General features: G+C 49.0%; 1 protein-coding gene across 1 annotated transcript; it reads right to left on the reverse strand.

Moving 5' to 3' along the window:
• Positions 1–27815: 27815 nt before the first annotated feature.
• Positions 27816–99604, reverse strand: FAM78B (family with sequence similarity 78 member B). Its single transcript, XM_045809717.2, has 2 exons — positions 99177–99604; positions 27816–28560 (listed from the first exon to the last, which is right to left on the reverse strand). The coding sequence occupies exons 1-2, from the start codon at positions 99437–99439 to the stop codon at positions 28038–28040; spliced, it is 786 nt and encodes a 261-aa protein (XP_045665673.1). The 5' UTR covers positions 99440–99604; the 3' UTR covers positions 27816–28037.
• Between the last annotated feature and the right edge of the window lie 44575 nt (positions 99605–144179).

The raw sequence follows: 144179 nt of genomic DNA on the forward strand, positions 1-144179 counted from the left end.
CCAGGTCCCCCTGCTGAGAAGTGACACTGCTTCTGAACCTCGAGAAGCAGAGCTGCCCCAGAACAGCAGCCTCACCCCAAAGCTTGGAGGGCCAGATTCTATTGAGAGCTCAATTTCTGTTGCTTGTTCTGCTGGATGCCAGGAAGTCAACTCTGCTGCTGATCCCATTTTCTATTTCCTAAAAATGCTTTCTCTTTTCATTTCGGTGCCCTGGGACCTCAGTCAGAGCTCTCTGGTACACCCCACCTGTCTTGCCTGCACCCTTGCACGTACCCCAGGCACAGTGCAGGCAGGGCCGGCTTGCTCCTCCTTCCTCCGTTAGAGTCCCACAAGGAGGTCCAGGGCTCCACGCCCCAATCAGGAGGCTTCTCCACGGACTCACTGATGCATTACCGATAGGAAGTCTTCGGCAGGGAAGGTGGCGATGCTTGTCAATGCGGCAGACACGGGAGTAGAATCTTGTCTGGAATCCCGACACTTATCCCTCACTATTTGAATTCTTCCCACACATCAAGGTTCACCCTCAGACCTTCCTCCTCTGTGAAATCTTCCCAAACTGCTCTAACTGATGCCAACTTCCCCTTTCTTGGGAATCTTCATCTAACAGCAGTGGCATATAGGTAGGAGCCATCCTTACCTGTGGGGAGGAATATTTTAAGACAGGGATTGCTTTGAGTTACAGCAGGGATGGTAATAAAAAGCAGATCTTCTTTTAGTCCATCTATTGTTTGTAAATCCTCTGTGCACAGTGCACCTCCTCATTGCTCGCCTGGGAACGGATGCCCCAGCGCACCCCACTTTGGTGCGCTGCCGCTTAACAGTGACTTGCAGCTTGCCGTATGGTTTCTCTGGTTGTCGCATGAGCCTTAGTTTTCTCCCCCAACCCAGGCATCAGCTGCTGATGGTCGGGATGAGTCTTACTAATCTTAGCCAGCCCTTCTGAACCCGGGCACGTTCTTGTGGCTTAAGGAGTAACTGCCTGATTTCGCGAGTGAGTAATTCGAGTGGGTCCCCATTCCCAGCATCCACAGCAGAGCATTGTGGTTCTCCTCTCCCCTGGAATCATCCCTTCTGACTGGCTCAAGGAGAAGAGAGATGGGAGTGAGTGGGCATTCGTGTGTATGTGAAGGGGGAGGGAAGCACAAGGGGAGAACCCTGCACGCCCACCACGCCGGCTGTGGGAGAAGGCAGAACTGGAATGTTTTCTGCCCCACTGGTCTGCACCTACCCAGAATCCCCCACTCTAATCAGGGGCAGGAATCCTACTTTTGCTCCTCGTCTCTCATCCTTCCCCCTCCTCACTCCCACCTTCCTTTTGTAATTACTCTGATGGGATTTCAAAGACTAGAGCATCCCTTTCCTGACCTCAGCAGTCCATATGATTTCATTTTGATTTTGCTTTGGCTGAGCCCTTGACCTATTGTAATTATTTTCCCAAAGTGCCTGCAGTCCCCGGTGCACACAGCTCATTATCTGCAGAGCCCTGTACACAGTGATCTCTCAGCCCCTGTGGATATGGGGCTCTGCAGCCCTCGCCTGTTGGTTAAGTCCTGGAAGCTCTGGCTGGACAGCTTTGAACTTCCCATTCAGGATTTTGGCATGGGGGAGGTTCAGTAGGGGCCCCGTTCCTTCCGGGGGCTGGCTGGCAATGAGTAACACCCAGTAATCAAGAGCACCCTTTTCCTGGATATTCATTCTGACCACATGGTGGCTAGCCTGCTTTCTGGGAATGAGGCCACCATGGGAAATCATTTCATTCAATTACTACTCAATTCATTCCTTCAGCTATTCAACATCTTTTGAGACCCTACTGCATGGTAGACATTATGCCAGGTGCTATGTATCTGATGAATGAATGGGACACGGCCTTTGCTTTCAAGAAGCTTGGTCTAGTCAAGGAAATGACAAGCACACAGGAGAGTCTTATATGCTCTGAGAGAGGCACAAATCAAAATGCCACAGGAGTTCACACAACAGTAGGGGAAAAGCACTTTTAAATGAGGGGACAGGGAGGTCTTCTGGGGAAAGGATGTGGTTCAGTTGGACTTAGAAGATGGGTTTAATTTGGCTATTGGGAGGCAGAAAGTAGAAGCAGCCCGTTGTGTGAGTAGGTCTTTAGGACTTTCTCCTGAAGGCCCATCAGGGGACCCCAGGTTCCTCAAGGCCAGTGACAAAGTGTCTCCAGAAACCTTGCTAGCCCCCATCCTCACTCCCTCCCATCGGAGCAGTGATCCTCTGGAGACTGGCGCTCAAGGTCACATCTGTGAAGTGTCATAGGTTTATGGCTCCACAGTCTTCTTTCTGGACCATCTCACGGAAGCTGAGGAATTTCCCCACTTCCAACTTCTGCCACCTCCTTGCTCCCCTCTGTGCCCTCTCCAGGGTCTGGATAAATCACTCTAAGTGTCAAAGATTCTGCCACCGTAGACTGAAGGCCTGAGAAGCGCACCTGCTGTGTTCCCAGGCCTGCCACTCCCCGATGCTTCCTCATCTTTGTTCCTTTGCTTAAGCTGATCTTCCCTCCTTCCCCCTCCTCCCAGGGCTGACTCCTTGCATCCTTCTAGACTCAGCTCCAGTGCTGCCTCTCCCTGGGGACCCCCCTCTCCCCAAACTGGGATGTGTTATGTGTCTCTCTTGGAGCTGCCATCAACGCCTCCGTTGCTCAGAGCTGTCTGTAGTTGAACCTATGTACTGTTGGTTCTTTGTGGTCAGGAACTCTTGTTTTTCCATCACCAGTGCATACATAGTAAGTACTTAACTGGTGTTTGTTGGATCAAGAAATGTAGGCAGGGTGCTCTATAACGCAGATGCTCTGCAGTGAATGTGGATTGAAGAAAAGGACTTTGTATATTTTTCTTAAAGCTGTCATGATATTTATTTATTTATTAAAAGATTTTATTTATTTATTTGACAGAGATAGAGACAGCCAGCGAGAGAGGGAACACAAGCAGGGGGAGTGGGAGAGGAAGAAGCAGGCTCACAGTGGAAGAGCCTGATGTGGGGCTTGATCCCAGATCGCCGGGATCACGCCCTGAGCTGAAGGCAGACGCCTAACCGCTGTGCCACCCAGGCGCCCCGCTGTCATGATATTTAAATTATGTCACTGCTGCGGCCATATTCTGGCAAGCCAGGAAGACCAGGAACTGGGCTCAGAAGTGGGAAAAGCTTATGCGGTGCGACGGGAGGTGGTAGTCTACATGGCCTATAGACCTGGCTGCTGGGAGACCTTCTGGGTGAGATACTTACCCAGACGTGTGGCCTCGATAGTCTTCAGGAGGCCAGTTGTTCTCCAAGTGGAGTCCCCGTACTCCATTAGTATCACCTGGGAACCGGTTGGAAATGTAGCTCCTCAGACCTACCCTAGAGCTACTGGATCAGAAACTCTGGGGCTGGGGCTCAGCCATCTGTGTTTTAACAAGTTGTCTAGGTGATTGAGACATGCTGAAGTCTGAAAACCTCTGGCCCAGCTCAGCACTCTTTACACTGTGCTGTGTGTAAAAATCACTTGGGGGAAATTATTTAGAGTGACGATCCCTCGGCCCCATTGTAGGAGCTGTGATTCAGAAAGTCAGAGAAGCCCAGGCGTGTGCACCCCGGGAGAGTCAGGATCCATCTCCAGATCCAATGTTCAGTTCATCCACGGGGCAAGAGATGATCGCTGAGGTCGCCGTCACAGGGGCTGTCCTCTGGTTCTGGTTGGCGAGGAGCTGTTGGTACAGTGAGTGGCAGAAGGCGGGCCTGGGGAGCAGGTGCTTTGCCGGCCTTCCGGTTGGCTGGGAGAGGCCCTCAGGGGGGAACCGTAATGACCGTCCTGTGGGACAGGACCCGGAAAGGAAAGGGGCCGGAGCCGAAGTGGGACAGTCTTTCCCCAAAATAGCCTAGAGTGGTACTAGGGGGAGGGCGTAGCACTTCTGCCCCTTTAAACACCCTTGTAATTTGCATTTAAAAATAGAAAGAAGCTCATGAATAATTTGTGAGTCATGAGCAAGCCCCTTCAAAATACAGTCATGAATAAAATATCCCGCTTTCCCGCCTCTAATGGCTCCGGCCTTTGATGTTTTATTGATGGCTTGCCTGCCCTGAGTGCTGCCAGGCTCTGGGATTAATTCGCACACTTGGGCCCTCGACCCTCCCAGGTTGGTGGGTTTGCCCTTGCTTGCTTGTTGGCTTGCTTACACATAAATATAGCACCCTGTTTTAAACGGTTGGAAAGGGCTGCCTTAGATCTCTTTGGAACAAGAAGCGTAATTACAGGACTGTGGGAACCCCTGCCCTGGCCTCGGAGAGGGTGAGACCTAAATCACCAGAAGCCGTTGTTTGTAGCAAGGTGAACACTTGGAGCAGGTGCAAGTGTGTCTCCCATGTTACTGCTTCCTAGGAAGCCATGCATAGACAGAGGACATGAAGGAGCTATAAATAATAATCCCCTATAGCTTGCATGAAGAGGTGCCCTGGAGGCATGTGCCCCATCTAAACAGAGGTTCTACATTCCCAGGGGGGATGGGGTGTGTGTGTGTGTGTGTGTGTGTGTGTGTGTGTGTGTGTGTGAGAGAGAGAGAGAGAGAGAGAGAGAGAGAGAGAGAGAGAGGAACAAAGGTGGAAGCCCCAGCAAAGGATTTGGAGGCGGGGCTTGGCTTTGCATCCTACCGAGGGAGTCTAGACACCTGCCAGGGACCCTACCTCTAAGCAAGTCCAAAGGACTGCCTTGGATATATGTTGCTATCTACACAGGCATAGGAAAAAGTGGGGTAGGTGAAGGAAGGCCATTTCATGGCCTTTTAAAGTAAAAATGAACAAACCAACCTTATAAGGAGAAAAAATTACATGGATGAAGAGGATGCTGGTAGTGAAGTTCCAGGTACTGGATATCCTGACCAAGGGGAGACCCCAGCTTCCCCGAGGATGACCTGGATGGGCTGGGAATTCACCCTGGGACAACAGGGAGCTGAGGTGCTTTGGGCCTGTCCTGGGACAGAGTGACTGTTGGAGGTTAGACAGTTTTGGGGGTGGGAATGTGGAGACCATACCAATGTCTTTGACTTAGGTCTTGGGCCATGTCCCAAGTTTGTTGAGAGAGATCACTGGAAGAGTGGAAGAGTTGTAACAGGTGGGGACAGAGCCCTTCAGAACCTCAGCCGTGTCAGAGCGGACAACTGTGGTCATCCAACTAGGGATCCAAGTCTGGTGTTGATGAGAAGAGCCAGGGGGCACTGGGAACTGAGAAGCAGTTGAAGGCATTCAGGCTGGGGAGTGGGAGTGCCTCGACAGCCGGAGACCACAGTGGTCAACACGGAGACAGCATGAGCTCCCTTGGATCTGGCTGCTCTTTCCTACCCCTTCTCCCCCATTCTGTGACTGACCATGGAGTCCTGGGATAGAGTCCCTGGGCTAGTCTCCCATGGAGAGTAGCACACTGGTTCCCATCAACATACAGAAAGAGGGGCATCTGGGTGGCTCAGTTAGTTAAGCATCTGACTCTTGATTTCAGCTTGGGTCATGATCTCAGGGTCATGGGATCAAGCCCCACATTGGGCTCCACACTGGGCATGGAGCCTGCTCAGGATTCTCTCGCTCCCTCTTCCCGCCACCCCCATGCATGCATGTGTGTGCACATACATGTTCTCTCCCTCTCTCTCTCAAAAAAGTTAAAAATGATGCAGAAAGAGGTCATGGAGTGGAGGCAGACTTAAGCAATGAGGGAGCACAATCCTTGGTGGAAAGAAGAGACCAGGGCAGACAAGGTTCATGATACCTGCACCCCCCCCACCCCCCCCCACCCCAGTGAGTCAAGGCAGCGAGGTGGTTTGGATCAAGTGAGTTCTATCCTGGGGGGAGGGGTGGACAACACTAGTACTAGACATTTGACTGCTATCTGCTAGCAGACTGTCACAAAAATATAAAAAATCCTGAGGACTAGGATGTAAATGGCACCCCTAGAGCCATGTAGTATAGAGTATACAGCAGTCCCAGGGGACGTGGGGAGGGGGCTTGTCACCACTGCCGCAGGCTGCCCTTCCAGGGGCAAGTGTATTTGAATAGGATCAAAGCCACATGCAAAAGGAAATCATGGCATTGCCCACTGGGGGTAAGGACTAGGTATTTTTAGGGGGTCTCTTAGTCTGTTTGGGTTGCTCTAACAAATTACCATAGACTGGGCGGCTTGTAAACAACAGTGTTTATTTCTCATAGGTGGCTGGAAAGTCGCAGATGAGGGTGCTGGCAGACTCGGTGTCTGATGAGGGCTGATTCCTGCTTTATAGACAGCCATCTTGCTATGTCCTCCCATCGTGGAAGGAACCAAGGAGCACTGTGGGGCCCTTTTCACAAAAGGTCCCATCCCATTCGTGAGGCTCTGTGACCTAATTACCTCCCAAAGGCCCTACTTCTTTTTCTTTTTCTTTTTTTTTTAAAGATTTATTTATTTATTTTAGAGAGGGAGCACAAGTGGGAGGGGCTGAGGGAGAGGGAGAGAGAATCTCAAGCAGACTCCGTGCTGAGCACAGAGCCCGATGCGGGGTTCAATCTCATGACCCTGAGATCATGACCTGAGCCAAAACCAAGAGTTGGATGCTTAACCAACTGTGCCACCCAGGTGCCCCAGCCCTACCTCTTAATACCATCACATTGGGAGTTAGGATTTCAACGTACGAATTTGCAGGAGAAGACAGACATTCTGTCTGTGGAGCAGGGAGTGGGGGTGGGTAGGTGTGTATGCTAACAATGGGGTTCCTTGAGGCCCCTAAAGAAGACCATGAGTGTCACTAGGTGCCACCCACACAAGAATACAGCCACGGGGATAGAGGTCTTTACTGGTGATCCAGTTCATTCATGCTGCTCATTGGACCAAGGGTCAATGCCAGTCTCTGAGTCTAGAGCCAATATTCTGGTGTGAGAGTGTTGATTTCGAAGTGGGTATAGAACTCTGTGTGTGTGTGTGTGTGTGAGAGAGAGAGAGAGAGAGGGAGAGAGAGAGGGAGAGAGAGAGATTGATTAAAGGAGAGAGAGAAAGAGAAATTGTGCTTGTAGCCTTGAATTAAGAGACACTTGAGCGCCAAGGAGTTCGCAGGAGGTGAGAATAGCTAATTGCTGTCTTGTCATCACAGTCTGGGAGATAACCCCGAGCTAGTTAAAGCTGAGACTCAGGAGAGGCAAACACCCCAGAAAAGACAAGTGGGAAAAGAGGAAATGTTTCCAGGCCAGAGGAGGGAGGAGATGGTCCAGTTCCTCCTCATGCCTCTCAGCCAGTGTTCAGCAGAGCATCCTTCCTCTGGAGCCTTCTCCGCCGGTCTTCAGGACGCGTACGGCAGGCAAGGAGGTGGCCCAGCCACCCCCGCAGTCAGGTGGCTGGGAGTCCGGGCTGCGTTACTCAGTGCCAGTGAGCCCCAGCTTCCTTGCCTATAAAGCGGTTATTCCGTTACTTGGCAGGGTTGTCGTGAAGGCGAAACGAGGGGTGTTTCAGCATTTGGCAGCTGGTGAGTCCACTAAGCGTATTTTTCAGTGCTTCTTGAAAAGGAAATACACAGCGACGAGATGAATATCAATGTAAAATGTGGGAAAGTCTCTCTATATTAAATATGAATTAAAACTTTTTGAAAAGGTATTACACATACATAGAAACAAAATATGGCAAAAGGATATGTTGCGAGAGGTAGGTTCCCCTCTTTCCCTCTTCTTAGTTCCCAGGTTCCTTCTCCCAAGAGATGATCAGGTTTTACCCTCTTGTTGTGAGGGCTGTGTTTCAGAGCCCCCTAACTTCCCCCTTGTGCTTCAATCATCTCAGCCTCCAAGATTTTCTATGCAGCTTTGCTTGCCTGGGAGCCAGTTTTGCAGAAAACAGGATTTGAAATGTCTAACACAGATAAGCATTCTCCACATTTGTTCTACAAAGGATTTGTTTCCTCACGCCCTAGTGCCCCAGACAAATGCATCTGCCTCGCTGGCACCTTGAATGGCCGCTGGCGTGTTTCTGTGTGATGGCCAAGAGGCAGGAGCCAGTGCACGCGGTGTGGACAGACGCCACATGGAAGGGGGCTGGCAGGAGGCTGTGGCTGCACCCTGGCTGCCACCCCTTCTCACTCCATTGTGACCCACACTGGCATTTGGCTCCTGAGACACAGCCTGTTGCAATGGGGGCATTTGTGAGTAAACCCTGGGCTTTTTTTTTTTTTAAGATTTTATTTATTTATTTGACAGAGAGACAGTGAGAGAGGGAACACAAGCAGGGGGAGTGGGAGACGGAGAAGCAGGCTTCCCGCTGAGCAGGAAGCCCAATGCGGAGCTCGATCCCAGGACCCTGGGATCATGACCTGAGCCGAAGGCAGATGCTTAACGACTGAGCCACCCAGGCGCCCCCAAACTCTGGGCTTTTGAAGCAGCAACTACCGCGGCTGAAGTCTCACTTTGGCAAAAGATAGGCAAGCAAAGCCAGTGAAAATGCCCTCTTTCCCTCTGGGTCCCCACAAATGGCATCGATGTAGATTCCTGCTTAGGTTTATCGGTTGGCACTTAGCATCAGTCGTGGGCCCCCCCTCTCCTCCCACCACCAGGGAAGGGCCAAGCCAAGCCCCGTGACTCCTGCTGGGTCCTCACGAAGACTGGGAGCTGGGCTGTGTTCCATTGATTCCAGTTCTGGTGAGACTCTGCTCCACCCCAGGGATCTCAAGTCCCAGGCCGATGGGGAATGGGATATGCAGGCCTGTGCCAGCTCACCCTGATGCATTGGGAGAGTTTCTCTGAAAAGGAACGGTTTTTCTCCAGTGTAGGTGCTCTGTCTGCGAGGCTGCTGCGGTTACTGCCCTCAGAGCGCTCCGTTCTAAGGAAAACAGTGATCCTAGAATCTCCTATTCATTCACCCCGTGACCCTCTATTCTGAGGTCCTGGAATTATGGTATTGCTCCTCACCTCAAGAAACTCACAATAAGCGAACCATCGAGCAGCCGATGTGAGTATGGAGGTGTGTGCCAGCAGCTGGGGCGACCGAGCCCTGCAGCGGGGAGGGCGGGGGTGTGTGTGGGGAGGATGAGCATTTGCACAGGGGCAGCTCGTGCAGAGTTGCCGAGAGACTAGCAGGACCTGTGCACTGTTCTGGCTAGACGTCCACGGTCTTTCCACAACCCCACGTGTCCCATACCTGCTTCTCCTTAGTACTTCCTTCCTTCCTTTTGCCAGCATGAACTCAGCTCCATCAAAGACCCAGGAATTACTGAAGAATTTTCATGGGGAAATTGCCTTCCCAGCCAGGACATCCTCACCTCTGATGAAGACTGGTAGGCAGGGCCAGTTTGGACACAGTAGGGCACTCAGATGAGCTCCTGGCAAGCTGGGTCTGAAAGACAAGGCTCATTCCACTCTAACCCCAGTGGGCTTCTGTAGTTCCTCAATCATGTCCACTTCTGGCTCGCTCTGGCCTCTTTGCACTGCTGGTTTCCTCTTCCTGATAAGCTCCTTCTCTAGGTATCCGCTCAACACCCACTTCTTTCAAGTCTGTGTTTAAATGCTACCTTCTCTGTGAACCTCCCTGACCATCCTATCTGAAACCCATCAGTCTGTATTTTCATTTCCTGCTACATTCTCCTCCAGAGCACTTATCACTAACGTAGCCTCTATTTTGCTTATTGATTGTCTGTATTACCTATCACTGCGGCCTCCAACTAGGTAAGCTCCTGAAGGAGCTTGTTCACCTTGTTCACCACTGGGTCTCCCACACCTGAAACAGTGCTTGGCACAAAGCAGGTGTGCCCGGCATGTTTGTTGAATAAATAATGAAGGAATGGGTATTTCTGGGGCTGAATAATTGGCTGAAGGGGGGCTCATCTTGCAGCTATGCTGGGGGTGCTGCATGGTGGTTGTGGGCCGCAGGAGAAGTCACTAGGAAACTCTTTTGCTTGGTTTCCAGCCCCTGCTCCCTTGACTCTGGGGCCCCTGTCCTCTTTCATAGAGGATTCACATCCTCCTATCAGACTCCGGTCACACACCTCCTCTCGGGCTCATCTGGGGCCTTGGTACTAAATAGGCAGTGTCGGGCTCCTCTTCCCATCCCCTACAGAGGCAGTACTGCTGGGAGGTTTGTTCAACTGAATGGGCCCCCCACTCCCTGTTCTCTGAGGGACCGCCTCATCACAGGCAGTATTTCCCTAGCGTGACTTGACAACAGAGGTGTTAAACAGGGATATAAGAATGTGCTTGTTCACAGCCTCTGGTTTCTGCCTCTGTGAGTTCACTAGCAGGGCTGTCTCTCCCTAGAGGGAAGGAGGCAATATGGACTTGGGGTCCCTAGTCAACTTTGTTGCTGTTTCTCCTCCTGCTTTGGCAGCTGCTTCCCTGCTGCTGGGATCCCAGGCTGTGTGGTTACTGAGCAACTCAGCGCCCCAGACCCACCACCCCCAAGTTCTGTTTCCTACTGAGGGGCGCTGCTCCTCCTGGGATGGGGAAGCTCTCTTAAAGCCATGGGATTTGGGGGATCCTTATAACCATCAGTTTAATACATTGGAATTCAGAAGAAATAGCCCAGGTCAACTCAGAAATGCCCAGGGACAGACTCTCCAGCCTGCTGTGTTTGCTGCCACCTTATGGACCCCTCTGTTTGGGGTGTGAGAGGCGTGTTACGAAGGGAAGAACAGCTTCCCACCAAAGACCGTTTTTCACTCTCGCAGAATCTTTTTTTTTTTTTAAAGATTTTATTTATTTATTCGACAGAGATAGAGACAGCCAGCGAGGGAGGGAACACAAGCAGGGGGAGTGGGAGAGGAAGAAGCAGGCTCATAGCGGAGGAGCCTGATGTGGGGCTGGATCCCAGAACGCTGGGATCACGCCCTGAGCCGAAGGCAGACGCCCAACCGTTATGCCACCCAGACGCCCCACTCTCTCAGAATCTTAACAAAAGATCCCTACAGCTTCGATTGGATCCCATTTCTCTCTGTCTTTCTTCAGTGATAGGAAAATGATTGGTTCCCATCATCTTCAATGTAGATAATCTCGCTGGAGTGAACAATTGCCATACTTCAGACAGCACTGCGGGGTGGAGACACAGACATGTTCCAGAACTTTGCGGATAGATTCTACTTAAACGCTTTTGTGTCTTTGTCAGGCTATGCACATGAAGTTTTAGTTTGGAAACTATGCTCATCGTGATTCTAGCATCTCCCACATGCTTCTTGCTTATTATGGGGCCTGTTGCGTCTTCCATCTTGGTTCATTCTCTATCCTTCCCCGTGAAAAGGAGACTTGCCGCTTCCCTCATGCTAACCCTGGGCTTATCAAGTATCTTTGTGTTTTTGGTGGCTTTGTTCCACTTCCCTTGGCATCTCAATGGCGAGGAACCACAGAAGCAGGGAAGGGACACTTCTGCACACCCTCCAAGCTGGGAGGATGGCTGAAGAGGCTACTTACCATCTTCCCTTGTTGTTCTAAAGTCTCTCACCCTGATCGTGGGGAGAGGAGAGCAGGCAACCTCTGGCAGCTGAACCGCTATGAGAATCCATAAATTGGATTGCTTAACCAACAAATATTTCCTTCTCATAGTTCTGGAGGCTGGAAGTCCAAGATTAGGATGGCCACATGGTGTGGTTCTAGTGAGGGAGTTCTTCCAGGTTTCCTCACATGCGGGAGAGAGAAGGAAAAAGAGCGGGAGTGAGAGCAAGAGAGCACATGCAAGTGAGTGAGCTGGGGTCTTTTCATCCCTTTATAAGGGCACCATGCCCATCATGGGGGTCCTTCCAGTGACCTCATCCAAACCTGATCACCTCTCCAAGACTAAAATACCCCCCAAGCCTATTTACCTCCCAGGCTCCAGATACCATCACTTTGGGTGATATGCATTCAACATATGCATTTTAGGGGACATGCTCAGTGCATGGCACACTCCTGCCTATAGTTTTTATCTTCTAAGCTTTCCCAGAAGCTGACCTCAGTCTTACTTACTAGCTTAGACTGATGGGCTCAGGACCAGCTGTCTTTCAGGCCAGCGTGACTCTTGCTCTCTGCTCCATCGTGGGCACTCTCCAATGGCTGAGATAACAAAGGGAAGCCAGAGGCCTGGGATGGGACAACAAACCCAACTGGTTGTTCATCGCCACACCCACACCCCTGGGATCTGTCCCACGAATGTCTTTTTCTCCACACAGAGTGCTCAGAAGCTCCTGGCAAGGACCAGGTCCCTGTGCTTCTTCACACATTTCATGTAGTTGTGCCTGCTTTCATAGAATACCTACAAGTGGGCTTGCTCTGAGTCCAACTGGAATCAGATAATTAGTTTACAGACAGAAAATATATACTGTTTTAATTTCTCCAACTTGAGTAAGGATTGCTTGGGGAGTTGTGTGCAGCATGCTGTAAAAATAACTCCTTTTAATTATATTTATTTACTTAATGAATCACACCGATAGTAGGTAAGTGGAGTGTTGAGGCAGCCTATGGAGTTGCCCAAAAGCGTCATTTGTCCCATACCTTCTGATTTATCATGTAATTTCATATCCAGTCTTATCTTCTGTTTGCAGGGAACTTCTTGAGGTTTTGAACACCTAGTAAGAGGCAATGCTGGGTCTCGGTTTTGAATCTTTGGGCATCGTTTTTCTTTGAGAACAGTGTCTTGTGCTCTTTCCACATGCATCGGGAACATCATGCAAGGGAGTCAGGAGAGTGTCCTTGGAATCTTCACCCTGGCGCTTAGTAGCCACGTGGCCCTTGGGGGCCACTTCACCTTTCTCAGCAGCAGTCAGTGAAGGCCCCATGAGTTGCCCAAGATAGGAGACAATCAACCTGAGACTGCCTTGGAACATGTGAAGTGTAGATCTCAAGCCTTCCCTGGCCCAGGACACCTCCTGACGCATAGGTTAAGTGGGAGAGGCCATACTTACTATTGTTGTTATTAGTAATGCAATTGGTGGCTGCTGCTTGGCATATGGCCCAGATAGAAAGCACCTGGAAGCTGATCTTCCTGAACTCTTGATCCCCCTTCTCTGTTCTTTTCCCCTCCCATTGAACCTCTCACCACATAACATACAGTTTCCTTATTCATTATGTCTGTTGCCTGTCTCTCCCTCCACTAGAATGGCAGTTCCAGGAGGGATGGGTTTTTGTCTGTGTGATCCCGAGGACTGCTCAGCATCTAGAATAGTATCTGGTACATGCTGGTCACTTAAGTATTTGTTGAAATAATAAGTCTCTTGCTCTGCAGATCACTTCAGTGCTCTCCTTACTTATGCAGATAGTGGCTTCAGGGAGCGGGCAAGGCAGAGGTGGGTCTGCTTGCCTGGCAAACCTGGGCCTTTCTGTAAGATAGGGAATGAGAGCCAATTCCCCTTCCCCAGGTTTGAAGTTGGGACACCGTGGGGATCTCCAAGGGATCCATACCTGGGCTTAGAGCAGGGAGAGCGCTAAGGCCACAGGGCTTTAGGCTGTTGAACTGGGTGTAACACAGAGGCTTAGAAAGTTGTGAGGAAGGTGGTTGCAGCACAACATGGGCTGGATTTTAGGAGGGCCTCCGGTCCTGGCACCCATGGCATCGTTTTTCTTTGAGAACAGTGACTGAGCAAAGTATGGCGTCCAAAGCTGTACCAGGGTGGCAACTTGTGTCCTGGGCATCCCGGCAGCCGTGGGCTGCCATCTGCCCTCAGCTAGTGGGGTGGGAAGGGAAGGCAGGAGTGGAGTAACATGATCGTGTTCTTTCGGTTTGGTGTTTCGGCTCTCTTTGGGATGGTTTCAGGACACAGGGTTCCTGAGAAATTGGGGGTGGGTGGGCTGAGGAGCCTCAAGAAGCCATTACTGAACTCTCTGGAGCAGGGGCTAAGAAAGTTCAAGTAATTAATTTGAAAAATAAAAGAAATGTGACCATATTTGTACCATAAGTTGATTAGGCAGGTTGTACCATTTCTTCACATAGGTAACAATAAATACATCATTTTTGTTTGAATATTCTGTCTTTGTTCCCCCAAATTTCTTCTTTAAGTGTGTATGTGTGTATATTTTAAATCAAATACATCGTTGTTTCCTTTTCTAAACTGTTATAGAGTTTAACATAGAATTTTATAGTTTCTTTTAGTGAGAAAAAAATACCACTAATTTTCAAGTTTGCCTCAGCTCTCACTATGTTTCCAACCCTCATTCATACATTCGAGCTTTATAAATGTATACACACGCGCACACACACACACACACGCACACACACGGTGTGTTCAGCCATTGCATTGTTTATTTCTTAAATGAATTAGGAGAAAGTGCTAATTGCCCTTTCACACAGGATGTACTTCAGATTATGCTTTTTACTGGAGAAGATGCAGGAATCCCTTTTCTAAAATGTGCCTATAAGGCTGCTTCCCATAGAATTACGCATGTCCTGCTTGGCTCACTTGGTGGGGAGGGCGTGTCCCAATTATAAATATGTATGTTTAAAAATGTACCCCCCTCATCCCGTGAGATGCATGATAGACAATTTTTTTCCCCTAGTAGTGGAAACTACTATTTACCATTCTTTGAGTATCTGGGTCTCCTTCTTGCTTTTCCTCTTTTGAATGGTGTGTGTGTGTGTGTATGTGTATGTGAGAGAGAGAGAGAGAGAACGAATATGAATTTTTGACTGCTAGCCCTCTTACAACTGCTGACCCCTCAGAAGGGACCCCTCAGAAGGGTCCCATCTCTTGTAGCAAATAGCCGTGATAGCTCTGAAGAAAAGGTCCGGTGGAAAGAACAGCTGTTAGACCGATGGCACCAAGCACTTGTCAGCCAGGTGCTGGCTTCCGGCAGAAAAGCAGGGTGAGGAGGCGGTGGGAGAAGTGGGGGTGGGGGGCCTGTGGCCGGCCAGGGCTGGAGAGCTGTGCTGCTCAGTCCCTTCCCACCCGCGGAGTGCTCAGAATCCACATGCACGTCCAGATCTCCATCCCAGCTACACTTCCCACTGTCACGGAGATAAGGTCTGACCATTAAAAAACGCAACTCAAGGGAGAGAAGGCAGCAACATCCCAGAAGCCTTAACTACCTTTGGGAGCTCACACTCTTCACGTTACCTTGTTTTAGTAGGATCCTAGGTGGCAAGGGTTGAGCTAAAGGGAAATCATTTAACAAAGGCAAAGCAGAAACTGGCCAAAGGGTGCTCTAGAGAGGAGTAGTGGTGGGGAGGGGATAAAGGGCCAGGTTTGCCCTCTGCATTTCTAGAATGTTCTCCTTTCCCCCGTTTCACAGCACTAAGTTGGCCTTAGCCCACCAGTTGTCCTGTGGGCAGGACCCTTGCATCTGCTCTCTATGCATCCCAGAGCTTCTTATTCTGAGGCCTCCCCCAGGCTTTAAAAACAAAACAAAAACACCAGCCACTGCATCTTAAAGACCAAATTAAAGAGAAAAGATACTTTGTTGTTGTTGAATACATACTGTATTTAACTTTTTTTAATCCCAGAGAAGTGAAATGCAACATCTGTTTGAGTTTATGTAACATCCAAAGACTGACGACTCAGAATTTCCTAATTAAAGTCATTTTTTAAGGCACTCTGCAGAACCAGCTTTCGTCTCTTCCTCGGGGGGCTTTTTCTCCGAACTGCAGCAGAATACCTGGTTTCTCTTTCTTCCAAGCGATACACACATGCTCATGCTTTTCACCTGCTCTTTGTCCAGACAACACCGAAAAACAGCACAATTCCAAAGGGGAAACAGTGAAGGAAGGAAATACATTTGTTGGAGGGGGCAGAGTGGGGGCACAGAGAGGACACTTTTGAGGAAATTAACTGATGGGGTGGTAGCAGAAAAGAGAAGGAGCAGAAGAGAAACGGAACAGGATGGGGTGGGCCAGGTGGCCGGCGGCCAGTAAAATATAGGCTACATTTCCCAGTGAGGTTTAAATTAATTTAGCTGTTCCTTCTTCTTCTTTTTTTCATTTGTAAAGTTCGGGCCAATATAAGGGAGGTATGTCAACATTCTGGAAAATGTACGTAGGTAAGTGTGCTTGCTTGTGCTCATGTACTTATGCAGGGTTGATCTTAGAGATAGGTATGGTTTGGGGAGGGGGGCTCTAAAAAGCTCCCCTGATAAAAAATAATCCCCCTTACTGGCCCAGTGCTGTGCCTGAGATACCCACCCTTAGAGCCACTCCTTCGGATTAAGGCATTATCTGTAGCCCCAATTAAAACATAAAGGTCACCTGGGAGGGGTAACACTCAACTCTTTAGCACCCACTGACTGAACTGTCTGTCACCTATCAGAGAGTAGGACCCTGAGAGATGGGACATAGGGCAGGGACATTCTGACTAATGGGGAAAGAAGGCTTGGTGCTATGGAGCGCAGGAGGGGACAGGCTAGGGAAGAGGGTGTGTGTGAGCTAGTAATCGCCCCAGGAGATGATTCAGATGAGGGAAATCAAGTACTAAAAAAGCCTCTTCCCACATCCCAGGTTTCCTTAGGCTGTGTGTGTGTGTGTGTGTGTGTGTGTGTGTGTGTAACAGTGTATATATTACAACATTCCTGTGTATGTATATAGCATGGGCCCATTATGAACATGGTACATTTCTGCGCATCTTGATGGTTTATATGCAGCAGACGCACATCACACACACACACATTCACACACACGTTTACTCACACTCAGCAATGGAGATCTTGTAAGTGTGAAGGGGGAGACGGCTCTTCTCAGCCATTTGGGATTTGGATGCTGCGCAGTTGTTCGGGGAACTGGCTTGGGGTAATGAGACTCCTTCCTCTGTTACCAGTTGACCCTCATTCAGTTCAGGTGGTTCTGCAGAAATAGCCAAGGCTTGGGTTATCAAGACTCAGCACGGGCCTTCCCATCAGAATTGGGATTTGGAGACATCAGTGTCACCGAAGTGCCCTTTATACCTTTGGAGTTGGGGAGTCTGGGGCAGGTGGAGAGAGAATCTGGCGGGGAGTGGGTTTCTATTCCTAGAAAAGCTGGACACCGTTTGAGAGCCCCTGGGCCGGGTGCAGGCACAGCCTCGGGGTGCAAATGGTGGGACCTGCCACATCTCCAGGGATCTACTCAGGTTGGTTGACCTGTTGGGTAAGCTTGAGTGAGGAGGAGGGACTGGAGAGATGGGAAGAGACTTCTCATTCCCTGGTGGCCGCTCCCATTCTTGGCGAGGCAGAAAGCTCCAGAAGTAGAGGATAAAGGATGTGGATGGGGGGAGGGACGAAGGGAAAAAACACTAGAAGTGCTTCTCAACCCTAGCCTCACATTTGGGTCATCTTTAAAAACACACGTGCCCAGGCTCTAGCCCCAGATTCTGCTGTAATGAGCTGGGTGGGGAGGGGGACTGGGTATGGATGGTTTTTAAGCTCTTCTGGCATCTTTAATGTGCATGTGGCCTTCGGAAGGCGGCACCAGAGCAGAAGAAGTCTAGATCCGAGGTGGCCAGGCTGCAGCTGACTGGCCATCCCCCACCTGAGCACACAGAGCAGGGGAGAGGGGACTGCTGTGAAAGGGAGGGGAGGGTGGAATGCTGGGAGCTTCTATTTGGGTAGTAGAACCTCTCTGCTGATTTGTGTGCCTTTATCGCCTCACTAGAGCTGGTGGTTTCTAACCCCACTTCTGGTTGAAAATCTGGTTGGGGTGGAAGTGTTTGGGCACAGAGAGAGAATGTCCCCCCTCTTTTCTGTGGCTTCAGAGAGGAGTAACTCACTGTGCTCTATGGGGCAAAGAAGACAGATTCTGGGGCTGGACGCCTCAAAGATGGGAGTGGGTTTTCTGCTGTATAATAAATACATATTTCATATATGAATCAACCAGTAAGCAAGCCAATCAATAAACCAATAAATAAAACAATGCACACCTCTTAGGGTGGCTCTCCCCTCACCCCATCAATCCTGCTGACATGCACTTTGCCCTTGGTCACCTGAAGACAACCAGCCTGGTCATGCTGGGGAAGCAGGACTGCTTTGGCCCTGGCTCCAAGGGTCAGAGAAATCTCGAGAGAGTATCAACACTGGCCACCCATGTGGAGAAGGGAGGAAAAGGGGAGATAGGCATTCCCGCTGTTTCCCACCCAAAAGCGTAGGGAGGGAAGGCAAGAGTTTGGGAACCAAGGCTGGGCCATGTGAGGTGTCTGAAGTCCAGGCTGACCAGCTCTTCCGTCCTGGGCAGCTTCACTTTAGAGGGTTGGGGATGGACTTGAGATCTGGATAGACCCCATCTTTCCACACAAAAAGATACAGCAGGCACAGCTCCCACTTCAACACAGCCCACCGAGGGCCAAGCAGCCTGCCCAGCCAGTCCATGGGGAGTGCTGCATGACCCGTGGTGGGGTAGGAGGGGGTACAGGTCAAGGAATGGAGAGGAGACAGGTGGAATGGCACTCGTTTTAATGGGAAATCAGCTGTCCAGGTCCTCAGCTTCTAGAGCCACCAGCCATGGCTCATTTCCTCCTCTTTAGTCTCTGCTGTGTGGTTCTGCTTGCTGGACGTGCCTTGTCCTACTAGGTGACCTGTATGTGGACATGAAAACATGTAAGTAAAATGGGCATTAAGACAGTGACCAAAGAATGTCATTCCTTAAAAGCAGATGTTTATAATCTGGGCTTTATCAATAGATTTCAAGGGGACAAGGACCCTGCAATTTTATGCAAAGTTATTGGGACTTATTTACATATGCATTTCTCTGTAAAGATGGTCTGTAGCTTTTATGTGGGTCTTAAAAAATGATTAAAAACTTAAATAATATTAAGGGAATCCAGATTGTCCATAGGTGTAACCCACCAGCAAGGCACAAAGGGATCTAAAGAAATGGGTGGGCATTCCAGAGCCCCTCATCCCCCACCCCATCCCAAGGCCTTGTTTCTCAGCATATGAAGGCACAAGGAGATTTGCAAGAACTGCTGATTCACCAGAACCCTGTGGCTTACCCCATATTCCTGTGCCTGGGCTCACACTCAAACTGCACTAAAATATCTTGAGTGTAGGTCTATGCTACTCAACTTGCAGTTGTCAGTCAGTTTGTCTCTTTAAGACAACTTGCTGCCACTCTTTTTGTGTGTGGGTGGGTATTTGTATATATCACTTTATGTAATAGTTGTGGTCCTAAAGAAGGAGGTGAACTGAATCTTTCAAATAAAAAGAGTATTTTTGAATGTGTGGAGGGAGGAGTTGCCCTGAGGTAAATCCAAACACCAGACATCTCCTCTTTCTTCCCTGATCATTTTTTCTGCTTTGTGTCTTTGGACTTTTGATATACTGGCTTTGCTTACAGGGACACACGGCTCTAATGGCAGAGCAAGTTTTTCTGAGAACAAAGGAATACGGTTGCATTTTCAGAATGTCTGCATGGTTTCAATTTCAGGAAGAAAACAAATCCCCAATTCTTATAGAGGTTGTCAGATAAACTTGTTTCAGTTGTTTGAAGTTTGCAAACAACCACATTATATGTACAAATGGGGACTTAATAGCCTAGGTTCCTCCATACACCCTGTTCTCTAGCCTGGCTGTTGTGCTCAATGCCTGGTCCCTGTCCTGCGGTGAGTGGGTGGTTAGAGGTGCTGCTGGTGCTGGGCTTTGCCAGCCCTTGATACCTTGCATGGCACAGAATGACTGATGTGGGGGATGATGGCGGAAGTTGGCACATGACCTGGGCACTTGTGTGCGGAAGCTTTAAGGCAACCTCAGAGGCTGTCTGCTGCTCATGGACCATAGTGGACAGAACCCTGTGTGCAAGAGTCACATCATTGTGACGACTGCTTTATACAACCACTATGTTCCTTATTATAACATTCATACTATGTTAACTGTATTCAACTTACTATACAGTACATGTGCCTTTGGGTTAGTGTAACTTTTGTACAGGAAATATTTTAACTGCGTGGTTGAGTTTTGTCTCTCAGTTTCCCCAAGGAAACTCTGCCAGTGTATTCCCACAAGCTTAAAAACTTTGAAGGGGTGACTGTAGCACTGAGAACAGGGCTTTCTTCCCCTTTCACAGATGAAAACGTGAAGATGCCTTGCGTGAGACCTGCAATTTAAAGTCCATTCAAAAGGGCCAGTCTCCTGGTCCCAGCCACCACCCTGAGCATTTGAAAGAGGGAGCTGACTTGGGAAGTGCCTACTTCTTTCCTGAGAAGGAAAGGACAAGATCGTTTTGAATCCAGCTGAGTTTAGAGCTGCTTATTCTCTTGCAACAAAGGCCCTATTTCCTTTCTGATGAATGTGCCCAAAGAAGGCATTTTCCTTTGTTTGATTTTGTGAGTGACTGTTGGGAGCAGGTGTTTTTCTTTTTTTTTCTGTTTTCAGAAGACCCATGAAATTCTTCAGGTGAGACAGCAGGTGAGTCTTCGTCCCTGACGCGTGTATGTGTGTGTGTGTGTGTGTGTGTGTGCACGAGTGTGTGTATGCACACGAAGAGCTAGGTGGTGCGGCGCCTCAGTCCCTGTTCATCTGATATGCATATGCAGAGCCCTTCTTTCTTTCCTAATTAATTAGAAGTAATAGCTTTCTATAGTTTCTGGTACGTGAGGGAGTGAAGTGGGAAATAATTTAATTGGCTGTCTTGCTTTCAAAGCCCAGTTTAATGAAATAGTTCTCAGCCTGAAGTGCATGTATTATCTTTCCTGTTATTTTTCCAATTAACATTTCATTGGATCATGTCTGTGTGGAATATTCTAATTGGTTTGAAGGGTGGGGGTGAGAGGACAAGAGCAGATGGAGAGATAACCAGCTGTTTCTCCTGTCACCAGAGCCCGTGCATGTAGGGATGAGGCTGTAGGCTTTCCCTAGTGCCTTTCCTTGGAAGAGATCAAACAACGCGACAGAATGCCGCTTGTCACCTCACCCGTCCTCACCAAGTCCTCGGGCCAGAAAGGCGTCTCCCCCTCACAGGCAGACTAAGGGAGCGCTTACGAAACTTCGGGGGTTACTTGTGATGTGTGGCGCCAAAGGGGAGAATGAATGGTGCCCAGAGCTTCCTGTGAGCACCGTCTCCCTCTGGGCAGAGACTCTGTTTAGTCTGGCGCATAATAGATGCTCCGTATAAATACTTGCTGGAAGAGTGAGTATCCCGAAGGATCTCACGGTAGCCACCCCCGCCCTTCCTTCCTGTGGAGAAAGCGCATAGAGGGTGGCACAGAGCAGGGCTGGGAGCAGGGTGAGGGAAGCCAGGCGTCCAGGGCAGACACCAAAGGGCGTTCACGCTCAGCAAGTGCAGAGTCGGTCTTTGCACAAACCTGCGCCAAGGGCCTTCTGAAATTTGTACACCCTGGGCGCCTTGGTTGGTTCATCCTCATCCTGAGCCTGGCCTGAGGCAGAGTATTCTGTCCTCCTTCCTGACTCCTCCCTGTTCCCAGAGACATGGGGCCTCAGCCAGCCTGAGACCAGCCCCACACGCAGCCTTCTTGCCGTTTGAATGCTTTGCATGCATCATCAGAGGCCCTCATGGTCCCCAGGGATGTGTGAGGGCAGCTGGGCCACTGCTCTGGGTCTCGGCCTTTGCCCCTCAGTGCTGTAATGCTAGTCTCTTCTCCCTTCTCTTGGCATTTCTGACCCACACTCACTGGCTTTAAGGACTGAGCCACATGTTTTGGATTAGCTAAGGACCACTGGGAGCCTGGAGGCAGGGGAGAGGCTCCTGTGTGTGGTCATGTGGCCTGCGGGTCAGAGGCCTGGCTTCATATTTATCCTGGTGAGAAGAGCGGGTGGGTTCTCTTCTGGAACACTCCCCAGCTGGGCAAGATTACCTCTCTCCTCAGAGGGCCTGAGGTGCTGGGCGCAGCTGGGGGAGAGGCGCAGCGGTATGTGGGGCCAGGGGTCTTTGGGAAGCAGGTCTGAAGCAAGCTGTGTGGCTGGTCCAGGTGGGACCATGTGGAATGGGGCCGCAGCGGGCAGCATGGGCAGAGAGAGGGGCCTTGACCAAATATGCCTGCTGTGTGGTGGGACAGCCTGGAGGGTGGAACATTTGGAGAAGTATATCCTTCCTTTGTGTGCACTCTCAGAGCCAAATCTGTAGTGTGACCTCCAAACTGTGGAGTCCTAGCCAAGATCTGGGGTGTCAGAAACTGTGTAGAAACGGGACAGTGGGAGATCCACCCCTAACACTATATATATAATTATTTCCCTCTCTGTATCAGTGGAAACCCACAAAAAGGTGTGTGTTTGTGTGTGTGTGTGTGTGTGTGTAAAATTATTATTATCATCATTTTCTGCCTCTGTATCTCTTGCCTGAGCTCAAGACAGGAAAGGTGGGAAAGGTGCCCCTGCCCCTGGCTGGCTTCTCTGGGCGGCTTAAACCAGGCAAAGTGTGCTGGAATTTCAAGTCTGGCCCAGATCTGATGTTCAGCCTCCTTTCCTGTCCAGAGTTGTAGCTGCAAGTTCTGCCCAGAGCTGCTTTCTACAGGGCTATGTAGTGGTCTCCTTTCTTTTCCTGACTGCCAGGGTCCAGGCCTCTCCAGCAAGCTGTTTGGGGGCAGGGAGAGCTCAAAGCCCACCACCCTCCACTGAAGCCAGGCTTAATTGGCGGGGAGAGTGGGTTTCCCTGAAATGATTTTGGACTGCCCAGCAGATGGAACTTGAGATTGTGCCACTAGCACTGGGCCCTGTGATTCTACTGATGTAACAATATCTTACAACAGGCAGCACGTTAGACATTTTGGGAGTGTTTCCAGACATCATCCCACTGTGTCTTCCTGACTGTGATGTTGGCTGGGTTGTATTAGTGGCTCAGTTAACAGAAGAGGAAATGGAAGACCAGGTGAATTAAATGATTTGCGCAAGGTCTCTTCACCAGCTGGATCTCAAGTCACTCTGAGGTCCTGGGCTCTGGCCTCCTACTTCAGAGCACCCAAATGGGCCTCCCTTCCGATGAGGAATAGGAGACAGATCACCTGAAGGCACAGAGCCGGGGATAGCTGAACCCAGACTCTTCTGGAGAGCTGATTCTGTCTTGTCAAACTGCATCCAGGGATCAATCAAAAGGATCAGTCTGCATTCCTGCAAAGACACCCTCTCCTAGTTAGTCAGCCCTGCCCAAGGAACAGCAGTGGCTGGACACACAGAAAAATGCTTGCATTGAATGAGGGAGAGAATGTTTTGTGAGAATGGAGTGCAGGTATGCAGCCAGAAAACTGAAGCTCAAATCCTCCATGCACCACATTAGAGTGACCTTGGACAGGTCACTTGACCTTTCTCCTCAAATCCTTCATCTGTAAAATGGGAACATAGGGCAGCTCTTATAGGATCGTTGAGAACAAAATGACAGAATCTCTGTGTCTTTGCTGTGTAAGGTGTAACATACTAATCAAAGGGGAGTTGTTGTTAATAATAAGAATAGAAAGATTAGGCCAATACTGAGATTTCCTGTCTGCAACAGAGCTCTTTTTACTCTGTGGAAAGGACAGGAAAAACCCTTTGTAAACTGTAAAGCACAGTACGTCTGGAAGGAATCCTTAGTGGGACTGAGGTTAGCTGTAGGATCCATTGTAGGAGGGAGCATGGCCACCGCCCTAACTCCCCAGATGCATTCCGGCAAAAGTGTTTGAGGATGGCCAAATAACCTTGACTGTCTCTGGCCACCGAGCTGGCAAATCTCCTGCAGGCCTTCTAAAGGCAGATGTCCTACCAGGGAAACTGGAACCAGATGTACTCAAGATCTCAAAAGAAATTAATGGCAATAAGACTCTGGGGTAAAAATATCTGTGTGCACTGAGCTTGCTCACTCAGCGCCCTTCCTATCTGAGGATCATTTAGGCTTAATTATAGAGTTCAGGCGTTCATTGGGTTTTTGATTAATTTTCTTTTCAGCTTGAGGAGTGTGTGAGTGTAGTGAGTCCCTGTGTGTGTGTGTGTGTGTGTGTGTGTGTGTGTGTTTACATCTTTCTCTGCAACTCAGTTGGGAGCTGGCTCTGGTGATGTCTAATTGTGCCCTCAGTTCTAACAAGAACGTTCGATGTGCCAACCAGAGCTCGGAAAGCCATTGTGTGCATTGCCTCCGCCCCAGGGGCCTCTCCTGCCACGGCGAGGGATGGCGGCTGGCAGGGCCTTTGCTCAGCTGGGTCCTCAGCTGTGGGGTGCACGCTCTCCTCCTCCTTTTGTGCTTATGGGGCGTTGAAGGGGCTCTGAGACCAGGGGGAGCAGACTTCCTCCTCTACTAATGACCAGGGCTGTGTTAAGAGCTGCCAAGTAACAGCAGCTCCCCAACCCTGCAGCCCCCGACAGGCATTTTTGGGGCCAATCTCCCTGGAGATTACAAGGTTCTCTGCCTAAGAAAACAGTGTTCGTCCTCTTATTTTTAATACGTCCATCCAGTAGTTGGTAGGGACTATGTGGTTGTGGAGGTGAGAGTGTTTTGCTTTCTCCCTTGCTTCCTTCTCTTTGGTGCCCTCCGGGCAGGGAACACCTGGGGAGGCCCCCACAGTACAGTGTCCTAGCATGGGATTTGGAGCCAAATGGCCCAGTTTGAATCCTAGTTCCCGACATTTCCTGGTTGTGCGCCCATGGATAAGTCACTTAACCCCTTTGGATCTCAATTTATTTTCTCTAAAATGGGGACAGTAATATCAACAACAACATTACACTCCCCGCAAGACTGTCTGGGGAAGAGGCATGCGAAGAGGCATGTAGAAGCCATTGGTAAAATACTCTATAAATCACAGTTCTCTTATTTTACTGCTCAGAATTGCTGCTTAGAATGCGATTTTGCCCTTATCATTCCTAGCACTAGGAGATGGGGGGGGGTTGTAAACAGGCCCATGGAATGGGAGGTGGAGAGAGAACTAGCCTCCAACCTTCCCATGGGCCGTGGACCAAAGCACTGACCTGGGAATAGAAAATCCATGCTGCAAAGGGCCCAGATTAAGAGTTCAATCTCAAAACAGCTGTCATGGATAAGAGGGAATCTGGAATATTCATTTTTTGACATAATGGTAATGAAGATTTCACCCTATTTTTTAAAGGAAGAACTCAATTGTCTCTAGTGCTGGGAGGGTGATTGGTTCAGGGTTGGACACAGGAGAGGACTGTGGGTCTCAGGTCAGTGCACCCATGCTGTGCTATGAGATTTGGGAGACCCAAGCTCTTCTCTTGGTTCTGGTGCTAATTAGGTCTGTGACCCTGAATAGATGGGCTGATTTAACTGGACCTCCATTTCCTTGAGACTGTGGAAGAAAAGACCTCAAAGGTGACTACATTTAAGATCTATTACCTGACAAAATGCTCTTTCCCACATGGAATTAAAAGCTTTTGTGCTACCAGAAACCATTGCATTATGTGTGTGTCCAGAATTCAAGTATAGTCTTAAGACCACCCAACTAAAACCTGATCAAGGCATGGAATGAGCCTCTCTAAACTGATGGCCTCTGGCATCAGACCCCAGGGACTCTCAGGGGAAGAAAAGCCTGGTGGGAGGATGAGGTGACCGCAATAGAGGTTTCCAGGTGAATTCTCTCTTGCTGGAGAGCCTTTCATTTGGCAATATCCTGTCTAAGCTGAAAGGTAACGATCTAAGCATCACAGAAAGAAAAGGGATTGTTTCCTTGCAAAACCACTTTAACTTTAAAATAATCGGCTGAAGGGCAGTGGAGCATTCTTCCAGGCTCATTCCAGAACGGAGAGACCCAACTTCACAGCTCGCAATAGTATCACCAACAATAATCATAATGTGTATTTGCCCAAGGGCTTTTACCTTTTATATGCACTTTCCCCTCTATTTTTCTCATTTTGTTATTACATAATTTTCCAGAAAACTGGCCAGGTCATTTCTTTTCAAACTCTGAAAAGTGCGAATTTTCAGCAGGAACAAGTCTAGCTATGTATGCTGCCCCTTGGTTTCTACAGATATGCCCTTGAGAAAGTTATGCTGTACGTAAATGTAATTGTGGGAGTCATATCTTGTTTTAATGGATGGGCAAGGGGAATTTAAAAACAGAAATCTTGTACAGGATTTTGTAATGATGTAGCGATCATTTCTCATTAATCAGTTTGTTGCAATTTTGGATTTTTAAATATCAGGTTTTCTTAAGCTAGGGCCACGTGGGTTAGATTCCAGGATTGGTGTCCTAGCATCCCATAAGGGTGGCATCTAATTCAATCAGAAGGAGAGTTTGTTGTGTCGGACGTCAGAGTGGAAAATAGGCAGCTTTATTTTAGCCATGGAGCTCTTTGGAGCCCCCATAAAAAAACAAGGAAGCATGGGAAGGACAGTGGAATCCAAATGTAACAGCTGAATTATTTTTAAATGGAATGTCTCCAGGTCTTCTGTGAGTCACTGATGTGTCATTAATGTGCTGTTATAAATAGCTCAGCTTGCCATCAATAACTAATCTATAAGAGAGTAGCTGGTGGTTGGGGTGTGAGGTTAACGCTACATGATTTCAAATGGATCTGTTAACCCTCTCTTGTAAATAAGCACCATCCCCTAGGACTAGAACCTGAAAGAAATTAGACTTAACTGCATTTTTAATAAAAGTAATAAAAAAAGTCCCCCTGGTTTTCCTTCTCCATTCTCAGACTCTGGTAGAAGACATCATTGGAGCCAACCATAGGACTGTAATTACTCTGAACTTCAGCTCTTTCACCTCTGAAATTAGGCTGCCAGTGTCCATCCATAAAATCTACAATGACATTGTGACAGTTTTATAATTATTTTGCTTGGGGGATTTTGAATGAAGAAACCGTGTGTGTGTGTGTGTGTGTGTGTGTGTGTGTGTGTGTATCACAATTCGCATGATTGAGAATAAATTAAAGACTCTTTTCTGGGTGTTGTAAGCTGGAAGACTGGGAAAAATCCTTATTGTAAAGACTGGAGACTCTTTGAAAGTTGGATGTTGGCCTGACTAAAGGAAATGTCTCTTATCCTTGATGGTTAGATCTCAGCCGTATAGTCTTGCATAATGTGAGCAGCTCAGATTTTCATTGAAGAGCTCTGAAGTTAAGCATTATGAGGCACTTCCTCACAAGTGTTCATGCAGTTAAAGTTGAGCTTCTGTGAAATTGAGCTAAAATAAACATATCTAAAGTGTATGTGCCGGGCTACAAGGACATATGTAGGGACTGCTGGCACATGTGTTGGTCATGCTATCAGCATCCTGGTGTGTATGCTTGCATGTGTGCATGTATATACATATGTGCATTCTGTATGTTCACATCATTCAGAAGCTAAAAAGACCTCAAAAGAATGAAAATAGTATTCTTATTTGTTAAAATGTTCTCAAAATCCTACATGGATTCCATGGTTTATAAATAGTTATCTTTTTCTAAATTTAGGGCTGGTAATGGGAACAGGATAAGCAGCTGTAAACAAAATCATAATTAAGGTTTCACCAAAAAACATGGTGAAGTCCCCAAATATCATAGCTTCTGCAGGATACAGGAACTGTCTATCCAAATACTGTGATAAAGGATACTCAGCACAGTCAGATTTTGGAAAGAGGTGGGTAGATGGAACCATTGAGGGCACCGTCTGTCTGTTCACATCAGAACCCTGGACAGTTCCCAGGAGACTCCCCTTCAGAATGGAGCAAATATCAATATATCTCTAGTTCTCTAAGTGTACCTTTCATTCCACTGAGTATGTTGAAGATCTGATTGTCTACTAATAAATTCATAAGTATTAATTTGTAGTAACAACTTATTCCTCCTTCTCCCCATTCTTTTCACCGCCCGACTTTCATTCCACCTCCTTCCCCGAGCACCCTCCAGTCAGACAGTGGGACTGTCTTACAAACACCTGGTGTGGATGTTTTCACTTCCACTTCTAATTGGTTGGGAAGCAGCATTTGCCACAGGCACTGTTTAATTTTGTTTCCATCCCCTGCATCTCACAGGAAAGAAATGGTCAGTAGTTCGGATAAAAGAATCATCCTGGTCAGCTCCAAAATATGGCTACTTGCATGGTAATCACAGCAAGTCTGTCAAATCAGTGATTTCTTTATTCCTAAAAGGAAGGGACTTTTCCTAAGGATTATGGTTCTACCGCCCAAGAAGCAGCCCTACTCTTCATAAGTGGCTGCAAAGGCTGGCAAACCAAGAGGTCTGCTTTGGCTCAGAAACTCAGTTTGGCTCCTGCCACCCCTGGCAACCTCACTGCGTGTCATAGCGTCATGTGCTCCACACACAGTCAGGCCAGTCTGCTTCTACTTAGGAGGGATCACAACCAGAGGTGGTCCTCGTTTGGGCCTCCACATGAGGACCTGGGCATCGTTGGCATTAGGTTTCACTAGTGCATTGGGGGGGATGGGTTCCATCCGGCTCAGGATCCGGGGCTGCTCCTGCTGAGTCCTGCCCACCAGCCGGGCCCGTTGCCCCAAGAGCTGAAGAGGGTCCACCTCAATGTCCACCCTCATCCTCCACTTGATGGTCTGTAGAATGATCTTCTCCTTCGTGGTGGTATTCATGGCCACCAGCCAGGTAGTGAAACTTTGGTCCCTCTTGATCCTTGTGAGCAGTGGCACATTGCTGTCACTCACTGGCACTGCCCACGTCACACTTGGGTAGAAGTTGTCATTCATGCTGACGGAGAACCTGGAGATCTTGTTGGTGGGACCAACCAGGGTCACAGTTTCTGTGGTGTTCCCATACCAAGGGTAGCTCACCCCATCTGAGTCACTGATGGCTTTTACTCTCCCTTCCCTCAAGTCAGGTAGTTCCCAGCTTGACCTGGCAAAGCAGAAGAGATGCACAAGAAAAGAAGAGGCTGAATGAATTTTTCAAAAGCTGGAGAGGTGCCCACCACTTACTAACACAGTCAATTTGGGCAAAATGGGAAGTTCAGAGGGGAATTCAGGTCAGAAAGTTCTATGCTGTGCTGCTTCAGGATTAAATAGGGACAAATCAAAACAACACAAAGATTTAAAAGGAATACAAAAACAAGTTAAATAAAATCTTAGCTGGTCCAGCTGGAAACAGGAAGCTCAGAGAGGCATTTGTGAACCCCACAGAGGAATCAGCTAGTTGGGATGGTGGAACTGTAATTAGCTGGTTAGAGGCATTCCATTGCAAGAACCATTTTCTTGGGAAGTATGAGTGTAAGGTTTGTTTGTTGGGAAGAGGTGGTGACAGTTTGATGTACTTGGAAGGAAGTCCCAGGAAGGTACCAGGAAGGAGGGCAAAAGGAGGCACAGTTAAGGGTTACATCAATTTCCCAGAAAAATCACAGTAGTAGAATTTCTACTCAACAAAGAAGGTTGCTTAAATTCCAGTCATTGGCCAATCTAGCACTTGGCAAACAGACATAGAAACTGATAACACAAGGAGATCGTGGTCACCTTGGAAACCACTTCAATGCAAATGTTGTGCTGTAGGCTGGCATACATAGTCTCTACTGTGCTGTTCTCCCACTGACTTCAGGTCCAGCCTGGAAGTCCAATTGCTTAGTTTAGCAAAATTGCCATTCTGGACACTTTGCTACTCCTTCTGGCTGCCCCTGACCTTAGCCCATGTCACTCTCCTCTGCTCACCACCACCACCACCACCACCACCACCACCACCATCATCATCATCATCATCATAACTGATACTTATTGAACACTTGCTCTATTCCAACCACTGTGCAAAGTACTTTAACTATGTTATCTCAGTTAACATTCAAAATGTTCCACAAGATAAATGAATTTCTATTTCTATTTTATACACGAGAGGATGGAAGTTTAAAGATGTTAAGGTCCACACCAAGGGTTCTACAGATTGTAAGAGGTGGAGTTGGGAGTTATATGCCTCTAGAGTCTGCTTTTGACCACTATACCTTACCACCTCCTGGTTCTGGAGAAAGCCAGAGTGGAGGGGACTCAGGTTGTCCAGTGTGCTTACAGCTCCCAGAGCGGCTATGGGGGAGTTGGATTGAATCCAAAGAGAAGCAGAAGTCTGGTCAGCAGAGCCCAACTATGCATTCTCCATATATCCACTGCTGGGACTGGGAATGATTCTCAGTGATATTGCAGAAGAATTTAATAATTTTAAAAAATGAGATGCTCCACTCATCAGCCAAGACGTGTAGCCTTGTTTGATATAAAGTTCTTCCTTTTATTAAGTGACGGAAGATCCTACAGGGCTTTATACGAATGGCTTAAGAGAGAGTTGCTTTGTCAACTGATGCAGAAATGTCTCAGCATCCTTTACCATCACACGGGGACATGGAGACACTAACTGCTGCCCCTGGCTGGCCCCCACAGCACCCCCTGTGAGCCCACAGCTGCAACAACCATTTCTCTTGTCTCCATGCCCCCGGTAGCTGCTGAGAGTACTTGCAGTGTATCATGATTGGCAGAAATGAAGAAGAGGAAATGACCTCAAGTAGAAAGTCAGAGACAGCCCATTTTGCTGCACATGCTTATTGTAGCTGTGCCAATGAGTAGCTCCCTGATAATGCCACAGCCATTTCTTACTGTACAAAGGGGCGTAAATGTTGTTTGAGCGGGATAGAATCATATATGCATCAGAAGTCAGATGAGACCCAGTCTGCTTGTTGGGTTTATGAAGTGGACACACTGGAGTCAGCTACTGGCCCCCAGCCAAAGTGTGGAGACAATTATTAAGTCACCAGGCATTTACTTTCTGTGTTGCCTCAACTCTGTTCTCCATTTAGGTTACAGTGACTAGGCCTGCTTTGGGTTCCTTTGGTTCCTTTGTGGGACGGGAAGACAAGCATTCTCGGCAGTATAAAATTGTACTTGTTCTCCTGTCTTAGACACAGTGCCAGCTGTGGCATATTGGTTGGCGAATTTTTTATTCTGGTTGATTCTTGGGTTTTGATTCTGTTATAACACTGTCCTTTTCAGGACTGGCTATCTTACTGGTTGATTAAGATACTTTGTCTAAAGAGTCTTCACAGTTCATATTTTTGCCCCCACCTTCCTGTCAAGAGCTATATAAGCAGACTTAAGCCCAGGGTTCTAGAACTCAGTCATGTGAGAAATTGACAAAGCTTAGTTTGGTGCCAGATTTTCTGCAGAGATAATACAATAAAGTTGGACTCTTGTGCCTGTCTTGGGAGAGAAGGAAGATACCCTTTTCTTGGAGGATTCTGTGGAATAGAGAAAACAAGCTTCTTAATCATCACATCAAAACAAAGGCACCTGGCTGAGTGTAGCCAATGGGCGTGGTGACCTTGGGAGGCTATGTACTCAGTCTATCCACATTGCTGTGACTTCTGACACTGCTCTGTTGGAAATCCTTTGGGTCCATGCTCCCATGGATATATCCAGCTCTTTACAGGTCTCAAGTTACACTATAATTATTTGTTTATGTGTCTGTTTTCCCCATTAGATTATGATTTCCTTGAGGCTTGGGATTGTGACTTATTTTCAAGTCATTAGTATCTTGCACATTGTTGGCATATAGTAGATCTTAATACATTTTTGTCGAAGGAATAAATATTTTATTTGAATCACTTTCATGCCTCTCTACCTGGAGCTTGGTAGAGCTTGTATACAACAAAGTGCTTTATCACAGTTTTACCCTTTATATATTCCCTCACCTTTAAAAAAAAGACTAACATCTACTACCTATGTATTCTATTATTAGAATAGCACCATGCTTAACACTGAAAGTTATTTATCCTTGAGGGGGAGGCAGACAAGCCACACACAAATAAAAATGAATGAACTGGTGGATATAAATGTATTTAGTGACTGTTCATGTCATTATATACCTACATACAAAAGTGAATGACACAGACTTGGAGTGATACAGGATGTTGGAGACACGGACGTCCATGTAGGCTATAGAGGGAGAGCTTTGCAGAGGAAATGGGATGTGACCTGTGGGAACAGAGAAAGGCACACCCTGGTAGGAGGTTCTACCATGGGCAAACATGTGGCCTTAAGCATGAACATGGAGTGTCCAGGAAACAGAGAGACCACCTGGGAAGAGTAGAGACAAGCCTGGGTGGGCAGGGCAGAGTCAGTCTGTGAAGTAGCCTTTAATAATAGGCTTAGGCACTGGGGCTTCATTCCAGGGCTGGTGGGACTTTTGAGCAGGAGATGATGTGCCAGGAAGAAGGGTGATGTAAGAAGGAGAATTAGAGGGCCAATGGGAGGGAACCTGGATGTTCAGGAGCTTTTGCCACATTGTAGGTGATCTTTAATGAGGCTCCCATCTAGGCTGGAAGGAACAGAGGGGAGGGGCTACATGTGAGAGATACTACAAAAGTAGATAATTTTATGGCTTGGTAACTGATTGCCTATTAGAGACAAAAAGAAGGGATAAGGTAAAACACTCAGAAGAGCCACGCACAGTTGACTGGTATGTGTAAAAAATCATTCTCAGAAGTATCAAGGTGTGGTCTCACAGCCTCTGACATTCCACACCCATCCCTGGACCCACCTGGAGTGGTATTTCCAGGTGCAAAGCCCTGACTCTTCCATGGAGGAGTGAAGATGGAGTCATGTTTGTCTTTGCATCTTTGCCCAGAACACAGTGGCTGGCACATGAAGCACACGCCTGATCTCTTCCTCACCATCCTTTGCTGATTCTGCTTCATCTAGCACCTTTTACATTTGGAAGGTGCCAGGTCTCAGTCTTTGGTCCTCTTCTCCTTTCTATCTACTCACATTCCCTTGGCGGATCCAGTCTCATGGCTGTTAAATACCATCTATATCCTGATAACTTCCAAATTTCTATCTCCAATCTGGATTGTTCCCCTGAGCTCCAGATCCACATATTCTACTGCCCACTTGCCAACAACTTTGGAGTCACTCTTGACCATGCTCTCACATTCTACGTACTATTGGCAAATCCTGTTGATGCCATCAAAATCTATCTAGAATTGAACTCCTGCCCAACCATCGCCTCCATTGCCACTACCCTAAGCCACTCAAGAAAAGCTCAAGTTCTTAAAAGGACCTGTGTGGCCCTACATGATCTGGCTCTCCATTTCTTCTTCTTCTCCTTTTTTTTTTTTTTAAGATTTTATTTATTTATTTGATGGAGAGAGACAGCCAGTGAGAGAGGGAATACAAGCAGGGGGAGTGGGAGAGGAAGAAACAGGCTCCCAGCAGAGCAGGGAGCCTAATGCGGGGCTTGATCCCAGGACCCTGGGATCACACCCTGAGCTGAAGGCAGACGCTTAATGACTGAGCTACCCAGGCGCCCCTCTCCATTTCTTCTTGACCGTCCTCAACTTTTCTTTTCTTCTTGCCCATTCTACCTCTGTGCTGCTCACTGAGCACGCCCAGCAAACTCCCACCTCATGGCCTTTGCACATACTCTTCTTCATTTTATCTGCAGCATTCTTCCCTCAGGATCTTCAAGGCTTGCTCCCTTGACTCCATTATTCCTGGCTCAAGTATCATGGTCTCAGTGCAACCTTTCCTGTCAACCATATTTAAAATTGCAACTTCCTGCCCTGGCACTTCCCATCCCCTGATTCTGCTTTATTTTTTTCCACTGTCTAATATGCTATATTACTTATTTTGCTTATAGTCTCTCTCCCCTCACCCCACTCCTTAGAGGTAACCCTAATAAGGCAGGGATTTCCTGTCTTATTCACTGCTGTATCTCCAGTACCTAGAACAGCGCCTGGCACATAGAAGGAGTTCAGAATTATTTGTTGAATAGGTAAGAATTGAAATGATCTTAAGTGAAAGATAGGAAGAGACTGAGTTTCAACTGGGAGGTGCTGCTTTTGTGGAATTGCATCATCGGGTCGAGAGCTTAGGAGAAAGTCAGGGCTAGAGATGTAAATTTGACAGCTGTCTGCATGGAGAGGATCTGCTGCTGGTGATGGTGAGATCACTGAGGATGAAAGAGACACCTTTCCGAGACAAGATGGCCAGGAGACAAAGAGGAACATAAGAAGCAGAAGAGCCAGCAAACAGGGACAACTCACTTCCAAAGTCAAGAGAATTTCAGGAGGCCATCGTTGCCAAAAGCCACATGAACTGAAGAGAGTGGGATTAAGAAAAAGCCCATGAGATTTATTAATGATCAAGACAGCAGTGAAGATATGCTGGTGGAGGCCATCCTGCAAGGGGTTATGGAGGGAATGAGCAAACACAAGAAAAAACTGGGAGTTCAGATAATTCCTTCAGGAAGTTGGGCAACAAAGAGGAGGAGCGAGTGAGGCGGGGAGTTGGCTGGGCAGAGCGGGCTGAGAACAGGATTTCTGGAGCCAGGCTGCCTTGGCATATAAACCGAGTGCTACCCCCTACTGGCTGTGTCAGTTAGGCAAGTCACTTGCCCTTGCTGTACCAGTTCCCCACCTACAAAATAGGACTCAGTAATAGGATTTACTTGATGTACTTGGTGTGAGCATTAAAGGAGGTAATGAATGCAAAGTATGTAGCCCTGTGTGTGGTACAAGTAAGTGAGATCTGACTTTAGGTATTAGTAAGGAAGAGCAATGGGGGCAGGATTGGGAAAGAAGGAAACTAACAGCTACTGATCCTCCCGTGGGCAAGCACCTGACCATGACCATAGGAGGCAGGGATGCTGATATGCTGGTCACACACAAGGAAAAGCAGCTCAGAACGAACTGTGCAAAGTCCTATGGATGGAAGGGCAGCACCAGGATCTGAAGTCAGGTCTCTCTGACCCCAAACCCTGCTTTCTCTCCTTCACCACACTTATGGGAAAGCTCCTTAATCTTCACCTTAACCTTAAATGAGTTCTTCACCTCATTTTTTCTCTACGAAGTCTTTGCCGTGGGGAGTGACAAGAGCACTGACACTGTGCTCAGGGGTTTGGGTGTCAGCCCCAAGGTGACAGCTGGCTGGCCCCAGACAAGCTGCTCTGGTCAGCCTCAGTCTCCTCGTGTGTAAGATGGGAAGGAAAATAACTCCAGCCTCCTGACATTTCAGAGCTGTTACAAGGATCATCTGGAGTGATGGTTTATGTGAGCAGATACTTTGTAAACTATAACACGCTAGTATCTCTTTCCCCTCCTTCTCCTACAACCCTCTCCTGCTGGTGATAAACACAGTGTTTTCATTTTAGACCGTCAGTCATTGACCCAAAGCTTACAGCTAATGGACTCACCAATGGAACTAATAATGAAAACATTGATTATTACAACCTTTATGCTTTCTGCATCCCATTTTAGGAGAAAAAGGCACATCTCATTTAAACAAGCTCATGTGAAGCATTTCATTCAAATAAGTGGTCCCTGGATTGAGGTCCAGGTTCCACCCAGGCCCAGCCAGTTCTCCCAGTGCCCACAAGAGCAGAGCAACCTCTCTGAAGGAGCCCTGCTTTGCTCCCCCTGAAGCCTTGTGGCCACCAAGGGAATGGGGGGCCAGCAGCAGCATTCTTGAGGGAAGGAAGAGGCCAGGTGTTTAGGGCCATTGCTGACACTGATGTCCCCTGATGGATGGGTGGTTTCAAATCTCTTTCAAGCTCCCAAGGAGGCTTTGGGATCCAAGATGACACTGCCCCTCAGCCTGGGTGAGAGGAGCCCCTGTTTGACCCTATGCTTTAAGGGACCCACTCTGGTATCTTCTGGCTGTGGCATTTGACATTGAGCAAGGAGCCTGTGGGGCTAAGAGGACATGCCCACCTGAAGCCTGTGCCCCTCCTTCTAGACCACAGTCTGGGTATCTGGGATCTCAGTATCCCCAGCCCATACGGTCCCCAGAGTGCCTCCAGGGTCGATGCAGATGTTTTCCTTGGTCTGTCTTCCTAAGGGCAGTCTGCTCCACCTGTGTCACTTGGCTGTTTGTTGAGGGTGCACATGGAGTTTGGACATGTTTGTTAAGTATCCTCACGCATATGCGTCATGGTCCATATCTCTCAGTATGGTAACAAGCCAGGGTGGGAAGAGGAGTGGGGCCAGCTGGGGGTCAGCTGTTCCTGCGCGGCTACACTCTAGCACAGAATTTTGAGGAGTCCAAGAATTCTAAATCTAAACCTTGCTTTCTAGGTTGTTACAAAGATGTATCTGTCAGGGTAGGAGGATAGAACTGATGTGATTTAGCACTTAGTCTGACTTACACCCTTAGCTTTCCATTAGTTGACTTAGAATTAAAATTAATATTTAGAAATATTTAGAAATTAATGAAAATTAATGTGTAGGCCTTCATCTCTCCTTGGACACTACAAATGTTGGGGACAGGTGGAAATCTGGAGCCCTGTAGCTTTGGAACCCTGGACAGCTCCAAATCACAATTTTCTTTTGGTTTGTGTGCTTTTATTCACATCTGTTCAGTCTTAACATTTACAAAGTACTCTCAGAAATAGCTTTTCACCCACTTCTTACATCAATCTCATGAAGTGGATATCATTCTACTTTCCATTACACAATAGGGAACTTGATCAAGGTCATACAGCTAGCGATGGGCAGAACTGAGTTGCAAATCCAGGATCTGATTCAATATTACATTCTTTCCTCATAATGACTCCCTGGTACCAAACTAGTGGTCCAAAGGCTCTGAAAAAATAATGATAGTAGTCATGGGTGATATTAGCTGATAGACACTTGCTTTCACATACCAGTTGTTAAAATATTGAAACATTTTTTTAAACTGCTAAACAGACACCCTCTACCCTCCCCAAGTGTCTCCTCCCTAGCTACCCAGGTTCCTGCCCAGGGCCCTGGATGTCTCTGAAACCCACCAACCAAAGGGTTAATGCAGGCTCAGAGACCCAGCTCCAGCTCCAAGGCTGGATATCAGCCCTGATCATATCACAGGCACTGCTCTGAGAGTCTGTGGTCTGCCCGTAGCTGAGCCTGCTCTTACAGGAAATTGGCTGCTGTGTTAACTTTACTGCACTCTGATGGTGGGAAGGGGCTCCTGCCTTCTCTCTTCATCTCATGGCTCAAACCTATGGCATTACCGCTCAGAAGTGTGGAAAATTAAAGAGAACGTCATGTTTTTCTGAGGATTCGGGCTTTTCTCCATCTAGCGCTGGGAAGAGCAATTGGTGCCACATCCCAGAGAGTCTGCGGCTCAGGGTCACTTCTGACTTGGCAAAGGCAGTGCCCAGCACCTTCGCGTCCCTGAAGGCCCTCCACATGAGGAGCTGGAAGTAACAGCCCATGGCTGGTGGGCGTAGGGAGAGGAGAGGAGGAAGAGAAGCCCCTTTCAAGGAGCAGGTGGGGGCAGGGCTCAGGGCTGGGGAGAGGGCTGTGGTGGGAGGTGGGGGAAGCAGGAGTGCAAAGCCACTGCCCTGTGTCACCTGGTGAGTCCAGATGCCCACGGCCTCTAGGCAGCCTCTCAGCCTGTTCAGACACCAGTCCCAGCCCTGGCCCTGGCATGGCTCCCGATTCTCAGATGGTTTGCACCATGATTACAGAGTAAGTTTTAAAATTAGGTTTTTCCTCATGCTGCACTGTTTATGTCAGACTCCAAGAAGCCTCCCACCTCCTCCTCCGCCCCTTCCTTTCTGACCACATCCTTTTTTCTTGGCACACAGGGAGGTATTTTTTTTCCCACAGCAGAAAAGACAATTTCCAGTGTTTTTAAAGAGCCCTCCGTGTTGGGAGAGGCTCCCTGTTTAAGTGACATGCTTCCCTTGCAGCCACACTCATGTTCTGTTTAGACTGGGTTTCACTAGCATTAGAGACACCTTCATATTACACATTTATCCTTCTCTACTGGGAGGTCAGTTTCTCTGGCAGACCCCCTAGCGCAGAAGGGTTCTCAGAGGCCTCTGCTGGCTTGTTTATATTCGACAAGCCTGAGGTCTTGGGTCGGTGGCCAGTTTTCTGGGTCACGTCTGAGGATGGTTCACCTCTGACTCCAGTTCTGAGCTTCTTGGAGCAAAGCGCCCTTCCCCACAGACAGCTGCAGGCCAGGGTAGCTGAAACAGCGAGTGTCCTCGCTCACAGGTGTGGGGCAGGCGTTCAGGCTCAGGCTGTGTCCTGAGGGAGTATGGTGTCTGCTGTCTGGGCACAGGCCCTGTGCTAGGCAGTGTGGGGGTCTGTGCCCAGCCTACCTGCACTCAGAGGCTCCTCACCTCCTCCTGTCCTTGGAATGCGGGTTCCACCTTCCCCTCCCAAGGGCTGCTCCAAGGACACAGCGTGGAGTTGTGCTGTGGCACTAAGACCATCTGGCTGGTTCACAAGTGCCAATGTCCAGAGTTGCACAAAGGTTAGCGTGAGCTTCCCCCCCCCAACCCCGGTCCCGCATACTGCCTCCCCAGGTCAATGGCAGCCACCCCTCAGCCTGCTCAGTTCTGATCCAAAATGCTTCACACTCATGATTTGCAATCCTGTTAACTAATTCATCACTTCCTGTTACGGAATAAATACAAAAAAAATTTTTTTAAGTAGTTTCTACACCCAATGTGGGGTTTGAACTCATGCCCCAAGGTCAAGAATGGCATGCTTTTCCAACAGAGCCAGCCAGGTGCCCCAAATTAATTATTTTTTAAAATGAGAATAAAATAAAAATAAAGGGAAAGACCCATAATCTTGTGATCATAGGTAACTACTTTTAACATTTTGGCATATCCATCCAATAATGTCTTTCTCAATTTTAACAAGGAATCTGTCTGTAGTAGCAAAATCCCAAAATGAGAGGAAGAAAATACCTGTCCACCTTCCCTCTCCTCTTGTCCATCATTTGTCTGGCTTCTAGGAATGAAAGCAGACGATTCAGTTGACTGCCATGGCTGTAGTGTGCAGCGCCCCCCCCCCCCCCCGCCTCTTCCAGCACCTTGGGGCAGAGCTCATAGACAGTGCTGTCACATGGAGGCACTTGTGCTGATGGTTGGTGGGATTTTTAGGGCCTCAAGGGGAAGAAATCTGATTTCAGAAGAAAGAAATGCAGTGGATATGCCCTAGGGATGAGCTGCTTCGCCCAGAACATAGGACCCCACCCAGTTGGTTTTCCTGGGGCTCCAAAGACACTGGGGACACAGGCTGGCTGCCCTGAATCCAAGCTGGGCCTGGGGCCCCACTCACTCTCCCCTCTGGGGTTCTGTTGTCATCCTGATTAAGTCTCTGGTACCACCTGCAGCTGGGGAGCCACTGTCGCTTCTGACAAGTGGATCTTATCTGGTTGTCATGCTTCCAGCCTATGCATTTGGGGCATAAGGAGACATGGCTCCTGCTGTCACTCTGCCTGGTGCCAGCCCCAAGCCTGCCTTTCCGGGAGCTCCTATGATCTAGAATCTAGCTCCCGTGATGATAACAGGCCTCCGACCCTGTGAGCACCCAGACCTTTCTTTGCGTTTGTTCGTTCTGTCCCATCACCGACTGGGAGGAGGTGTGGCTGGCCTATTTCTTTCTGTGTTATTCAATGAGATCCCTAGTTTGGAATCTTCTGGTGCATCCTAGAGGAGGACACCTTGGGGTCCTCCCATTTCCCCAGTCTCGGGGAACTGACAGCGTGACACGGCATGCTCTGCAGTCTCTTTGACTTTTAGCAGAGAACATCTGCAGCTTTTACTATTGTTTATAAAGACACAACTGGTTTTCTGGGGGCTGAATCTCATGATGGCACATGCATCTGATGGAGATGGGGAATCCTGAGGATGGTTGGCAGGGGGCCCCGGGCAGCCCCAAGGAGGAGACAGTCTCTCTGCCATCCCACCCTGACATCTGGACCTAATGCCGTTGGAGACTGGGGCCAGAACTCCGAATTCTTCATATTTGTTGGCCTAGATAGCGGTTGTGATTTCTTCCCAGCTGGTTTGGGAATCATTATGGGGGACAGTTCCTCAAGGTCAAGGAGATACTGGTAATGACATGATGGCTAAATCTTCCCCAAGATGAACAGGAAGTCACTAGATATTTACGAATGAATGAATGAATGAATGAACGAATGAATGAACCAGAGCAGAAGTTAAGGGGCACCACCAACTCCAGAGTTGCCTGAGCTTCTCTGATCCCAGCCTGGGGAGGAGAGATTGCCACTTCCCACTCCTGCCCACCCATCAGCTAGCCCGACAGAACAGCCCACAGGGCTCAGGCCGCTTTGGGGGACCAGAACTGGGGAAGTAAGTAGAAAGGCCAACAGACCAGGGGAGAGGCTGAAAAACCCTGGTCTGGGCCACCAAGCCAAGGGTGGGACTCAGGAATGACCTGAGGGTCTGGGTACCAGGGGTGGAGGTGTCAATGCAGGGTCTGGGGTACAGGCTCCTTGGCCTCAGTGGTCTAGTGGGGCTTACAGGCTAGAAACTAGAAAATGAAGTCAAAATCTCGTTATTGGAGCAAGAACAAGACCAGAGGAGCCAGACTGAACACAACAGCTATGGAGACAAGGTAGAAATCAAAGCAGACAGAGGGGATGCTCAAAAGTCAAGTATTAATACTGCTATTACCTGTAAGGGTGGCTGATATTTACTGGGAGCTTCCTGTTTGCCAGGCATTCCTGATACTTGATACAGCAACCTCAAAGTAGGCATATGTTATTCCCCTCCACTGTTTTTTTTTTTCCAAATAGGGCGGTGAGGCTTAGGTTAAATCATTTGGTAAAGTCACAAAGCAAGCAGGCAGCCGACCTGGTATGAGCCCGACTCCAGCACCTGTGCCCACCTGTGGCTCAGAACCAAAGGCTGTTGGCTGTCAATACTGACCTGAGTGCCCTGACCCGCTTCCCTCTCCCCCACCCTCCCAAAGCACCGGTTCTCTACAGCTGAGGCATGTCCCTGGGGGAGGCCTCGTGGCAGAGGGACAGGGCTCTGCCGGGTGCTGCTGGCCAGCTGCTGGGAGCACGCGTCTCTCCCCAGCACTGGGCAGGGTGTGGGAGGGAAGGCGGAGAATGGGGATGTGCCCATGCCCTTTCTCCCAGCTGCCAAGCACTTCCACTTCTGCTTCAAGGAAATCCCCGTTCCCAGCGGGTCATACCCAAGCGGGGAGCGGGAAAGGGTGGGGAAGGGTCAGGTTCCTGAAGCAAAGCGGGGGGGGGTGGTGCAGACACAGGGACACAGAAGGGACGAGGCTGAGGATGGAAGTGGTGTGGGCTAGCGGCACCGGCGCTTAAAATCAGAGTTTACTGTTTTCATTAACTTTCCACTGTGTTCTTCACATGCCACATTTCATAGCACGCTGAGCCGGGCGGCAGGTGTGGTGAGTTACCAGCACCAGCTACGCTGGGGGCAGACTGTGTGCGGCTGCTGACGGCTCAGCGTGTGTCCTGGCGACAGGACCGTGAAAATGGTTTATTAGACAGGTCCCTGCTTAGCACACAGAAGGGGTGCCTGTCTGCCGGGAAGTGGAGGTGGACACATCGGTGAGCACAGAGGAATTCACATAGGTATTACCAACCTAGAGGGGCAGAGAGATTCCAGAACATGTTCCCCCAGTGCTTGGTCCAGGTGGGATGCCCCTCAGCTCTCATGGAGGTACGTGCTTCACACACCTGCTCTCACGTAACCTGTAACGACGCTACCAGATGGCTTCTATTATCACCACCCCATTTTGCAAAGGGGGAAACTGAGCCACAGAGAGATGAAGTCACACTGGGATCAGGCAGCTCATAAACCATGGAGTCAGGATTCACACCTCGGTCGCCTCTATGGCCTAAGCACTAGGCTCTCCAGAGATGGGAGGAAACTACCATTTCTCAAGCTCCTACTATGCTTACCATGCCCGGTACTTTCTACAAGTCAACTCCTTTGGTCTTCATCACCTCCTTGTGAAGGAGGCGCGAGTAGCCCTGACTTACCAAGGCAGCAACCCACACTGAGAAGTCAAGTAGCTTGTCTGTATTCTCCTAGTTGGGAAGTGGCAGAGCTGGGATTTAAACCCAGGAGAGACCCCACACTCTTTCCCCTGCACTGGGGGCCTTCCACTTGACCATGCTGTGTTTTCGATTATAAAAAGTTACATTATTTATCTACCCCGCCCCCCCATCTGCTTTCCTTCTTAATCGATTAACTCCTTTAACACATAATTTTTGCAGTTCTTCTGCGTCCCAGGCCATGGGCGGGGGAGGGGACACACCGCTGGCTGTGGCCTGGCTCCTAGCGGGTGTCAGCTCTATACAAACGACCTGGATGCGAGGAGGAAAGTGAGTAGTGCGCTCAGGCCAGAGAACGTTCCGGGGTGCTGGGGATGCCGGAGGGCACCTGTTCCGCAGTATTTTAGTCTTACTGATGCTCTTGTAAGATGGGCTGTTTTCCTAATTTCCTTTCGAGAGTGTTTAATACTCATGTGTACTTAGAAACACAGCTGATTTAGGGAGCATGTGTCAGCTGTTGTGTCCTGCGCTCTGGGGAAGGTGGCTCTGCAGTCAGCCTCCCCCCATCGTGGGGTCCAGGCTGCAGGCGCTTTGAGCCAATGCTGTTCAAGCTGTTGGTCACCTCATCAAACCCCCAGGGGACTGGCTTTTGCCCCTGGATGGATCATCTCTGCTCTGAAGATTCTGGCCTCAGTCCGAGGGCCAACAGGGAAGCTGACTCACAACAGAAACCGCTGGCACCTCACTCTCTTTAGATGTTAACTTGAAATCTGGAGCTTCATGACTCTTCCTGCCTTTGGGAGCCCGTCAGAGCTGTGTGAACGAGAAGGAGCAGAGGGTCAGCCCTGCACACCGTGCTCCCCTCGGGCATCACTCTCTTCCCAGGGAAATTTCCCTCTGCTCTGCAGACCCTGCCTGCAAGGCGCAAAAAGCACTGGACTTGACGTCAGAAGATCCGGGCCTGCATCCCAGTCTGTCCCTCGGCTACACAAACCACCTGAGCTGCACCTGGTTCCCCTCGGCCTGGGCTGCCTGAGCGGTAAGATGCAGACAGTAACGCCCCCACAGAGCAGGAGCCACGGTGTGGGTTACACGGGCAGTATGCCGAGGGCTAGGTTTTATGCCGGCTTCTTCCAGTGACATCCAGCTGTGGCCAAGCCATTTCTACCCCACAGCCCTCTGCGAAGTGCTTCTTGACCATCCCGGCTCACCTGACTTCTGGAGAGCTCTGTCACCTTTTCCCATGGCACCCAGCCACCCGGATCGGAGGGGGGAGCAGAGGAGGCAGATGCTGGCTCGGCAGCCTCCCTAGCTCATGACTCTTCCCATTATAGGTAGAATAAATTCCAGGCCCCCACTTTCTCCACTCACCTTGCCTAATCTGGCCTCTGGCTCTCCCCGCAGCTCCCCTGTACTCTCAGTGCTCCGTCCCACCCGCTTCCCCTGTAGTCCTGAAACATGCCAGACTCTGCACTGCCCAGAACCTAGGCACATGTCATCCAGAAAGCACTTTCCTCTGCTGTTTACGTGGGTAACTCAGAATAACCCTTGGCTCTAAGTGCCAGTGGTACTTCCTCTGGGACCTTCCCTGATCTGCATACACCCTTCCTCCCCCAACGCTGAACTAAACTAGGTTTCTCTTACAGAACTCCATGCTTTTCCTGATTCACAGAATGTATCACCATTTGCAATTACATATGCATGAATGTGTTTGTGGTTTAACGTCCGTGTCTTCATGCGGGCTAGAACACACAGACTCAGGCTACCAGCCCAGACGGAGTACCTGCCACACTGGGGCACATGGGGGGATTTCATAAGCATGTGGGGTGGGGGGAGTGAACGTCTGCAGGAGGTGAAAGGATGGAGAGTATTGGAGAAGGAGTGGTAGGACTGATTGCCTGAGAGGGGAGAAGGATGAACATGGTGGGGCGGGCAGGGAGAAGGCAGAGGGCTCAAGAGATGAAGGAAGCCCGGTGGGAACCCCTGGTAGTGACTGATTGAATTTAAGATTTTGGAAGAGCAGTGTGAAGGATGGTCTGTTTTAGGGCTCCCAAAAGGGGTAGGTGCTCCCTTCTGATGGGGTGCAGCTGGGGCATCCAGAGTGCTCAGGGACCTAGAAGGACAGAGCTCCGTGGAGGGGCCCGTGTTGCCCACGCCTGCCCTCCAGGTGTCCGAGGGATACTGTGGGAGGCACAGGGCTCTTTGAACATAACTTCAATGGGGATTGAACAGCAGCTTTTCCTCATGGGCTGGAGCCCTGTGGTCAGCAGTGCTGCGTGGACTCCAAGACTCGGCTCCCACCGTTCCTGAGCTGCACTGGGGCTCTTGGTCCTCCTGGCAGCAAGTATAAAGCCAAACAGCAGAGACAGGGATGGAAAGCCAAACAGGAAACTGCTAATAGCCACTTGCAGAAGTAGCTCTTTTTAAATACAAAGGTTCGTACCAAGGTCAGTTATACAAGGCTCCTCCTGTCCCTCCCAAACCCTCCCATTCCTAGAGCCTACTTTCTAACCCCGTGCACTCCTGTGCGTTGAAAGATGTTAATGTGAAAACCGAGGGACCGAAAATCCTATTCCGCATGCGCCACAGTTCAGCCCTGGAGATAATGCTCCCTTTTCCAAGCCAGGACCCCGCAACCATCTGCCCATTCACCGATGCAGGAACGAGCCCAGCCCTTGGACAGGCACAGCAGTGCCCGGCCACTGAGGAAGACTGGGCTGAAAAGTGAGTCACAGGGGAAGTCGGTGTCATGAGCTAAACGTGGAGGCCATGGTGATGATGACAACAGGACAAGAGCCTCCCAGCCATCCTTCTATGCCTATACCTGGTCCCACCAAAGGGATGTCACCCCGATCAAAATCAATAAAGAAAAACTGCCTCAAAGATACGGCTTCTTTTAAATTTAGTTCCATGATGTCTCGAGCACTTGCCACGTGCCTGGCGCTGTCCTCGGTACAGGGGACACTGAGACTGAAGACAGGGCTGTTGACATCCCAGGCAATGTTGACGTTATTTGGGGGAGGACAGGCCTAGTGGCAGATCACTTCAATGCAGCGTGGGATATCTGGGGACAAAGACATGTCATCCTAGGGGAGGTAGGAGAAGCATGAAGGCCAGCTGGGGAGAGGAGCAGGTGGTGGCGGTGATGACAGCCAGCGCTGATTGAGGGCCTGCTCTGTGCGGGCATCCTTCCCGGCGTTTCGCATGCATTCACTTATTAATCCTCACAACCACCCAGTGCGGTTGGAAGTAGCACTGTCTCGTTTTAAATGGGACCGAGGTTTGGGAGGTGAATGAACTAGCCTGGAGTAATGTGGGAATTGAACACGCCCCGTGTGGAATCCCGGATGACGAATGAGTGGCAGAGGAGGGAGCAGCGTGCCTGGGCAGAGAGGGCACGGGAGGGAGCTTCTGAATGACTTGAACATAAAGTTTGGCCAAGAGTGAGGGAAGACCGCGGCTCCTGGGTGGCTCAGTGGGTTAAGCGTCGGACTCTTGGTTTCGGCTCAGGTCATGATCTCAGGGTCTTGGGATCAAGCCCCGAGTTGGGCTGTGCCCTCAGAGGGGAGTCTGCTTGAGATTCTCTCTCTCCCTCTTCCTCTGCCCCTCCACTAGCTTGCGCTCTCACTCTAAAATAAAATAAATAAATCTTAAAAAAAAAAAAAAAACCGAGGGAAAACAAGGTGGGAGGGGAGGGGTGGCCTTGTGGGGCCACGGCGGTGTGGTCGGGTTGATGCAAGGAGGTGGGCTCTCAAACATAGCTCTTTGTGGATCCCCCACTTCCCGCTGCCCTGGAGATGCTCTGCAGATGTTCGGTGACTGACCCGGTGGGAAAATCACCATAGCCAAATACCAGCACTTTACACTTCACGAAATGCTCCTCAATGACCCCTTTAATCCTCACAATAATCCAGTGAAGCTGATGGTACGTCCTCCATTTTAGAGCAAGGAAACCAAAGCTCAGAAAGGTTAAGTGATTTTTCTTAAGGTCCAATAGTGAGTAAATGTCGGAGACTGGTCTCGAACCTCCATCTGCATTCTGTATGTTGTCTACCACATTCGCCCTGCTCTCGTGGAGGCAGGATAGCCGGAGAACCCAGAAACTGGGGTGCACGTGGTTGAGCTACCATTTTTTCTGAAACACAAAGAGGATGGGAGACTTAGGAACCAAGATTCTATTTTTCTGATGACTTTTCTAGATCCTGGCTCTCAGGAAGAGTCTCTGTCCAAACTGCCTGTAATACACTTAGTAAACATGAGCCAGAAATAATTAGGTAATAAGCTGCCATCAGTGCTAATTAGCTATGCCAATGGAGGCGAGCACTGGTGTGTGGGGAATAAAGAGCATTGGGAAAATGTCCCTCTGATGGTGGGCCCCACTCCTCCTCCCAGAAGGGGATCCCAGGCTGGCTGCCCTAGATGCAGCCTGCACTCCCAAACCTGCCTGGTTCTCTCAACCCTTTCCAGCAGGGTCCCCTGTAAAGGGACCCCTCGGAGTTGCCAGTCCACTCCACCGCCCGTCTACCTTCTGCGCCCAGGTAGTACTGCTCTGCCCCTCCCGTAGACGGTCTGTCATGGATTCAGGTCTGGTTCTCTGCCTATTCACTACCTGTTGGTCTTTGAGCTTCGAGCTTCCTTGAGCCTGTCATCTAGGACACAGACCTCAGTTGTTCTTTACTCCATGCTCCTCAGGTGCAAGCCAGCCTTGCCCCCTAGAAACCAGTCCTGGCCCTTGGAGCCCCTGGGAAACAGGCTCTCCGAAGGGAGTTTTGTGTATGCAGCATAGCTTTGATTATAGGCCCAACTGTCCCAAACGTCCTCCCTTAAATTTGGCGCCATCTGTCTGATTATTTTTACATGTTAAGGGGAGAGTGAAGAGGCCCTACAAAGTGTCATTCTAATCCACATTTTTGATGAATGAAGGAATGGTGGCGGTGATGACAGCCAGCGCTGATTGAGGGCCTGCTCTGTGCAGGCATCCTTCCCGGCGTTTCGCACGCATTCACTTATCAATCCTCACAACCACCCAGTGCGGTTGGAAGTAGCACTGTCCCATTTTATAAGTAACTTTAATCCTGCAACGATGCCCATTTTACAGAAAAGCACCTGGATCTCAGAGACCTTCTGACTTGTCACTAAGCAGCCATGTTAGGAGCAAAGCCGGGCCTCTACGAGCCCCAGACCTACGCTCCTTCAAGTCCAGCTTCAGCTGGAGTTAAGGATCTGCCGAGGAACAAATATACTGGGGCAGCAACTCATTAAAGGAGCCTTGCAAAGAAGCATTTCGGAACCAAAAACTCTTGATGTAACATACAAATGAGCGCCTGTTCATTTTTCCTATTTTACAAGTTTCTTTAAAAATAGATACTCGTTTTTTAAAGCGGGGCACGTCAGTTTGTAAGGAAAGACCCAGAAGAGGTACTGGGTGGGAAGGGGTGGTAGGAACGCACAGCCAGGTGGCGCCTCAAGTCTGGTTGTAAATGGCGGTTGAACGGCAGCGCAAACATGCAGATGGTCATAAATTCTCATTTTTATGCAGCTATTCCAAGTACCTGCCCTTCCCATTACTTTTACCAAGAAAAAAGGGGTCCGATCGTTCCCTTTTTTGCCGGACCAAAAGCAGAAGGAGAAAGAACCAGACAAGCATGGCATGCCAGGCCCTATAGGACCCCCACGTTAAAGCCAAGGGCTTGCTTCCTTTTACATAACATGTCTTTCTGTCCCTTCTCACATGCAAAGGCTCTAAGACATCAGGCCTGTGCTGAATTCACGGAGGATAGACATGGGAGGAAAGTGTGTCAGAGCAATTCTTTGCAAAATAAGGCGATCCTGTTCTGCAGATACTTCGCAGGGGCTAGGAGTTGGCAGGCAAGAGGGTCACAAGGAAAGTGTTCTTTATTATTTTGTTAAAGAAAGCAACAAAATTAGCAGACAAGATGAGGCTCTGGAGGTGAGGCAGGCATTGATTTTTAGGGAAGAATTGATGCATCCTGATTGGCTGGGATGATACAAGGTCGGGGGGGGGGGTGCGGGGGGGGGCTGGGAAGGGAAACTGCCTAGTCCTGGGAACAATGGCAACTCCCTGGGGAGAGAAGGGAGCACAGGGACCAGGTGAGGGGGCACAGGAAACAGAGGAAGAGGGTCCAGGGGACCAGGGGAGAGGGGTTCTCGGGGAGTGTGAACAAGTTGTGTGTGTGTGTGTGTGTGTGTGTGTGTGTGTGACTTGAGGCCACACTGAGCCAGAGTTTGGGGAGGAAACAGGAGGTTGGGATCAGGGCTGCCCTCACACAGGAAGCTCTGAATGCAGCCCCAGAGAAGAAGCTTTCTAGGCGGGAGACGGTGAGGAGCAAAGTGCCTGTGGTCACAGCCAAGAGAAAAATGGTGGCCGCTAAAGAGCGGGAACAGGAGTGCTGGGAATCTAAGTCACATGGGCCCTGATGGAGCCCGAAGCTGCAGCCAGGAGCTGGGGGACAGAATCGGAAGGCCCCCACCCTGCTGTGGAGGGCAGATGTGTCCCGTGCTCCCTGTAGGGACCCACCTCCATGCCGTGGCGGGACCTCTCCACCTGGAGGAGCGTGTGCTACGTGGGCATCTGCTCTCTGACAGAGTGTGGCCGTGGGCATCTTCCAATCAAGGTGGGCCCAGCAGAGCCCTTGGCCATGCTGCACTGGGGCTGACAGTCTGGCCCCATGATGCCCCGTTCGGTCAGGGCAGATTTCCCTCTGCTCCAGTCTATACCTTCCTTAGAAAACAGTGCAGGTGTGTCCTGTAGACGTGGGGACAGAATGTGCCTTAATTCTTCTGCTGTGAGCATGCTGGCCCTGTATGGACACTGCTGTGAATTAAAATGGCTACGTATTCTGGAGGGAACCCTGAGAGTCGCAGAGGATGGTCGGGGACGGCAGAGGCTGACAGGTGCAGGAGAGGGACAGGACCTCTGTTGCAGGGACAGCAATAGCCACAGCAGTACTCGTTGCTGGGCTTATGCACTATGACATGCCAGAGGGTATAGGGCATTCGATACACTTATCCCCATAGCCACCCTTCTGCACAGTGGATGGTATTAGATCCATTTAATATATATGAACATGAGAGCTAAAACCACCTGTCCAAGGTGATGAGTCAGAGGTGGCCAAACTGGCAGGCCACTCTGACCCCCCAGACGCTCCTGCCCAACCTCATGAGGCACGGCGAACTCCGTCCACCTGCACCCGGCCTCGCGGCGCCTGCAGGAGCAGCCAGCTGGATCGCACTGCCACAGGCAGCCATGTTTCCCCCTTCCCGAAGGGCTTGCCCAGGCCCTGTGGGCAGGGCGGCTTCCTTTCCTTTGAGCACCGACAACGCAATGACAGGCCCTCCGACTGTCCCAGTCCCACAAGAGGTGGTAGGCCAGCACAGCTGGGGTGACCAGGCCAGAAGCACGGGGCTAGAGGCACGCCCAGGCATCACAAGTGCTGGTGCTGGCCCACGGTGTGGGTGCATCTGGTGGTGTGGACCCTCTTCCTAGCTTCCCAGTGCTGTGGCATGGGCTGTCAGAGCCACCGGGAGGGGGGTGCGGAGGGGCTGAAGCCTGGACCTCCATGCACGATGTCAGGGATGCCCTACCCCTGGCCCAGGGCTCCTGAACCCCCAGGGACCCCCCAGACCCCCTCAGTCAGGCATTTCCTCACCCCTGCTGAGAAGGGGGCAGGGGGAAATGAGCAGGGAACTGCCCAAGTGATAGATACAGTCAGTAATGCACAGACCCTCCCAGGAGACAGTCTCTGGGGCTGGAGCAGAGGAGCAAATTACTAACTGTTTTGGGGGGTGACACTCCCCCAGCAGACAGGAGTAAGATGCGAACTCCTGAGGACCAGTGACAGAATTAACACAGAGACGATCAGACCCTAAACGCAGCAAGCTGCAGACGGAAATGAAATTCCCCATCTGGGACTGGCAACACCTAAAAATACGGAGCTGTGGTTCTCGCAGGAATGCTCAACGGCCCACGTTCATTCGAGGATGGCTTCTGGATTATGGGTTAGAGTAAATAAAGAAGATCATCTAAGTAACATAACCATAGGTTTTTAGCTTAAAATGACATCTGGTACCGACATACTGTCTGTTTCTAAGAAACTCAAATTGCCAGTCGTCCTGGGAGCCTCTGCTGCTCTCAGCAAGTTTTCATCCGGAGTTCTTCTGCCTGGTGGGAAAGAGCTCAAGTGTGGACTTCCAGCCCCCCTTTGGGCCTCCGAGTCTCTGTGGTGACCCAGGAGCCACTGCTGGGGACAGGTGGCCGTCGCCGGCACATGGGCTGGCGGCTCTGGCAGTGGCCACGAGCTCACCTGCTCCCACCTGTGGACTGGAAGCCCAAACAGCCCCCAGCACATCACCTGTCCCCTCCCCAAGTGGAACGGCTTTAAGCGCGCCACTTCCCCGTGGCTGATCAGTGGCAGCATTTTCTCTGGAAGGAAGGAAAACCCGCCCCGCAATCAGTCTAATTCCTGGTTCTCCCGTGTCTGCGCCACAGGACCCAGGGCAAGTTCCTTCCCCGCTTTATGCCTGTTTCCTCATCTCAGATGGGGACGCAGGAGAAGAATACTTCGGACCAGCCCGAGAGGCCTGCTTTTACGTTCTGCTCCTGTCCTCACCCCGGCGGCCTTCCCCAACCCCCCCAATACCACTGTGGCGGGTCAGCCTGCACCCCACTGCACGCTGACCTTTGCCCCAAGAAGGCAGCCCAGTTGCCAGGGAAACCAGGCTGGAGGCCAGAGAAGATGAAGAGCTGTCTTCAAAAGGAAACGAGCAGGGCTTTATCACTCGCCCTGGGCCTGGGGGTCATGAAATCTCGACTTCACATCCTCCTTCGGCACAGCTGGGCATCTTTGAAGAGTCGGGCGGTAAGAGACTGTACGTGCTCTCTTGCTTCTGCTGTTCTGGACACTGGTCATTATCTTTCCTTCCTGTGGCCGAGGCCAGGGCACGTGGTGAGCAATCACAGGCGCCTTCCCTCCCCTGTGCCGCTGCCTGAAGCTGAGCTACTCATTACCGCCCCCACTCCTTTCTTGCTCGGCCAGTCACTGACGCCGTGAGCAAATGTCACAAGCACATTGGCTGCTGGCTAGGCCGGCATCGGTCACTTCAGACTCCGTGACGCTTGGAACCAAGTCCCACAGAAAACCCAAGCAGGGAGTTCCCAGTTTGGAAGAGTAGAACTACAGCCCCCAACTATGAGAGACATGGCTTCTGACACCTCATGTAGCAGGGCTCAAGGATACTGTGAGGAGGGAGCCCGAAGATCCACTGGGATGACACGGTCCTAGGACAGGTGCAATGTCCGAGGACCTCTGCACAAAATACTGGGCATTCGTTGTAAGGTGAGCGCGTACTAACACCATAGAGTCATGCTTTGGAAGGTCCTGTGCGCCCTCACTGTGAGGAATAACAGAGAAACCCGCAAGGCTCCTGCTGAGCAATGGAGAAAAACAAAGCGACCGGTATGAACTCTTTGACAACCAAACCTGGAGGGTAGAGAGTTAAAGGCCTCTGTGGGAAGACCAATGACAGGCCATTGTTGACAGGGATGTCTTGACCATTCCAGAAACGCTGGCCTTCTCCTTTCATATGTCCCCTAGATTAAGCAACTGCAAGGTCCAGGTGGCTGGGATCTGTCCAAGGAGGGCCCGGCTCAGTGCACCTGCTGTCCTCTGCATTAAGAAGATCCTGCACTTATGAAGTTTGTTAGAAGTAGGACTCTCTCCAAGACTGATGGGCAGGGAAAGGAAGGATAGGGTTATAATGGGTTCACATTTGCTCTCTGCACCCCAATAAATGGGCCTCTGCTTTCAGAGGTTGGCTGTCACTTGATATGAATGATCTCACCCGTGCAGAGAGAAAGCCAGAAATCTCAGACATGTCCAGGCCTACTGTGACAGAGGCCCAAACAGCTGGCAGCCAGCGAGGACACCCTGACTGTGAGGCTCATGTACAGTGTCCCTGTTGTACCTGTGGTCTGTTCTGGAAATGTAATAAGTCTCTTGCTTTCATTAGAGGTAAGTGGGACTATCACTTCTTTTTGGCCACCTGCAGTGGTGGAAAATTCATACTCACAAGATCCAAGAAAATGTCTTTACACGTCAGGCGACTATCAAGTGCTTACTGGTCTGGGAAACCTCTTGCACAGAGCTTTTGAGGGGACCCAGTGAACGCAGGTCATTAAAGTTTGCAGCCCAGCTCCTGGTACCTACTGGGGACTCGGTGAATGTGCAATATTATCTAATTTCCTGTAATATTTGAAATATAACCAGCCAGAGAGCTGGGCTCCTGGCTTCCCAGAGGCTAGTTCATTACCTGTGGCTTACCATTCTTTATTGCTCTCTGGCTAAATTTCCATCCAGGTTGTAGAGATTTTGCCTAGGAGAATATAAATTGAGTTCAGGAAGTTGTATGATCCAGGTTCTCATGGACTGGATTAACGTCGGGAGACAAGGCTCAGCGGCCTGGCCTTCCCTGGCTGTAACTCTGCCGTTCCGGGCCCCCCTGGCACGGTTCCTTCTGTCTCACTTCTTGGGGTGACTCTCTCCACTGCCTCTGCAAGTCCCTCTCAGCTGAGTCATTCCCATGTTCAGAATGTATTTACGAGGGATTAGTTTTCGTAGTCACTGATGAGTTTCGTAGTCATTTCTGTTATAATGGATCCACAACCCTGGTCCCCAGACAGGCACAAAACAGAGGCAGGTAGAGGGAAAATACAGGTGGGAGCCTGAAGCAGGGTTCCATGGAGCCCAGCCTGGTGCTTTGCTCCTCCTCACCTCGTGCCACCCAATTTCTATAAAAGCACGGATCTGGTTTTTTGGGTCCAGAGTCTGAATTAGCTGAGGAGAGGAACTGTGGAGCCGGAAAGGGCCCTTTTCCCTGAGAACCCTCCAGCTGCTGCAAGACCCGGCTCTGGGCCCCCATGGCATCGCCTCCGCTGAGGGAGCTGAGGAAAGACTGTGAGGGCAACCCAACGTCCTGGAGCTCGCTGATGAAGAGCAGAGCGCCTACTAACCCCCCAGTCTGCACTGCCCACTGCAGACGTCCCCCTCTTCAAGGGGTGGCTGGAATACGCTGGCTTCCCTGTCCCCCAAGAGGCCGGCATTGCCCAGCTCCTGCCCTCAAACCAACCAGGGAGGGGATGCGGCACCAAGGCCCTGGCCCACCCGCAGTTCCACGAGTGCGTCCACATGCCAGGCCCCACGCTCGGCACGCTGGACGGGCACCTCATTTCTCTTTGTAACGATCCTATGAAGTACATACTAGGGTTACTCCCACTTCACAGATGTGGAAGCTGAGGCCCAGAGAGGCTATGTCCTTTACCCACAGTCATAGCACTAACAGGTGCAGAGCTGGGATATGAATCCAAGTCACTAGACTCCAAGTCCGTATTCTTGGGAAATCCATTTATTTATTTACTTACTTATGTATTTTAAGATTGATTTATTTATTTTAGAGAGAAAGAGAGAGGCGCGCACGCACGCACACAAGCATGGGGAGGGGCAGGAGAGGGAGAGAGAAAATCCCAAGCAGACTGCCCGCTGAGCATGGAGCCTGATGCAGGACTTGATCCCAGGACCCAGAGATCATGACCTGAGCTGAAATCAAGAGTTGGATGCCCAACTGACCGAGCCACCCAGGCGTCCCTAGGAAATCCACTTAAAATGCATTGTTAAACTAAGTTACAGAGATGAGAGATTTTTAAAAAATGTTTTCTAGTCAAACTGAGGGCTTCAGAAGGGAGGGGGGTGGGGGAATGGGATAGGCTGGTGATGGGTATTAAGGAGGGCACGTATTGCATGGTGCACTGGGTGTTATATGCCAGTAATGAATCATGGAACTTTGCATCAAAAACTAGGGATGTACTGTATGGTGACTAACATGATATAATAAAAATAAATAAATAGCAGAAAACAAACATCAAAAAAAAAAATAACACTACAGAAACTAACGTAGTGAATGAGGCTCAGCTATGCCCCATCCGAAGGCCTTCCAGGCCTCGATGGTCAGCGGCCCCAGACCTGCCTGCCTTGTCCTGGCCGCGGTTGGGAGGAAGGGGCGGGCATGGGGGCCATGGTGAGCAGGCTGGCTTCACCCTGGCCCTCCGCCTGTTTTGCTCTCAGCAGTGGGATGCATGTGCAGTGGGTCCTGAGTTCATGGCCCTCCCCCAGCAGGGTCCTGCCCCCACAGCCGCCCCGGGAGACCATGTGAGGCAGCCAAGGGAGACCCGCTCTGCAGGGTGAGCAGACCTCCCTTACTTGTCGCTGTTATGTCCAAATGATGTCACTGCTCCAGCCTCAGTCTCCTGAAACAGGGCTAGAAGCTACATTGGACAGTTATGAAGATGAAATTAAATGTGTGATGATAAAAGCTATGCCAAAGCTTTATACACACTGGCAATTAAGTATGTAACTAAATTTATTTTCATCAGGGTGTGAAGGACCATTAGGATTTACCTTCCTGCATTTTTTTTAAAAAAAGATTTATTTGAGAGAGAGATAGAGAGAGAGGGTGAATGGGGGCAGGGCTAGAGGGAGAGGGAATCTCAAGCAGAAACCCCAGTGAGCGTGGAGCTAGATTCTGGGCTCAGTCCCACAACCCTGAGATCATGACCTGAGCAGAAGTCAAGAGCCAGACGCTCACCCGACTGAGCCACCCAGGCGCCCCTGCCCTCCTGCATTTTAAAGAGGGATTTGATCAAAACAAATGACTCTCAAATGAGTGGACTGTTGATGTGGCCTCAGAAAATCCTTCTAGCAGGTGGGAGGGCTGGACTCACCCCCCACACTCCCACCCCCCAGAGGCTCTGGCCCTGTCGTGCCATTCTGGCTGGCCTCCCCTTCATGCTCATTCAGGTGCGCTCCCCTCCAAAGCCCTGCACAGGAAGGAGCTGGTGTTTCCCTGCACAGAAGGCTCCTGGACGGGGGATACGGAGATGGCCTGTTTGCAGGTGGGCACAGCTCCGAAACCATATGCCAAACCACAGTCAGCTCTGCCGTGTGAGCTGGGGAAGCCAGAGGAACACACCACCTCCAGCAGGAGCAGTGTCGGGATCCAAACCGGGGTGAAACCATGAAGCCAAATAGTGGCCAGAAGGAGGCAGCCCAGCAGAGTTGGTGACATGGTGCCCACGATGGCATCCACCAGCCTGCGGGTACCTGCTGGTGTGCGAGTTCTTTATAGAGCAAGATATGGGACAGTAACTAAATCAAACAGACTCCGTTTATTCTTTCCACAGTAACCACAGGCCTCCATGCACACTCTGTGCTGGGCGCCTTCGAGGGTACCATGTATGCTGATAAAAGGGCATTTCTCTTGTACATCAGAATTTGGGAGGTGCTCCCATCGGCATGATCGAACTGGATTCTTGAAGCAGACCCGTACCAAACGTAGTCTAATGCCCATCTAGTGGTCGGGAAAGTAAAGTCCAGGGAGGAAAGGTGTCCGGGGTCGTCGTCAATGGCACAGTGAGGGTGAAGAGCCACTGGTCCTTTTGGTCAGTCAGTCACAGAGTGGTTGGAATTTTTCAGAATTGATTTTGCTATAGATCTGCCACGTTTTAGAAAAGTCTGGCCATGGAGGCAGAGGGTCCAGGGCCCTGAGAGAAGTGCAGCCTCCCCGGGAAAGTGGCTCCTCTGACAGGAGGAGAGGCAGAAGGTAGAAAAGGGAACTTGTACCTCCTCAGACTGTTCCCCTCCCTTCTGCTCAGCAGTGAATAGCCTGGGGCCTGCTCACACTGGGCACTGGGGAAACTGAGGCAGCCTAGCGGCCGTCAGTCACCCCGGCAGTGAGCTGCTACTTTATGCTCTCATTTCGTCTCTGCGATACCCCTGTGAGGAGTCGACACCACCCATTTCACAAAAGGCAAAAAGCAGGTGAGGAGCCGGAGGCTGAGTCCTGCTCCTTCACTGCCCGGTAGGTCGCCAGGAGCACAGCCGGCTCCGGGGTCTGCCCACCACCCAGCCTCTCCCTCCCGTTCGTTCTCGCTGGCAGCGCTCTGGCTCACCGAGACCCCGGTTTTCTCTCTCGTGCAATACTGCAGTCGTTCGTTTAACCTTTGTTACAAATACATACGTCTGTGTGTATATTTCGTGAGCACCAGCAGTGGCCTGGGCTCTGCGCTGGACCCGGGGGAAGAAGGACGAGCATGGCACAGGGCCTGGTAGGCTGGTGAGGAACAGGACAGGAGGACAGGCTTCCCTACCTCGTGGGGTGAGCGCTTTACGCCGGGAGCGATCCAGCTGCCGCGTGAGCGTGTGGGAGAGGCGCCGGGCCCAGCTGGGGGAGGTGGGGGCCGTGGTGTTCAGGGGTCAAGCGAGGCTCGGGACCTCTGTGGCAAGTTCAAGCCAACCAACGTCCTAATGACCCCCTTTTGAAAATGGAAATCTAACCAAACAACTCCTCTTCTCAAAACCTTTCTGTGGTTCCCTATCACTGACAGAAGGAAGCACGGGCTCCTTAGCAGGCCTACAAAGTTCTCCCACACTGCCTATACATATACCTGTCTCCTCCATAATGGCAGCACCCAGAAGGCAGGGCCTGGGTCCAGTTTAGTTCTTCAAATCCAGGGCCCAGAACAGGGCTGCTAGATACGAGGCCCCCAAGGAATTTATTATAAAAGAAAGAATACATTCCTGAGGTCTGAGTCATTGTCCCCAGAGAGAAGGTCAAGTCTGCTTTCCCTTGGGTCTCATGGTAGGAAAGGCCCAAGCCCCCCGTAGTGTTGGTCAGAAGAGGAGGATAACAAGGAATGAGATGCAGCTCTGGCCCCTCTATTTCCTGCGGAGAACCCTGTGAGGCCTGTGGACAAGAGTAGTTCTTCCTACCCCTTAACACAGAGGAGTCAGTTTATATGTCCTCTGAGTGCAGGGTCCATGGAAACTTCTCTGTATGAACTGCCCCTCCCCCCAGTCCTTCACATTCCATGCCTAGGAGCCCCCAGCCCCGCACAGTGCTCTGCACACACCAAGCATTTAGCAAGTTTCTGTGTGAAGGGTGAGCCCTCTGCACTTCCAACCAGGATGGGGTTTCTAACAGAGACAAATTCTCCTGTACTAATTTTCAAGGAGAAAAGAAATGCACTTCAAGCAAGAAAATTGGGTATCTGGGAAGGTTTCCAGCCAGGAGATTTCCAGCAGGACTTGAAAAAACCTAGTCCATCCTGCATTATAACAGAGAGGGGTGAGGAGGTGACCTTTACTCATCCTTTCCCCAGCTCTGTGCTCGTCACCACAGAAGAGGTGACACGCAGCCTGCCCAGGAGAACAGAACAATGTGGATTCCTTCCTTCCTAAGTGTAACGTAGCTTCTTTGCTGTTTCCTCCCCAAACTCTGTGTCAGCCAGCATCTTAACAGTTAAGACTGTGTGTCTGACCCATGTCTATACCGGGGGCTCCCGACTCCCAGGGAGATAGTCCGGGTTTATACCAGGGGTTCCCCTCAGCCTTCATTTGCTAGCATAGAGATGGTAGTTTTTAAATTTTGGGAGGAAGGATGAGGAGTGAGAGATCTAGGAGGAGCACGCAGTACTAGCCTCCTCTCAAGATATAGCCACAAGCCGCCTTTGGTGCCTTAACATGACACACGTGGTTTGTTCATTCATTCCACAATGTGTCCCGAGTGGCAGAGACTGTTCGAAGCTCTGGGGTCACACCAGGGGACAAAACAAAGTTCTGCCCTCAGGCCCCTGAACAGTTCGAGAAAGAGCCAACAAACAAACAGGATACAGGTAATGAGGGGTGGGGGCTGCTTTGTAAGACAGGTGTGGGGAAGGCCTCTTTGAGAATGTTGTCACACTGTCATCTTAAGCAAATACCTGAATGAAATGAGACAAAGAACCACATGGCTATGTGGAAGCAGAGGGGCCAGCAAGGGCAAAGGCCCTGGGGTAGGAAAGCACTTCATGCATTTCGGATCGGCTTGGGGAAGGTGGGTGAAGTGAGGCCAAAGAGGTTGTGGACACCGCGCCGGGACGGATCCGTTGGGCCCTGGAAGCCACGCCGAGTGAACTCTGGGTATTTATTATGAATCTTCTGTTCGCCAGGCGTGTCCTGGAACCTGGGGATACTAAGATGAACAGGTCGTGGCCCGCGGTTTCACACAGTTTAGGATCTAGAGAGTGATGACAAACAGAGAGGAGTCCAGAACCCCGCAGTCAGTGCTGGGGGGGAAGAGGGTGGGGACACGGAAGGCCTTCGAGAGGAGAGGAGGCCAGAGCTTGCAGGAGCAGCTGTGAAGCAGGCTGGACGTCAGCTGTGTCCCAGCCCCACCTCAGTCAGGTCCCTTGAGCTCTCTGAGCCTCCACTGCCTTGTGCAGAAAATGAGAATAACAATACCCCTTCTCTAAAGAGAAAACGAGGCCCCAGGTATGAAAGTGCTTGGAAAACTGTAAAGCCCTAGACAGATGGAGAACCCGGCTCCTCTCCCGCCCTGCTGTTCTCTCTTCCTCTGCACTCTGTGATGCCGTGTTAGGGCACAGGTGCCTCTCTCCGTCCTCCTGGAGCCCACCGGGGCTGGTGGCTCAGTGCGTGGGGGTCCAGAGCTGGGCTTCTCGGCTGCAGGCTTGCCATTGTCCGCATCCACGAGGGGGACGCTGTGCCCACAGAAGCCTGGTGTGGCTCTGACCAGAGCTGCGTTTGTCTGTAGCAAGAGGCACTCAGCCAGGAAAAGAGAAGAGCCTGCACTCTCGGTAAAGAAGGTCCATTTGGGAGTAAACTGCCATCAGCAGACGGGCACGGTCATAACTGAACACCAAACGATCTCCCATGAAGTTAGACTGAAGTGCGTGCCACGCGCCCTGTTCCCGAGTTAAAGAGCGCCTCATCTCCGGGTCCCTTTAGGAAGAGGACTGGCCTTTCGCTAAGCCCACAGCCTGACGCGTTTCATCAGTTGTGTGTTTTCTGCACAGTTGGCCTCCAGTAAGCTCCCCTCCTCAGCGGAACGTCCACACCTGACTCATGGGTCACATATTGCTTTTGTTCCATCACTCTGAGCACCCCTTGGGCCTTAAGACTATCTGGAGAAAGGGGGGATGAGAACAGTGGACCCCAAGGTCCCATGACTCTTCATTTCTAATGGTCGCACCCTGCCATCTCTCCTGGCCAAGCATCTGCCATGTCCCTTGGATTGTATCTTGACCTCTGCCTTTTCGTGCTCTCCTTCGGCTTCCCTCCCCAGTTTAGGGAAAGTATCTTTGTCCCCGGGTAGGATTCTTGCCTAAGTTTGCATTTTGTGAAGCCTGCAGATTGCTCCCGGGGGGCCATAATACAACAGCAGAATAACAGACCCCCAAATCGCAAGTTTGCCTTTGTTCCTTCAGATAATCAGCCCTTGCAGTCGAGGCAGCGCCGACACCACATTTCCTGGTCAGCGCAAGCGGCTCTTTTCCCGTGTGCTAATAACATAAGCATCCATTTACTCCCACCTGAGAAGTGCGGTTCTGAGGGCCTGTTTCATCCCAGTCTTAATGGCACTGATTTTTCTACAGATATATGCTTTCATGAGCATAGATTCTGTCGAGAAGGCAGTTAGCAGTTTTATTCATGGCAGGAATGGCTGAACTGCAGGTAAATAGGTAGGTTGAAGGCACTGGGGGTCTGATTGGTCTGGAAAAGAGATTTAAAATACTCCAAGGGTTCTCATATATTCTAAACCTTCTTCTTAGATGAATGGGGGCCCAGGGGCTAGAGGGGGTTGAGCCAAGTAGGGTCTGAGAGAGCTGGGAGTGCAGCTGGGATGGAAAGCTAGGCAGTCAGCACCATGGGAGCACTCACTCCCAAAGGCTGGGGAGCACTCACTCCCAAAGCTGGGCGGGCTGAGCAGACCGGACCGAGGCAGGTGGGGAGGGGTGTGGGGCCCAGGGATGCTAGGCCAAGCATGTACTGGAGGGAAGGAGGCAGAGCTGAACAGGTTCTCTGAGGCAAGTGTGCTGGGCTCTGCCGCTCATCTGTGGGGATGAGGAGAGGAAGAGAAGGCAGAAGGAAGGAGCTCACCCTTGTAGCGGGTGAAGCTACAAGGACGTGGAGTCTGCCTTCACCGCTGGAGGGGCTTGGGCAGAGGGGGCCGCCGTCTGAGATGATGGGCCCTTCGCAGGCTGTGGACTACCAGGGCTCAGGAAGGGGGAGAGGGACTTCCAGCACGTGGGGCTGGGGCACTCTGCGATCCCGAAGACCCCTTGGAATACTAAGAGTCTGACATTCCATGAAATTTTTATCAAGTATATCCCAAGACAGTCATTTAATGTATAATTTCAGTTAATCACACAGCAAATAAAAGAACCAACAATTTCATATTCTAATGGGTTTTATGCCTTCATTAGATAAAACATATAACTTAATTAAGTTAGAAAAAAGCTTATTGGATATGTTTACTACCTTGACCGTGGTGACGGTTTGTTTTCATGAGTGCATGCAGATGCCCAAACTCATCAAATGAAATATTAAATAGGTGCAGTTTTTAATATATCAATTATATCTCAATAAAGCTGTTAATTTAAGAAAAAAATGTTGTGAATTAAAAAAAAAAAAAGAACCTTATTGGTTCTCTAATCCCGGACCTAGGGCCTGCGGCCTCTTTTTACAAATAAAGTTTTATTGGAACAGCCACACCCACTCATTTACATATCGTCTTTGGCTGTTCTCATGCCACAACTGCAGAGTTGAGTAGTCATGGCGGTAACCATATGTCCCATGAAGCCCAATATATTTATGATCTGGCTGTTTAGAAAAAAAGCTGGCCACCCTTCTACGTAATCCAATCCCCCAATTTATAGGTAAGAAAACTGAGGCTGACAGAGTTCGGTGACTTCCTTTAGGTTGAGCAAATTGGTGGCTGAGAAGGGACAAGAGCCACGACATCATGCCACTTGCTCATTTTACAGACACAAGGCCCGAGGACGGAGGTGAATTGATGGGCCCAGGGTCACTCACGTGACCCCAGGACGGGGCTCACTCTCTGAGTTCTGATCCCACAGGGCTGGCTCCCAACTGCTGTTCCAAGAAGGCTGAGGCCTTGGAGGGCAGCAAGAGCTTCTAAGACAAGAACTCATCTGGCTCCCCAATTCCCTCTCAGCATTAGCATTCACCTTCTGTTAGCCAACAAAAGGACACATTTACAACTGTCTCGAGTTCAACTTGAAAACCCTTTTCACAGGTTTCCAGGGAAATTACTCCAAGCGGCCCTGATGGGTTAAAATGATTTTAACACACCCAGTTGCCTTCAGTTCCTTCCGTGGCATCTGCTACAAACAGCAAAACACATGAGTGCCTGATATTTATCTTCTTTTGAGAGAAGAGATTCCAAACGAGAGAATGCAAGGGGGAAAACCACCCTATCTGCCCACAATCATGTTTAAAAGAACAAACAACCAATCAGAGGTCCAGGTTGGGCCTCTGTGTTCTGTGTGGGAGATTTCTCAGAGCTACGAGATCAGTCGACCGCTCGAATGATCTACGTTTGTCCAGGAGAGTATCAATTGGAAGCTGACCTTCCCTATCTCCCTTCTCCCCGCTGCATCCCCTCAGAGGGCAGTTCTCCTCCTTACCATTTACAAGCCTTTACGTTTTCTGCATTTCCACTCCTATCACACATCTCTCCTGGACAGAGAGCGATGAATATTCATGGGAGAGATTAAAGAACCTGAGCATTCCCCACATAAGTGGTCAAGAGAATACAGTGTGTGCTCTCAACAGCCCCAAGAGACCCCCCCAAGCCTTGCCAAGGCCATACATTCCACCCATGCATGGTTCCCTGAGCCCACAGAGCTCCTGACCAGCTCAGACACAAGCTTGAATTTCAAGGGTGACATTTCCCAGCCAAGGGAGGAAAGCCAAGGACCAGAGGGAAGCCACTCACCAGAGGCAGCTTTGCATGGGGCTCAGCCAGTGCACCCCCTGTTACTTATGGCTCTGCACTCAGCCCGCCCTTCTCAGTGGAGTCAGCAACTCATGGCTTACCGAAGATGACAACGGACGTGTATCACATGCACTGGGGCGGTGCTGGCAGTCAGAGAGGGAGAAGGTCCTTGTCTTTACATTTTTTGAGAACCGTGCTGAGGCTTTACCTGGGCCGCCTGTTTAAATCCTCACACAACCAAAAAAGTCAGCGTTATTATCTGTATTTTATACACGCAGCAACCCCAGCTCTGAGAAGTTAAGCGCCTGGTCCGAAGACGAAGACGCACAGGAGGGAAGTGAGGGAGCTGGGCTTTGAACTCACGTGTGTCTGTGTGCCTTCCCTCATAGCATGCCACCCCCAAAGTCTGGGGACGGTCTTTCCCTGAGACTGCTGGCCAAGGTGCTGCACCCATTCAGCGGGGTGCCGGGCGGCCGCAGGAACAAGGCTGGACACACAGGTGCATTGAAGTGCTGCATGTCGTGTTGAAATGAGAGCACGTTGGAATGGCGAAGGTCATTGGGAGAGGGGAGGCAGAGGAGGGAAACAAGCAAAGAACAAACCGGCTTTATGTGGAAATACAATTGTGTATGTTAGTGTGAATTATTGGGATTGATCTTGGCTGGTAAAAGTGCACTCTGTCCAGACAAGTGTGCTCACTCAGGCCTCAGGGGCTCCTGACGAGGGGGGGGGCATCCCTGAGGGCCACGGCAAGGGCTGCCCAAGACAGCAAAAATGCAGGCTTCCAGCAGCCCCGGAGTGAGGCGGGCAGGTGAAAGCTGTTTCCTAGAGGAGGGGTGGGCGGTGAGTGGGGGACCTCTGCCGGGAGCTCGCAGGGAACCCAGCCTGGCTCCGGAACCCCCGGCCGCATCTGTAAACATCACTTATCTTGTTCTCTACAGCTAAGTCTCCAATACCTCTGCCTTCCATCTATTTGGCCCCAGTTAGCGGAGGGAAGAAGCGAGGATGGAAATCAATACAGCAAGGCAGACACATCCCAGAGCTTCAGCTCCGACGAACCGCTCTTGATCTCACGCCTCACCGCGATTATCACCACCAGGCCCACCTCGAAAATGGGTCAGGTCTGGAGCAAGAATAAACAAAGCCCACATGCCATATGAGTAAATATTTAAGAGTTATAAATCAAGCCTACAAACTGCTAGGTAAAAGAGATGCTGTTCTCCTACCTTGGCTACTATACGTCATCCTATCTGGAAGATCAGATTCCAACTCGGAATTTTCAGGCAACACAGAGTTCTGTGTTGGACCTTGGTGGCAAGGGATGACACACCCGTGGACATGGACGTGGACCTCATGGTCGGGGAGGGGCCAGACCCACATGGTGGGACAGCGAAGTCCCCGGTCCAGGCTCCACCCACACCCTCGCCTTCACGCACTGGGGGCCTCTGAGGATTCCCAAGGCAGTGAACGCCACCCCCAGGAGGCTGACCTGGGGCGAAAAGCTCCCCATGGGTCCTGGAAGCAGGTCTGAGGCTGTTTCAACAGGGAAATCTGGGGTCCTGGGTCCCTGAAGCATGGCCTAGAGACACGTATGTCTCCTTGGCCATCCAGAACTCCATGCCCTGTGGAGCACAGGGCCCTATAAAGCTACGTGCCACGTATTAACAGGTGTCCCAAGCATTTTACATGGGCTAATTTATTTAATTCTCATAACTCCAGGAAGTAGGTACTATTCTTGTCACCATCCCACAGCTGCGGAACCTACGACACACAGCGGGAAGCCACGTGCCCCAAGGTGACAAGTGATGGATGGAGCCAGGCTGTCTGGCTGCTCCATCGACTACCCCGCGTCCCCTCGTCACGTGGCCAAGTTCACGTGTGGCGCATGTAAGGCTCACGCGGTAGCACCCTAGAGAGTCACAGAGCCCTCAAGGCAACTCCCAGTCAGGCACAATAGAGCACCTGCTGTATGCTCGTGGCCGGAATGTCTGTGACGGCTCTCTGCCGCGTCCCCATCTCTCTGACTGCTGGGCTGAACCACAGGTCAATTCCCAGACCTGGAGGCAGATTTGCTGAGGCATCATCGTGAAGAACGGGAAGTGAGTTAGGGGATGGGTTTGTGTGTGTCCTGCAGCCAGGAATAAGGGATGGAATCATCCCTCAGGGAGGGAATAAGCCTGGTCCGAGGGCATCTGTGGGTTGATGCCATAGCTGATAACCGGGAGAAGGTCGCTCTGCCAGGGCACAGATCCGCCTGAAGCATGAGAGACCGAAGAAGGCACGTGGATGAGTGAGGTTTCCAGCAGCGGGTGATGGTAGCTGCCCTTGAACTGGGAGAAGGTCCAAGCCAAAGGAAAGGAAGCTACTGAGTCTCATCTTAGAAGCCCAACCCACCTCTACCCAAATCAGATAATAAAGGGGAAGGAAAAACCCCACGAGTGTGATATTTACAGTTTGTAAAGGGTGTCGTCCCACATTATGTCAGCAGGCTCTATCTTAGGCGGAACAGAGATAGCTGGGACCCACTGACAAATGGTTAAAAATCGGTCCAGAGGGGAGAATCATCATGGATCTGAGTTCACATCCTCCTTCCCTCCCTTAGTGGCTGGGTGCTGTTGTGTGTATCATCCTATCTTCCTGAACCCTGGCATCCTCCCCTGTAAAATGCTGACAAAGTACCTACCAGGATTACAGTGAGAATCAGTGAACTAACGTTTGTAAAGCCTCTGGGACATAGAAGGTACTTGGACAAAGCGCCATTTCCCCCCAGAGGCCATCCTGGGAGGCTCTGTCCTCCTGCTGTGCTCAGGATCCGGGTGCAGGTTGGTCCCAGCTGTGGGAGGCCGTCTTTTGTGGGGGGAACGGAGGTCCAGCCCAGAGCCCTGGGAGGAAGGTACAGAAGCAGCAGAGGGCAGGGTCTGCTTTTGGTCAGGAACCAAAAAGGTGGGAAACCAGACAAACACATTTAAAAGAAATCCCTTTGTGGCCGTGACAGCAGAGCTGTGGGGGCTGTGCCCAGCACCACAGTGACAGTGCAGCCCAAAGGGTCTCCTGCATGGGGAGGGGGGCACGGGACACAGAGCCTCTCTCTGTCTCTGCTGGCTGCCCACTTCCTGCTTTCAGGCTTGACTTTCGAGGCCAGGCCTCTCCCACACCGTAGGTCAGTCCAGGGACTGCAGGAGGTCCGGACACACCAGCGTAGACACAGCTGACAGGCAGTGTCTGACTCTGGCTGCTCTTGGTTGCCTCAGCCTGCCTTCTCTGTTCCTACTTCAAGTCATCTCTACACCCAACGTGAGGCTCAAACTCTCGATCCCAAGATCAAGAGCCAGCCAGGCCCCATCCTTCTCTCCTGGACTCAGGCGGCCCCTAATGGGTGTCCCCTCTCGACTCTTTCTAAGTCATCTTCACAGCACTGTCAGCGTGGCGTCTCTCAAATGCACAGCCGACCCCAATTTAACACCTGCAATAGCTCCCTCGCTGCTCAGACGATGAAATCCCAGCTCCTTAGTGTGGTCTATTAGTCAGGAATGTTTCATTTGCAAATGTCACAAACCAGCTTGAGAAAGCTTGGAGTTTTTAAAGGGTCTGTTGGCAGGATACTGGGAAGTTCCCAGCACAGAAAGAAGAACTAGAGGAACCTGGGCAGTTCCTGGGATCTCAGGGGCCGGGACTAGGAACTCCTCCCTGGGGTGGGGCCTCCGGCCAAACGCAGCACGAGGGGCAAGCCCAACTTTCCCAGCCTGGCTCCCAGCCTGGCTCCTGTGGAGATCCCAGGGGTGCATTATGATTGGCCAGCTCGAGTCACATGCCCACCCCTCACGCCCTCTGTGGCCTGTAGGATGGTGGGGAGGGGACTGGTACTTGAGCTACACTCCAGGGCCTACCAAAGTGGGGAGAAGAATGGGATCTGGGCTAAAAGAAGTCAGAAGGGTAAAGACAAAAGCCCCCTATGATCTGACCTCACGGTCAGCTTAGCAGCTCACTACTCAGTGTCCCGCCTGGACCCTTACATCATAGCAACACCAGTCTCCTTGCACTTTCTAGCACATGCCATTATATCTTGCTCATGGTTTCACACCCCCTTCCTGGAATGTCTATACCTTCTTTGCTTGGATAATGCCTACTCATCCTGCTAGATTCAGTTCTTTGTCACCTCTTCCAGGAATCCTTCCTAGAGCCTTAGGTTAGATCAGATGTCTCTTTCTGAGTGCCTAGCACACCTGCTCGTCTCGACTGTACTTACCACATTATGACAGTACCCAATAATAATGATAATGATGAAGACAAACACAGGTAATGTTTACCATGTGCCAGGCACTGTTCTAGGCAGCTGACACGCTGTAATTCATTTGCTCCTCACCACAACCGTATGAGGCAGGCATATAATTAGCCCCCATTTTATGAAGCAAAGAAACTGAGGCACAGAAGCTAGATCATGGAGCTAACAATCAGCAGAGCCGCGTTCAAACCCAGGACCCACAGCTCTGAGTCTGTGGTCCTAACTACTGTGTCCAGAAGCGGCTCAAAGGGCTGCAGTCTGCCCTGCTGGGCTGTGAGCCCCCAAGGGCAGGGACAATGACAGACACCATCATCCTCCCCTCCAGGCAATGAGAGTCCACACTCACAAAATACTGTCTGACAGAATCGAATAGAACTTTCTCCGTGGGGTGGCAGAGGGATGAAGAGGGAAGGAGAAAAGTCTACTTGGAGCTCAATTTTGCAGACCTGTGGAAGGCATGGGGTCAGAGGCCAAGCTGCCTGTGTCCTGGCAGACCACCCAGGCTGACCAGAGCCCTGCTGCCCCCCGCCCCCCGGCCCTTTCTGCGAAATGCCTCTGGTGGACTCAGCCACACTTCCTTTCTCTGCAACTTGTCTCCATATTCTTGAAGCGAATTTGACTTTCTCTGTGGTTAACTGAGACTTGCCTTGTGGCATTAAAGGAGGCTTCTACACTGAGCTCTCACAAATGCACTTTTTCCAACATAACGTGATAAGGCCAGTGTGGGGGTGTGCAGTGCTGGGGTGATTTTCACCTGGAGCTGTGGCATTCCTCAGTGTAGCTTTGCTTTCCCTCGGTTGCTAGCCCAGTGGGCAGGCAGGCCTCTGACTCGCTGCCTTTCCTAAATGAGCTATCAAACGTTCCCTGACTTGATTTCTCCAGTTGTGTATTGAAGCTGACTCTAATAACTCACCTCAGTGGGCCATGGGGCTCAATAAAAGGGCCTACTTGTCTCTACTAGGAAGGCAGGTAGCAAGAAGGGATTGCAACCATAACGGCGGGTCATTAAACATGGCCCGTGTTTCCCTCCAGTAGGACCTGAACCCAAACTACACCCCAGCAGCAAATTAATCAATACTAAAGTCAGATACGATGAGAGTGGCCTTTTATTGAGTCCTTCCTACGGATCAGGCTTTGAGCTAAACTATTAACACCTCTTATCTAATTTAATCCTTGTCAATCTGTGTCAGTCCTTTCAACGGTATGACAAGCACCGTTTATGCAGACTCTGTCCTGGGTCCCTGGGAGGCAGCAGTGAACAAAACAGAGATCTTTGACTTGTATACAGACAGCAAGCAGCAGACCTAGCACAAGTACACTATAAGGTAAACCACCAAGTAGTTGGGGAAAATGTGGATAGAATAGTAGAGCTGGTGAGCGGCCAGGAGCGCTGGGGGGATGGTCCAGGTGGGCCCCACCGAGAAGAGGCTATTTGAGCAAAAATTTATTGGAAGTGAGGGAGTCGGCCATGTGGCTATCTGGGAGAAGATCATTCTGGCAAAGGGAATGGCCAGTGGGAATGGCCTCAAGGTGGGACCGTGCCAAGGGTGAGGAGGCGGGAGAGGCTGGGGAGGTGTGGGGACAGGGAAGATGCGCAGGAGAAGCAGTGGGGGGCCACACCGTGTAGGCCCTTGCAGGTCACGATACAAGTCGTTTTACAGAAGAGGGAACTGGGGCAGAGCAAGGTAATGACCAAGGTGACGTGACCTGTAAGTAGTAAGTATCAGAGCTGGGACTGACCCCAGGGGGTCTATGTCAGAGCCCAGGGGTACATCCTGATGCTAGATACCCCCTCCCCCTACACACGGCAAACCAAAGCTGCTGCTGCTGCCTTTTTTTTTTTTTTTTAAGATTTATTTATTTGAGAAAGAGAGTGCACTCGTGTGCATGCGAGTGGGGGCAGGGGCAGAGGGAGAGAACTTCAGCAGACTCCCCACTGAGCATGGAGCCTGACGTGGGGCTCAATCTTACGACCATGAGATCATGACCTGAGCCGAAACCAAGAGTCGGACACTTAACTGACTGAGCCACCCAGGTGCCCCAAACCAAAGCTTCTTGTTGTCCTCCCATGTCAACCAAGTTAGGCCTGATGGGACCCAAGACTCAGAAATTTCTGACAAGTACTGACAGTTCCTCTTTCCTGTCCTACCTCCTTCCCCAGCTTCTTGGAGCTGTAGTCACTGACAACCCATCTCTGAGCTCAGTCCTGCCCCAGGCGGGAGACAGGACCTGTATCAGTAGGCTCCGCTCGACCGCCACCAATCCAGAGGGGAGCTGGGGATTTTCCTGAGACTGTGGAGTGTCGCCCCATTTGTCCCCACACACGGCAAGTCCACATTCCACCCAGGGGGCCAGGATCTGGTATCCCGGGTGTCCCCAACCTTGAGTCTCCACGGTTCCTCTCTTACTGGCTAGGGCCCCGCTGTATGTGCTCAGAGCTCCACTTAAAGCATTAGACACACATTAGGTGCTTGAGAAATGGTTGTTACTGTTGTTACTAACAGTACAATGGGATTTGCTGCCACCAAAAATGTATCAGACAAGTCACGCTCCTCTGTGCACCCCAGTCTTCCCTGCAATACGGGGTTAATACCGATGCTAGTTTCTGTCACGGCAATGGCCTGGGCCAGTACAGATGAAAAAGCTGGTCATTTGTGAAAAGCTATACCCATGGAAGCCACTGTTTTCAGGCATCAGCTGGAGAACAGAGCAGAGAAGGTTTCGGGCTGGGTCCCACTACCCACATCCACAAACCAGAGCCTGGGGGACCTGGTCCTCGGGCCTCCCCTCCCACTCTCCCACCGGGAGCAAACCAGGTACGGGGCTGTCAGCCAGAGTGGCCGAGGCAGGACCGCCTTCGTTCCTGCGGTGGCCCCACAGAGGCACGCAGCATCCCTTTGGCTGATTAGCAGATAAATATTAATGACTAAGTATGGATGTAGGGTAGAAGATGGATGGGTGTCCTGGGAGCCATCGCTTTGATTGTCCCTTCTTAGATGCATTTAAGGATCTCAACGTGATAATTGTAGAGAGCTGGAACGAAATAATAAAAAACGTGGGGGGAGGTAAAGCAAGGTCCAAGGGAGGAAAAATAAACCCGTCGGGTCACCCGCTGAGAGGACACGACGCAAATGTGACTGAGGTGGCCCTGGGAGGGCAGAAGCCTTTGGTGGCGATACCCACTCGCGCTCCAAGAGTCCCGGCCCCGTTTTCCTGCTGGGGGTGTGAGCAGTGGCAGGAAGCCCCACGGTACCGATTCGGGCTCAGAGCCCCTGCCGCGGGCACACTCCAGTGTATATAGACTCAGAGCGTCCTGGTGTATTGTTAGAATATTCAGAAAAAACAGCATATGGCGTATGCTCCGCATGCGATTCTGCTCCTGCTGTTAACTTAGTTAATTCCAAACTTGGATTCTCTCTGCTTTTAAAAAGGTGCTTTGCACAGGGACTAAAGGCCCCAGACTGAGCTCCTTTTCCTTTTTCTCACTGAACATTATTTTTTGAGGATCACATAAATCGTCCCGAAAAAAATTATAAGTAGATCTGAGAAGCCCGTCCACACTGAAAAAACAAAGCATTGAGCAAACAAGCACATGTCTTTTCCCGCAGGAAGTGTGGGAGACCAGTCCAGGCATGGCGCATGGCGTGGGCGCCTCTGGGAAACCCGCATGTTTAATGCTTTTCCAGGCCGCCCTCCAGGGCCCAAGGTTCCTGATTCCTGGTCCCTCCTCTGCCCCTCCTGTTCCATTAATGGCCATGTCTTTCTCAGGGATCCAGATTCCACATTTTTGTCTCTCTGCCTCCTACCGGTCCTCTTTCACCCTTCCCCAGTCCTCATGGCTCTCGGCACCTTTTCCTTCATTCGCCCTGTGCTCCCCACTCCCACGGCCATCACTCTCACTCAGGCCCCCAGACACCTTGTACTTGGCTTCCCCTCACTCCAGTCCACTCTGGACACTACCACCAAACAACCCTTTAAACACAGCTCTGACCACACCACTCTACTGCTCAGACACCTCCCATGGCTCCCCGTTGCCAACATTAAGGACAACTGGCACAGCCGACGTTCAGAGCCTTCAGAAACCGGCCACCAGGGCCTCTCTCCGGCTACCCTGTCCTCTCACGCTCTGTGCTTCTCTGCCCTCCATCACACCGCTGCCTCTGCTCAGATTACCTGCAGGCTGTGCTGTCCGGCTTCTGCCCGCTGAAATCCCGTTCGACCTCCGGGGACCTCTCCCCAACGTCAGCTCTCCCATGAAGCATTTCCTCTCAGCCATCTGAGCACCTCTTTGCGGGTCTCAGGTATGCGCGCTCTGCATTCCCGTCATTTCTGTGCTGAAAAATTCCTCCCACTAGAATTTATCACCCATGAAAACAGGCACTGCTACTCATCTTCTTGGCTCTTCCCTTCACACACAGTAGATATTAGACACATTAAAGGAAAGACACTTGAATGGCACGAAGTTAAAGCACAGACATATCAGGTTTCCTGCTGGATCACAGAGGGGTCTGGTTGGCCTGGTTTAGAATACACTGCTGCTTCTTTCTGCTTCTGCATAATTATGGTCAGACTGGAGAAGACCAAAATGCTGAAGGCTGCTGATGGTGGCACCCATGGTGTGTCCTGCATGTGCACACATGGTTATTCTGTGTATCCTGGTTATCCTAGGGGTTAAGGCAGTGGCTCCCAGCTGGGGGGCAGTTTTGCCCCGCAGGGGACACTTGGCAATGTCTGGAGACACTTTGGATTGCAACGATGGGGAGGTGCTGCTAGCTTCTAGTGGGTAGAGGCCCAGGATGCTGCTTGACCATCCTACAATTCACAGGACAGCCCCCACAACAAAGAGTGATTCAAGCCAAAGTGTCAGTAATGCTCCTGTTGAGAAACCCCGAATTCCTGTAAAATCGGCATGATTAACCCCGTGACTGAGCCAAAGAAACCGAGGCACAAACAAGTCAGGTGACTTGCCCAAGATAACACAGCTACTTCAGTGGCAGAAATAGCCCCACCCCCAGTTTCCCTGATCCCTGGCCATGTCCTTTCTTCTAGCTTATGCGTCCACCTGCGTGGACAGACACCATGGCAGCAACTCAAAAGCACCAGACCCGACCGAGATCGCTGTTATTAAGCCTGGTGGATGTTTAAGGGACCAAAAGGGCGTGGGCCGGGGTAAAATAATTTGGTCTATCAACCACTCTCCCAAGCCGGAATGCTTTCTTAGAGCCCCTCCAACTTAAGCCAGTGGGAAGCAAAACCAGAGAACCGTCATCCCAGTAGGCAGGGCCAGCAATGCCGTGGGGCCACGCTGAGAAGCGTGACAGGAAATGGAAAATACCTCCCCCTCCCATCCATGGATAACCAAGCCTTCCAGGACACGGTGGCTTTGCTGAGACCCGAGAGCATCACGGTTGGCTTTCTCTGCTCCAAGCGCTGTGATGAAGGCTGGGAAGCAGCCCAAGGCGAGCCACTCTGGGAAACCCGACACCACGCCTTGGTTACTGGATTCCTTGACTCCAGAGAGCAGAAGGGCAGAGTGCTGGCATGGAGGGGGAGGAGGGGCCCGACAGACACAGATGCCACTTTTTCTGAGTATTTGGGCCCGTGTCCCAGAACCTGCCATCTGTGGGAGAGAAAAGGGCTGAAGAAGACTGATGGGCAGAGGGCACTTGGGGCCACGAGCGCTTCCTTAAGTGTCTGCAGGGCCGCCATGCGAGAAGATGCTCTTGGGGGCTCTAGTGGGCGGAACTGAGATTCCTGGAGAAGACAACACTTGGCAGATTTGGGCTCAATGTGAGGAAGAATAGAGAAAACTGTATAAAATCACACGAGGTTCCAAGTCACCAGGAGCCAGGGTGAGCGGCAGGATCTCTAAGGCATGTTAAAGAAGCTCCGACCTGGCTACCTCCACAGACCCGTCTCTTTGATGAGGGAAAATGCAAGTGTGGTGGCTAGGTGCTAACGTAGGGCCTGAGCCTGTGACCTCGGCAGCACGGCTGTCGAGGACGGGAGACGTGACTTGAAAAAGCCCAACCCCCCATAGCGGGAGATGTTCAGCTGAATGCGAAGACCCCAGTCTCGCAGTGACAGGGACACACAGGCATCCCGTTTGCTTGGATCAGCGCCTTTGATTTCAGTTGAGAAGGTTTCTGCTTCAATCCGAGGCTGAAAGTCAGGAAGGCCATAAAAACTCCTCCAAGTACAGTTTTCTCCAATTTTAAAAATTTGTTAGCAGATGTCTCTACAGTAAGAGCAACAGGCTAAGAAGACCGGGCACGGAGTAGCTGTTGCCGGGAAATAAAACTCCTCACAATATGAATATGCTATGTTCCGCAGTATAGTTGCTTTTGCATTACATGGGGGTGAAGCAGTGCTTGGCTTTTCTGTTCTCACTTTGCTACTTAGAGGGATGATTCCAGACCTCTCCTCTCCCCCCAACACTCACAGGGTGAGGACTGTGACACTGGTGTTGACTGACATTCAAAATCTGGCACTGACCCTGAAGTGTGACCTTGGCCAAGTCATTGAAATTTCAAGTGGCGGTTCCCTCATCTGTCAAATAGGGATACTACGACTACGACTACGACTACGGCTACTAGTACGACTTAGCTGTACAGGGTGATTGTTGAGGATGAAATGAGACGTCTGCAACGTGCATGAAACAGGGTATATGCGCGGTAAGTGGCTGGTGAATGTCAGCCCTCATTACAAAGGGCTTCCCTATATGTCATCTATTCTCCCCTTGTGCCACCATAAGGTGCAGCAGCAGGACGTTCTCCCACCCCTCCAGTGCCTGTTCTCCACCTAACGGTTGTTGTGCCCTCTTGCCAAATCATTCTACCTAATTAGGCAAAGACTCTCATGGTGGGATGAAGGCACCACGTTCTTGCTTCCAGTCACTTTCCATAAGGGAGCCACTATATTAATATATATAGCGCCATCAACCACGCGACCCAGTAAGGTCAGCTTTGTTGCTAACTCCCAGGAAGTATTATGGGATAAGCAGTGGCTGGAGTTACATTGCCCGCTCATTAGTGCGATCGAACAACGCGTCGCGGTATCTGCTGGCTTCCCAACATGACCCATGACAAAAGCGGTAAGAGCAGTTTGTAGGGTGTCCGTAGTACTATTTATGCCTCCTGGGATACGGAAACAGTCTCTGGGGCCAATGTCATGTCACCAGCAGTGCCGGGAATTTGTTGGAGAACTTGCACGTCCGACAATGAGGGAAGGTATGGATGGTTTGTTAAGCTGGCAGGCTGTTGGCAGGACAGGAGGCATTGCTGACTCTGGGAATGACCAAGTGGCCCTCTTCTTCTCTTTGCGAACACATACCTGCTGGAGTCTGCACCTGGGTTCTTCTCTTGGCTTCATGTATGGGGAACAAGGGCCCAGCTCTGCAGAGCTGACTGATCTAGCAGCTGCACACGGCGCCTGAAACCCCTAACAAGCCCCCTTTGGTCTTCCGCAAGGCAGGTTATGAGAAATCTAGGGAGAGGATGCTTGTTATTTCAGAATTCTAGGTTTAGAGTTACACTTTCCCAAAGATGCACATTAGAGGAACAAGATCGTTAATGAAACAAAAGAACCTGCAATTTGCATATTCCGCCAGCAGGTGACAGCCCTGTGACCCAGACTGGAAGACGTCTGCCTCCTGTGGGATCTTCCCCCAAACTCCATAGGTGTGCTACTGCTATTTCCACGGATTTAGTAGAGTGTATATGATTTTAAAGCAATATGAATCTGCCAAGCTGAGACATCTTAAAGAAAAAAAAAAGAACCGGGGATATCATGTGGGACACTGAATCTGATTTTTATTGGTTAGAAATGGTTTCTGATGCAAACCTCATGGCTGTCTAATTGGAGTGGGTTTTGTAATAGCTGCAGGCTCTTTTTCTCTGCTCACCACTGTTGAGGAGGAGCTCGCCACCCTAATCACACTGGTTCGGAACCCCTGCCTCCCCTCCTTGAACACTATGATGTACTAAGCACTCACTTTATACCAGGAACTGGACGAGACTTCATGCCGCTCACCGCCATTTGCCACAATCCCACCAGCTCCACATCATCATCTCCGTCTTACTCGGCTTGTGACAGAGCCACGTCCAAACTCAGACTTGCCCGACCCCCACACACCAGGCTCTCCCCTGCATGATGCTCACTTCCTCTACCAGGTTGGAAGAAAAGGAAGATACCAGGGTTTCCCTGATGCTAACAGGGCTTTCCTGACACTGTCCCTACAATGTTCATTTCCTGTCAGAAGGGGGAATTCCTTTACTTTATCCTTCCTGAAAAATAAGGCAAAACAAAAGAACAAATAATCCAACCAAGAAATGGGCAGAAGACATGAACAGACATTCCTCCAAAGAAGGCATACAAATGGCCAACGGACACATGAAAAAATGCTCCACATCACTCGGCATCAGGGAAATAAAAATCAAAACCACAATGAGATACCACCTCACACCAGTCAGAATGGCTAAAATTAACAAGTCAGGAAACAGCACATGCTGGCGAGGATGCGGAGAAAGGGGAACCCTCCTACACTGTTGGTGGGAATGCAAGCTGGTTCAGCCACTCTGGAGAACAGTACGGGGGTTCCTCAAAAAGTTGAAAATAGAGCTACCGTATGACCCAGCAATTGCATTATTTACCCCAAAGATACACATGTAGTAATCCGAAAGGGCACCTGCACCCGGATGTTTATAGCAGCAATGTTCACAATAGCCAAACTATGGAAAGAGCCCAGATGTCCATCGACAGATAAATGGATAAAGAAGAAGTGGTATATATATATTACAATGGAATACTACTCAGCCATCAAAAAATGAAATCTTGCCATTTGCAACGACATAGATGGAACTAGAGGGTATTATGCTAAGTGGAATAAGTCAGTCAGAGAAAGACAATTATATGATCTCACTAATATGTGGAATTTAAGAAACAAAACAGAGGCTCGTAGGGGAAGAGAGGAAAACATAAAACAAGATGAAACCAGAGAGGGAGACAAACCACGAGAGACTCTTAGTCATAGGAAACAAACTGAGGCTTGCTCGAGGGGAGGGAGGTGGGGGGATGGGGTAACTGGGTGATGGGCATTAAGGAGGGCACGTGATGTAATGAGCACTAAGTGTTATATAAGACTGATGAATCACTGACCTCTACCTCTGAAACTAATAGTACATTATATGCTAATTAATTGAATTTAAATTTAAAAAATGGGAAAAAAAATAAGGCAAAGCAGTCCCCCGCCCCGTCCCATTCTTTCATTCCAGGCACTCTCTGAATGAGTGTGCATATTGTATTTATTTATAGGTTCCTAGAATTTTCCCACTCATGAGACCTCAGGGGAGCTTTTCATCCAATTCCCGCTCTTTGTGATATGAAAAACGAGGCAAGAGAGGTGCAGCGACACCCTAGGGTCAGGCAGCAAGTTGGCAGAGGCAGGATCGGAGCTCAGGGGTTTCCCGTCTTATGGCTGGGCTGTAGGACCCCCTACATTTTCCAAATTATTTCAGAGAGTTCTGAGGAAGTGGCCAATTGAAAGAGACCAGAATATAAAAAAAAAAAAAACCAATAATAACAGAGATTAAACTGTTTAAGCTGGCTTAACAAGAGTGGAGCATGAGAATTTAAAACACCTCAGTAGGTCAGACCAGCATTCACCCCACCTTACAAGGCACCCCTGACAGTGGTGTCACAGAAGGTCATGGGAGAATATGGGAGATGCATTTAGAATGTTAACTTTAAGCATTTCGGAAATGTCCCCTAACTTCCATTTAATAACCCCATTTATATCTGTCATCCACAACTCTCTGAGAGTTCATTCCTGGAATCTATTTATACTTTCAGCCCATACTGTTTCTCGGAGTAACGGGTTTTGCACATTTACTACCTACAGCGTAAAGTACTACTTCCTTTTATTTGGCCTAAAACTATCAAGCTCTCTGGCTCTGCTCAGCAGGGCAGGATGAGAAGTCATTAACATCTTTCACCTGAAGAATTATTTTTAAAGAAGCTAATTAAGTCCACAATGAAAACAGGTATATTACTATGCAAAAACATTAATTAGGCCAATTCTGAGGTTCCTACAAGTGCCCTGAAAGAGTTCAGTCCACCTTCAGGGGCTTACCTTCTCCAGAAGACTTCCAGGTAGAGCCTACTTTTAGTAGGATTTTTCTTTAGACACCTGTGTGGACACGATTTATGGCTGCCCCAGAAGAAAAATGAAAAAAGTCCGTCGAGGGGCAGGGATATATAATCTCTAATGACAGTGTAACAGCAAGGAAATCTTCAAAACACATTCTTTTGTTCTCCAAGTCCAAAACTCTGAGAACAATTCCTTTCTGAACAAAGGGTATATTGGGAACAACTCCAGTAGCTAAGGCTGGGAGATGGGCTAGCAGGAAACACCATCTTGATGGACCATTGCCTGCATTACCTGAATCCTTCTGGATCACCATTTATAATGAAAGCGTGCATCACCCCTTGTCTGTTTCACTATCAATAAGGGATAAGCTTTCATTGCTTTTCTATTCAGGCCAATAGCACAAGACATGCTGGGTGAAGATATTCTCCTTGAAGATTCAGAGAAAGGGCAGACGGATGGCACTGAGTCTCCTTCTGTGGCCAGGCGAGAAAGAGATAGAGAGGCACCCAAGCCAGGGAGAATTCCAAATGGAACAATTTCCATCGTGGCTCCGGCCTTCTGGGTTACCAGCTCCAGCACAGGCCCAGACATAGCACTAACACCATGGCACCTGTCAAATGGGGAGAGGGGTGGTCAGTGCCTAAATGAGTTTCTCTTCCTCTGGAGAGTCATATTCTGTGTGTATTCTGCAAAGATAGTGCAAAGGTTAATCATCCAGGGTATTTTAGAGTCAGTACAGACAAAACGTGTTTTCTGAAAGTTGGTTTTGATACATTAGGGAGGGAGCTAGTCTCCTAAGACCACGGAAATCCCCAGGGGTTCCCGCATTCACAACATGGAGCAGGAAAAATTAAGCAGCATGGCAAGCCTCAGCACTAAATCTTCTCAAGCAGCCCCTTGGAGGGAGACGTGCCCTTCACCAGTATTTTTAGGTAGGCTAAGTACAGTGTCTTCACCAAACTGCCAGTAAGGTGCTTGTCTACGGGACCAGCTGGGAACTAGCAAACGACACAGAGGATGTAACAGAACAAGGCTGTAAGTATCCTAAGACATGGAGCGAGGCAGAGATTTGATAAGACTTCAATCTTCTTTCTACCAGTGTCGGAGTTCACAGCATGGCTTTTTCCAAAAAGCGCCACGTGCTTTCCAGAGGACACGTTAATCTTCCCAGAGCCCGGAGGCCGCGGGGGCAAGGGGTGGGGCTGGGGAGCAGACGTCTCACTGTGCGCTGGCCCCCGAGAGCCGATCAGTGGTGCGGGGAACAGGACAGCCTCATCCAGAAGCCCAGTCCTTCTGCTCTGACTGCTGCCGCCTTTCCCCTGCCAGGGTTACTACAAACCGTGACCCTCACTTCTCTCTTTTCCCAGCAGCCTAAGTTTACTGATAAGCAATAATCCCACATAAAAGACTCAAAGAGCAGATAAGAGAGGAAAGGGGCAACAGGCAGATCTGCTGAAAGAAAAAAAGCAATGAGCTCAGGGAGCGTGAGCTTCCCGCCTTCTGCCCCAGGCCCGGGGCTACCCTGCCCGTAATTGGGGTGGTGCGTCTGCTCCAGATCCAGAGGCCGGGCTCCCTTCTCGGGCTCTTTAATCAGCCTCCGCGTGGGAAGAGAACCTAGATGGCTGGTGGTCGTGTGCTCACGTTGCCGGCCTGGCCAAATACGAACACAGCTCGCCCCGCGTGTTGGCACAGTGCCTGGCGCAGAGCGGAAGCTCCGAGGGTCTGCTACGGGAATGCACTCGTACTGCCTTCTACGGTCTAGAAAAGTGTTTGCTTACTCTCTGCCCTTCGCTCCTCAGAACTAGCACACGGGACGGGCCGTTACACTCTAGCCAAACCGAGGAGACTGGGGGCAAGAGAAGGGACCCGGACCCGGAGCTTCTCATTCTGTTACCGTAGTATCTCCAGAAAAGGGAGGTTCTAGGCTGACCTGGCGGAAAGCGGAGAACAGGTTTCTATGCCCAAGATGATTAGAAAAGAACCTGGAGATCTAGTGGAGGGATAGCAAGCAATTTCATTTTCTGTGCCAACTCCGATTTGCAGCAGTGGCTGCTGGCTCCTGGACCGCTGGGGCTGCTCGGTGGGAGGGTGTGCTGTGATCTATTAGCTATGTCTGCCCAAGGCACAGAAAGGGCTAATGGGACCACAACGTCACCTATTGGCTACATTTTCTTTTTCTAGTACACCTATTAATTTTGTAGCTAGTAAAATAAAGTTTATCAGAAAATTAATGCATTCTACGTGACACAGCTGTACCGTAGCAGAGCTGAAATTTGAATCCAGGGCTCTCAACTCCAAGTCCAATACTTTTCTGCTATGTCATGCGCTCTTGGTCCTAAGACCAGTAATGGCTCCATAAACATGAATGAAAGGGTTCTTCCCCCGGCTCCGTTTCGTCGCTTGCAGATAAAAGGAGATAATTCCTGTTTTCTCTATCTCACAGAACTACTGGCAATCTAAATGAAATGCCAGAATCCTAGAACTCTGAGCTCGCAGGCCCGTGTTCTTGCTGCCGCCCCACAATGCTATCAATAGATGTGAAAACACTGACAATGCAGAGCAGTAGTATGGGAAGTGAGGAGTCTGAAGCCCGACATTCTGCTTCAGTTGCACAGGTGTGTTCTGAAAGGGAGGGGGACCTTGGCTGGGGGCGGCGTGCAGTGGTGGCTCTGGCTGAGCCCCACAGAGGGATAGGCAGAGGAGGCAGGTTAGATGCCCTCCCCAGCAGACGTTTGGCATTACTTAGTGAGGAGTGTGAATGTTATTTCGGAGGGCGTGGAGAACCTTAGGCTTGTAAGTAGGAGGATGACATGATCAGATTTATATTCTGAGGTGCCCACTCTGACTGGATACAGAGGACAGGTGGCAGAGGGAAGGGCTTGGGGATGGGAGGCAGGGAGGCCAGATGGGAGGCAGTGGTGCAGGTGAGAGGAGGTGGGGCTTGCACAAGGGGGCAGGGATGGGGAGAAGAGGGTGGGCAGATCCGACAAGGGTTGGGTTAAAGGACAGGACTGGCAGACGCTAAAACAACACCAATGATAATTGTGTGGACCCTTAACTGGAGTCAGGCCCTGTGCCGAGCACTGGGCTCGGGGCCACCTCATTTAGTCCCTCCCCAAACCCTCCAAGCCTCCCGTGGGTAGGGTGGGCAGGATGGGAGGGACTGGAGGCCCCCAGGGCCTGCAGGACAGATGAGACACAACCTGCTAACTTACCTTTGATGAGAATAAAGGAAAGGGGCTTTAGGAAGGGATGAGTAACGATGACGAAAATAGCTGACAAAAGGCAGCAAAGAAATCCTGAACCCAAATTCGTGGGTCCAGCAACCAGGGTTCCCAGGGGATAAAGGGACTGGTGAGAGCCTGCTTCTCATTATTCAGGAAATGAGTACTGAAACTCAAAACTGCCTGATAGTCTGTCAGATGTGTGTGTGCACTCTGTGTGTGTGTGTGTAGAGAGAGAGAGACTGAGAGACCAAAAGAGGGAGGGGAAGGGGGAGGGGGAGAGGGTGAATGTGCTTTCACAGACCCATGCACGCTCAGGCATTTGGATGGGGGAAAGTGCTGAGTAAGGGAAGGGTCTAGGAATGGCTCTGCTCCTCTTTATGAATGATCTTGACGTGGGTGTCATAGGAATGAAATCAACAGATGGCAATAAATTTGTAGGAAATGAAAGAGACGGATTTAAATCCAGGATCACAAGAACCCTTAAACAGCTTCTATGCAAGAGAGGCCTATGAACATTAAATATTTCCTAAAGGATTAGCTCAATTCCCAAAGAGGGGAGGCAGGGCTGGGGAGGAGGAAGCTGGCTGTCCTCACGTGGAAGCAGGAAGAATGGGAGCATCATGGGGCAGGCAGAGAGGGGAGCAGAGGGAGGTCTCCCATTCCTCTGAGCCGTGTTAGCTCTTGACAGACAGCGAGTGGGAGGCTGTTTATCTCTCAAACCTCAGCTATTTTCTTCAGTAACAAGGTGTAAACTAACTTTCCTCAGGGCAGAATCTTCAGCTTCAAGGGGGAAAGAGCACATCAAAGGTGGAGAGCCCACAGGCGAAGGAGGGCTCTGCCATTTCTTTCTGGAAGAAATCCCTGCTCTGTTCTCCCCCACGGGACCTCACCCAGAGGCTGCTCTGTAACTTCATTTATCTTCCTACAAAAAAAAGCAACCGTTTCTTCCAACCCCTGCCTATGAAAAGGAGTAGTTTTGAGTTTCTTTGAAAAAGCCAGAGATGGGGTGAGCAGTGGGGGAACTCAACACCAGCTGCTAGACTGGACTCTCATTTCAAAGGCCCACAGCAGACTTTAGTTCCTTGATTCTCAAACTATGCCGAAGAAGACAGGTGGTAGGGGGCCCTCCAGGGTTGAATCTATCTTAGTCAAAGTAAAGGAGGTGACACCTGGAGGGCCCTGGGTGAAAAAGGTGACCCCTGACGATAGCCACAGACACAGGAGGCCAAGGACTGCAGGAATTGCCATTCCTGTCTCAGACTCTCATCTTTTCCATCAAGACTGTTTCCAGCATGTTCGTTTTTCCAAGTCAGAGTTGCCTCCTAAACATGGAACCAAGGCGAGACTTGACACTTTGGATGTGTTTCCACCTGTCTCATTAACCTGTCTGAATGGCAAAAAATTGTCCCAGAGCACAGCACGTCTGGTGTCCTGCCTTCCAGGGCATTCTGCACGTTGGGTCCAGATGCCATCATGGCATCAGCACTTTGCTCAGGTTTTCAAAGGGAAAGGAGGGTTTTCAATGGGTGAAGGCAGGGTGCGCGCACACACATATGTGTGTGTGTGTGTGTGTGTGTGTGTGTGTGTGTGTGTGTAAGGGCCTGTGTGATACAGGACACCCACCTCCCTCTGGGTTTCCTGGAGGAGAGCAAAGGATGAGTCAGATGTTTTCTCAAATTCCCTTCCAGCTGCTTTGTGACTTTAAGAGAGGCCACAAAGCATTATCTTAGCAAAAGTCAGCAAAATGCCTGCCTTGGATCTGTATATTGTCAAAGACAAGCTCAAGTCAGACACATTTCTGGCACCAAATGGAGCCCATCTCTGCAAGTTTTCCAAATGAAAGGCGACTGGCTCTTCTAGGTTCGCTGCCCATCAGGCTGACGATCAAATGCAGAACCCGAGGGCTGGAAGGGCGGCAGAGTGGACAAAGCGTGCATCACGAGTCAAAAGCAGCTTGTCTAGTCATATTCCTTGCCTTCTGGCCTTGGACATGTCACACAACTCTGCTGGGTCTTGGTTTCTTCATTTGCAAAAAAGAGACGCTACCGCCCCACCTTCCTCTTAATCTATGGTGAGAAGCACAGGCAATGTTACGAGCAAAAGCACTTTGTAAGTTTCTATTACCGAGATGAAGGATGGTTATTATTAACATGGCCTGGAAGGTCCAGAATCTTCCCTGAGGACAATTCATGGGAATTCTCTGGGCCTTTCGGTCAATGGACTGATGTTTCACAGTTACTGCTACGGCCACTTTGTTGAAAAGGCTTTTGACCTCAAGGGCCAGTGTCTACCTTCTCCACTCTGGGTTTTATATCATTTGGGACCACAAAGCCTTATGTTTATTTAGGATCCTGTCTGAATCACTTTTTGTATCTCTGAATTAAACTTATTATTGGGTCAGGGTGGCACATTAAGCTGATGTTCCAATTCAGAGCCCAGAACGCAGGAGGATGGTAAAGGGGACAGATCGTGGGGAATGGGTCCCAGGGGACATCTCCGTCAACCTCGGCACAGGTAAACAGCCTCCTGAGCAGTGGTATGCATTTCATTCTGGTTCACAGGGCCTGCAGTTATCCTGAGGTTCCCCTTGGGAGCTTTAGGTCCTTTGCCTTCCTCCATGTTCAGTGCTCAGGTTCAGTTGATGACTTTCGGATGCAGACCCTCTACTCTGTCTTTGTAGGTCTCATCCCCAGCCAAGCATGCACACAAAGCCATCAGGGTTCCTAAAAATTCTGAGCTCATAATCTAATCCAGGGGCTTTGAGCTCTGGGTCTAGGGGTTCAGGAGACAGCTGATCTAGGAGGAGATGAGCAGAAGGAAATCCGTCCTGGGAAAGGCGGTTAGGAAGGAACCAAGTGCAGCCTAGTAAGCGAAGCAGTGGACACAGGGAAGGGAATTTGCTGACAACCAGGATGGGGAAGGAGGGCTGGGCATGAGGTGAGGATGGCCAGAGAAGTCCTAGGGGCTGTGGAAGGTAACACCTGACTTCTTTTACTGGAACGCTGTGGTTCTGGAGAAGCAAAGCAGGCATGAGGCCGGGATAACAATGCCTAGATGACAAGTCCTCCCGTGCTGCTCGTGAAGACCTTCTCTGGGAAGAGAGCCCCAAGGATGAGCACGTTTGAACCTGTAAGGACACTTTAGGGAACTGGTATAATTCTGCCTGGAGAAAAGGCAACTTAATGGTGGTCTTTCAGGGGTCTCTCCCAGTCTATCAGGTTCTGCCTCCTCCAGGCAGGCCTCCCTGATTACAAAGCCCACAGTGGACCCCGCATAGTGCCAAGCACTCAGGTGCTTAATAACACCAGCTGGCTGATTTAGCTGTATGAAGGGGCTGTACACAACCACAAGATTTTCTGCATGGTATGAGAGATTTCCCAGCACAGCTCCTGGCACATACCAGGTATTCAACGAATACTTGTTCATTTTGTTATTTGTTCACCCATTTTTATTTCTTTTTAAAAAAGATTTATTTATTTATTTTGAGAGATAGAGAGAGCGAGTGAGAGCAAGAGCAGGGATGGGTAAGGGAAGAGGGAGAGGGAGAGACAGAATCTTGGCAGACTCCCCACTGAGCGTGGAGACGGATGCGGGGCTCCATCCCACGACCCTGCAGTCATGAGCTGAGCTGAAATCTAGAGTCAGACGCTTAACCGAGTGAGCCACCCAGGCGCTCCTCACCTATTTTTAAAAACATTTAACAAAAACACCGGGTGCTCACAATGCATCAGGCACTGTTGTAAGCATGTTATAAATGTTAACTCCTGTAATCTTTCTAACAACTCTATGAAGTAGGTACCCCTGTTATGGATGGGGAAGCAGAGGCACAGAGAGGTCTCTGAACTGCCTGAAGTCACACAGCTAGTAATAGCTACGGACAGAGCTACGTACATAGCCTGTGTGTGGGGGCTCAGAGTCTGGGCTCTTTCGTGCTATGTGGCCTCTGTCAAAGAGGAGTTAAGGGCGGTGAGTTTTAGGAGCTGGGTGGCTCTGAGCCCTGTGCCCTTCTCCACCATGGCGCCGTCTCCTTGGGAATCTAATGCTTCACCCGCCGCATGACAACAATGACAACGAATCTCCATCTCCACCCAACTCCAGATCCCATGCAAACCTCACCTGAACGCAAGGCATGGGGTGAGGGGTCCAAAGAGCTGGTAACACAAAGAGCACAAGTCTTTGGTAATTTTTGTTTAAAGAGTGTTTTGTTGGCTTACAGAAAAATCCTGAACTCTCTCTCTCATGCATGTGCAGTTTGGTAAGAATGTTTGCAATAGTTTTGTGATCAGGTGTTCAGATGATTTGCTGTCCAGGCTCTGCAAGCCCTGCTTGGGATCGGGAGGTTGCTTTTCCTCTCTTAGGTGAGGCAACAGTACTAGTAATGCTGTCCTGATACTGCTGGTCAGAAGCATAGCTTCCGAGTCCTTTGAACCTGGAGCCCTTTGAATTCTGGTTCCAGCACCGCGAGTTTGGGCAAATTACATGATCTTTGAAGGGCCTCAGTTTCTTTATGTGTCTCGCAGAGATGATCTGAATTTCAGTGAGTATTAACGAGGCACATCTGGGTGAAACCCCCGGCATGGTATGTTCGTCCTGTGCCTATCGGGTGGCCAGGGAATGGACAGAAGACTGCATGCCAGTCAGATGGGGGAGGCGCAGCTCCGCTCTCTGACAGGCACCACCTGCTCAGGAAGGAGGAGACAACTCATTTGGCCCCTTGTACCCGGAGGCCCAGCTGAGAGTGGAGGCTCCGACCCTGTGCTCCCGATACAGGGCCAGTCCCAGCAAGGTCGTTCCTGCGGACCATCACTGCGTTATGGAGTGTGTTTCTCGGAGGGATATAAGCTTGCATAAAAAATTAAATTCACAGAATTATTATGAAAACAGACATGTTTCACAATAAACTCCATCCTTGGAGGCTCGCAGCTGATCTGCCGCTCAGCTGTCTGTGTGACCTGGGACAATTCCCTTGACCTCTTGTCATACCTGTGCTGCTGCTGGACCTGAGAAAAAGCAGTCGGACTGGGGGCTCCGCGGTCTTTCCAGCTTCTGAAGTTCTATCGCCTTTTCTCTTTCTACCATCAGCTTATCAAAAGGGAGCAATCAATGTGGAATCAGGTGGCAAGTGTGGCCACTTCCTAACCGAGTGGACCTGCCAAATCACTTGTTTCCTGAGCCTGTGTTTTCTCCCTTGTTATACGGACAACAACAGCACGAGCTCTAAGAGTAAGTCTGAGCCTCAGCGGAAGTACCTAGAGAAAAGCACTTTGGTACATAGATGCTCAAGTTCTAGCCTAGCCTTTGGTCACCAGATTCTAGTTTTATGTGACCCCCAACTGCCTTGGGATCGCCACACCCCAGAGCAGCTTGGCGCAGGGAGTCCCCACCCCCGTCCCCACTTCCGGGAGAGTCAGCCCAAGGAGTGCCCGGGCAGTGCCAGGCATGGGTGCCTTCTCAGGGGCCCCTGGTTACGCCTCCAAACAGCACACTGCGTTGCCTCCCCGCTCCCTCCCTCCTCCTGTTGGTCCTTCTCGGAGCCATCTGGAAGAGAAGGCACACAATCTCACCACCTGCCAAGGGCTGAATGCCAGTGCAAAATGAGCCTCAGGGTCAGGCCCAGGGAAGAAGAGCAAAGAAACCTGGAGCAAATCCTTCTGAATCTCTGATGCTCCGGAAGGACACTGCGGTTGGCTGTGCTCAGCTAGGGTCTAGAGGCTTCTTAGGAATGCACCTTCCTCTCCAGGAGAACATCCTGGTTCATCAAGGCAGACTTGGGGCCCTGAAGTGTGTACAGATGGGGACCAATGCTATAGTCACTGAACAGAGGCATTTACAACACTGGAGAGAAACTGAGTCACTGAGACAGCAGTATGCCTTTGTTGGCTGTGGCCAGTGCGCCGTACGGGTCTTGCCAGACTCCTTCAATCCAAGATCCTCACCGTGCCTTGGCTCCTCTCTCCACTCCCAACGGGAGGGGTGCTAAGAAACCTCGGGTCTTTTTACCAAAGCGCCTTGCCTTGCCAAGCAGCTTGCTTTGAAAGATATTCCTTCAAATCAGAAAAAGTAGCCCCTAAAAGCTTATTATTATTATTTTTTTTTGCCTTACTTTTGCCTCTAGTTAAGGAACAGAAGAACCTAGTAAGGAAGTCAGAACATAGTTAAGTAAATATCCTGAAAAACTCTCCATTACAAATCTTTTATGGAATTTGCTGAGCTTGCAAAACAGATTCCCCAGAGGTCAAACATGAAGAGGAAGCAAAACCAAAGAAGTAAGCAGGCTCAGCCTCGAAACGTGTAAAGCAAACTGGAGTGCCCTTCAGGAAGAGAGTCAGGAACACCCCAGCACGGGGAGACATTTCAACAGACCTCAGTAATGGGTAGAGCGAGCAGATAGAACTTGGCAGGAACTCAGAACATCTGCACAACACAACTAACAAGTTTGAGCTCATGGGCATAAATAGTGACTATCCAGAAGTTGAATGGAGTGACCCAGAGCCAAGATTCTGAGCTTGTGTAGAAGTGGATTTTCGCCAAGGAGCCAAAGGGTCAGGGCGATCCATCTCAGCTCCGTCCTGGGTCATGCACGTATGTGGACCAACAAGGATGGCAGGACAGAAGAGACTGAATCGTTAAGACTGGAAATGTTTGCAGGTAGAGCTGCAACAGCTCAGGAGTTCAACGCTACCCTGTAAACAGGTCTGTGCTCTTGAACTCTGGATATACGTAGCCCCTGACCTGTCCCAGTGAAGACAGCCTCACCATCTGCCCACTTCCTTCTCTCTGGCTCCTCTGCTTCCATTTAAGCAGTGATGTTTCTAATAGAATATTTTTTCTATGTCTTTGGTCTTTTGGAGTAGCATAAAAGCATTCCAAAATGCTTCTCCTTTGTGTTTGTGGCAAGTCGTAAATACAAAGGTGAAATTCTAGATCCTAATTCTGATGCCCAGACATTTCAAGAAGCACCAGATACTGAGAGTATCTTAGAAAAACCCCTCTCCGCCTCCAAGTGGGGATGGATTTCTCTCTTGGAAGGAAGACCTAAACACACCTGTCTGCTGATCCAGAAGCATCCCTACTCTTCCTTAGTGGTGGTGGTTTGTCCAGCACGGGGGTACCTGGCCTAGGACTCCTCCATCCTGAGTCTGAAGTCACCGCCACACACCACAGAAATGGTGGCGCGATGTGAGCAGAGAGGAAACCATGTGAAGGTCCAAGTGTTCATAGTCCATCCCCAGAGGGTGCTGTCCCCAGGTCCTGGGCCCACGCGACCCTTCAGCCATTTGGCTAAAGAGAATCGGCTGCTTAATGGAAAGGTCTGCACAGATCTGAAGGTTAAACGTCGACAGCTAAGGCTTCTGCGAAAACCTTGTCAGGTGGACCGGTGCTGCCTCTCCCCTTCCGTTCTAGGCCGACGGTTCTAGGCTCCTGCAGGAGAAAGGGGCCCTTGGCTCCCAATCTGCACAATGACCCCTTCTAGGCAACTTCAGGTCTGGTCGTTTGTCTCATCGTGCAACAGTTCCATCTCTGAAAGTCTTCAGCGGCCCCACCCAGATGGTGAGATGCCCTGGGGGCCCCAGGCTCTGTAAAGATGACCTTTCTCAGAGACATTTGAGAGAAGATGAGACGGCAGCCCAGTGCAGGAGGACGCACCTTTACCACCGGGGGCGGAGGAGCACCTCCGGGTGCCTGGCCCCAACCCTCCCTTCCGTCTCAGGCACCCCTTAGTTGGGGCCACTCGGCTCAGCTACCTGACCAGAGGCTGTTACCCTAGGGGCTTTCAGCAGAGAAGACTGAGGGGGCTGTTCTTTGGCATTGGGGTGGGGGTGAGATCGGCGCCAGCCCCACTTGGGTCTCCCAAGTTCACCCCCCCACCCCACGTAAGGTAGGTCCAGACAAAAGGTCAAGAGTTTGTCTGGCCTCACTGGGCAGGAACCAGGCTGGCTGTCCGCACCCCATCAGTTGTCCTCTTTCCCACATCTTAGGGTCTGCTCTGGACACCCAGGCCTTTCTGATGGCCGCCAAGAGGACAAGGGCCATGAACCACGTTCTTCAACTTCTTTCATACCCCATCCCTCTGCGACACACTTCTGTGAGCGGCCTGGCACTGGGGCCTGGAACACCAGTCTGCCCCTCCCTGCCCCGCCCACTCTGTGATGTCCCCGGTCCTCTGGTCTGGCCTGAGTTCCAGCTGCCTTGCCAGACTTCCAGAACTCTAGTTTAGCTGCCCCTGTAAGTCACAAACAATTTTCTTTATAAAGATTGTTCCATGGCTTTTGAAACCCCCACCCCCACCATCCATGAGAGGAAGAGTGCTGGCTTAGAGGGTATGTGGAGGAGGACAGGGTGGCTCATGGCCTCCCAGGACAAAGGACAGCATGGTCCTCTGGCCGGGAGCCCCTCTGCATTTCTCTGTCCTACCTCAGACAGAAAGAGAGGGAGTCTGACAGAGAGGACCCAGGAGGACGGGGGCCAGGGGCAGGCATCTGGCTAAGGCCCAGCAGTCTGACAGGATGACTGGCCTGAGATAAGCAGAGGACCAGAAGTCAGGCAGGGAAATGTTGACATGGACACAGAGACAGTGCATGTGGTGGACAGGGACTTGAAAAGGCCACGCAAGCCAACAGGACAATAGTGAGGGGCCCACCTCGGTCGGGAAATCTGAAGGTGCCTCTTCCTCCAGGGAGGGCGGGAGATGGGTCCCAGTGCAAGTTTCAAGAGGGAGGACCAGGCTGGAACAGGACCGTGTAAGGGGGAGGCAGACTATCTGACATTGCTCGGAATTTCCAGAGTCCTCATGACGGGCAACCTGCAGTGGTGCAAAGACAGAGCTTTGGAGCCACCCGACGGGCCGAGGTGATAGGGCAAACTGTGTGTTGGCCTTGACCAGCTCGCTTCTGTTCCCCTCCACCCTCCCTTCTTCAGAGTAAGCAGCCGCACACTTAGATCATGCCCCTGTGCTAAACGGCCTCAAGTGAGCAGAAAATAAGAGAAAAAAAGTGGAGAGAAACCCAACTAGAAGCCAGACCAGAAACAGAGTCTCCAGGCTGCTAGGCTACCCTCTCAGACTTGCCCCATCTGTTCGGCCCCCCAGGAGCCTCCCAGCTGAGCCCTGCTGTCAGGGGAGGGCTCCCGGCCCCTCACAATCTGCCACCTTTGACACCAGTTGGATCTTGTTTCTTCTCGACCTGCCAGGGGCCATGAAGCTACCTTGCCTGTGTGTGGGCAGCAGGCCAGGGGGCCCATGTATGGCCCTGGGTGCGAGGGGGCGGGGAGGTGGGGGAAAGGGATTCTGAGCTGCTGGGCACCCAGGCAGAATCTCACATTCTCCACACATCCCTCCTCCCTCAGGCTGCCAAACCCTCCCATTTCCTGCCATCTGTGATGGGCGTCTCTGGAGAGACCCTCTCCTTTCCTGCTTGCTAATCACGGTCTATGGACACTGGGAATAGGCTGGTCTCTCCGCTCCCGGCAACTGTGTAGACATCCCTTGGGCTGATGTGAGTTCGTCCCTGTGCTGCCGAGGACCAGGCCCTTCTTGGACTCTGGGCTGCTTCCTCTCTTGGGCAGGTGGCCATCTCTGCCCAGAAACCTGGACCCTCGGCAAACAGGGAAGGGGGCGGTGGGGGCAGGGATGAAACAATAGGAGGTGGTGACCCAGTTACTACTTCACAGACTAGGGGTGCCCGGGGTCGGAAGGACTTGGGTCACTGGCTGTGTCACGGCCCGTCTCTGGGCTTCATCAGGGTCGCCGTCTGTTAAGATGACCAGGGGGCGACATGAGTTCCCACGTTGCCCTAACACTTCGCGACTTATGGATGATTCTGCTGACCCACTACCTGCCCTTTTCTGGGTGTTTCTCTTTAATCTAGACTCTGCTGTGACTGGTAGCTGGTAGCCGTCACTTGCCGGGTAGCTGGCTGGGTAAAGAATGCGAACTCAGGTGCTGAGAGGGTCCCTTGGGTCCAACCCCAAGACCCTGGTCTCATTAACGTCATGTCCTGACCAGCTGAGCAAACCAGCTGGGAGGCGAGGAGGCTGGCAATTTCCAATCTGATTAAACCCTTTGTTCCCCAGGTTTGCTCAGGAAGGACAAAAGCAAGCGTGCAGGCAATATCCCGAACACCCCCACCCATTCATTGGTTCATTCACTCACCCCTTCATGAGGCAGCATGACGTCACAGTCTCTGGCAATCTAGTTTCTAATCCTGGCTGTCACCGATTAGCTGCATAATGCCAGGAAGTCACTCAACCTCTCTGGGCCTCAGTTTCTTCATTTCTAATTCGGGGAAAGCAACAGCCCCACTTTACAGATGTGCACATGGCACGTTTAGCACAAGACGCGTGTTCAACAAATGGCTGACTGTCATTGAGTGAGCTGCTCATGGCCTCATAGGGAGACAGGCAATAGGCAAATACCTGCTCCTTCCTTAAAGCCCATGTATGGCCCAGCACTAGACAGGCTCCCTGGCTCCAAAGGCCACGAAGAAATCTTGGGAGTGTGGGTTTAGTTTTCTGACACTAATTTCTTTAAAAAACGTGAAGGTTATTCATGAACGTTTGAAACAGATTCTCAATTATTTGAGTCCCTTTAAAACAATCTGGTTTTGAATGGAGTCCCCCAGCCTCGGATGTGGAGGCTGTCATTGGGAATGGCTCAGCTGGTGGCCCTTAGGAGGAAAAGACAAGGCAGCATCCTGCTTTCCCAGAACCAGCCTGTCTGTGTACCCTTCTGGCCTCACAGTCCCCACATACCCCAGCGCCTGACCCCAGTCCCCTATCTTCATGCCTAGCCAAGCAACGTCTCATTGGCCTGCTTCTGGCCATTCCCAACTTGCCAAGGTGTGTCTAGGCCACCACTCATGCCCAGAAGCCCCGACCTCCTCAGCCTGCCTGCCCTTCAAGATGCTGACTGAGGACGATGGTTTATTACTTCCCATTAGCTAGACCTCGGACAGCCTCTGAGCGCCCCAGCCTGACACAGGCCCAAAGCCAGCTTGGAAAGGTCAGGCCCCAAGAGAGAGCAGCAGGCAGAGGCTTCCTGAGGCAGGCCTGTCCCCGAGACCCTCCTGAGGTGCCATCAGACACCACAGTCTTATTTATTTCACTTTAATCTGACAGCGTGCACATTTCTCTTTGCTTCTGTTGAATACATTGAGATGTTCCTATCTGCCCTCTCTTGTCTTTAGAGGCCACAAATGCTGACCGGCTCAGAGGTGCCCAATGTGCACAGCTCTGAGGATGACCCCTCTTGTCCCCCGCTCCTGTCCAGGGTTGGCTGACTGTGCACTTGGCACGGGGAGGCACTAGGGCAGGAGTTGAGAGGCCTGGGCTCCAGGCCTGTCCCACCCAGTGCCTGCCAGGGTGCCCTTGAACACAGTCTTTCATCTCTTTGGGCCTCCACTTACTTATGTAAAATGGGAATAACAATTGCCATAAATATGTGTCATGGTTATCATCAGGTTAATTATGTGAGGTCTTATAAAGAGAAAAAATCCTTTTATACGGAGAGAATAAAGTATATTAATGACAGCAGACATATTAACAATAATTAGACGCAAATCATTGCAGGTATTGGTCCTATCTGTCCACCTGGGCTGTGAAGTCTGCAGCTACAGCTCCTTCCGGAGCTGGAACAGCATGGCTTACACACTCTAGTATCGTCCCCAAGTCCTAGGCTCCTCATCTGACTGACCCAGTCCCCTCAGGGGGGGCCGGGACAGGGTGGGGGGTCCCCACAAGGACGTGGCTGAGTTGCAGGCATCCTGTCCAGGAACTGGAAGCTCTCAGGGTCCTGGATGCTGACCAGAGCCCACAGCTCAGAGTACATCTGGGAGGGTGACTTCTGGGTGGGACAAGGGGTAGCCACCACCCACCCCTGAGTATGAGTGGAAAACAGCCCCAGCGCCCTCTGGGCAAAGCCAGCCTTTCTCCTTCCTTCCGGCTCTGAGCAGGGCTGGGGAGCAGCAGCTGAGCCGTCTGGGACCCATCCATCTTCACAGTGTGAACGCTTTTCTGCCTGGAAGCCACAGGGCCATGGCCACGACCTCCCTGTTCCTTGAGGCTGATTGAGAGTCATTCTCTAGTGACAAGAGTCACGCTCCGTAATGATAACAATAACACGTGCACGGCACATTTCAGTTTGGAGCGCTCTTTCACGGTCTTTACCCCCAGTGATGGAGACGGGACAGATCTCATCACCCAGTGACATGCATGCAAAGCAGACACTGAACTGTTAAGGCATCTGCCAAAGGTCACGTGACTGGTGCTCGAACCCAGGTCTTCTGACCTGAACCCCTGCGCTGGGGAGCCAGCAGCTGTATCTTCAGGGGCACAGTGAGCCGCTGGCTCTATCTGGCTAGCATCCCAGAACCTAATGAGGGAGAAGGGTCCACAAGGCTCACACGGTGGCCTGAGGGGGCCTTGGGAAAGGGATAATAGTACCAGAATTCCCGGGAGGCAGAGGGATGTCCTTCCGGTGAGCCAAGGGTCGTTCTGCCACCAGAAGTGGGTCTTCTTTCTCTTTCTGATCATCTGTCCAAACAGTGATGGTCTGGAGAGTCTGAGGGACGAACAGACTCTGAAGTCCAGGAACTGAGTGGTCTGAGTGACTGTCGTGCGCTGGTGACTGTCATGCTGCCCACCAGGCTGACAGGGGACCCTCAAGGAAACTCCTGGAGGAGGTGGCCCAGGGCTAAAATCTACAGCCCAGACTGGCTGGCTTGGGGTCCCTGAGAGCTGGGGGCTGCCTTCTCTGCCCCCCACCGAAAGACCCAGTTCTCACTGCTAATGTCTACCGCCGCTCTCAGGGGGAGCTCCGAGACGTCCACACCCCAACCTCAGAACGATGTTCTCTGTTTCCAAAGGAGTGAGGAAACACAAATCGGAGAAAAGCACTACAGCTAGGGCTCTCTGGAAAAGACTAGGGAACTGTAGAGGGACAACGATATTTCACAGAGTGAGTTCTGAGAGCCTCCTTCCTAGGAGTGAAGGCAGTGGGTTAGAAAGAGCAGGGGCCCGTGGTGGCCGGGGCCCGGACTCCTGGTCGGGCTGCTTGCCAGCTCCTGAACCTCACTGCCACAGGAGTATCCCCCCCCCTGCTGCTGAGATTTCCCAGGGGCCGTGTGTTTCATGTCATCTTCTGTTCCTCCCTTCGTGGCCCTTGGGTAGCACTTCTCCCAGACTCAGGAGGCTTTCCTGGATGCAAACAATTCTCCCGCCGCCTGGATACATGCACCCCTCCTTCTAAAACCCACTGCGACAACTCCAGGGTACTTCGCTGATTTGTGAGGCCCGGTGAGAATGGCAGGCAGCTCCCCCCATACTATGTGGGGGATTCTCTGCGGCAGGTGTGTGCGCCCCAACCCCTCCCAGGGACCCTGGCACCACGCGGGCCCTGCTCGTCTGGGGGTGTTCACCAGGATGCTGTTACTGCTGACTTCTCACGACAGCCATTTATAAACGGTGGCCACTTCTCGTGGCCTGTTCAGCGTTAACACATCAGAAAGGGCAGCACCTCTGTGATCTGTGGCCCAAGTGGCTGGATGAGAAGGGAGCTACAGAATCACCCACCTGGGGCCTCTGGGCTACCCCGAGCCTTTCCTCCAGGAGCGCTGCAGTGCCAGCGAGGCCCCAGGCTGCAGCAACCATAACCACTAGGTTTTCTAGTGCTGACGTGAATGGGGCGCCGGTGGGTCCCCACTACAGCAGGGCCACGCCGTGGCAGCATACAGACAGCAGGGTACAGAGTCAGAAGACAGTCCCCGTGCCGCCACTTGCTAGGCATGTGCCCTCGAGTCCTCTGATCTCCCTGAGCCTCAGTTTTCTCCTCAGGAAGATGGGCACATGACAGCATCGAGCTCCCAGGGTCGGAGAAGGAGGGTCAGTCAAGATCCGAGGGCTGTAGAAATCGGAGGGAAGAGACACCTGGGATCTTGTGCCCCACACCAGAATCTGCAGTTTCCTGCCCAATCACCAGCCTTCTCTCTTCACCTGAACACGAAGCATTGGCAGACATGGCCCCAAAGACAGTTTTTGCCTCTGCTGCCGGTGGAAGGTCACGGACACCCTGCTGTCCCCGTCCACCCCATGCCCGGCGTAAGTGTAGCATCCATGTCACACCAGCCATGTTTCATTTTTAACTGCCCCCCAACCCCGGTCCCGACGTCTCCTCCGGTTCCTCCCATCCCCTCCAGCCCCCGAGTTGTGCTGTATCTCCAGTGAGCTTAATGCTTCCTGATAAGACCCGCTAATCCGCTGCCACTCCTCTGCTCCGAGATGGAGAAGATTAGAGGCAAAGCGTGAGGCCAGCTCCCCTTCAAGGGCACTCAGGACTCTCAGGAGGGAAGTGGGTCCTGTAGCCCATCTCACGCTCTAGACCAGGAGTCCCCGACATTTCTGGTGAAGAGCAGCTCTGGCTCCTCTCAGATCATGAGCCCCCCCCCCCAATCCGGGGATGTAATGGGAATGGGGGGGTGGGTGATGGTGCAAGTGGCCTGGGGGGGGGCTCATCAGATGCCCAAAGGAGGCGTCTCTATGACCGATGAGGGCCACACTCAAAGCCATACTGCACACGCAGGCAGCAGGCAGCCACGGATGAGAAGGGAAGTGCTAGCTTTGGGGGAAATGACCTGGGGGGGGGGGGCGAAGTACTAAAGCACCCACAGTCCTGAGATTCAGGCCATGAGTCAGTGATGACACGGTCTCCAGGTTACCTCTCTTTGGGCAGACGCCAAATGCCACCTGATCACAGGTGACGTGAAAGTGAGGCTTCGGTGTTTGCTGAGCACGGTTCCTGGTGCATAGATTTGCATGGAGGCAGAGGAAGTGACAGACGGAAGCCCTGTGCTGAGGAGCGGCAGATCTGCCAGGGTAACGACATGACACAAAATCACAGCAGCCTTAAACTGTGTATGTGCTAAGCGACGGCTGGGATGTCTAGAGGTCAAGAGCTTGATTGGGTTAGCCTTGGGTGTGATAGGAAAAGCTGATTTTGAGGGGTGACGGGGTGGCTCAGTCGGTTAAGCATCCAACCCTTGGTTTCCGCTCAAGTTGTGATCTCAGGGTCATGAGATTGAGCCCCGTGCTGGGCTCCGTGCTCATCGCCGAGTCTGCTCCAGATTCTCCCTCTCCCTTTGCCCCTCCCCCCTGCGTTCTCTCTCCCTCTCTCTCTCAAATAAAAAAGTAAATCTTTTTTCTTTTTTTTAAAGAAAAGCTGATTTTGAAGAGAGACATGATTTGTTGAAGACGACACAGACTGTTTGAGGTCAGAAAAAATGGCTCATTTATTTTTCAGACGTTTATGGAGTATCTTCTAGGAGCAAAGCACCATTCATAGGGCGTAAAATGGATGTAATGCCTGCTTTCATGGGGCTTATATTCTAGTAGAAGGGTCAGGTGTTAAATAAATGTACATTCTTACAAACTGTAACAAGTAAAAGAATAGTGTCTCATTCAACAGAACAGAAGAATCTTAAACTGTGAAATCCGGGTGGCCCCTGAGGAGGTAACGGTTTAGACCTGAATGAGAAGCAGGAATATGCTAGAAAAGGGTGGGCAAGAAAAGCATTTCAGACAGAGCAGCACAAGGAAAAGTTCTGAATTGGGTTGAAGCCGTTTTGTTGTTGTTGTTGTTTTGTTTTTTAAGAAATGGAAACAGGTTGACATGGCTTAAGAACAGAAATTCAGAGACTGAGAATAGGCCTTCACATTGCCGCCTGATTACAATGAAAAGTCAGTAAAAGAGTTTAAGCAGGAAAGTGATAACATTTGCGTTTTGAAAATATCACTTGGCCACTGTGTGGGGAAGAGACTGGAGGGAGAGCAAGAAGGAAGGTGGGAAATTTGGCTGGAAATCCTCTTTTGGAGCAGGTGGTAGTTGACAGTGACCTGTCCTGTGAGGGTCTGAGTGGATGCAGAGTGGTGGCTGGATTACAGAGCTATCCCGGAGACGGGACCAGCAGGGTCTGCAGATGGACTGGACGCGTGGGGAAATATCTAGGATGACCCACAGATGTTTTAGCCTGGGCAGCTCAGGGGCTGGAGGTGTTCTTTACCAAGATGGGGGAAGAGCAGTGGAGATGCAGACTTGGGGAGGGAGCTGTAGTGGCAATCGGGAGTTCCAGTTTGGGTGCATTAAGCCCGAGATGTCTTTGAGACAGCCAAGTGGAAACGGTACCTCGAAACACACACACTATACCGCAGGTGACCGTGTATCACGCAGAGCATCTCCTGCCATTGGAGTGGATAAAATTACGCAGGCAGCAGATCAAATGAGTAATGTCCCGATGAACTGTACTTTGAGGTAACAGAGAGAAACAGCTAGAAAAATAGCATAAAGCTAAAAGATGGGAGTGATTCAAGATGGGAGAAGCTGTCAACTATGCGGAATGTTGCTGAAAAAGTGAGTGTCTCTCAAAAGCATCTGCTGGATTGGAACATGGAAATCACAAACTAAGCCGGAACAATTCTGGAGTGGATAGAAACCGGCTTGGATTGGACTGAACTGGCAACAAAGGTGGGCAGGTAGAGTCAAATTCTCATCAACATTGGCTCAGAAGGAGGAGTAGAGACAGACAGGAGTGAGCTGTGACCGCCTCAAGTTTCCCCCAGGCCAAGGGTCCCCCAGCCCTGGGCTGACCACAGTCCCCTTACAGCTCTAACAGACGACGCACATGGGCTCAGAGGGAGTGGGGAGGGCTTTAGCCATTGCCTGTTCTCCCCCTGACCTCAGCTTCACCTCATTCGTCCTTGACACATGAACCCCATTCTTCATTCAGACCTCACTCAGGAAACCTCTTGGTTGGAGCAGTCTAGCGTTCAAAACTGTTCCATCACAAAGGTTTTACGTCTCTGTTGAAAAGCCCCTGCATGCCCCAGAGGTATGAAGGAAGTATGAAGAGCCTCGCCACACTGGTTCAGAAGACCTGACCTCAACCGTCTCTTTTCCAGGTCATACTGTCCTAGGCCTTTCCCGGCAGACCCTGGCCTGCCTTTGGACCTCATCTCCCACTGCTCTGCTGCTTGAGAGCCTACTTATGCTCTCTTAAGACACCTTATATTTTCTCACCCCCTTATATATTTGCTGTTCTTCTCTTTTACAAGGAGTCCCCCTCCTTGTCTAGCTGAATCTTATCCATTGCTCACATCCAGTTCCAGTCCTTCTGCCTCTAGAAAACCCTGCCTGGCCTCCCACCCCTCTTTCCAGCATTTCTCCTACACCGCTTGGGAGCAAAGGCTTGTTCTGCACGTGTCCCTCCCTCCTTCACTGAGGAACAGTGAAGCTGCCTGCTTGGTCCTTTGCTTTCTTTGCTGGTGCCCAGACCTGAGAGGCGCTTGATAAATATTTGTTTATTGAAGGGATGATTGACAAAAAACCAGAGGCCCTTCATTCTTGAGAGAGGAAGACTTGGATCTGGGCTGCATTTGCGGGGTTCATCAGGGCCAAAGGAGAAATAGAGGACGTAAGTATCCACCAGTCTGGGTTCTATGAAATCAAGCAAGGATGTTCCAAGTCACTTGAGTTCAAGTTCAAATTAACTCCGGCCATCATGATCACCAGATATTTCAAAGGCTCCTTCAGAAACCTACTCGTTCTTGGAAATGTTGAAACTTTAAACCACAAATGCTCATGTTTTCTTTTAAGCCTGTCACTAGAAGTTTCTTGCCATTTTAAATTGTGGATTTCCTCTGTCAGTCCCTTTTAAAATGTTGAAAAGGCAGCTTTCTAACCTATACCCTCCGATCATATCGTGCTTCGTGTAACAAGAGCACCGCACAGGGGTGAAAATTCAGCCTGTGGGTACCCCCCCTCCCAAGATACTGGATAATAACTAACAGACTGTGAACATGTTCATGCAATATGAGGTCCCATTAAAAAGTCTGCACTGGCTAAGTTTTCAGGGCATAAACATTTTGTGGAGATTTGTTCAATCAAATTGGGGCTCCAAAGTATGCTTAAACATAGCAATTATTGCAACCATGAAAACAGGTGGACTCTGGACCCAGATCTCCAATAATACACTTCGCGATTTCTTGGCACTGTTTTGCTTCCCTACATCAATATGAACACCGAGAATCTTAAAATACTGACAGTGGCAGTTTAAAAGCAAACCTCTTTTCCAAGCCCCAGAGGCAAGAATTCAGTAAGGAAAGGTCAGAGAATAAGTGCCCCTCAGACCCCACACCAGTTCATACTCATTAAAGCTGGTTCCACTGTGGACACACTCTGCCCCAGATTCAAGGAAGTTCAACTACTACGTCTGTTTGTATCTCAACTTGGCTTTTCCTGCGGTAGCATATGTTTTCTTTTATGGAAAGAAATTATTTATTTGTTTGCTTTTGATTTACTGATTCACAAGAGATACAAAGCAACAGAGAGGCCTGGCTGTGTAGTCTGGGGAAAAGTGAGGCTGTTTCTGCTCAGTCCCTCCTAGCCTCCTCTGCAGGGGCTCCAGACTGCAATTACTGCCCCCATCCCCGCCCACCCGGGCAAGGTGCACACTGCCGTCAGGGCCAGGACAAAAGGGAAGGCCTTTGCCTGGTCTGGAGCTTTCTCTGACTTTGCTGGAAATAATGGGTTTCTAAAAGAACAGCTTTAAGAGACCCATGTGTTCAGATATAATCATCCTTTTGAGGGTGTGTCTCTATTTAAATGGCATGATTCACCCAAAATAATATGTCCCCCATTTCTTACATCCGGCTGTCTTCAGAAAGATATGAACACAGTGAACAGAGGCATATAGGAAGAAACTAGGCTCTTGCACGTCTTCAGTAGGAATGAGCTTTCTCCAGCACTGAGCTTTTATGCTTAAAGAGAAAAGTTCAAACTCTTTGATGGGAAGACAGGGGGAACAAAACAACCTGTCAAAATTTCTTTTAGCACCTATCACTAGTGTTAACTTACATGCGCTCAGAGTGTAGTAAAAAGCCTGCAAGCTGCCATTAAAAACAGATAGTCTGGCCTTTCAAAATAGAAACTCCCTTGCCCCATATATTCAATGGCTGAATCCTGGGAGCTCCAGAGTCTCTGGTTAATAAATGAAATGAGGCTGGATTTCCAGAAAGGGTTTCTCTAGAGGCTGCAGGCTAATTAGGGTACTCTAGACCAACACTGTTACACAGGTAGAATGCAGGCCCCAAACCTTATAGCCACTGTGGTCTCCAACTGCTCAGAGTCTGCTTCTGCAAGAAGGCTGGCAAGGAGTTAAGCAAAGTGAATGCCTAAAAAGTCCTGGACGCGACAGCCCACAGCCTGCGGCTCTGGGGCAGGCAACAGGCTCCGGGTGGTGGCCACGGAGTCGCCACGGTTCTAGGTCTCCCCGCAGCCGCCCAGCTCTGCGCGCACGGAGCGGCGCTGCTGAAAGAAGTTGGAGAGCTCCCAGCTCGCCGACTGGATTCGCCGGTGGGCGCTGGGGAATCCCTCCCGGCGCCGCGATTAGTAAAGTTCTGGAGCAAGTAAGGACCCTGGACAGCCAGGAGACGTGTACTTTCCCGGAGCACAGGGAAAACCCCGCGCCGCGTCAGCCCCAGGCTGCTCGCACAAGGTACCTTCCCGCTCCCCACCGCCGCACAGCTCGTCCGGAGGGCGCCGAGCCAGAGAAGCGGCTCTGCCGGATTTGCGGCTCCGAATGGAAACGCCTGCAGGCTTCCCGGCCTGGGGCACAAGGGCTCGAATTCAACATCCAAGGGAACAAGGGCAGAACGAGCACGTCCCGCTCGGACGCCCGGGACCTTCTCCTCCAAGCCCTCTCCAGCTTTTCCAAAGGACGCGCGGCAGAGCCCGTGCGCCCCCAGCACTCCACTCCACTCCTCTCTCCACAGGTCCCCCCAAACTCTTCCCGGGAAGCCCCACCAAGCCCAGACGGGGCCCCCGAAACTCCCAGGGCACTCGCCAGCCACCCCCACGCCCGTCTCTCGAACCCTCCTTGTCGCGTTCTCGCCGCCCCGCACCGTCCTCCTCGCGTTCACAGGGAGTCAGAAGCAAACCACGAGAAAAATGCCTTCGCGAGGAGCCTCCCTACACCCGCCCTGTCACTGAAACAAAAGCGCAGGGAGGAGGGAGGTGGAAGAGGAGGCGGGAGGAAGGTTTAGAAAGAGGATGGGGAGAGCGCTAAGAAGGAGCTGAGGAGGAGGGTCGGGGTGGGGAGGAGAGACGGGGCCAGGGACCCCGCTCCGGCTCCGCGCCGCGGGTCGCTTACATGCCCAGGTCGCTGTAGGTGTTGAAGAACTCCATCTGGTTGCACGCCTGGATCCAGCCCACCACCCAGGTCTCGTGGCGGGGGATGGGGGGCATGACCACGCGGGCCGAGGCTTTGAAGTAGGGGGTCTTGTAGCGCAGGACGATGGGCGAGGTCTCCTCGATGCGCGTGGGGCACTGGTCGATGGTGGCGCACACATCGTACACCACGATGTTCTCGCGCCGGATCCGCGCCTTGCAGGTGATGCTTTGGATACAGCCCATCCTGCCGCCCGGCGCCGGCGCGGCGCGGCGTGGGGCAGCGCGGGGACCCGCGCGGGCAGCCGGGGGCGCCCGTCACGCCGGCATGGCGATGCGCCGCCCGCTCCCGGTCCGGCTTAGCTCGCTCCTGGGAACGGGGAGCCGCCGCCGGGCATCCTCCGGGGAAGCCCCCTCCTCCGGCCGCCGCGCGGGGTCCCCGCCGCCCCGACGCCCGCCCGCCGGCCCCCGCCCACGCCCGCCCCCTCTCTCCGGCAGGGCGCGCGGAGCGTGCGCTCCTAGGAGGCGGCGGGCGCCCCCGCCGAGGGCAGAGGGGGGAGCGGCGCTGCGCGGAGCGGTGCCCACCCGGGGCCGGAGCCCCCCGCCCCTCGCTGGAGAGGAGGAGGCGGCGGCGGCATGGAGCCGGGGGAGGGCGGCGGCGGCGGCAGCGCCCGGTCTGTCTGCCTCCGCGGCGGCAGCAGCAGCAGCAGCAGCCGCCGCCGCCGCCGCCGCCGCTGCATGAACCTCTGCACCGCGGCTGCCCCCCGCGTGCAGCGCACCCAGCGGCGGGCGAGCGGGCGGCCCGAGCGGCAGGCGGAGGCGGCGGCGGCGAGGGCGGCGGCGGAGACCCGCTCGGCCGCCGGCCCCGCCCCGCACTCCCCTGCCCAGCCGCTGGGGGCTGGGGGGCGCCAGGGGGCTGAGGCCGGGGGTGGAGGGCCCCTCGGGCCGGGCTGCCCGGGATGTGATCCGCGGAGGAGACTGGCTGTACGCCACGAGTTTTGTCCCTCTCCGGCTGCCGTCCGGGTGGCGGGGGGTGGCGGTGGTGGTGATGTGTAAGGGTGGGGGTGTTTAAAGGGCCGCGGGCGCCGGGGTGGGGCCCTGCACGTGGGGCCGGCGCGGGGCGGGGCTGCGGTAGGTGGCGCCGGGGTGGGCGTGGGGCTGGGGGCCTGGCAGGGCCCGGGTGGGGCAGAGGAGGGCGCCGCGTTCCCGAGTCTGGTGGGAACTCGGCGCGACCGTCTGGAGTAGCCGGGGGGGGGGGGGGGGGGGGGGGTGTTAGGGGAGCAGCTGTATCTTAGGCTGGTCGGTTATTTGTAATGTGGTTTGTTAGAGTTAGGCTTGAGCTCCCCTAGTACCACACCTTGAGGAAGCCTCCAGGAGCGGCTCGTAATGCAGTGGATTTACGTCTTTCCCCAAATGGATTTGCTCTGGAAGCTTTTCTTTTCCACCACCATATGTAGGGAGGCTACTCAAAGAAACCCCTCCGCCCCGTGCCCTAACACCACGTCACCATAATGCCAAGAGTTTTGGTTGTAGCATGGGCTCAGCTTTTACTCATCTCCTGCCTTCATCTAAATCTTTTCTTTCTCAGAAAATGCTTTCAACAAAACCCCACACATTGGGGAATCAGAACAGTGGTAGACTTATCCTAAACACGGCGTTTTGTACGTACCTGCATCCTGGAGACGGGTTGTGCCCAGCACGACCATCTAGCTGGATTAGAATGCTTAGCAGCCTTCTTGAGGTTACCCAGGCTAACCTGTGACCTGCTAAGTAAAAAGGGAACTTGAGAACATTTTTGGAACCTGGCTGGATTTAAATAGTAACTGCTTAATGATACAAGTCCAGGACACCCGTTTGTAGTAAGCCATCTCCCTCATAGAAAGCCTGGAATCTCAGGGACCCACTCTTGTCTTTGCTTCTCCAGAGCACGGCAGGTGGGGGCTGACCAGCGGTTGTCTGGTGAATGAATGAAGGAGTAACGAAAGAACAGCCTCACTGTCATTGTCCTGCAGAAACTGCCACCGTAGATATTGGACATTGTGTACAGTATGACCCAAGCCATGTGTCCGATATTGTGGTCTCATGTACCAAACAGTAAATAATATTTAGCAAATGCTCTTACTGGGCGTCTTTTTACATTTAAAAGCCAATAGCTTTTCTTTAAGTATTTCTTCTGTGATCATTTAACATTTGCAGGATCTGGTGCCCAAGTGTGAAACGCTCTGACTAACAGGCTGCGGGAGGCTGACTACAGTTAGTCTTTAGCTAGGACAGATGTGATGAGTAATTTAAAAGTCGGTTGAGATAAAAGCATTCTTCATCCTTGTTTTAACTTTTCTGGCACCTTGATTCACTTTATAGTTAACAAAAAAGCAGTTTTTGCCTTTTGATAACACGCTTCTGTCACTTTACCACATAGCTACAGATCTCAATCACGGGTCCTTTCATTCGGGAGACACTCACTCACTGACTTGCTGGCAGGAGCCAAGCATTGTGCTACCCACTAGCATTCAGAGATGAACAAGAGCTCCTGGATCACTGAAGATAAACCTGTTAACAAGTTGTTTGTGTAAGCTGTGACATGTGCTTCAATAGTGGTGTGTATCCAGTACTGTGGGAGGCCAGAGAGGACAGCCACTGAGAGATGTAGCCATGGCTCTCTTGGAGTAGTGACATTTGAATTGGATCCTGAAGGTACTGTAAGAGGCTCTCCGAGAAGAGGACAAGAGTTGGGCAAATGCAAAATGCGCAGAGGTGTGAAAGAATGTAGCATGTTCAGGGAGATAAACAGCTCCCAGCCACGGCGTTTCTCAGTGTTAGGCGCCGACCGTGGGAATCTGAATCACTGGCTGGGCACCAGTTATGGATAGGACCCTATCTTGATCTTCAGTGGAAGCCAGTGAGTGCAGGATTTGCATTTTGAGAAAAATTACCCGGTATCCTTTCGGAAGATAGAGCAAGGACGATTTGGAGGCATGGGGTCAGGGTATTGTGATGACAGGTGATTTGGCTCCGAGCTAGGGCAGTGCCATGGGGCTGGAGAGGCCTGGCTGCATTCGAGAGTCATTTAAGAGGTAAAATCGATTTACTTGGTAACTGACTAGATGTTGGGTTAAAGAGTCTGGCCAACTCTGAATTTCCTGGCTTCAGCAATAAATACATTTGAGTTAGTCATAGTCAGAACAAGGAGATAGGACTGGAAGCAGATCGAGGTTGTGTGTTGTCATGCTAAGCTCGAGGAACGTGGAGGGTATTTGGGGGAGGGGCCAGAGTTTGAGTTTCAGTGGTTATTAGGTTCCAGGAAAGAGACCAAGGGAAAAGGGCTCAGTTGGGGGGAATGTAGTTCCTTGGTGGTTTGAGTTACTTGTCAGGCTGCAGTGGCGTGGACAAATACCATCCTTGATCTTCTGGTAGCACACGCTAAGCCTTCATTAACAGGGCAGAGCAATGGCAGCCTCTCCGAACGGCAGAACAAGCATATAAAGGAGAAGATACCTTCTTTCCAAACTTAAAACGAGGCGTTGCTATATCCAGTAGAGTACCAATAAAATATAACTCATTATTCACAGACCTGGACCCTTAACATTCTCACAGGGTTCATCCATGACCTTCCTGAGCCTCCAAAGTCATGAATGTCACCATGACATACCATTTCCACTATAAAAGGCAGTAAAGTGTGAAAAATGTAAGGGTTCCTTTTAGACTCTTAATGGTTCTATAAATAGGGGACCAAGGTGATTTCCAAAGCGACTTAAATAAATTTGCCTTTAAAATAAACTCCTTACTTCATTACATCTGTACCTTATGAACTCCATATTTCCCTGGCTCTGCAAAGGAAAAAAAATGTTAGCCACAGTAGGAGAACGACGACATGGATGTCAAGGAGAAGAGAAGAGCTGAGCTCTGTGGGGCCGTGAATGCCAACTGTCGGGCGTGGTCCATTCACCAGCTAAGTGGCTGGCAAGTCCACTCTGGCGTCCTGACAAGCCATTCAAATTTGTGTCTCAGCAGTGACCTCATGGTGGGGACCTTTCAGATCACGCAGTGGAGACTGTGTTCATCTATGAATATTCAGTTGGCAAATGCCAATGGACTGCTCCATGTCACACGCATGAAAGTCCTCAGAAGTGCCGCGGTGTCTCTGTGCCGTTCTTCTAAGCTCCTCTTTTTCTCTTGGTGTAGTGAGTGTCCCTGCCCCATGAGCATCACCTACCTGCCTCTCTTAGCGCCTTTCATGCTGTGTCATATTTGAATGTTCACACGGATCCCCTTCAGTAAGCTCTTCACACCTCCAGGGAATGTGGCATCATGTCCTGTTGCCCAGTCTAGGGCCCCCCACCTAGGATCTGCTCAGTAAATGTTAGAATGATTAAAATTATTTTTAATATGATAAAATATTATTTCCCATAACTTAACTATAAGCTTTGTCTCCTTACCGACAGCAAGCATATATTTTTATCCTAATTCTTTCTGCGTGGTACCTCTGTCCTTCCACTTTTCCCTCACAGTGTGACTTCTTGGTGGTAAGTGATGCCCTTTGTCTCTGAGCACCATACACCATCTCAAGGGTTGTCCACTCTAGGCACCCAGAAAGGGAAAGACTTCAATGACGAGACGTTGATGACAATCATTCCTTGTGAATAACCTCATTCGAGTTTATTCTCGGGGCACAGCACAAATACTCCTTTGTACATCATGCTTTTGATGGTCTTGTGCATGACAGACACCCTCAGTTCCCCCAAGTTAGAGCCCCCGAGCACACGCCCCGGGATGCTGGCCTCTGCCCCTCCTTTACAGTCCACTCCCTCAGCCTCTGTTGACCCCGCGCTCTGTCTTTCCAGAAGCAGGGCGATCTCTGACTTTATTTTTCCTATTGGTTGACTCATTACTCAATGTGTCAAGTGTGCTTTTTAGAAACTCTGGGTTACCAGGGCCTATTTTCTAGTTGACCTTGGCAAGGGTTTTCAGAAACTGTAGAACAAATTACCACAGGTTGTTGCCTCTGGAGCTGTTAAAAATGGAGATGGATGTCTACCTAGCTTAAATGTCCTAAAGACAGGCAAAAGGGTAAATGAATCCTCAAGGTCCAAGAGTTCAAGATTAAAGAAACAACTTGGCTTTTTGGTGTGAGCTCCTCCTACCACTTCAAGTCAGAGTAACCAGGCTAAGCTCGAGAGGAAGTGGACCGTGGCCACAGACTCCTCACAGAAGACGTTCAAGATACGGCAGCTGCTTCATGTAGCCAGTATCTCTCAAGCTTTTCCCACCAGCCTCACATTACCTTAGGCTGCAAAGGCCGTGAAGAAGGGTGCCCTAGTTGCTCAGCTGTCCTGTTGAAGGTCACTCATGCCTGTCTCTGCCATATTCAGAGTCTTTTTCTAGGTACTTCTCTATAGGATTTAATTCTCTTCTCTTCTTTTAATCCCGTGATTCTGCAAATCATGGTTCTCCTCGTAGCTTCTCTGACTCCTCTTGCTTCCTTGTCTCCCCCAGAGTATTCCCAAGGGTCTCTTGTCCCTTACCTGAACTCCCTCAGGGCATTTACCCATACTACTGATTTTAATTATTATTTTCCATGGATGTCGTCCAAGCTGGTCCCTCCGGCCCAAACATTTCCTCAATTTAAGGCCAGCACGTTCATCTGCCAACTAGATATTTCCATTCAGAAGTACTGCCATCTTCTTCATGTCAGTGAATTGGCACCTCTCTCCCTGCAAGCCAGTGTCTCCTTCTGACTACCCCACTTCTGACTGAAGGCTCTTCCCTCTCCATCTTTGCCACTGTCATCCAGCACATCAAGGGAAAACAAATTTTGATCATGAGTCTCCCTGTTGTAGAAACTTTAAGTGTCTTCTTGTCGCGGATTCACCACAAATTAATGGGTTGGTGTGGAAGTGTTCCATGATGGCACCCTTCTTAGCCTCTGCTTCCAACGTACCCTGGGCCTCAGCCCGAGCAGACGACTCACCATTCCCTCAACAGGGCTCCATTCTTTCCACTTCTCTGTCTTTCTTTAAGCTCAGTCCTCGACTACATGTTCAAAGCCCACCCTGCTCCATGACAGTCATAATGATGGTGACTGTGTATGTCTCACTGAGTCCTTACACAAGTCTGGGAGGTGGTACTGTTATCCTCCTTTATGGATGGTGGTGTAAGACAAATAAGGGACCGCCCCCAGGTCAAACTAGTAAGTGGCTGGGCCAAGATTCAGTTCTCCGTCTGCCCACACACTGTGACCCTCTGACTCATAGAAACTGCGAGCACTTCAGCCAGAAATGATCTTTTCACCCCTGAACTCCTACACAGAACACACACTGGACACTGAGTAACTCACACACGCATGAACAGAATAACAGGGTTTTATAATGGCTTTATAGAAAGAACAAAGGAGAAGGAAGCGTCAAGAATAAATCTAAGACTTTTAGACTAATTACTTAGCATGATAACACCATTTTCAAGTGAATCACATGAGAAGGGGAGAAGGGGAGAGTCTGGTGGGTTGGGGGCTATAGTGTCCTTGATATCAGGGCATCCAGGTGTTCGAGTGGAGGAGTCACTGATGGACGCATCTTGTTTGAGTGGTCATTTTAGAAACCATGCCTTAGTGCAATTCCTTCCTTCCCTCGTTTCTCCCTCCTTCCCTTTCTCTGTGTTACCTTCCCTCCTTTACTTTCTTCCAGAAATATCATCGAGCCTTTTCCTGGTGCCGGGTATTATGATGCTGCTTGGAGACAGTGAGGCACATGAGATACTCCATCCTGCTCTTACTTTGTTCATAGCACTCACACTTTTGAACATACTGTTTATTTACATGTTTCTCTCGTGAATACATTATCATCATCCTGAGTTTGTGTCTCATATTTAATTCGCCTTTGTGTCCGCAGTTGGGAGCACAGTGCCTGGTACGTCATAACGGCTCAAGTGATGCTAGTCAAAGGTAGCCTGGTGAGGAGTAAGAGAAAGGGCGTTTCAGGCTGAGACCAGTGCTCCTCAAATTATACATACAGACGCCCCGAGGATCTTGATAAAATGCAGATTCTGATTCAGTAGGTCTGGGAGGGCCTGAGACTCTGCATCTGTGGCGAGTTTCTAAGTCCTTGTTACTCAGAATGGGATCTGAAGACCCTCAGCATTGGCATCCAAGTCCACGAAGCATGATGGACAGGATGGTGGTAGGAGGCGGCTGGACGCAGCACGTGGGGATGTAGGCATGGGGATTGAGGAAGCTGGCACCAGGGTCTGCAGCTCCCAGGCTCTACATGAGGCAGAGGGAGGTATCGTGAATGTTAATGCAGTTGGAGTCAGGCATACCTGGGTTCTTACCTCCGTTTAGACAAGAACTAACTGTAGAATTTCAATGTCCCTTAGCTTCATTTTCTCTATCAAATAAGAATAGGGAGAACACGATGTCTACTTCGTAGGGCTGCTGTGAACATTAATTACATGTAAATCTCCTCATGCAATGCCCAGTGCGGGGGAGGCGTTCAGTAAACGGTAGTGAACATTAATGCCATTCTAGAGGATGCCAGGGTCAACCTGGGCAGGTGGATAAAACACAATCCCTGCCTGTAGGCGCTTCCAGAGTGGACGGATCATCAGTGTGGATGGGCTCCTGGCTGTATCCTCTCCATGTTCTGTTTTGGTGTCATGACTGGAGGGGATAGGCTGTATATTGGTCGCACAACATGGGACGCAGGTGTAATGACCGCTTGCTGGTAGACCCAGGTCGGTGAACACCCTCAGCAAAAGGCAATCACCTTCTCTGGATTTGCTTTGACCTCAGTCACAGTTCTTCCAGACGCCTTCCCTTCTTCTCCCTTCTCACCTCACCATCGGGTTATCCCGCCAGGCACCCACTTGTGTTGGGAGAGGCGGGTTTCATGCGATTCCTCCGCGTGGGTCAGAGAGTGGAGTTTTGATTCAGGGTGCTGGGGCGGCATTTCAGCGCCAGTGTGTATGCGCGCGTGCTCGTCCTCACCAGGGCCTGGCTGCCCCAGCTCCCGCACCGCGTGAAGGGCAGAGCCCCTGCTTGTTCCCGAGGCTGCTGCCGCCCTTCATCTCCACGCCACCACCGTCCACCGCATCCTCTAGAGCTCTGCTCTCCAAAATGATCTCCACTGCAGCAGAGGAAGAAAATAGTAGAATTTCTATTTTCTGCTTTTCCTGTTAAAATTTCTATTTTTAGAAGGATTTTTGTTTATTTATTTATTTGAGAGAGAGAGCATGCATGCACGGGAGCAGGGGGAGGGGCAGAGGGGAAAGGGACAAGCAGACTGTGCTCTGAGTGCAGAGCCCGACGTGGGGCTCGATCTCACGACCCTGAGATCAGGACCTGAGCCGAAATCAAAAAAGTCAGACACTCAACCAACCAAGCCACGCAGGCACCCCAAAATTTCTGTTTTTATGTATGTCATATTAATGTATGTGTCAGTATCGTGGTGCTCACCTATATAATGTGTAAGTAAATAAATAAGCAAACCTACATGGCCCTTGTTGAACCAGACAGTTGCAACTTCTAGCTGGTTTCCTTGTCTGAATCCCTTCTTTGACATTACGCTGAGAATTATTTTTCCAAAACACCCTTTTCCTTGTTCACTGGCCTGTCTGAAGCCATTCGTTCATTCATTTATTGTTCCATTCATTCATTCATGTGCTGAGCAACTGCCGTCTGTCAGGCGTTGTATGCGGGAGATACAAAGTACCAAGATACTATGTTCCTCCTGGTGGTGAAGAAGATTTTGTGATCTGGCCCCTTCCTGCCCCATAGCATAATCTTCAGCTCTCCACCTCACACGGAGCCACACTAAGACCCACACAGTTTCTATGGCTTTTCATTTTCACATCCCACAAATACGCCCGCTCCGTGAGGGCAGGGAGCTTTGCCTTTTTGTTCACTAATGTATCCCAAATGCTTTGCATGGTGCCCGGTATACAGTAGGCACCTAATAAATATTTATCGAATGCATGAATGCTCAGCTCTTACTCTTCTCTCTTGTGGTTGCCGTTCACATAGCCAGCTGATCTCTTGGGGCTCAACCTAAATGTTCAACCCTGGGGCGCCTGGGTGGCACAGCGGTTAAGCGTCTGCCTTCGGCTCAGGGCGTGATTCTGGCGTTCTGGGATCAAGCCCCACATCAGGCTCCTCCGCTATGAGCCTGCTTCTTCCTCTCCCGCTCCCCCTGCTTGTGTTCCCTCTCTCGCTGGCTGTCTCTATCTCTGTCAAATAAATAAATAAAATCTTTAAAAAAAAAAAAAAAGTTCAACCCTGCACCCCCACCCCGGGACCCAGGGAGGGCTCGCTAGCGTGCATTTATAAAGCCCCATCTACTTCTTCCTCACATCCCTTATCACCATAGGAATTCCTTACCCACTTCTGTGATTATTTGATTATGATCTCTCTTCCTTGCTAGATTATAAGCTCCACGAGTGTGGGAGCTATGTGGAGTGTTTTAATTGCCACTTCCCCAGGCATCAGAGCAATGTCCCATACATACATGGTTGTTCACTAATCTCTGTGGAATGAGTTGGGGGCCTCGTCTTGGTAACCTGCCCAACATCCCAGTCCTTCTAGAGTTGCTGTCCTATTTCACCTGAACAGTCAGCCCCGGGAGGGGAGCGAGATTCCCGGACTCCGCCTTGGTGACTGAATCCTGACACTTGCTCCTGCCTTGTCACTGCTCCTGGAATTGTCCGGGCTCTGCCCCCTGCCAGGACACATGCGTCACTCCAGTAGTGGCTCTGGGGCTGAGGTCGGGTCTTCCTGACACCGTGCTGTACCTGGGGGACCAGACACGTTTCTCTCAGCACCTGCTTTGGGATTTTCATGTTAAGCTCCAAGTCCCACCCCTCCAGGATTGCCCCATCCAGTTTGTGGTACAGACATGTGTCTGAGATACAGCGGGTGGTTGTGAGGAGCTGGTGTGAGGATCTCCAGGGACTGATTGTGTAAGGAACTCTAGCGTGTGTGGGGTTGACTCAGAAAATTCAGCCTGGGCCTCAGTCCAGCCTAAATAAACACACACACGAGGGTACAAATCTCTGTGAGCATTTACCAGTGGAATGAGTACTTATATTTATTACTGCTGGAACCTATTGATTTATGAATGGAAAGCAAGTCCAAATCACATTATAATAAAGGGAATGAGCAGTATAAGAAGAAAACACAAAAAGGAAGGAGAAAGCCTGAGAATCTCTGTAAATTGGGTATTGTGTTTACTGGAATAGAAACTAATTCTATCTGCATCTCTCAGTAAGTACCACACACAGTGGAAACAAAATAACATTAGTGTTTACACTTCCTGAGGCAGTTGGCAACACCCACAGTCCTGTAGCAACATGAGACAAGCATCCAGCAGGCCACACATCACAATTTCATTTCACAGCACCCCCCTCCGTGGAGCTGGGTGAAGAGGACCATACTGTTTCCCTCAAATGTTTGAAGCACAATTGATTGTGTCTTACAATAAGCCCACAGCCTGGCACAGGGAGCCTTATTAGAAAGTTATGTCTCTGAGGCTTTGTGTCTTTCGGTTCATGGAAGATTAGAAGTGATATTAACTCTCTGACCAATGTGCAGGTCACATAAAGCCTTTGAGCCTCAGTTTCCATGCTTGTACTGGGAATTCAAAAAGATGATCTTCATGGCTATCTCCAGATTCCTCCTGTGTTTGTTCTGGGAAACACCTTCATAAACTGCTTGGGGCAGAAGATGAGAATTCAATGACAAGGAGCTTGAGACCTGGTAAAAAGATGTTGGTTGGTTCTCCCACAGGAATGGATGTGAATTTGGGGGATGGGAAGAGAAGACAGGGAAGGGAAGTATGGATGGCCTGCTAAGATGGCTAGGGAGATCCACCATTAGATCAGGGAAATCTAATGTCTGGTTTTAAAAGGTTTGTATTAATTGTTTTCATGTAAAAGACCCATTGTTCTGTGTCCCCAAACCTTTAACAGAGTCTTCCTTATTTATGAAGACTGTGTGTGTGTGTGTGTGTGTGTGTGTGTGTGTGTGTATGTGTGTATGTGTGTGTGTTGTGTGTGTATGTAAATTAAAAAGTAATGCTGAGTTCCATATGTGGGTCAGTTACAAGGCAGACAACTGGAGTTGAGCAGGAGTTGAGAAGTGACGTGAACTCAAAGTCAGAGGAGGCTTTGAGGACATCAGCCTCCTGGAACTGCAGAAATCTTGCAAAAGTGAAGGAACTTTCTGAGGGCATGGGTTAAGCATTTGAGCTAATCTAGTCTTTCTTCCTCAAGATGAAGGAGGACCTGAGGATGCCAGGTCACATGCAAAAAGGTGAAAATAAACACAACACAAGGGCAGAAAGCTTTGTGAGCATTTACCATTGGAATAAGCAATTGTTTTTATTACTGCCGGAAGCTGCCCTGCCCTACTCACCTTATATGGGTGTTAAGGGTTGAGGAGTGCCATCAGTCAGAGAGTATGAAAAGGTTTGCCAGTGTCAGATATTGTTATCTCCACTGCTATTTTAGGGACTTAAAGCTGTCTCTGCTTGTGGCCCTAAACTTTGTAACTAATTGTCCAATCTGGAAAGCATTACACATGGATTATTGTCTGTTCTTCTTGGTTGTTGAAGATCAAGAGCCACCCCCTAGGGAGAGCATCTTTCTAGGCATGCTGTGGTAGTAACTAAAATGAATGCAGAACAGGGGCTCCTGGGCGGCTCAGTCAGTTAAGCTTCTGTCTTCGGCTCAGGTCATGATCCCAGGGTCCTGGGATCAAGCCCCACATGGGGTTCCCTGCTCAGTGGCGTGTCTGCTTCTCCTCCTTCTACCCCCGCTCATGTTTGTGCTTGCACTCTCTCTCTCTCAAATAAATAAATAAATAAAAATCTTAAAAAAAAAATAAAATGAATGCAAAACAATAATTCTGCAGAGGTATAAGGAGAGTAAGCTGTTTTCTCCTCAAAGAGGAAGAGATTAAAAATACTACATTAAACAGATGAAAAAAATGATCAGGGGAAGGAATTCAGCTCCTTTTCTACATAAAGAGTGATGGGACCTGAAAAGGGGGGATGGAAAGGAAATTCCCAAGGTGAGGAGTAGAGACAAAAGCAAAAGAGATTTTATCTACATTACCCAAGTTTCACGGGGTCAGGGACACAATTGAGCAGAATATGTAAAGTTGAAGATAGATAAGCAGACGTAAAAACCAAAAGACCAATTAGGGAGATTAGTGTGAGAAGATACGTGTCAAACAAGAATAAAGGGACCACTTTCAGGCATGTCAGACTGGCCAGTGAACCCTAACACCCCAAGGTGAAGACACCATGGCCATGGAGATGGCCAGCTGTGTCTGGGTGATCTCAGATGTAGAATGTGGAGGCTCACTGGGCTATTGGGTGTACCTACTTATCTACAATTCAAACATACTCTCTTTTCCATTTTCATTAGTGTTCGAAGTGCTTCGCTAGAGATAAGAGCAATGCCCAGAAGGTCTAGAAGTCAAGGGGCAACCAGGGTTGCTACCAGGCTGGGGAGACCTCCAGCACCTTAGCCTACAGTGGAAATCATTCAGAGGGCAGGCAGTTCAGAACTGCAGATGGGATGCCTGCTGTCCAGCACAAAGACCCTACTAATTTTCACTTCCTTCAGGTCCGGGTGGGAAACTGGCCTATGCTCAAGGGGGCAGACAGTGTGGAGTACCGTGAGCCACCTGGGAGTGGATCTCATTGCTCTGCCACTATCTCACTCCATAATCTTGGGTGAATAATTTATCCTTCCTCTACTCCAATTTCCTCTTGGAAAAATGGGATTAATCACATCTTCCTTATTGCCCTCAAAAAGAATATATGTATAAATGCTTCGATGTGGTGGGGCCCTGAGCACATGTCAATTAGATGATGTAATTTTGAGTGGAAAGATGATGTGTTTCTTTTTGGAATGCTTCCAATTTCTGAGGCTCATTTCTTCCTTGTGGATTAGTTCCCTCTGTGCCACAGAACACTAGACTGTATCTCAAGTGACTGTCAACTATTCTATATTGAAGTGTCTATTGATCAGTAATTCATGAAGGGTCTCCCACATGGCAGGCTCTGTGCTAGGCATTGAGGATTCAAAGATGAATTGGGCACCATTCTTGCCCTAATGGAACTCCCAGTCTGGGAGGAAGGTAGGAATTATAACAGAAGGTGAAGTCCTATAAGACAGGTCCCACTGGAGTGCTGTGGAGAGATAGGGAAGATGGGGAGGAAGAGCCTGAGGCTAAAAGGGGAAGGTTTCTCAGAGAACAAGAAGAGATCTGTTCTAGGATATGAAGGGTGAGTAAGTGTCCCCAGCAAGAAGGCTAGAGAGGACAGTGTTTGCAGGGAAATAGCATGAGCAAAGGCACAAACATACAGAGATACTTTATATATTTAGGAAATGCTGAGAAGGCTGATGCAGATAAATTCTGAGTCAAGAGTGGAATGGAGAAAGGTGGGAGATGATATAGGTTGGGTTGCTGGAGGCCGGGTCTATTAAAGGAATTTGGAGCAGGTTGGAAAAGCAATGGAATATGGAGCCATAATAGCTTCCCTGGGTTAAACCCTATCTGGTCATGAGGAATTATCTTCTTTATATATTGTTAGAGTAGATTTGCTCAAATTTGCTGATGACATCTAGTGTTGTTACTCTGTGGTTTATTGTAATGTCATTGTCTGGTTTTGGTATCAAGATAACACAGGCTTCATAGGACGAGTTGGAAGTGTTCCCTGTTTGTATTATTTTTCTACCACTGCTGAACGAATGATCACAGGTCTAGTGGCTTGAAACAACGAAAATTTATGACAGTTCTGGAGGTCAGAAGTCCGCAGTGAATCTTACTGCGCTGAAATCAGGGCTGACCTCCTTCTGCGGGCTCTAGGAGAGTCCATTTTCTTTCCTTTTCTGGCTTCCAGAGGCTGTTGCATTCCTTGGCTCACAGCCCCGTCTTCCTTCTTCAAAGCCAAGAGTGTAGCATCTTCCAATCTCTTTTTCAACTCTCCTGCCTCTCTCTTTCACTTGCAAGCGCATCTGTGATTATACTGGGCCCACCAAGGTAATGCAGGGTAATCTCTCCATCTCAGGATCCACAGTTTGGTCAATCTATAAAGTCCCTTTTGCCATGTGAGGTAAGACTTCCATTTGTTTCAGGGATTAGGACATGGGCATTTGTAGAAGCCATTATTCTGCCTACCATACTCTTCTTCAATTTGGGGGGAGAGTTTGCGTAGAATTGGTATCATTTCTTCCTTAAATGTTTGGTAGAATTTACCAGAGAAGTTTTCTGGGCCTGGAATTTTCTTTGTCCAAAGATTTTTAGTAACAAAATCAATGTCTTTAACAGCTTTAAGATAGTTCAGGTTATCTACTTTTTGGTAGAGCTTTGGCAGATTATGCCTTTTAAGAAATTTGTACCATTTCATCGAAGTTGCTAAATTTATTGGCATGAAGTTGTTTATAATACCCTTTATTAGCCTTTTAATTCTATAGGGTCTGTTATGATATCCACTCTCTCTTTCTGATATGGGTCATTTGCATTCTCTCTTTTTTATTCATGATTACTATGCGTAGAGGTTTATAGATTTCATTGACATTCTCAAGGAATCAGCTTTTGGTTTCCTTTTTCTATTGTTATTCTTTTTAAAATTTTCTTCACTTCAACTGTTAGCATTATTTCCTTTCTTCTTACACTAGGGCCACCAATTACACATACATTGATTTCTATTGATTGATTTTTCTCCTCATGAGAGATCATATATATTTTCTTGTTTGCATGCCTGATAACTTTTCATTGGATGCTAAGCACTTTACATTTTACGTTTTTGGGTGCTGAATTTTTGGTACTCTTTCACATGCTTTTGTGCTTTGTCATGGGATGCAGTTAAGAAAAAAAACAGTAGAAGGAGCCGAGATGCCCTTCAATAGATGACTGGATTAAGAAGTTGTGGTCCAGAGTTAAGATGGCGGAGGAGTAGGGGACCCCTTTTTCAGCCGGTCCCCTGAGTCGAGCTGGATAGGTACCAGACCAGCCTATATAACCACGGAATCAGCCTGAGACGCAGGATGATGCATCTGGATCTCTACAAATGAACATCTCCAGCGCTGAGTATTGAGGTACCAAGAGGGGAGCTGTAAACCGTGCACGGATATCAGAAGATAAACGGAAGGGGGAGGGAGCCGCCGCGTTTGGGCGCCGGGAAGCGGCAGCCACCTGCACGGGGGAGCGGGCGGACACACAGAGGGCACCCGCGAGAGAGCGGACTGAGACCCCTGAGCCGTGAACGCGCGCCACCAGGCATCTCCCGGAACACCGGAATCCCGGTGTGCTCACGGGATCCAGACTGAGACCGGGAACTCCCGGAGCGCGCACGGGGCGGCTGGCGGCTGGCGGGCCACCTGCACGGGGGAGCGGGCGGACTCGCGGTCGGCACCCGCGAAACAGCAGACTGAGACCCTGAACCGGGTGCGCGCGCCACCAGGCTTCTCACGAAACTCCGGAATCGAGGTGCGCTCACCGGGCATAGACTGAGACCGGGAGACCCGGGAGCGCGCGGCGGCTGGTGGCTGGCGGCATTAGAAACACAAAGGACAGAGACGCGCTGGCCCTGGAAGTGAGGGCAGGGACGCCGAGTTGGTGCGCACATCCCGGGACGCCGCAGGGTTGAGCAGCACCAACAGTAACAGAGTTAAAGTGGCCAGAACATCAGTGGAGAACGGGCCGCAATCCCTCTGTTCTGCGACAATGCAGCCTCTGCTGCTCTGACCCTCAGAAGAGGCATAGCCGGCCGCCAGGGAAAGCCGCCAGAGAACAAAAGCCTGGAAATACCGGCTCAGGGAGTGCCCATCCCCATCCTCCCTCGCAGGGGACACGGACACTCTACCCAAACAGGGTTGCCTGAGTATCGGCGCGGCAGGCCCCTCCCCCAGAACACAGAAGGCAGGCTGAAAAATCAAGAAGCCCACAACCCGGGCGCCTGGGTGGCGCAGTCATTGAGCGCCTGTCTTCCGCTTAGGGCGTGATCCCAGCGTTCCGGAAAGGAGTCCGTCATCGGGCTCCTCCGCTGGGAGCCTGCTTCTTCCTCTCTCACTCCCCTGCTTCTGTTTCGTTCTTGCTGACTGTCTGTCTCCCTCTCTCAGATAAGTAAATAAATAAAATCTTTAAAGAAGAAGCCCACATCTCTAAGATCCCTATAAAACAAGGGGCACGGCCTGGGACCCAGTCAATAATTTTGGGCTCTGGAAACCCCGCAACCTCTCTTCATCAGAATGACAAGAAGGAGAAGCCCCCCCCAGCAAAGAAAAGACAGTGAGTCAGTGGCCTCTGCCACAGAAGTAACGGATATGGATGTAACCAAATTATCAGAAATGGAATTCAGAGTAACAATGGTCAAGATAATGAGTAGACTTGAAAAAAGTATTCAGGAAAATATTACTGAGAATATACAATCCCTAAGGGCGGAAATGAGAGCGAATTTGACAGAAATTAAAAATTCTATGAGCCAAATGCAGGCAAAACTAGAGGCTCTGACGGCCAGAGTCACGGAAGCGGAGGAAAGGGTTAGTGAATTGGAGGATGGGTTAATAGAGGAAAAAATAAAAATAGAAGATGGTCTTAAAAAAATCCACGCCCACGAATGTTGGCTACGGGAGATTACTGACTCAACGAAACGATCCAATGTTAGAATCATCGGCATCCCCGAGGGGGTGGAGAAAAACAGAGGTCTAGAAGAGATATTTGAACAAATTGTAGCTGAAAACTTCCCTAATCTAGCAAGGGAAACAAACATTCGTGTCCAAGAGGCAGAGAGGACCCCTCCCAAGCTCAACCATGACAGACCTACACCACGTCACGTCATAGTACAATTCGCAAATATGAGATCCAAGGAAACAGTATTGAAAGCGGCCAGGGCAAAGAAATTTCTCACGTACCAAGGCAAAGGCATCAGAATTACATCAGACCTGTCTACACAGACCTGGAATGAGAGAAAGGGTTGGGGGAGCATTTTTAAAGCTCTTTCAGAGAAAAACATGCAGCCAAGGATCCTTTATCCAGCAAGGCTGTCATTCAGAATTGATGGAGAAATAAAGACATTTCAGAATCGACAGTCACTAGCCAATTTCGTAACCACGAAACCAGCCCTACAGGAGATATTACGGGGGGTTCTATAAAAGTAAAAAGGCCCCAAGAGTGATACAAAACAGAAAGTCACAGCCAATACAAACAAAGACTTTACTGACAACATGGCAGAATTAAAAGCATATCTCTCAGTACTCAGCGTTAACATTAATGGTTTAAATTCTGGTTTCAAACGCCACAGGGTTGCAGATTGGATAAAAAGAAATGACCCATCCATTTGCTGTCTACAAGAGACTCATTTCGAACCCAAAGATGCATTCAGACTGAGAGTAAGGGGATGGAGTACCATCTTTCACGCAAATGGACCTCAAAAGAAAGCTGGGGTAGCAATTCTCATATCAGATAAATTGGATTTTAAACTACAGACTATAGTTAGAGATGCAGAAGGGCACTATATTATTCTTAAAGGAAGTATTCAACAAGTGGATATGACAATTATAAATATATATGCCCCCAACAGGGGAGCAGCAAGATACACAAGCCAACTCTTAACCAGAATAAAGAGACATATAGATAAAAATACATTAATAGTAGGGGACCTCAACACTCCACTCTCAGAAATAGACAGAACACCCTGGCAAAAACTAAGCAAAGAATCAAAGGCTTTGAATGCCATACTCGACGAGTTGGACCTCTTAGATATATATAGAACACTACATCCCAGAACCAAAGAATACTCATTCTATTCTAATGCCCATGGAACATTTTCAAGAATAGACCATGTTCTGGGACACAAAACAGGTCTCAGCCGATACCAAAAGATTGAAATTATCCCCTGCATATTCTCAGACCACAACGCTCTGAAATTGGAACTCAACCACAAGGAAAAATTTGGAAGAAACTCAAACACTTGGAGACTAAGAACCATCCTGCTCAGGAATGACTCGATAAACCAGGAAATCAAAAATCGAATTAAACAATTTATGGAGACCAACGAGAATGAAAACACAACGGTCCAAAACCTATGGGATACTGCAAAGGCAGTCCTAAGGGGGAAATACATAGCCATCCAAGCCTCACTCAAAAGAATAGAAAAATCTAAAATGCAGTTTTTATATTCTCACCTCAAGAAGCTGGAACAGCAACAGAGGGACAGGCCTAATCCACGCACAAGGAAGCAGTTGACCAAAATTAAAGCTGAAATCAATCAAGCAGAAACCAGAAGTACAGTAGAGCAGATCAACAGGACTAGAAGCTGGTTCTTGGAGAGAATCAATAAAATTGACAGACCACTGGCAAGACTTATCCAAAAGAAAAGAGAAAGGACCCAGATTATTAAAATTATGAATGAAAAAGGAGAGGTCACGACGAACACCATTGAAATTGGAAGGATTATTAGAAATTTTTATCAACAGCTATATGCCAATAAACTAAGCAATCTGGAAGAGATGGAATCCTTCCTGGAAACCTATAAACTACCAAGATTGAAAAAGGAAGAAATTGATTTCTTAAACAGGCCAATTAATTATGAAGAAATTGAGTCAGTGATAAACAACCTTCCAAATAACAAAACTCCAGGCCCAGACGGTTTTCCTGGGGAATTCTACCAAACATTCAAAGAAGAAATAATACCTATTCTCCTAAAGCTATTTCAAAAAATAGAAACAGAAGGAAAGCTACCAAACTCATTCTATGAGGCCAATATTACCTTGATCCCCAAACCAGGCAAAGACCCCCTCAAAAAGGAGAATTACAGACCGATTTCCCTAATGAATATGGACGCCAAAATCCTCAACAAGATACTTGCTAATAGAATCCAACAGTTCATTAAAAGGATTATCCACCACGATCAAGTGGGATTCATACCTGGGATGCAAGCGTGGTTCAATATTCGCAAATCAATCAGCGTGATACATCATATCAACAAGAAAAGACTCAAGAACCATATGATCCTCTCAATCGATGCTGAAAAAGCATTTGACAAAATACAGCATCCTTTCCTGATTAAAACCCTTCAGAGTGTAGGAATAGAAGGTACATTTCTCAATCTCATAAAAGCCATCTATGAAAAGCCTACTGCAAATATTATTCTCAATGGGGAAAAGCTGGAAGCCTTTCCCCTAAGATCAGGAACACGACAAGGATGCCCACTCTCGCCACTATTATTCAACATAGTACTAGAAGTCCTTGCAACAGCAATCAGACAACAAAAAGGGATCAAAGGTATTCAAATCGGCAAAGAAGAAGTCAAAATGTCTCTCTTCGCAGATGACATGATACTCTATATGGAAAACCCAAAAGAAGCCACTCCCAAACTATTAGAAGTTATAGAGCAATTCAGTAACGTGGCGGGATACAAAATCAATGCTCAGAAATCAGTTGCATTTCTGTACACGAATAACGAGAACGAAGAAAGAGAAATCAGGGAATCCATCCCATTTACAATAGCACCAAAAACCATACGTTACCTTGGAATTAACTTAACCAGAGATGTAAAGGACCTTTATTCTAGAAACTATAAATCACTCTTAAAAGACATTGAGGAAGACATAAAAAGATGGAAAGATATTCCATGCTCATGGATCGGAAGAATTAACATAGTTAAAATGTCCATGCTACCCAGAGCAATCTACACTTTCAATGCTATCCCGATCAAAATACCGAGAACGTTTTTCAAAGAACTGGAACAAATAGTCCTTAAATTTGTATGGAACCAGAAAAGACCCCGAATCTCCAAGGAACTGTTGAAAAGGAAAAACAAAGCTGGGGGCATCACAATGCCGGATTTCGAGCTGTACTACAAAGCTGTGATCACAAAGACAGCATGGTACTGGCACAAAAACAGACACATAGACCAATGGAACAGAATAGAGGGCCCAGAAATGGACCCTCAGCTCTTTGGGCAACTAATATTTGATAAAGCAGGAAAAAACATCCGGTGGGAAAAAGACAGTCTCTTCAATAAATGGTGCTGGGAAAATTGGACAGCTACATGCAAAAGAATGAAACTTGACCACTATCTCACACCATACACAAAAATAAACTCCAAATGGATGAAAGACCTCGATGTGAGACAGGAATCCATCAAAATTCTAGAGGAGAACATAGGCAGCAACCTCTACGACATCAGCCAAAGCAACCTTTTTCATGACACATCCCCAAAGGCAAGAGAAACAAAAGATAAAATGAATTTATGGGACTTCATCAAGATTAAAAGTTTCTGCACATCCAAGGAAACAGTCAGAAAAACTAAGAGGCAGCCCACGGAATGGGAGAATATATTTGCAAATGACACTACAGATAAAGGACTGGTATCCAAGATCTACAAAGAACTTCTCAAACTCAATACACGAGAAACAAATAAACAAATCAAAAAATGGGCAGAAGATATGAACAGACACTTTTCCAATGAAGACATACAAATGGCTAACAGACACATGAAAAAATGTTCAAAATCATTAGCCATCAAGGAAATTCAAATCAAAACCACACTGAGATACCACCTTACGCCAGTTAGAATGGCAAAAATAGACAAGGCAAGAAACAACAATTGTTGGAGAGGATGTGGAGAAAGGGGATCCCTCCTACATTGTTGGTGGGAATGCAAGTTGGTACAGCCACTCTGGAAAACCGTGTGGAGGTCCCTTAAAAAGTTAAAAATTGAGCTACCCTATGATCCAGCCATTGCACTACTGGGTGTTTACCCCAAAGATACAGACGTAGTGAAGAGAAGGGCCATATGCACCCCAATGTTCATAGCAGCAATGTCCACAATAGCTAAATCGTGGAAGGAGCCGAGATGCCCTTCAACAGATGACTGGATTAAGAAGTTGTGGTCCATATATACAATGGAATATTACTCAGCAATCAGAAAGAATGAGTTCTCAACATTTGCTACAACATGGACGGCACTGGAGGAGATAATGCTTAGTGAAATAAGTCAAGCAGAGAAAGACAACTATCATATGATTTCTCTCATCTATGGAACATAAGAACTAGAATGATCAGTAGGGGAAGAAAGGGATAAAGAACGGGGGGGGTAATCAGAAGGGGGAATGAAACATGAGAGACTATGGACTATGAGAAACAAACTGAGGGCTACAGAGGGGAGGGGGGTGGGGGAATGGGATAGACCGGTGATGGGTAGTAAGGAGGGCACATATTGCATGGTGCACTGGGTGTTATACACAACTAATGAATCATCGAGCCTTACATCGAAAACCGGGGATGTACTATATGGTGACTAACATAATATAATAAAAAATCATTATTAATAAAAAAAAAAAAAAAAAAAAAGAAGTTGTGGTCCATATATACAATGGAATATTACTCAGCTATCAAAAAGAAGGATTTCTCAACATTTGCTGCAACATGGACGGCACTGGAGGATATAGTGCTAAGTGAAATAAGTCAAGCAGAGAAAGACAATTATCATATGGTTTCTCTCATCTGTGGAACATAAGAACTAGGAAGATCGGTAGGAGAAGAAAGGGATAAAGAAAGGGGGGGTAAACAGAAGGGGGAATGAACCATGAGAGACTATGGACCCTGAGAAACAAACTGAGGGCTTCAGAGGGGAGGGGGGTGGGGGAATGGGATAGGCTGGTGATGGGTAGTAAGGAGGGCACGTATTGCATGGTGCACTGGGTGTTATACACAACTAATGAATCATCGAGCTTTGCATCAAAAACCAGGGATGTACTGTATGGTGACTAACATAATATAATAAAAATATTATTATATAAAAAAAGAAAAAAACAGTGGGGTCCTTTGAGGCTTGCTTTTGAACTTCGTTGAGTGATTTGTGTGGAGGTAGTCTGGCAGTGGTCTTTTAAATACCCTTCTGATATCTCACATATTTTAGGTTTCTCCGCTCTAATTGTTGCAAACTATTCCCAGCTCTGTGTGAGCTTTGGGAGTTGTTTCTCCTGCTCTTTTCTGGTGGGTCTTTCTCCTGTCTCGGCTAGTTTCCTCACACCTAAGCACTAATCGGTATTCGGCCAAAGATTCCAAGGGAACCATCTGAAGATACCTGTAGTTATCTCTCTGGACCGGTCTGTTCTCACTGACACTTGGCTCTGTGAACTGTAGCTGCCTTGGGTCCCTCAGTCTCCCAGCTGCATCTCCCAGCTCCGGAGACTCTTTGCGTGGGTCTCCCTTCTCTGTTCTGTGTCCTGGAAACTCTTTCCAGATGTCGGTCTGGGACACCATTGGGCTTCCCTTGTTCCTCCTCTCTCAGGGAACCCTGTCCTTTACTGCCTGCTGTCCAATGTCTGAAACCTGTTGTTCCATACACTTTGTCCAATTTTTAAGCTGTTTAAGGAGGAAGAGTAACTTCAGCCATTTTGACTCCATTTTGTTTGGAAGTGGAAGTAGACATAAAATAACTTAAAATGACATTGTTTAAAGACTTGGCTTTTATTGCACTACTGGGTATTTACCCCAAAGATACAGACGTAGTGAAGAGAAGGGCCATATGCACCCCAATGTTCATAGCAGCGATGTCCACAATAGCTAAATTGTGGAAGGAGCCGAGATGCCCTTCAACAGATGACTGGATTAAGAAGTTGTGGTCCATATATACGATGGAATATTACTCAGCTATCAGAAAGAACGAGTTCTCAACATTTGCTACAACATGGACAGCACTGGAGGAGATAATGCTAAGTGAAATAAGTCAAGCAGAGAAAGACAACTATCATATGATTTCTCTCATCTATGGAACATAAGAACTAGGATGATCGGTAGGGGAAGAAAGGGATAAAGAAAGGGGGGGTAATCAGAAGGGGGAATGAAACATGAGCGACTATGGACTATGAGAAACAAACTGAGGACTTCAGAGGGGAGGAGGGTGGGGGAATGGGATAGACCGGTGATGGGTAGTAAGGAGGGCACGTATTGCATGGTGCACTGGGTGTTATACACAACTAATGAATCATCGAGCCTTACATCGGAAACCGGGGATGTACTGTATGGTGACTAACATAATATAATAAAAAATCATTAAAAAAAAAAAATAAAGACTTGGCTTTTGATAAGCCTCAGATCCAAAAGAATGGTGCCCTGGTCATGAAACCTAGAGCATGGACACCTGGAGTATGGTAAGGAGCAAGAGACTAATCTGAATATGCCAAACATCTGTATAATCGGTTCTACACTGCCTCGGATCAGAAGTCCGCACTATACCCTTCTGAAAGCCTAAGTAAAGGAAGATACAGAAGCCCCCATTATCACTGGGAGCTGGGGCATTGACCTTACCCTTAATTCTAATGAGCCCACTTGCCCCAATCTGCTGGAAGTTGCTGAAGTCTGCGGGCAGTGTTGGGCCTGGGCCCTCCAGTCACAGTGGATTGGCTTGGCTTCATTGAAGACTCTTTCTGCCTGTGTTTCCAGGGAAACAGGCCATAACCGCATGGGGCTTCCTAACCCCTCAACACTAAAACTCAAGACTGAGAAGTGAAGCCATCATTTTGCCCTTTGGGATCATGATTAACTCTGCGGCAGAGTTGTGATAAATGACTTCCCTTCCCTATAGGCACTCAGCTCTCCTGGGTGGAGCGGCTCTGCTGGGGTAAGGGATAAGAGCAGGCAGCTCCCTGGGCTGCAGGAGAACCAGTGGCATGGATGGTTGAGCATCTCTGAGCATTCCCTCTTGGAAAGACAGATGGAAGCAGAGTGTTCAGTGGGTTAAGCCTCTCCCCCAGGCCCAGAGTCCTCCTTTCAAAGACTTAGTGGCCTACAAGTTCCTTTTCTTACATGTCCTTGGAACTCAGTACTTCTTCCTTCTGGTTTCTTTTTATTGAGGCAGCGTCCATAGAAACCAATGCCAAGTAGGGGCAGCTGGGGTGGCCCTGCCAAAGGAGGCTCTGACCTCCCGGAACAACGAAGGAAGGCCGCTTTCCCAGGGCAAACTGTGATTGTTCCTATAAGGATGATGGGGGACCCCAGTGAGGAGAAACGTCAGGCGTCATCCCTGCGCACGTTGCGTAGAAAGCCCAGTGACTGCAAGGCGCGAGCACACGTGTGCCCAGCGCATCCGATGAATCAGCTGCGGTTCCCAACACAGGTCCAGACACACAGTAGGTGCGTGGTGGCTATTCACTGAATGAGGAAGCGCAGAGAGTTGTACCGTCGTCATGGGCTCAGAGACAGACGCATTTATGAGCTCGTCCTGGGTGTGTGGCCTCAACAATGTGGCGCACAAAACCAAAAATGGAGAGTTTTCCAGTCTGGGGAAAAGAACTATCGTACAAAGTAAGAAGTTGTAATGTCTGCAAAGCAGTGATTCACAAAGCCCAGGAGGAAGAGATCGCTTAATTCCAGCTGCTTCTTCACACGGTAGCCCTCTGGAGCTGATCTTTGTCTGTTTCCTAATCATGTGCTCTAAAACCCCTCCTCTGTTTGGGGTATTTTCTGCAACATAAGCCTCCCCTTCCCAAGGGAAAGGCTTCCCGGCCTTCCTTAGAGCTGGGGTTTATTCACAGATCCAAGTTCTGACGGTCAGATATGCTGCCTGGAGACTTCGATTAGGAAGACAGCAGATTGAAGAAGCAGGTGCTGGAAACTGCTTTCTGTTGAGGGAATCTATGGGGCCCTGGGCTGCTGGGGGCAGCAGAGTTTGGGCCTTCCAGGGTCAGGGGTGTGAACTGTGTGCTGTCATGCCCCCCATTGGGGTTTCCTCAGAAGCCATCCACAGTGTGGTCCTAGTCCGACCCCGGTCATGTGGCCCGCAGGCCTTGCCCTCCCACCCTCCTGGACTTTTCTGAGCTACCCAGTATCCTTTAATACCTCTGGCAGCCGAAGGTGGTTCTGTTTTGTGTACCTGGAAATCTGACTGAAAAATCTACAGCCAGCATTTCCCACTCATGTGACTGCAAACGGGACTCATTTATTCTCTGATTTAGGTGCAACTTCCGCGCAGTAGCTGGGTCAGAATGAGTGAGCAGGTCCTAAACCACTCTGGAAGGAGTGAGCACACATCTTACTTCTGGAAACTTCCTTGCAACATCTGCACTCTAAATGTACTGTTAAAAACAAAATTCAGCTGAGTACATTTGGAAGAAGGAAAGAAAGAAGGAAGGAAGGAAGGAAGGAAGGAAGGAAGGAAGGAAGGAAGGAAGGAAGGAAGGAAGGAAGGAAAGAAAGAAAGGGAAAGAAAGAAGAAGAAAGAAAGAAGAAAGGAAGAAAGAGAAAAAGAGGGAGGGAGAAGGATGGAAGAGGGAGGGAGAGAGGAAGAAAGGAAGGAAGGAAAGAAGGAAGGAAAGAAAGAAAAAGAAACAAGCCCAGAATGGTGTCATTTGCCCCGATAACAGCAAACCAAGACTTAATTACAGTTTTAACATACCCCAGGGATGTGACCTTTTAAAAGTTAATCAGAAATTTCCTGATAAGCACTAGTGAGGTAACCTGCATGAAAAAAATAAAATAAAAAACCCTGCTGTTGTGTGTCAACTATACTTCAATAAAAAAATATATTTTTAAAAATTGTATTTTTATCCATAGCAAAAAAGAAAGGAAGGAAGAAAGAAAGAGAAAAAAGAAACTGCTGTTTCCTTCCCTGAAAAAAAGATGTCATGTCCTGAAACAATCCTTTCTCTCTCTCTCTCTCTCTCTCTCTCTCATTTTTTTCCCTAATAGCTTCCTTGCCCCACCCTCCTGCCTGTAAACACCTTCCATTTTGTACAACTCCTTGGAGTATCTCTCTACATGCCGGGTGGGATGCTGCCCGATTCGTGAATTGCTCAATAAGGCCAATTAGATCTTCAAAGGCGCTTCTCTCCATCTGCACTGCTGCTCCCCCAGCTTGGACCTTCGTCCACTGTGTTTGTCTCAGCATTCAGTTCCCTGCCTCCAGCCCCTTCACTTTGCAGACCACCTTCCATGCCACCAAATTTAATCAGGTTACCCTTCCTTCTAGGATAAAACCCTTCGGTGGCTCCTTATTACTTCTGGACTAATGTCCGAGCTCCCTTGTGATCTTGCCCCCCAGAAAACTGGTTTCAACTCACTTCCTGCTCCTCCCTCGTCACCTTCTGTGTCTAGCCACCCACCAGTCTCCAAACACCAGGTGCTCGTAGCTGCCTCTGACACGCACTCCTCTCTCTTCTTGAAATGTCCTTTGTCACATTATGCGTTTGGCATACTCCTACTCAGCTTTCAAGATTTAGTGAGAATGCCACCAACTTTGGGAAATGGTTTTTGCCATTCCCAGCAAAGTGTAGCACTTCTTTTCTGTGCTCTCTAGCCTTCTGATAGAGCACTCACCACAATGCTGTGGTTCTTGACTTACCCATGTAGCTTCCCGCTAGATGGTGAGGAGTGAGCGGCAGGGCTGGAGTTCCTCTGTTCCTGTCTGCATCTTCAGGGCCAAGGACAGTGCCTGGTACTTAGTGAATACTCAGTTGATGCTTGTGAATTAACTAACTAACTAACTAACTAACTAACTAAACTAACTAATAAAAGTGATCGCAGGAAAGAACCTGGAAAGTTACCTAAAATATTGGCAACCTGTATTCCCAAATAGAGGTTGTCATTAAAAATTCTAAGATTATAAGATTCTAGCCCCTCCAGCCACCACCATCCCATCTCCGATGGGCCGTGTGCATCTCCTGAGGGGAATCTTTCTGCCCTGGCAGCCTAAAGACAGACCAAGGAAAGGAAATGAAGCACCTGCTAATTTACAAGCACCTAAGAATTTGGAATAGTAATTAACACAAAGCTCACTAATAGTTAGGGCGTAATTAATAGCTAAATGTTGGCATTTAGCAAAATGATGTTTTTCCCTTTTCCTACCCAAGCAATGATTTTAAGTTGAGGATGCTGAAAACGGCTTGACATGGGAGGAGATCATTCCAGACACCACGTGTATTTAAAAGGCAGTGCTACTCGTGGGCGTCCTTCCTTGCTCTCAACCGCCATGGCAAGTGCACGCGTTTACTGAGCCCCCGCCGGCCAAGGCAGAGGTGCGGAGCGGAGGCAGGCCCGCTTTCTCAAAAACCTCGCCGATGAGAATGAATTACGCTGGCAAAGTGAATGAATTTAGAGGAAGGCTAGGTTATCATTCACAACCCAGAAGGACCCTTTGCTATACAAAAGGGTCTCCCACAGGGCTCCTTTCAATAGGGAAGTCCTGGAAACACTTAAAATATCATCGAGTTTATAAAGAATCAATTAAGAACTAATTCTTCCAGCAACCATCCTGTGGCGCAATGGGGGTGTTAGTTACCTTTAGAATTGCTGCTCCAGCCTTTGCCTTGCCATCGGCCTTGGCCAGCAACCTATAGGCAACAACATTGTGTAATAGAAAACACATGGACAAGGTCAGGATCCCCGGCTTGAGCCTGGCTTTTGGCCATGCTGGTCAGCCTCAGTGTTCTCATCTGGAAGTGGGGCCAACAGTCTTGGGGGCAAGGAAGTGGAAAAGAAAATGAGTGGAAATGGCCCATGACATGGGTAGTTGTTCACTGCCGTATTGTTTTCTAGGGCTACTGTAACAAAAAGTACAAACTGAGTGGCTTAAGCAACAGAAAAGTATCATCTCAGTCCTGGAGGCTGGAAGTCTGAGATCAGGGTGCTGGCCGGGCTCACTCCTTCGGAAGGCTGTTCCGTGCCTCCTCCTAGCTTCTGGTGGCTGTCTGGACTTGTTGGGCCTCCTTAGCTCTGCTGCATCAGCGTGATCTCTGTTGCGTCATCATAAGTCCGTTCTTCCTGTGTGCATGACCCCGTCTTCACTAATGGCATCTGCCATGACCCTATTTGCAAATCGGTCACGTGCGGAGGTCCTGGGAGTTAGAACTTGACCATATGAATTTTGAGGGGCCACCATTCAACCTGTAATACGTCAATAACAAATTATTGTTGTGGCCCTAAGTCCCTGAGATGACAGACAAGCTGTGTTTTTTTTTCTTGTTAGATATTTCCCTTTTCTTGGCTAGGATGTTGCCAAGTAAAAGACATTTTTATAGAAACAACAGCACGCCACAAGGAGAAGATTTGGAACATAGAAATCAAGACAAAAGGAAACGTTAGCAGAGAGCAGATTGGGGCAGCCACCCCAGGAGCACTTTTTCTTCCCCTGCCAGGTTCTTTTATTCCTTCCCTCTCAGGAAAGGGAGTGCACTAATAAGGGATTTGGTCACATTCTCCTTGCCACACTGACAAGTACGAGGGAGGTCTGGCACTCTATTCTTATCATGAGTCACTTTTTACAGGAAGAAGATTTCTCACACCCAGTGGAACCATCCTTCTGTCAGATGGAGACGACTCTGTGTCTCCAGAGTTCTGCCAAACCAGCCACAGGAGCAATGAATCGGTCATTTCCTCCCAAGCTTGGTTTCCAGTAAATTCCAAAAAAAGCCAACCAATGCTGTTGCCCCCCAGATTGTATTACTATTGGTGGAGGTTTGGAGGTCAGAGCTGGAAAGTCGGTGAGACACCTGTTTTGTGCTCTGGTCCCCAAACAGCGATCCTTGGCTATTGGGGTAGATTGATGGTGGTGACGACCACATTTGCTCCCACCTCCTGTACCCAAGCATTTGATAATGCCCTCCTGCGCCACTGTTGGCATAGCCACGTGTCTTGATTTGACTTGAAAAGTACCTGTGCGCTGAGGTTTCTCCTCTTGCTGCTCTTGTGACCTCGGCTGTTGCCACCAACCCATCAAGCTCAAGTTAGCCTGCTGGAGGAAGAGACACCACATGGAGCAGAGGTAAGCCATTTCAGCCAAGCGATGAGGGACTAGCCAGCTGCCAGGCAGCTCTGCAGCTGAGCCCAGATACAGGAGTGCCCAGCCGATATTAACAGAGTCTGGCCCCGGCTGGAAGAACCATTCTGCTGTGGGAGGCCCAAATTGCACAGTCTCCAAACTGTGAGCTACAATTATGTTTTTCTTTGCTTTTTTCTTTTCATTGTTGTTGGAGGCCACTTGGTGTTGAAGTGCTTTGTTATGTAGCAAAAGCTCCACAGATGTTTTCTTACAGGTTCTCCTGGAGTCTAGTACTACTGATGAAATCATGTGGGTTGGGGTTCTAGGGACAGTTTTCTCTGCAGCCAGGTGTAATTTGGGCAGTCTGGGCTGGGAGGGAGGATCTGTTATTGATCATGCTCTGTGCCCCTTGGGACCACAGGCTTGGCGTCAAACTGGCCTTGATTCAAATTATGGCACTGTGTCTTTGTGGTGTAACAGCTGTAATAACATGAAAATCTCAGTGGCTTCTTATCATAAAGGTGCGTTTCTCCCCCATGTCACAGCCCATTTATGTATTTGTATCTCGAGTGTCTCATACCTATGCGAGGATATGCAGAGCTGGCCGGGTCTGGCTAGTCTAAGATGGCTCAGGGGGGATGGCTTGTCTCTGCTGGGTGTGGTGTCTCATCCCCTGACAGGCTAGCTTGTGTTTCAGCACACTGGCATATATCCATGAAGAGATTCAGGGACCCAGGCTCCTTCCATCTAGTGCCTCCTCTGAGCCCTCCACGAGATCCTTGGCATCCAGCCAGGAGACAAGAAACGAGAAAGAACATGGAGCATCTGGTAGGACTTTAGGGGCCAGGGCTAGACGGGGCATGAACCACTTCCTCCCTGATTCCATTGGCTAGCACTAGTCACATGACTCCACCTAAATGCAAAGGGACTGGGAACATGATCTAGCAGTGTGCCAAAGAAAGAGAGAAGACAGGTGTTGGTGAGTTCCAGAGTCTGTCTCATGTAGCTGCTCATTAACTAGGTACTTGGGCAAGTTATTTGACTTGGCTGATAATCCAACTCTGCCATGTGGGTTGTGCGATCTATGCAGAAGCTGCTTGCTCCAGTCTGTGTCTCTTCACTCTGATCTGTGGTCATTCAGACTGAGGGAACTGGGGTCTTCTAGTGCTACATCCCTATGCTGTCGTTTTCCAGAATCAGGCTCTGTTTGGCATACCAATGACAAGGCAGTGAGAATGGTCCACTGTCCGTGTAGGTAATAAGTTGGTACGTTTTCTTTCTTTTTTTTTTTTCTTCTTCAAGATTTTATTTACCCATCATCAGAGAGGGGAGAGGGAGAGATTGAATCTTGAGCAGACTCCACACCGAGCTCGGAACCTGATATGGGGCTCTATTCCAGGACCCCAGGATCACCATCTGAGCCAAAACCAAGTCTGATGCTCAACCGTCTGAGCCGCCCAGGCTCCCCTAATTTGGTGCATTTTCTGTGGAGACTTTTTAAAATTATAAAATGAACTGGAAGTTGGCCTATTTGGTATTATCATAATGTGCCACCAATAATAATAAAATACTCCTTCCTAAATAAAAATTGTTATCTAAGTGCTAAACAATTGTGGCATTACTACTGAGATTTAAAAAAAATTCTTTATGTAAATTCTTTTTACATAAAGTTAGCATGTACTATATTATTAGTTTCAGGAGTAAAATTTAGTGATTCATCAGTTGCATGTAACACCCAGTGCTCATTACATCAAGTGCCCTCCTTCGTGCCCATCACCCAGTTACCCCAGCCCCCCACCCATCTCCCCTCCAGCAAACTTCAGTTTGTTTCCTAGAGTTCAGCATCTCTTATGGTTTGCCTCTCTCTCTGTTTTCATTGTATTTTACTTTTCCTCCCCTTCTCCTATGTTCATCTGTTTTGTTTCTTAAATTCCACATGTAAGTGAGATCATATGGTATTTGTCTTTCTCTATTTCACTTAGCATAATGCCCTCTAGTTCAATCAATCCCACTTACAATGGCACCAAAAACCATAAGATACCTATGAACAAACTGAACCAAAGAGGTAAAGGATCTGTACTCTGAAAACTATAGAACACTTATGAAAGAAATTGAGGAAGACACAAAGAAATGGAAGAACATTCATGCCCATGGATTGGAAGAACAAACATTGTCACTATTGAGATTTAATGATATGCATAGCTATAATTGAGTCCGAAGGCACAAGCTCCTTTAAATCCATACCCTTTGGATTTAAGAACATATTATAGAGGCATCTAGATTTCAGATTCATTTAAGCATATTTCCAAATGATCATGCCAGCTACTGTGTTTCACTGTTTAAAACTTTTAAGCGTGAATAAAAAACTCCATGTGGTCACATACAAAATAGAAGTAACTCCAGTTCTGTTTTGTCATCTTCATAGGCATTGTTAATTTTTACTTTATGGCTTTAATGCAGGAATATCTAGTACCATGGACATTGGAGACACAGGCTACTCTCCAGGAGAGCTTGAACTATTCTGAACCACTGTGAGCTTACTGGGAGTTCACCAAGTTCACTTCCATGTAGAATACAGTATCTATTTAAAGGGTAAGTGTCTTAGTCACCGCGGCTGCTATAGTAAAATACCATAGACTGCGCAGCTTAAACAATGGACATTTATTTTTCAAAGTTCCAGGGGCTGAGAATCCAAGGCAAAGGTGATGACTATTTGGTTCTTGGTAAGGGCTCTTTTCCTGGCTTGTAGACGACAGCCTTCTTGCTATATCATCACATGGCAGAGAAAGGAAGCTCTAATGTCTCTTCATTTTCTTATAAGAGCACTGCTGCCATCATGGGGGCTCCATCCTGGTGACATCACTGCAACCTAATCATCTCCCAAAGGTCCCCCATCCTAATACCATTGCATTGGGGTTAGGGCTCCCACAAATGAATTTGGGGTAGGACACAAACATTCGGTTCATAACAATAAGTAATGACATTGTGCTACTTTGAAGATAATTTGGAGGGAAGTTGCAAAATTATCTGCTTTGGATTCAAATTCATTAGCTTAGTTATTGGCCCATCTGCAGAGGGTTGGTCTTTGGTAACCTCTCCTTGTCACCACTCTACTCTCCACTGGAGTTCCTATGTCCACCTTGATGTATTAGGATCTTCTTAAGAAGGAGGGTGACTAGAAGGGACTCTAGAATTCCAGGTCTCAGATCCAGACATTAATTGTGACCTGGGCCACACTGTCTACTGGCTCATGGGGCAAAGCCATCCTCATTCCAAGTGGGCCAAGCATGGAAGCTCCTGGTTCCCTGCCATCCTCTTTCTTACACATAGTCTGCTGCTCCAGCCTTGTTTGTTTGTTTGTTTGTTTTACCATCAACTGCCTCTAAAATAGTTGTGTTCAGTTGTCCAAATGAGTAAGTCCAAATCTGGATGGATCTGTTCTTTCCATATATGAATGACTCTCTTTCCAATTATCCCACATTCTTCCTTCTTTTTTCTTTTCTCCTCCTCCTCCTCCTTCTTCTTCTTCTTCTTATTATCACTAATGACATCATTATTCTCCCAGTCTCAGTAATCTTTGGCATGCAATCTTTAATTTTCTATAGTTCACTAAGTTCTATAATCAAGTTCTCTTCTTTCCCATCTACCCTGTTTTGGACGCAGGTCAGCTTGCATGTGAGCTCATGCCTCATTACCCCATGCGCACACCCTGAAACCTGTCTGCACTCTGCTGCCAGATGAACCTTCCCAAACACCACTTCATCATATCTCTGCTCCTTCTAGAATCTATGATGGTTTCCTGTTGCTAATGCATCAAAACCACCTCCCCTCAGGCCTGAGGACGCTCGAGCCAGTGACAAACAGACTGAAAATTTTTAGCTAAACATTTCCACTTTCAACTAAAGATGTTTTCCTAAATCTCAATCTAAGCTTGGTTTTTGAGGAGAGAACACGTAAGTGGGGCGAAGGAGACACCATTTTCCTCTGTGCACAAGAAGCATGTGTTGACTGATATCGGGGCTCAACAAGTATTTTTTAAATAGAGAAAAGAAACTTATATAGATACTATATGAAAATGCAACTTCCTCAGATAGTATACTTTACCCATATTCATCCATTGATGCTGTTTTAGTTATCTATAGCTGCACAAATAAACTACTCTAAAACTTAGTGGCTTAAAACAACTATTTTACTATCATTCAAATTTCCTGGGTTGAATGGGCTCAGAGGGGCAGTTCTTTGGCTGGTCTCTCCTGGGGTCTCTCTTGCTGTTCTCTCTTGGGGTCTCTCGTGCAGCTGTACCTAGATGGAGGCTTGGCTGGGATGCTGGAACAGCTGGGCCTCTTCCCTCTTTAAGTGGTTGTACCTCTCCCTCTCTATGTGGCTTCTCCATGTCATCTTGCCATGTGGTCTTTCCAGAAGGAGAGCCAGACTTCTTATGTGAACGCTCAAGGTTTCCAAAAATGAAATAGTGGAAGCTTCCAGGCCTATGGCACCAAAGCCCTAACTGGCACAGTGTCAGCTCTGCCTTATTCTGTTACTTAAATCAAGTAACAGAATCTCAGAGAAGCCCTGTTTTAGGGAGAGAGGGGTCTGTACAATGGTGTGATGCAGGGAAGTGTGGCTCATTGGAAGCCATTCTTGGAGGCTAGCTACCATCTCTGGCTTTTCATGATTCATGTCTTTTCTTTTCTTCTTTCTTTTCTTTCTTTCTTTCTTTCTTTCTTTCTTTCTTTCTTTCTTTCTTTCTTTCTTTCTTTCTTTCTTTCTTTCTAGATTTTATTTATTTATTTGAGAGAGAGAGAGAGCACAAGCTGGGGAGGGGCAGAGAGGGAGGGACAAGCAGACTCCCCACTGAGCAGAGAGCTCAATTCGAGGCTCGATCCCAGGACTCTAGGATCATGACCTGACCCAAAGGCTGACGCTTAACCAACTGGGCTACCCAGGTGCCCCTGATTCGTGTCCTTTCTATGTGAAAAAATACACTCACTCCTACAAATCTCAGCCCAAATGGCATCAGTTTAAAACCAAGGTGTTGTCCACTAAATCAGGTTTTGGTGTGGGTGGGACTCCCTGGGGGTAGTCTCTTACATGCACTTCCTCTGGCGTGGAGCACAGCAAAGGACACGTTACCTGCCCCTTACCCACCCATCATATAATAATGAAAGAGACAGAAAAACTACAATTGACTTCCCTGTTCAAAAAGAGAGAGGAAGGGAGACATGAGCAGTCACTGATTTATAGCAATTCTGAAAAATCCAGCCTGGCACATGTCCCAATTTCTCTAACTCCAGGCAGGGAATGTTCCTTGATTAAGGCACAATTTTGCTTTTTAGGAATGGTTCTCCTCAGCTCCTGGTTTCATCCTCTAGGCTCTGGTTCTGAGTCATTCTTCCTTTTTCATAAGAACGGCCCGTGTTTATAGCTATGTGGCGCTGAGCCTGCTTCCTGTGTCCGTGGAGGTCACGGCCTGCAGTGAGGGCAAGCTGGTGCGGCTAATCTATAGAAACTGCCCCAGTGAGCCACAACTCCTTTTTGTATCCTTCTGTGGTTCCTCACTCACGGACTGGGCTGGCCCTGGGAGCTGCCTTAACCCATGGGCTATGGCGGAAGGGACACCGTGCTGCAAGCCCCAGACCCGAGTCTTCAGAAGCCCTGGCAGCCTCTGATCTTGTAGTTTGGGGATCCCTGAGCCACCACCCTGTAAGAAGTCTGGCTGCCCTGCTGCAAAGACCACAGGTAGAGTCCACATGGAGAGGGAGAGCCTACACCAAGAAGGCGAGGAGCCTCCGGGTAATTCCATTGCCATCTGACTGCAGACACATGCGAGAACCCAAGTGAGACCACGAGAAGAATTTCTCACCAAGCCTAGACAACCTAGGGAACTGTGAGACATAAGAAGGTTGTTGTTTTAAGCCATTCAATTAGGGAGGTTTGATACGCAGCAGTAGGTAAACAAAACACATGTGTTTACTCACTGCAAGCTATTTAACTCTCCCTCGGTGCCTGATACTGTGTTAGGAAAAGTGAATGCAAATTAAGTAAAGCATTGATTCTGAACTCATCTCATTTGTTAACGAAAAGTCTTCGTAAGTAGAAATATTTTAATTTCACGTTTTAAAGGTGAAAGATTTCTGTTTCATCAAAATATACGTGCAGTGAATCCTTATTTTAATTAAAGATTTTATTCACTTATTTATTTTAGAGAGAGAGTGCACATGAGCAAGGGGAGGTGTGCAGAGGGAGAGGGCGAGAGAGAATCCCAAATAGACTGAGCATGGAGCCCAACTTGAGGCCTGGGGCTCAACCTAAGCTAAAACCAAGAGTCGGAAGCTGAACCCACTGAGCCACCGAGGCGCCCCAGCAATGAATCCTCCTTACGCTGAGACTTCGCATTTTTCATTTTCTTCATGTCAGAGTTTTTACATAGTGAAGCACACCTGAGCTTTTAATAATATAATTTAATTCAGCAAATATTTTCTGAGCACTTACTATGTGCTTCCTCTGTATATTTTTGAAAACTATGCTGAAATTTAGGGGCCATTTTCTACCTGATGTCTATTGCCGTGCCTGGGGCTTATTGTCCTGAGTTACTTGGGGATCCTGGGGATCCTGTTTTTGTCTGTTAGCATGTACTCCTGTTCCTATTATGCATCCCCTGGCTGTTTTCTTATTGCCTTAGCAAGAATTACGTTCAGTTGTTCAGTTTCTAAATGACCTAATTAGTAGTACTTTTCCATTCTTTCTTTAGAATTCTCAGTCTCCAGTTGGACTCCCTCCCCATTACTCTTTTCCTCTCTGAGTTTTACTCAACATCCTGCTAATGAGTTCACGTTCCACTCCTGTCCCTCCATGGATTGCTGCCCAGGCATTTGGAGGCCTCCTTGCCTTAATTATCGGGGAAGAAAAAAAAAAAATCCCGTCTTGGTCTTTCCTTGCTAGACTCTGTTTGCTCTGCCTTTCCAGCTTCTTACCTCATATGTGTGTGTTTTTCAGGCAAACAGAGACCCTAAAGCGTAGAGGAGCCCTGGAGATCATATAATTGTACGAATGAGCAAATGTTGGCCAGAGAGCCAAGTGACTTGTTCAAAGAACCACAACCAGTTAGTAGTACTCGTATCTCCAAACTAAGAAGTCCTGGCTTCACTAATGTAATGTAACGAAGACACTATCAAACCACGTCACAAGAACACAAGCAGACTAATGGATGATTGATCAATCAGGCCTATTTATAACTAATTAATGGGTTTTACTTACATCTCTGGTCTTAGTTCTGGATTAAAACTGGGGGGAAAATAAGAGAAAAAAAAACAGCACAGTGGATTCAGAAGCTGGAAGATGAACAGCAGAAGTTCATAATATTTTTTAGGGTTTAGGATTTTTTAAAAAAGATTTATTTATTTGAGAGCGAGCATGGGGGGGGAGAGGGAGAGAGAGAGAGAAGCAGACTCCCCAAAGCCCAACACAGGGCTCAATCCCAGGACCCCAGGATCATGACCTGAGCTCAAGGTGGATGCTTAACCGACTGAGCTGCCCAGGGACCCATAGGGTTTAGGATTTTGATGAACAGTCTTGAGCCCCTCATTAATTTATTCAGTAAATATTTGTTGAGTACCTCCTATGTGCACACCTGTAGGCATGCATGTACACATATACACATTTCACCAGATCTTCTTTCAAGGGGACACTGTGCAGAATAGAGGCAGTATCCTTATAAATATGTGTATAGGGCATACAGTTGCAAGGTCAGTGCCCATAACAATGTATCACAGATTTGCTGCTATTTTGGAAAAACAGACACATTGATTCCTTATAGATACTTTATCTTCTTAATCACTCTCATGTCCCAAAATGCCTAGAGCCATCTGATCCTTGTATTTCAAATGCATTCAAGGGCCACACAGTTAAGGTAAATAAGTGGGGCAGGCTCAGTGGTGCCCAGGGAGGATGCTGGGGACTCTGGCAGCACTGAAACTACAAATCCCATTTGAAGAGCGCAGCTGCTACTCACTGTCAGGTGATTTTTGTCATGTGGGAATTCAAAGGCCAATATTTCTAGAACTTCTGCCTTTTAAAGACAAGCTAGAAACCTTTATTTTATGTGAATGCTTCTGATTTTTAAAATGCTGGTGAGGGGCGCCTGGGTGGCTCAGTCGGTAAAGCGTCCAACTCTTGATCTCAGTGCAGGTCTTGATCTCACAGCTCTGAGTTCAGGCCCCATGTTGGGCTCCACGCTGAGTGTGCAACCTGCTTAAAAAATAAAAATAAAATAAAATTCTGGTGGTTAATTTAAAAAACTTAAAACCACTATGTGGGCCAAATAAAACCTGTTTATCAAATTCAAATCCTGTACAGACAGTTGGTCCCACCACCCGGGTGTGCGCCTTCTTCACTGGCAGAGATGGCAGGATCCCAGCTCCCTGGCCACAAGACTCTCCCATTTCCTAAGAATTCTGTAAATAAGGGCTCAGGAGTGGGTGGCTGGGTGGCTCGGTCGGCTAAGTGTCTGCGTTCTGCTCAGGTCATGATCCCAGGGTCCTGGGATCGAACCCTGCATCAGGCTCCCTGCTCAGCAGGGAGTCTGCTTCTCCCTCTGCCCCTCCTCTGTCTCTCTCTCTCTCTCTCTCATATGCTTTCTCTCTCTCTCTCAAATAACTAAATAAAATATTTTTAAAAAGATAAGGGCTCAGGGGCAACAGTTCTTACTCATTGACCTCTATGGAGTAGATAAACAACCCATTCGGTGATTTGCCTGGTCGGTCTCCACTTGATGTCACCGAGAAAATCAAAGTACCTAATTAGAGGAAGGAAATGGGGAAATATTCCTTATTCCCTTCTGCTTTGCAGAGATCCAAATACGGAATTGTTTTGCTTTTATTAGTTCAAAATATATTGGTTATTCTAGAAATGAAAATGTAGCATGGGCAGTGTCACCCAATGAGTGTGTTAGATGCCTGTTTCTACATGGGTCATGCTAACACAAACCTGTGCATGGCATCTCGGATCCTGGTTCTCCAAACCCAACAATAAGTGTCTGGTATTAGCTCAAACTGTTCAGTGCAAGTCCTCAATAGTCTCCTCAGCCTCAAATCTAATTGCCTGCTCTCGTTGCTTGTCTTATTTCATTTGCTCATTTGTCAAATATTTATAGGGTGCCTTCTGGGTGTCAGGTGTGTTTTAAACACTACAGAGATGACAGACACCATCTATTCTTTCATGGAGCTTACTTTCTGTGAAGGTGAGGGAGACAACAGTCAAGTAAACAAATGAATACGTAGCATAGTTGCAAATAGTGATAACTGTTATGAGGAAATGGGATACGAGTGATTGAAGAAGGGCTTTACTGCAGTCATTTGAGCTGAGACCTGAACTGGGAGGAGCAGACAGCAATGCAAATATAGGGGAGGCAAAGGGTTCCAGTCAGGGGAAACATCTGGCATAAAAGCCCTGAAACAGGAATGGATTCGAAGTTTCAAGAACCAGAAAGAATATCTGTGACTGGAATCTCTAACTTGAGTTCTTTCCCGCATTTGGCATTGTTCACAGCGCTGGTTCTGACAGCACTTGCCCACATCTATTTATCTGCTGCCTCTGCGGGTTCTCTCCAAGGTCCTGAAGAATGAGTGTGCCCTTTTTGGAGAGTTTAATCCCCTTCTGCAGTCTCATCTATTACATCAGTGTTGTGCTCACCTGAGTATACTTACAAACCTATGAATTCAGGTAATTTCCCATGCATAGAAATGGCAAGAAGACTTATAGCATTTATGGCTTTCTTCTCTCTGGAACACAGAAACATTTTGCAGTAGTTCAGAAAGATAATGTCCTGAACTAAAGTAATGGCTAAGGTAGAATCACTGGTACCTGGTAGCCTGTTAAGGCGTGCACGTGCATGTGCGTGTGTGTGTGTGTGTATGTGACGGCAGTGAGGGGCATACTGAGTAACGATGATTCCAGAGTATCAGATTGGAGTCCCTGGGTAGATGGTGGTGCCATTCACTGAGATTCAGGAAATAGGAAGAGAAGAGGCTTCCATCGGGGCACACAGCAGCATGACTAGGTGTGTACAGGTAATGGAAGATAAGACGGAGTTGAAAGAAGGTTAAAAAGGAGTTCCTGAATCTGAAGCTGGGACTCTAGCAGGAGAATATCTCTTTCTGCCATCTCAGGTTGGAGCTCCAAATAGATCTTGCCGAGTAAACATAATTACAATGGGAATATGGTTCTATGCTGTTGTTGAACACTATTATTCTTCTACATTGAGATACAAGAATTTTATGGTTGGTCAAGAAACTTACCCATGAATGATAGAATTGCTTTCATTAAAGTCAGAATGCTATAAGTCAGGCAATTTAAACGTTGAGGCAATTCCCTAGGAATTTCAGGCCAGAGTTTTTGGGTGCCATTTTGATTTTCCTTCTGCCCAGCTAAGTAGATTTTATAAGCATAATCATTGGTTTTTGAGAATCGGAGCATGGTGGCAGGCATGGCCATCAATATATGCTGGCTAATGTTCATCAATCATTAAACAAACTTATTGGGCACTGACTGTGCACCAAACATTGTTCTGGGTGCTGGGGGTACAAAGATGAATAAGACATGGTCCTTCCTTCAAATTATCAACAAATCACACCTGGGCTGACTTTTCTTCCTCACACTAGTGATTCCTTTCCATAACTGATTAATATTGCCTTTCTAAATGGTCTGCTATGTGTTTAGAGGATGTGGGACCAACTTGTGTTTACTCTTTTATTCCTAAAGGTAATTGCAAATCACCATCTCACTAAAGAGCTCTCTGATGCCAAGTGACTGTAGGTCACTGGGAAGGGAGATGAAGTCTAGAAGGGGTCAAGACATGCTATATTTATTTTTTTAAGGGTTTCTATTACTAGGAATAGTTTCCTTGGTTATTACTCATGAATCCTCTCACCTAGTTTCTGATAAAGCAGCTCGAGGTCCTATATTCTGGCATTTTGATGGAATGAGCTTATTTTCTCTACCTTGGACACCAGGTGTTACTTGCTAAAAACAGCAGAGGACTGAATCTCTTACCTTAAGGGTCCTGGCAACTCTGCAGCAAATGTGGGCACTGAACCAGCCCAGGCTCTATTACTTCCTAATAGAAGTGTGCGTGCGTCTGTGTGTGTGTGTGTGTGTGTGTGTGTGTGTGTGTGTGTTTGGTTGAGGTGGAGGGGGACAGAGAGAAAGAGGGAGAGAATGTGCTTCAGTGTCCCCCTACTCTCAAATGCAGATGGTGTTCTCTGCCTTAGTTGTCTCACAACTGGTTGCTCTGAAAGTAAAATAAGGTAAAATAGGACAATAAATATGACTATGCCTAGAAAAAACTGAGTTGTGATACTTTAAAATATTATTTGCTAATTTGTGGTATAAATCAGTATTACCCTGCATTCCCATGAGAGACAGTATAGTCTGGTGGTTAAGGACATGGACTCCTTGATTTGGCCTCTACTAGTTGTATGATCTTGGGCAAGTTATTTAATATCTTTGAGCCTCAATATCTTTCTCTGTAAAATAAGGATAGTAACTTTATCTGCTTTGTATAGTTGCTATGAAGATTGAATAGCTTGTTATATGTAAAGTGCTTACCCTAGTGTCTGACAAATGGAATGCATTTATTTAGCCAAGTATTTGCTTTCTTTGTCCCCGCCATGCCCAAGAGGACCTAACAGCTCTTTCCAAATGTATTTGTACAGAAATAACCACCTATATCCTCCCATGACCCACTGAAAACCCAACATTTGCAAAATGGAAAGACATCATGCGCCCAAGAGAACAAGCTGTTAAAGGACCCGGATTTCAATCCTGATACTTTGGCCAATTGGCTAGATGAACTTGGACAGACTTGTTTATGGTGATACTACCATTTCTGCATTATGCAGCTGAAGAAGCTGAGGCCCTACCTCATTCCCCCGAGATAATAGAAACGCTCAAGTCTCTCCCACCTTTAAAACCAACCAACCAACTAACCAACCAATCAATATCAAACATTTCAATAAAATATTTTCTCTTTGTGGCCATAGTCAAGGTTCTCTAAAGGCTGTCTACATTAACTTTCCCCCACATTTTCACCTGCATTCACTTCTTAACAAGGCAGGCCAGTCTGTCCTTGGCCTCTATCACTCTATTACACCTGCTCTTTGTTGGCAAAAACCAGTGGCCATCTTTCAATCTTCGTCTTCCTTAACTTCTGGCCAAAAGAGAAGAAGGCAAATGACCTTCACATGTGGGAAATACATTTTCAAGTTTGAGTCCAGACATACTGATTCTTGTTGCTGAAATCAAAATTGCCATTTAAAGGGACTTTGTTCTGCTGAAAACATCCCATATTCAGATACAAAATGTGAATTATTCAAGTAATCAAGGAAACTAGGTCTACTAAAATATCTTACTGTGACATCAGACACCAAAAGTGAAATCTGATGACAGGAAAATGATTAGAGCACAAAGCAATCTGTTGCTTTGTTCTTATGTGAAATGATGATGGTGAAGTAGGCACCTGCTGCCATTTGTACCTGAAGGGTCCTAATACATTTCAGGCCATTGTCTAATCATTCCACCCCTGTCCAATCAAGACCTATTTGTCTGTGTCACATTCCATCAAGACCTTCATCTTTGTTAAGGAGCTGCTACAAAGATAGAAGCAAAATGTTAAATGTAGTCATTTGCATTACAACAGACATTTTCAACGTTTAATTTCAGACACACAGACAGGTGGAGGCAGGCAATATTTTTGGTCAGGGGAGCCTTCTGCAAGCCCCCTGAAATCCACCACCCCCTTGGAGCTGACTGCATTTTAATGGGGCATTTGGTGAAGCTGCTACTCTGAGCTGAGTCAGATCATTGCGGAGAAAGTTTATCATTCTCAGAGGCTGTCAAGATGATTAAATAGGGCTGTTGTGCAATAGGTCCCAAACGGCAGCATCAGTGGAGTGGAATAAACACTGGACTGGGAATTAGGGGAACTGGTCTGGTCTGGTTCTGTGACTCTCAGCAAGCCCCTTCTGCTCCCGCAGCCTGGGTATTGTCCCTGGTAAGAGGAGGGGCTGGCCCAGGTGATTTCTAAGGTCATGTCCAGTTCAACAATTCTGAAGTTATTTTTTTAATGTCCTCTCTCTTGACTTGATAGCTCTCCTTCTAATTTCTTTGACCTGTTTCTACCTTGCCTGATTTTACCACTACTTTCCAGAGTGATTACTTCTTATCTCTTTGCCTCTTCACTTACTTTCTGGCTAGTTCACTCAGAGATTACCCCAGGAAATATGTATCTCACAAGCAAATCATCTTCTTCTTTGGAGATAGTATATCTCTATGCTATGTTCACAGCAGAGCAATTACATGGTAAATTCAGGATGTGTTCAGAATATTCACTCTTACAAAGCAAGGCTCTTCAGCCTGAATTCTGGGTCCTTTCCTAAGATTGTTCACTGATGCTGTGAAACATGATGATTGGGTGGCCAGGCTTCAAACCGGATAATTTAACTAGATGACCAGGCCCTATATGGAGTACACTAGAGTCTTCCTATGCCTCTCTTCTGCTAATACTTTCTCGAAAGATTTTTAAACTCTGTGTTTGACAAAACTTTTCTTCTTGCTCCATTTCCTCAAACCCAAACTGACAGACGGCTGGAACATGGAAGCAAACATGACTCACCAGTTAAACATGTCAACAAAAACCACACCCTCTTTCTTGGGGCTCAGTTAGCATTAATATGATGAGGTTTTGTTGTTTTTTTTTTTTAAGAGTCACACCTAGAAATACTGTGAGGGGCACCTGTGGCTTACCTGGTTATGCATCTGACTTCAGTTCAGATCATGATCTCGGGGTCCTGGGATGGAGCCCTGAGTCAGCCTTTTCGCTCAGCAAGGAGTCTGCTTGTCCCTCTGCCCCTCCCCCACTCATGTGCGCGCACTCTCTCTCTCTCTCACATAAATAAATATATAAAATCTTTTTAAAAATACTGTGAAATTGTAGAACATCAAGGATAATGAGAATATCCTAAAAGCTTTGCCAACAGGGTTAAAAGATAAAACACAGGACACACAATTAAATCTGAAGTTCAAATAAACAACAGATAATTTTTTAGAATAAATATGTCCCAAATATTTCCTTGTTTATCTGAAATGCAAATTCAATCAGGTGTTTTGTATTTTTACTTGCTAAATGTGGCAATCCTGTTTTCCAGAATAAACCTAGATCACCCAAATACCCCATCAGCAGCAATTTGAGTGGTTAAATTTTTCAAAAATCTGAGATATTATGATTTCCTTCTAGAATTCGTTACCTACCCAACTCATCAATGAAGTATATTGGAGAAATTAAAACTTTTTGAGACATTTAAAGACTTAGAAAAACAACTTCTCAGGAAGTTGTCCAGCATGTGGTCTAGTAAAACAAGAGAATAAATAAAAAGAGGAAGACATGGTATCTACGAAAGTGTGAATCAGGTTCAGAAAAGCAGTGAGAATGATTCCTAAGACAGCAGGTGTCCAGCAGAACTAAGGTAACAGATAAGATTCTTTGACTGCATGTAATAGAAAATCCTTTGGCTTAAACAAAAACCACAGGTAGGGAGGTCTCCCAGATTGATTGAATTGTTCAAAGATCAACAAAGACCCAGGCTTTTACCGTTTTTGCTCTGTTGTCCTGGTACTGGCTTCTTTCTAAAGCTGCTTTTCATCCTGGTCATGAGATGGTTCCCAGAAGCAACCTGAACAAATTCTTCTTTGTTCATACCTAACAGGAGAGAGACTGGCTTCTCCTTCCCAGCAAGTATCTCCTCACATCTCATTGCCTCAAATTGGTCTAGAAGAGCTACTCATTCCCAGAAGAGTCTGTAGGAAAGGAAATGGAGTCACTTTGATTCTTCCAGTTAGTGCCTACTGTGTGCCAGGCACTGTTCTTGGCACTGGGATAAAGCAGAGAATACACAGACAAAACTCTCTGCCTTCGTGAAGCTTACATTTAGATAAACGGATGATAAACAAGTATGTAAAAAACCTTCATGCTGTACGGTGATATGTACTGGTGGATAAACAGAGGAAGGGACAGCACGAGCTGAAGGGCAGTGGAGTTTTCGGGAAGACCTCCAGGAAAGTAATCACCAAGAATGTGACTGTTGTCTCAGTCTAATGATCTGGGACAGGATGGGTTTGGGAGAACCAACCACACTGTCCACTGCACCTGCAGAGCACACAACCCAGAGGCCCTGGGAGAGAAGTCTACGGGGAAAAAGGAGACTATAGAATACCTGATGTGCTGGAACATTTTAAAGTAGTGTTAGAATCAAGAGTAACAAAAACATTTATAAGAAAGAAATTATACTCACAGAATACTACATGGCTCCATTTACATAGTCACAATAATGTAAATGCTGTTATTAGTTTTCAAATTCTAGAATGAACTAGTAGAGGAAGCACAGAAGATTGAATTATCATTACAGAACCAAATGTAAATGTTATCAACTTGAATGTCTAAGATTAGAATGCTGAAGAAGGAGAAAGAAGAGCCAAGGGCAAGGCTAGGAGCACCAATGTTCTCAAGTGTTCTCATTGTACCCACAGGGATGGGAAGAGAGATGGACTACATTTGGTGAAATAGGAAATGATGGTGCATGTGTATTACCTAAAATTTCAAAGTAACCAAACAATAGAGAAACTAAATATGTGTTATAACCATATCGGGAAGTTGGGAAGGACAGGTGGGCGGCAATAAAAATGAGCTAAACCTGATGGCAGGGAGTCGAATGTCTAAAATGGACAAAATCAGAAATAGCATAAAAACCCATGTACACTGCAGAACCATAGAAGAGCTACATATTTCTATGTAACTACAGAATGAACATGTTAAACAGTTAGTGGGTTGGGGCACCTGGGTGGCACAGCGGTTAAGCGTCTGCCTTCGGCTCAGGGCGTGATCCCGGCGTTATGGGATCGAGTCCCACATCAGGCTCCTCCGCTAGGAGCCTGCTTCTTCCTCTCCCACTCCCCCTGCTTGTGTTCCCCCTCTCGCTGGCTGTCTCTATCTCTGTTGAATAAATAAATAAAATCTTTAAAAAAAAAAAAAGAGTTAGTGGGTTGACTTTGGGGGTAAGACTGAGCGGGGAGTGAAGGACAAAGTATGCTTTTCATTATTAGTCCTTTGGGAAAATTTGCCTTTTGAACTATGTGCATACATTACTTTTATTTTTATTTTTTAAATTTTTTTT

The sequence above is a fragment of the Ursus americanus genome, chromosome 2 (assembly GCF_024610735.1).
Source record: "Ursus americanus isolate L20-20 chromosome 2, mUrsAme1.1.p, whole genome shotgun sequence".
Lineage (NCBI taxonomy): Eukaryota > Metazoa > Chordata > Mammalia > Carnivora > Ursidae > Ursus > Ursus americanus.

Bases quoted from the DNA above. Each gene is read 5' to 3' on its own strand.
- FAM78B (XM_045809717.2), bottom strand. From the start codon at position 99,439: ATGGGCTGTATCCAAAGCATCACCTGCAAGGCGCGGATCCGGCGCGAG. The intron at 28,561-99,176 runs GTAAGCGACCCG...CTGCTTTGCCAG, and splicing joins ACCTACAGCGACCTGGGCAT to GTCAAGCTGGGAACTACCTG.